Source organism: Acomys russatus, chromosome 1 (genome assembly GCF_903995435.1).
Source record: "Acomys russatus chromosome 1, mAcoRus1.1, whole genome shotgun sequence".
NCBI lineage: Eukaryota > Metazoa > Chordata > Mammalia > Rodentia > Muridae > Acomys > Acomys russatus.
In genome coordinates, this window is record NC_067137.1 from 106275995 (window position 1) to 106420173 (window position 144179).

Here is a 144179-nt window from a genome sequence, read left to right on the forward strand (position 1 = left end):
ATCTCAAAAGGCCAAGAAGCATGTAAAGAAATGCTCAACATCCCTAGTCATCAGGAAAATACAAATCAAAATAACTTAGAGTTTCCATCTTACACCTGTCAGAATGGCTAAGATAAAAAACTCAAGTGATAGCCCATGCTGGCGAGGATGCAGAGAAAGGGACACTCTGCCATTGTGGTAGGAGTATAACCTTATACAACCTCTCTAGAAATCACTCTGGTGGTTTTTCAGAAAATTTGGAGTAGTGCTACCCAGCTATACCACTCCTAGGCATATACCCAATAGATGTTCCACCATAACACAAGGAGTTTAGCCATATAGTACAGGATAAACATACTGCAATACACAAACCCAAAGAAGATAGGTAACAAGGGTGATCCAAGGGAGAATGTCAAATATCCCTCAGAATGGGAAATAGAATAGACAGGTAGTGGTTGAAGAGAGGGAACAAGGTAGGAGTGAGAGCACAGAGAGATATGATGATCTGACCTGGGGAGAGCAGGGCAGGGGTGGTGTGGGAGGACGTAAGGCCTTCAGAGAAAAGAGAAACTCTGGGAGGCTGCAGATCTGTGACAAGCTTGTGACCTATGTTAGGGTTGGCCTCTGGGAGAATATGGGGGTAGGGACTCTGGAAAAGACTCCTAGTAGTAGGGGGCTAAAGTGTCTGAAGAGGATATCCTCTAACTAGACAAGACTCATAGTAAAGGGAGAGGAACACAAACCCACCTACAAAAACTTTGACCCAGAATTTATTCTGTCTACAAGATGTGCAGGGATAAATATAGAGCAGATAGGACAGAGATTGAGGGAACGTCCAACTAATCCCTGGCCCAACCCAAGACCCATCCCATGGAAGAGAGCCAACCCCTGACACTATTAATGATACTCTGTCATGTTTGCAAAAGGGATCCTAGCAGACTTGTTCACTGAGCACTTCAACCTAGCAGCAGTTCAAAACAGATGCTGAGACTCACAGCCAAACATTGGGTGATGTGTAGAGAATCTTATGGAAAAGTTGGAGAGGGGGAAAAGGACCTGTTGTTTCTAGGAGTTCCACAAGAAGGCCAACAAAACCTACTAGTCAGGGCCCAGATGGGTTTGTCTACATTGAAGCACCAACCAAGGACCATGTATGGACTGCACCTAGGCCCCCTACACAGATGTAGCCAATGGGCAGCCCAGGCTTCCTGTGGATCCTCTAGTAATGGGAGTGGGGTGCTGTGTATGACATGGACTTTGATGCCAGCTTTTTTATCACACCCCTCTGGCAGAACTTCCTTGCCAGGTGACAGTCCTGATGTGACTTGATGAATAACTTGGTTTAGTTCCTTTGTGTATATGTTAAGAAATAATATAATAATTTTACTTTAAAACATTAATACAAGGCTAGAGATGTGGATTAGTAGTTCATGTCGTGTACTTCATTTTCAGAGGACCTGAGTTCAGTTCCAGCACCCATGTCAAACAGCTCACAACCTCCTATTCCTCCAGCTCCAGCATACCTAGCACCCCCTGTTGTCTCTGAAGACCCCCATGGAACACACAGAGATACTCACAGCCACAAGTAAAAAGAAACATTTAAAAACATTAATACTTTGACAGAAACCTACACTCTCTTAATACATAATTGTCTATATGTTTATTTATTCACAATGAAGGAACTTGCAAAGGTTAAGGAAATACTCTTCCTTTGAGGCATATTCAGAGACCTTCAGCTTACAATGACAAATTGCAAAGGTCAACTTTTAAGTATATGAGGATGAGTAAGAATTTTTAATTTTTTAAAAGAGGAATGAGAATGTCACTAAATGGTAGATTCAATATTATTTACTATCAAGTCTCTTTAGATCTTCTTTAGACAAGAGGACTCTATGACATCTGACCCTGCCCATCACTCTGTAGATCAGAACTATTCTCAATGGCCAAAAGAAGGCAAGATAGCCCAGCACCCCCTACTTTGACCTCCTATGTAGAATCATTGCTACCAGAGTTACAGTATAGCAGTTACAAACCTAGACAGTCATTCATTAAGTTAATTGAATCGACAGTAATGTATGTTTAAATATGAATGAGATAGTGTCTCCTTTTTAAAGTGCTGGTCTGTTTCACCTTGAATGAAGTTTGAAATAAGCAAAATAATAGCTATCCAGTGTGTCGGTTACCTAATCCCAGGGACCTGTGGTTGCATTACAAGGGATTTCACAAGTGAAATTAAAATTATAGATTTTAAAATAGAAAGGTTATTCTGTATTATCTGGGCTGATCCCCGCTAAGCTCAGGAGTCAGAAGCAGATCCCTTTCTCCCATTGTAAGCAGGAAGATGCGGCTGAAGAGATCAGAGAGATTGCAAGTATGAGAAGGACTTGGTAAGTTGTGTATGGTACAGAGGCAACAAAGACTGAATGCAAAGACAAGAAAGAGGATCCTGAACACAAAGAGCCTCAGCCAAATCACATTCAACAGGAAATAGATAACCTCTGCCCAGCACGTAAAAGGAACAAAGTTCTGCCAGCAACCTGGGTGACTTTGACATAGATAATTCTCAAGCGTCTCCTTTAAAGACACGGCTGGTCAGCCTTTGACTTTGGTGTTAAACTTGAGAATCCTGCAGGAAAAAGACTAAATACATGATGGTCCAATTAAGGCAGACTGTATTTTGGGGTACACAGGAACTGGCCAGTCAGCTGTCTCACCCCAAATCGAGATTTGAGAGATCAGGCCCTGCTGGCCTCTTGAAGTCCCTTTTTTAAAAATATATTTTATTAATTTATTCATATTACATCTCAATTGTTATCTCATCCCTTGTATCCTCCCGTTGCTCCTACCATTCCATTCCTCCATCCTTTCCATTTTCCCCTTACTCCCCTCCCCTTTATCGAAGAGATAAGATATTCACAGCAGCAAGAGAATTGGCTGTTACACATTGTTAGAGAGATACAATGAAAGGGAAAGAGCAAGGGTAAGAATATACAAGCAGTTTACATAACATATAATAAATAGAAACTTACTCTCAGTTACAAGTGGAGACTTTATCTTGAAAGGACTTAACATAGAACAAACAGGAACTCACTCTTAACTGGCTTAAGTGCAAACAGTATCCTTAACCTGCAAGATACATTTTTCCTGTTTTGGTCTCCCACTAACTTGCAAGGAATATTGCTCCTGTTTTTGTCTCACGCCAGAACAGAGGTTTACAGTCACCCATACTTTGCCTGTGTACTCCAAAAATGTAGCCTACGTACACATACAAGTAAGTAAATTAATAATAATAATAATAATAATAATAATAATAATAATAATAATAAAGGAACCCATATAACGAAACAATAACTACACCAAAGTCCAATTTGGAGAAACAGTGAGTTTTTTTGTTGGGGTTACTAGCAGGAGTATGGATGAGAAATTACTTTTAGGAGCAGAGATGCCGCAAATTAAAGCTCCAGCCTCACTCAAAACCTCAGCTCACTACAGGTTTGACTCATGGAACCCGCAGCCCCAGAGCTCTCAGCACAGCCTGCAGCCTCTGCTGTTCAGAACCTCTTCCCTCGGCACTTGTTTCCTTCTTTAGCTGGAGAGGAGCCTTTGAGAAATTTTGCACATTTCTACTTTGCAAGACATAAGATGTTTTGCTATCTCCCTAATATCACGAGTCTCCCCATCTCTCCTATAGGGAATGCTTCCATTGAGAGGCAACTGCATTCAGGAGTGACTTGCTCACATTAGGAGATAGTGAGTGGGTGTTTTGTTGACGTCCTAAATTACAGGTAGCAAGAGCAAACAAAAATTGGTAAATGCAGAATCTGCAGGCGCCTGCATGACCAAGCCCCTGACGCCTTCTCTAATCTCACCTTCTACATTATGTCCTCCTTGTCCTGTCACTCTTGTTTCCATTCTGGGTATTGCACTCTGGTGTTTCCTAGAATTCCTCAGTCTGTTCCCCAAAGGTTGTGCAGAATTACTATTAGCTCTGGGACACTATGATATATCCCCATTATAATTTCAGGTGGTTGGCACCTTCTCATGTTAAACACCCTCCTCATCGCTGAGAGAAACTACTTCCTCTGTATATAAGGCATTTCTTCTCTTCTGCGACATACACTTGACAGAGAAGTGCCGATGCCTGCTTTGTGATGAGTGACAACTGGAAAACTAGGTTGTTATCATTTATTAGTTAACATTTACTCAACAAATTAATAAAACGGTAAGTTGTACTCTTGATCGTCTTGTTCTCTAAGGAAACAGACCTTGGTAAGAGCCCATTAAGAAGATGGTAGCACACTTTTCCTCTGACCGCAGCCATCAGACGAGCCAAGATGAGTGCATACAAGTGCATGCAGAAGATATGGAGGAAGGAGTAGTCCGAATTGATTGATGTGCTTTTTCTGAGGGTCCCCTGCTGGCAATACCAGCTCTCTGCTCAACACAGGCTCCCTGCCCCACTCAGCCAGAAAAGGCGAAGGCTGGGATACAAGGCCAAGCATGGTTATGTCATTTACAGGATTCGTGTCCGCCGTGGTGGCCGCAAACGCCCAGTTTCTAAGGGTGCAATTTACGGCCAGCCTGTCCACCATGGTGTTAAACAGCTAAAATTTGAATGAAGCCTTCCGTCTGTTGCTGAGGAGAATTGTGGGGCTTTGAGAGTCCTGAATTTTTTTTTTTTTTTTTTTTTGTAAGTATTGTTGATATATTTTTTATTTTATTTTTTATTTTATTAATTTATTCTTATTATATCTAATGGTTATCCCATCCCTTGTATCCTCCCATTCCTCCCTCCCTCCCTTTTCCCCCTTACTTCCCTTCCCTATGACTGTGACTGAAGGGAACCTCCTCCCCCTTTATACGCTCATAGGGTATCAAGTCTCTTCTTGGTAGCCAGCTATCCTTCCTCTGAGTCCTGAATTCTTACTGGGTTGGTGAAGATTCCACACATAAAATTTTGAGATTATCCTTATTGATCTACTCCATAAAGCTATCAGAAGAGATACTGAGACCCAGTGGATCACCAAACGAGTCCATAAACACAGAGAATTGCGTGGGCTGATATCCGCTGACCGCAAAAGCCGCAGCCTTGGAAAGGGCCACACGTTCCAGCACACTATAGGTGGCTCTTGCGTGCAGCCCGGAGAAGGTGCAATACTCTCCAGTTCTCTCCAGTTCCACCGTTGCTGCTAATACACGCGATGTTTGCAAAATTCATACCCAAGAAACAATTTAGGACAGAAGAAGAAGAAGAAGAAGAAGAAGAAGAAGAAGAAGAAGAAGAAGAAGAAGAAGAAGAAGAAGAAGAAGAAGAAGAACAAGACAAAGACTCTGTTTATTCTTATGTGTGTATTTTTATTACTTGGGAAAAAGAAAAAACTAATTTTACTGTATGTTCTGTCTTCATGTATTTTGTGCTACTGTATCAGAACATCTGAGACTCAGTGCTAGTATAAAAAGCAAAAATATATTAATTGGGTTACAGAGACTGAAAAGGCCAAGGTGGAGGGGCTGGCACCCAACACAGACCTTTCTGTATCACCCTTCTTGCTTTCTTCGGATGCCAGAAGGGAACATTGATGAGGAAGAGCACAACACTGAACTCACAGCCTGAAGTCCTGATATCATTGACATTAGTCCTAGGCATGTGCATCCCTAATGAACTAAAGAGCTCTCGCCAGGCATCATCTCCGAGCACTGTTTATGAGGCATTAGGCTTCCATCATGGGATTTTAGGGAAATACACTCAAACTATATAATTTGTATGATTTTTAGACTTAGAGAGTATTGCTTTGGAATACTCAATATTGGTTATCATTTAAATCCTCAGAACTGTTTCATGAAAACAGTCATATTATACACTCTATTTTTCAATAATTTCTTTCCTATTTTGAGATTATATTATAATTGCATCATTTCCCCTTTCCTTTTTCTTCCTTCAAATGCACCTTTCTCTTTTTCAAATTCGTGCCCCCATTTTTTCATTAATTGCTGTTATATTTATACAAATACACCTACAAAACACCTACTGAGCGCAAGGCTCAGGGATCATCGCAGAAGAGGTGGTGAAATGATTTTAAGGGCCAGCGGACCAGGAAGTTTGATATGAGACTGCGACCCCTAGGAATGTCAGAAGCTACATCCATAAACTCTCACCACTATAACTACCTAAACATTAGCTGAACAAAGAGGATGACAATAGACTTGCTAAAGTGGGTTGGGGTAAGACCAGAAGACCTCAACTTTAGAAAAGAACAAGAGGCAGCTAAGGAGTACTGAGTATAGGAGAAACAGCCCTCCTCAGAGAAGAGCACACCAATGGTTATCCAATACCAAGTAATCATCCCTGAAAACACACATATAAGTAACATCGTATAATCTGAGTCGCAACTATTTATGTATTTAAGAGCATATGTATATGAACCCTACTTTATCCATGAGGACATTGGTTAAGAATGTGTGCCATACTGAATAGGCAATGAAGAATAAACACAAAAAGTTCTTTAAACTCCAGTAAAGAATCTTAGTATAAAGTCATCATAATGATATGGTTTTCATTGTTATAGATTCAGGAGCAATTTTAAAATGACAAAGCTCTATAGTTGGGCACATCTTTTTACTACTTTATTTTTTCTTGAAAATTTACACATAGCCTCTTAAATTTCTCCAGAGATTAACAGGATAAAAGTAAATACTAAATCACAAGTGGCTCCTAGATTTCTGAGAGCTCCCTTAATGCTTTCCTTTTAGTAGTAGTAGTAATAGTAGTAGTAGTGGTGATGGTGGTGGTGGTGATGGTGGTGGTGGTGGTGGAGGAGGAGGAGGAGGACCAGGAGGAGGAGGAAAGAAAGCATCAAGTAACAAAGAAAAGTGTGTGTATGAGGGTTGTTCTGGCTAGCTTTATCTCATCTCTGCACAAGCTAAAGTCATCTCGGTGGAGGGAAGCTCAATTAAGAAAATGCCCCCAAGGAGTGGAATAGCTGGGTCTTGAGGAAGCCCTATTCCCATTTTTCTGAGATAGCACCAGATAGATTTCCAAAGTGGCTGTACTAGTTTGCATTCCCACCAGCAATGAAGGAGTGTTCCTCTCTCTCCACATCCTCGCCAACATGTGGTGTCGCTTGAGTTTTTGATCTTAGCCATTCTGATGGGTGTAAGATGGAATCTCAGAGTTGTTTTGATTTGCATTTCCCTGATGACTAAGGAGGTTGAGCATTTCTTTAAGTGTTTCTCAGCCATTTGATACTCCTCCACTCCTTGGAATATACCCAGAAGATGCTCCAGCACACAACAAGAAAATTTGCTCAACCATATTCATAGCAGCCAGTTCATAATAGCCAGAACATGGAAACAGCCTAAGTGTCCCTCAGTAGAAGAGTGGATAAAGAAACTATGGGATATATACACTGTGGAATACTACTCAGCTATTAAAAACAAGGTATTCCTGAAATTTGTGGATAAATGGATTGAGCTAGAAATGATCATAATGAGTGAGTTAACCCAGAAGCAGAAAGAATCAAATGGTATATACTCACTTATATCTGCATACTAGCCCAAGGGGCATGTCCCACAAAAGCCTTCACTTACCAGGAAACTGGGACAGAGGGGAAGGCATCCTATTGGGACTCTAAATGAGAGACGCATGGGAGAATAGCAAAATAAAAGGATACAGAGGGTCCTAGAAATCTACAAGTAGAACAATATGATAGGCAGATTTGGGCCCAGGGGTCCCGCTCAAACTAAGGCACCAGCCAAGGACAATACAGGAGGTAAACTTTAAACCCCTTCCCAGATCTAGCCAATGGTCAGAATATTCTCCACAGTTGAGTGGAGAGTGGGATATGACTTTCTCACGTACTCTGGTGCCTCACATTTGACCATGTCCCCTGGAGGGGGAGACCTGGTGGCACCCAAAGGAAGGACAGCAGGTAGCCAAGAAGAGACTTGATACCCTATGAGCATATACAGGGGGAGGAAATCCCCCTCAGGAACAGTCATAGGGGAGGGGAATAATGGGAAAATGGGGGGGGGGGAATGGGAGGATACAAGGGATGGGATAACCATTGAGATGTAACAAGAATAAATTAATAAAATAAAAAAAAAATAAAAAATAAAAAATAAAAAATAAAAAAATAAAAAATAAAAGAAAATGGCCCCATACGATCTAGCCTTAGGCCAACAAGTCATTAGGACACTTTCTAAATTAGTGATTGATGGGAGTGGGCCCATCCCATTATAAGTGGTGCCACCCTGGGTGGGTGGCCCTGGGTTCCATAAGAAAGCAGCCTGAGCAATCCACGAACAATAAGGCAGTAAGCAGCACTCTTCCATGGCCTGGCATCATTGGGAGGTTCCTGCCTCCAGTCTCCTGCTCTATGAGTTCCTGCCCTGACTTCTGTTGATGATGAACTGTGATACAGAAGTGTAAGCCCAATAAACCAAACTTGCTTATGGTCATGTTCTTTCATCACAGCAGTAGGAACCTTAATTAAAAACAAGGATTGATCAACAGTGAGTCATATGCCTAAAAGCTCTCTGGCTCCTGAGAATGTAGAGGCATCTAACCAAAAGTTGACAGTTCTGACAATGCCAGTAGAGAATAATTTGAATTATAAAAGTTTTTGTAAACTACTTATAACATGTTGCTAATTTCATTACTGGGAAATTTATTTTTCTTTTGTTTCTTGCAGGGAGGATTATAATTCAATTACAACATTTATATCCTTCCCTGCTCTCTTTTAAAATCCCAGCACTTGGGAGGCAGAGGCAGGCAGATCGCTGTGAGTTCGAGGCCAGCCTGGTCTACAAAGCGAGTCTAGGACAGCCAAGATAATACAGAGAAACCTTGTCTCAAAAAAGCAAAACAAATCAAAAATAAAATAAAATCATGGCCTTTTTTCATCAATTGCTAGTACATGATATATGTATATGTACATACATATACATTCCAAAATATATCATAGTCAGTCCATACAAGGTTTTATATATATATATATATTTTTTTTTTAATTCCTAATCAAATGATACATTGACTCTCAATCTAGTAGACTAAAAATATTTTGGCATGACCTTTATGTAAATAGCACAATCACATTTATGACATTTTATAGTATTACAAACTGAGAACATATCAATGACTAAGTCTTGAAATTGATGAGGTTTTTTTTTTTTTTCATTGTTTTACAGGACAATTCCATGAAAAACAACTCAGAAATATATGCTTACTAATCCTAGATTTAAAAATGGATTTAAAAAAAAATACATTTGACCACAGAAAACCCTCTTAATTATATTCAGCACTGGTAGGAGTTTGTTATCACAGCCATCAACTCCCACCAAAATTACTATGAAATGTGTTGATAAAGCTAAGGCAAGTTTGTGGAAATCGCTGCAATAGCAACACCACCCTGAAAGAGTCACAGTAATGTCTTAGAAGGAAGGGATATAGTTATTGAGCATCTGAGACAGGGATTTTATATGTTTATAGAATTAGACCTAGAACACATTTGTTGACCTGATGACACTGAGCTACTTATCACAGCATGGAAAAGATCTTGGCAGAAAATACTGATAGGTGGCCTGATCACGGAACTTCCTGAGTCCTCTAGCTGTAGTGTTCAGAAGCAATACTTACTGGGCAAATAACTTAGATTGCACTGGTGTCCACTCTGTAGCCTACAGGTTGCATGCACCCTAACATAGCTATGAACGTTGACCAACATTTGCATATTGGCCGCACTATGGCACGATGTTCAAATTTTACACACTTTTGACTGCCCACCTATTTTTATCTGATACTATTCTAAGCATCTCTTAATTCCATTTACTTTATTCTTACCACCTGCTTCAAGAAATGGTCTGTTATTCCATAGACTTACAAGCTACTTCCATTTTATTTGACATATACAGCATGCATTTGTAAGCATCAAAGCTCCTTACAACCACACAACTTGTCATAATATCTGTACCGATAAGATGACTAGAACTGAAAATGCAGTACAGGGTGTCCCTCTCTTAAGAACTTTGTAAGACAGAAATATGAGATAATGAATTCACATTGTTTACCTGTACATACATATGTACTTAAACAAATACAAACACACACACACACACACACACACACAAGATAAAAGAAGAGCAGAACTAAAGGAGTGCACACACCGCTGCATAAATGTCATCTATTTCTCGAAGTGCCTGAAAACCAGCTCCAGAAATATAATCAGATATGCAATCATGTGTTTACTCTGAACAGGCTCCCTGCCTATCATTTTCTTCTCTACTGGATTTTTTTTCTCATGTTGTTTGTTTATTTTGACATAAGCAAAAGCAATCTTGCAAGATAAATATTGTGCCATACAAACAGAAGGCTGCCAAATTTAAAGAATAAAGAAAGGAAAAAACGAGACAGCTCAGAGGAATCCAGAGCCTCGGAAATCAGTAGCTCTAAGAGAGGCATTGCTCCCGCCATTCTCTGCATGCCTGTCCAGATTTGTCAGATTACTCCGCCTCAGGGGGATTGAAAAGGATGATCACACTCTGAACCACAGGGAATGGTTGACATAGAGAGGTAATGATGACAGACATGCCTTCGTCTGCTGGCCACATGGTCTCATCTAAGACATCGCTAAAGCACTGGGTTAAAATATACATGGGTACAAACAAGAGGAGTGATTTTAATTACATGGCTTCAAAGACTGAAATTGTGGAAAATTTTTCATTGAAAAAGTTGTGAGTCACTCCCACCTGAGATGGGAAACCATAATATAAATAGAGGAGGCGAAGACATTATGTCTAAATATGGAGCCACTATTACAAACGTAAGGTCATAAAAACACACAACACTGAAATATTTGCTGTGGTGCATAGGCTATTGTGTTGCTGTGAGGGCTATTCTTATGCATTGACTTGGCTGAGCCAGAGGGTGTGTGTATATTTGGTCAAGCATTAGTCCTGGTTGAGACATAAGGTACAGTTTAACCTGCAACAAAATTCCTTTCCTGACATGAACCTGGGTAAATCAAATTTAATAGCAGTAAATACCGGGTTAGGGTAAGTATAGGATATGCATCCCACTCAACAAAGAGAGAAACAGAAAGAAGGAAGGACATGCAGGGTCCAAGTAGGTTTAAGATCTAGCAAAGAGTGCCATGAGATCTCGACTTTGTAGAATGATGCTCTTTAGATTGACACTGTGCCTTCTAAACTTCTGGGTGAATAGTCACACTCTGAGAACCCATTGAGATTGAGGTCTCACCTCCTAGGTTCTTCCATATGACGGTTATAGCCTTAAGCCTCAGCATGGTCAAGAGCACCTTTGACATGCTTTCAATATAGTTTTTCCTATCTCACGTAACAATGAATGTACCTTCAGTGCCAGAAACAGACCCATGACTGGGTCCTATAGGATCTGAAAAGTCCAACAGTTCCTTCGTTTTGTCCAGTTTGCAGTACCCCTCAGTTTATGATGGAATTCCTCCTATTAGGATGATGGATTGGAGCCATGATTCATACCTAACCTAACTTCCCTATAAAATGACTGCATGTAGCTTTGTATTTTTATAATGCTGCTATAATGAGACTCTTCAAAATCTATAAAGTTATGGTTTCTTTCTACTTAACTCTTTCTTTTTTTAAAAAAACTTGCAAATAAATATAAGCACCACACACCAAAATTAAACATACCCAAAGTTTATGTAACTTAATATACTCATGTGCACTTAAAGTTGGCATTGAAAATGGAATTTGTAAAGGTTCATATTAAATAGTACTACTTAATTATTTCTTTGACTCATCTTTCTCTTTTCACATTCTGTTAAATGCAGACAGGAAGGAGCAGTGAGCTGTTCTTTCCACAGTTCCTTTATAAATCTCCTCAGTTTAATATTCAATTTTATTATTTATGCTCTAATTTCCAAAAGTTAGTAAGACACTAGCATGACTTAGCCAAGTTATTTTGACATTATAGCAGAAAATCTCCATTCTATAGTATTCAATAACCTGTCCCTATTTCTGTATGGAGCGTTACTCTAATGGCTTTTGACATCCCTATTTTTACCAATGTTCTGCTAATAATTGGTTACACACTTGTTAAGTAGAATGATTTTTTTTTTCTATTTAGCCTCCTATCTTTGGGTTTTGGTTTTTCCAGAACTGGTAATTACTAGAACACCGTAACACATTTTCAGCACAGGCCTGAAATGTTGCTAACCCCTACGTGTTACCTATTTCCAGCTCTGCACCCACATTTTATGTATTTGTTGTAGCCACATCCAGTTTCCCTGTATCAAATCTGCCTTGGGGACAATAAGTTTGCTCAGTAGATATAGGTGTTTGCTGCTAAGTCTGAGGACTGAGCTTGATTCACATTGTGGGAGAAGACAACGGACTCCTGCAAATTGCCCTTTATTTTCTGCACATTGTATACAACTCTCAACAGATTCACTTACAACTAAAACTATAAGGTGATACAGTCACTGTTCTTGCTAATTCACAAGCAAAAGTGACACAGAGCAAAAGTTAGTAGAACTAGTCACCTGTTTTGCTCAGAGTGATAATATGCACATGAATACAGAGGAACCAAGGGATGAAAACAAGAGAATCATCCTAGTTATCTCTGACAAATGGCCGTCAGAAGTTTATCTTCCAAGTTAATACTACTTCTGCTCAAGTTCATTCCCCTTTGAAGCCACCTCTTTTGCCATCAGCTCAGGGACACATTCATCTGCCCTGAGACCACTACTGTTAGTCGCTCTCACACAGTCACCAAGCCAGGTACCCCAGCTTCATCCGGGAACTCCACCTGAGGTCATCAAGCCAGACACTCCAGCAGCAAACAGGAACAACCAGGGATAACGAGAGGACTAAAGGATGCCATGAGGACAAAAATAAGACACAAGGCAACATAACATCTGTAGGACATAATAATCCCACCACAGCAAGCCTTGAATACCATAACATACCAGAAGTTCAAGAGAATGATCTTAACTTCAGTCTTATAAAGGCGATGGGGACCTTTAAAGAGGAAATGGATAAATCTCTTAAAGATATACAGGAAAGTACAATCAAACAGGTAGAGGCCTTTAAAGAGTAAATACATAAATACCTTTAAAAATACAAGAAAATACAATTAAACAGGTGAAGGAGATGAATAAAACTGTTCAAGACCTGAAAATAGAAGTAGAAACAACACAGAAAATGCAAACTGAGGGAATCCAAGAGATGGAAAGCCCAGAGAAGAGAACAGGAGCAACATACATAAGCATCACCAACAGATTACAAGATAGGAAAGAATCTCAGGCATAGAAGACACGATAGAAGAAATTGATACATCAGTAAAAGAAAATTCTAAGTCTGAAAATCTCTGACACAAAACATCCAGGAAATCTGGGATACTATGAAAAGACCTAAATTAATAGGTATTGAAGAAGGAAAAAAGTCCTATCTCCAAGGACCAGAAAATATTTTCACCAAAATCATAGAAGAAAAGTTCTACAACCTAAAAAAAGAAATGCCTAAAAACATACAGGAAACTTACAGAGCACCACTTAGATTGGGCCAGTAAATAAAATCCTCACACCACATAATAATCAAAACACTAAATGTACAAAACAAAGAAAGAATATTAAAAGCTGCAAGGGGAAAAGGTCAAGTGACATACAAAGGCTGACCTATCAGAGTTATACCTGATTTCTCAACAGATTCTAAAAGCTAGAAGGGTCTAGACAAATGTCTTGCAACACTAAGAGATCACAGATACAAACCTAGACTACTATTTCTAGTAATACTCTCAATTACCGTAGATGGAGAAAACAAGATATTTCAAGTTAAAATTGAATTTAAACAACATCTATCCATAAAGCTAACCCTATAGAAAATACTAGAAGAAAAAAAAAATACAACTTTAGGAGGTTAACTACATCCAAGAAAACACAGGAAATAAGTAATTCCACATCAGCAAAAACAAAAGAAGGGAAACACAAACAAACATATATTACCATCTCCAACATCAAATCTACAGGAATTCACAAACACTGGTCATTAATATTTCTCAATAGCAATGGACTCATTGCCCAATAAAAAGACACACGCTAACAGAATGGATAAGAAAACAGGATCCATGGTTGTGCTGCTTTCAAGAAACATATCTCAGCAACAAAGATAGACATTTCTTCAGAGTAATGGGCTCTTTAAAAAAAAAAAAGTTTTCCAAGCAAACAGACTCAGCACTAATGAAACCTTCTCCAAAATTGACCATACAGTGGACCACAAAACAAGAAAATTGAAATAACTCCTTGCATCCTTAGTACACAGTTGTTCTGTTTCTCAGAAACTCTTGGTAAAATTTACAGACATGTTAACACAGATGTCTAAAACATTCAACACCAAATCTAAGAAAACAATGAGTAGTGTGGTCATGTGTACTTGTAATCCTAGAATTTGAGATCCAGATCCTGCAGGAGGATCTGGAGTTCAAGACAAGTCTAGCTACATAGAAAATTGGAACAAGCCTGAGCTATATGAGGCCCTGTCTCTAAAAATAAATAAATAAGCAAATAAATATACGCATATATATGCACACACTAAAAAGAAAAGGAATGGAAAAACTGCTTCAGCGAAATGGATAAAGTGAGGACTGTTGGGTTATGGAGTAAATTATGCATACATTTCTCTCTTATGTTGAAGCTCAACCCCTCAGGGTGATATAACTTTATATACAACACTTAGGATGATAGTTAATGTTAATTGAAATCCTTATCTGACAGGGATGTGGCCTTATAAAAAGAAGCAACAGAATTATGAAAATATTGTTTCCTCTGTAGGCACAGAGAAGAAAACACCATAGGAAGAAGGCTCTCTACGAGCCAAGAAGAATTCAGCATGGGGCACATTTGTTCCTGAACATCTAACTTCCCGAAAATAATTACCTGTTGCTCATGCCACTCATTGTGTTATGTACTCTGTCTGGCAGGCTGAGCAGATTAATCCCCCTTGGTGTCAAATGCAGACAAGATTACCACTGTCAAATAAAGAGGCAGCAGTAAGAATGGATCTCACGGAAAACTGAGTTATGGTAAACACTTAAGGACTAATCAAAGTTGCCATTCAGAAACACTTAAAAGGAAACCTTGTGTTTCGTTATTAAAGCTCCAATCACAGTTTCTCTTTTCTCTACAGACCTTCTGTCCTCCCGCCCCTTGCTCTCCCCAGGTCTGATATCCACCCTTCTTACTTCTTTCTGTGCTCCCTCTCCTGCCTTGTTCTCTCTCTTCAACCACTACCTCTGTCGATTATATTTCCCCTTCAGAGTGAACAAGGAGTAGATTCTTCTTGTCACTTATCTTCTTCAGATCTGTACATTGTAGTATGTTTATCCTGTACTATATGGCTAAAATCCACTTATTAGTGTGTACATATCAGGGTGTCACTCAGGATGATCTTTTCTAGTTCCACCCATTTGCCTGCAAATTTCATGATTTCTTTATTTTTAATAGCTGACTAGTATTCCCTTGTGTAAATGTACCACAGTTTCTTTATCCATTCTTCAGTTGAGGGGCATCTACGTTGTTTCCAGATTCTGGCTATTAGCAATAAACATAGTTGAGCAAGTCCTTGTTGTATGGTGGAACATCTTTTGGGCATATACCCAGGAGTGGTAGAGCTGAAATGGTGAGTGAGGGCATCTATGTGACAAGATGGAAACCTAAGTCAAGGTAGGCTCCTGGGAGGATATGCAGGAGATGCTAGCAGAGACTCCTAGTAGCATGGGCCATAGAGACTGAAGAGGACACTCTATAACTAGACAAGACTACTAATAGAGGGAGAGGAACTCAGGCTCACCCACAAAATTTTTGACTCAAAATTTATCCTGCCTGCAAGATGTTCAGGGATAAAAAGATAGAGCAGAGATAAAGGGAATAAACAACCAATGGCTGACCCAACCCATCAGGGAGAGAGCCAATCCCTGACACTATTAATGATACTCTGCTATGCTTTCAGAAAGGAGCCAATCAGAGTTTTCCTCTGAGAGGCTCCATCTAGAAGGAGTTCAAAACAGATGCTGAGATTCATAGCAAAACATTGCTTGATGTTTAAGATGTCTTGTGGAGAAAAGTGGGGGAAAGGAGCCAACTAATCAAGGCCCAGAGTAGCTTGCTAAGACTGAAGGACTGGACTTAGGCCCTCTACACAGATGTTGCCAATGGGCAGCTCAGGCTTCATGTAGGTCCTCTAGCAAGGGGAACGGGGGCTGTCTTTGACATGGACTCTATTGTCAGATTTTGATCACTTTATCTCAGGGGGACTGCCTTGCCATGCCACAGGGGAAGAGTATGAGCTCAATCCTGATGTGACAATAAGATAGGGTGGATGAGAAGGGGGATTTCCCTTTTCTGAGGAATAGGGGAAGGGAATGAAAAAAGGGAGAGTATGTAGGACTAGGAAGAGAGGGAGAGATAGGGCTATAACCAGGATGTTTAAAAAAAAAAAAAAAAAGACTCACAACCAGCCTGATTGCCCATCACGAAAAAAAGGAAAAATGATAATTAATGATAAAAGACACCAAAATTAGATGCAAGAGTAGAGGCAGTGCCTGTACTTCTTGTAGGAGTAGACCAAATAAAGTTTGTTTGGTTTTTTGTTTGTTTGATTGTTTGTTTTGTTTTGTTTTTAAAACTCACTCTATCTTAGCATTTCTTACTGGCTAACATTTTTTATTTAAATAATTTATTCAGGTTACATCTAATTTGTTGTCCCCTCACTTGTATCTTCTCATTCCCCCTCCTTCTCTCTTTCATCCAATTCCCCTCCCCAGGTCTATGACAGAAGGCCACCTTGTCCTCCACTACAAGATCACAGCCTATCAGGTCTCATCTTGGTAGCCTGCTTACTCTTCCTCTGAGTGTCACCAGGTCTCCCCACCAAGGGGACGTGGTCAATTAAGGAGCACCAGAGTTCATGTTGGAGTCAGTCCCTGCTCTCCACACAATGGTAGAGACTGTGCTGTGCATTGGCTAGATCTGGATAGGGGTTCTAGGTTTACTGCATGCATTGTCCTTGGTTGGTACAGTATTTTGAGCTGACACACCTGGGTCCAGATCCACTAGCCTTAATGGTCTTCTTGTAGATTTCTAGTACCCTCTGGATCATTCTAGTTCCCCATTCTTCCTTAGCTGTCTAACCTAGAGTTCCAATAGGAAGTCCCAGTATCTATCCCAATCTCTGACTAAGTGAAGACTTTCAAGGGACATCTCTGTTGGACTAATGTCTAATTATAAGTGAGTATATGCCATGTGTATCTTTCTGGGTCTGAGTTAACTCACTCAGGATGATCACTTCTAGTTCTATCCATTTGCCCACAAATTTCAGGATTTCCTTGTTTTTAATGGCTGAGTAGTACTCCATAGTGTAAATGTACCACAGTTTCTTTATCCATTCTTCAAGTGAGGGACATCTAGGTCCTATCAAAAAAACTGCACAATTTTTAAAGACACTGACAGATAAATTCTCAATTTCTTATGGAAAAACAAAAACCCAGAATAGCTAAAACAATCCTGTACAATAAAAAATCCTCTGGAGGAATCTCCTTACCTGATCTCAAGCTGTACTACAGAACAACAGTAATTAAAATAGCATGGTACTGGCATAGAAATAGGCTGGTTGACCAATGGAATTGAATCGAAGACCCAGAAATAAATCCACACTCATATGGTCACTTGATCTTTGAGAAAGAAGCCAAATCTATTCAATGAAAAAGGATAGCCTCTTCAACAAATGGTACTGATCTAACTGGATGTCTACTTGTAGAAAGATGCAAGTAGATCCATATTTATCACCATCCACAAAAATCAAGTGGATTAAAGCCAGAGACATAAAACCAGAGACACCAAATCTGTTAGAAGAAAAAGTGGGGAAGAGCCTTGAACTCATTGGCACAGGAGACTACTTCCTGAACAAACTCCAACAGCCCAAGATCTAAGGTCAACAATTAATAAATGGAACCTCATGAGGCTGAGAAGCTTCTGTATGGCTAATATTTTTAAAGTGCAACTTCAACTTCCAGAGTTTTGAGAGTGAAGACTTTGGTATAATCCCTTGTGTAATGTTCAGGAGGCTTCAGAGGAGTGAAAACTTTATGTGCAGAGAGTCAAACTCTTCAGAATAGTCTTTTGGATTTCCTGGAATGTTGTGGCATCTTGCTTAGAAACTGCCGTGAATTTCTGCATCTCACCTTGTAAGAATCCACCCCAAATGAATAAAGACAACAAATAATTCTCTCTCACCATCTTCTGACTATTTCACCCAGAATAGTCAACTCATAACCAGAACAATAAAAGTAAATTGACTACTCCCCAGGGCACATGTCTGTAGCAGATTCCAGTAATGTACTGACAAGAGCATTCTTTAAACGCTGATGTCTTGCCTTTTCATGCTTTTATAGGTTCTGTTATTGATTTGTTTATATCTCATTTGCTTGTTAATGGTTTAGAAATATACTGTACAATATCTAACTCAACATTATCTTGCTTAACTCCTAGCTTATTTTCCCTTTTATTTGTGGCAATATTTGGGATTGCTTATGAAGAATGAGATGAGAATACAAAGAGTTTATCTTCTTCAGTGATAAAGATGGATATTTACTACAGTATATAAATGGAAAGATGGAGATGCTTAAATGTTGAGATAAACTAGGATTTAAGCCATTGCTTTAGACAGGCTATAAAAATGTTATTAGGAATTTGCTGCAGAAACAAAAGAAAACTGCTGCTTCTAATTCTTTCTTGGCTTAATCATCCAAAAGTTTAATAAGCTGTATGCCTAAATGGGAGGCAAGGTTTTCCAATTTTGGAATCATGATATATTTACATATTCCCTTTATTCTTTCTTTGCCACTGAAACTAAAAACCTGTCACTTTAATTGGGATGGAGATGGACACAAGTTCTCTCCTAAGGAATCTATTTTTTTAAATTAACCAGGTGAAAGAGTCATGCTACTTGCATGGGTGCTTTTCATTTATTTAAGCATTCATAATATGAAGTATCTGAAGCCTCTCCTATCCTGACCAAATTTTGGAAATGTAATTGAATTCTTGGAAATTATATCTACACTTAGTTCAATTTTAAGATTTTCAAACTTTAAAAACTAAATGATTTATACATAATTAGTACATTTACTCCCCAGTTACTGTAATTAGCCATTTATTTATTTGATTGAGGATAAGTTAAAGTTTAGAAAGCAAAGAACCTGGAAGTATAAAAGTTCTTTTGGTTGTCACTGTACAATTTCAAGAACTAGGTGAGACAGTACTTCCATCTTTATCTGCATTCCCATAAAAGTATCATTTACCAACTCTGTTTCACTCACTGGGCACTGCCAAATTCATTATTGAGTGGGAGATTAAAGAGTTCAGTTGGAATGCTTAGGTTTCTGTTGCTGTTCATTAGCTTGATTTGAGTTTAAGTACAGTGGAAATCACTTCTCATGGGGGTCTTTGATTATATTTATTTATTTTCTCTAAAAGAATATTACATAGAATTAGCAGTTACCAATCCATTTAATACTGAGATGTCTTAAATATTGACCTATGAATGTCACTGTGAATGTCCTGATAACCCAGCTTTAAAGAATTTTGAAAACTAGCACAACTCTGTAACAGAAAGCCTTCACTGGGTCTGCAATAACTTGAGCAGGACCCAGGACACAACACAAGGTCTGCCTTTCTTAGAGCTCTTCAAGAGACGAGAGCAACTGAAGATGTTACAATAGGAGTTGGGTCTAGGACACTAAACAGGCCAATGCTTCCCAAATCTGGACAAGAGCCAGGGGTGGGCTGCTGCCCTATGGGGAATCAGGACTGTTCACCCACATACGTAAAGGTGGAAGAATTTGATTCCTTTCCCTTTTAGCTGCCTGTACTGTCTTTGCCTTATTACTCTTGCATTCAAATGTCATAAGAAAATGGCAGATGAATATACCTGATTGTCTACTAAATGTGTAAATCTACTATGAAATTTGTTTCTCACTTACTACTCCATAATTAGACTACTGTGGATGTGTTCTTAGCTAGAGAACTTGCAAGCCAGTCAATCACTCTGAATTTTTGTTCAAATAGTAAAATAACCTTCAATCCAAAGGAGAATCATTTGGATGGATATAACCATTAAGTTTTTATAAAAATGGCTAAATAGATGGATATATAGAACCTAAAACCTAAATTAAAAGTTCTATTTCGAACTAAGTATTGTATTATACCTAGACTCTCAATACTTGGGAGGATTAAGCCACAATTTCAAGGCCAGCAAGGCTGCATAGTGAGTTTTAGGAGGCCCGAGTGACAGGTGAAGAAGACCTTGTCAGAGAAAAATGAAGTAAACAAACAAAAAATATTTAAAACTTCAAGTTCTAACTTGACACAATTTACTAAACTTATATTAAATGATTGGAAGATGGCTCCATTGGTAAAGTGCTTTGTTTTTTTAACCAGAGCTTTAAGACCTGAGGTCAGATCTGCAGCAACCATGTAAAAAGCAGAAGCACGGCAGTGTGTGCCTATAACCCAAGTCCTAGGGACACAGAAATGAGAGGACCCCTGAGTAGTGTGAGGCAAGCACTCGATCCAAATCAGTGAACTCAGGTGCCATGAGAGACTCTATCTTAAAATAAATGGTAGAGTGTAAACTGAAAAAGACACTTGGCATTGACATCTGGCCACCACATGCTGCCCAGCCACACATGTGCATGCATACCTATCTACCTACACACACACACACACTTAAAATGAAAGTATTGGTTTATAAAATTATGGTTTAAAAGTGACTACTGAATTAAAATAATGAATGTAGACATAGATTTAGAAGCAAGTGAATTCCAGGAAATGGCAAAAATCTAAATGTTAATAACTACATAGGAAGCACACAAAGGATGCTTCTAAAGACTTCTAGACACCAGTGAAATAAGTTATTAGGAAGGCCCATTCAGATATAGATGTCTTATCTTCGGTTTTTATAATATGATTTCGGAGACTATCACACAAGCAAATTAAATGGTAATATATTTGACACAATGTTGAAGAAAAGTTCCAAATAGCACTAGAATGGGGTTTTTAAGGTGATAAAGTCTCTCCATAAGAAATACTGAGAACACTTACATTTTAGCTAAGGATCTCTCTCTCTCTCTCTCTCTCTCTCTCTCTCTCTCTCTCTCTCTCTGTCTGTCTCCTTTCTTTTTTCTTTTTTTCTTTCTTCTGTTCTTGTGTTGTGTTGTATTTTGTTTTGTTTTTTTGAAACAAGGTTTCTCTGTGTAGCCTCAGCTGTTCTGGACTCTCTTCGTATTCTAGGCTGGCCTCAAACTGACAGAGCTCAGCCTCCCTCTGCCTCCCTGAGTGCTGACATTAAAGGCATGTACCACCACACCCAGGTAAGGTGCTTTCTTAATCAGATATTTTGGTTATTTCTCTCATCTGTTACAGAAAGGCCACACATAAGAGCTGAATAGGTTCCTTAGACATGATATATGGGCAGGGAGGAGAAGAAATACCTTAGGTAGAATACAAGGAGACTGACAATAGTTTATTGTTAGAGGAGTGATGAAAGTTACAGATGAGGGCAGTGGAAACTCCAGGGCACAGTCAGATGTCTTGGGATGTAGAACAGTATACCCATCCTCCTGGACCTACACAGTAGTAAGCAACCAAGAGTGAAACCCAGCTGAGGGGTTTAAAGAGAGCTATGCTCAGGCTTGTCACTTCCCTGAAGAAGAAAAAAAATAGATTGAAATAAGTAGATTTTTCTTTTTAAGAACTATTGTGAGTTTCTTCACATCAACTCAATACTCAGGCTCATTATCTTCCACCTGAGTGAAATGCATGTTGAGTTCGTCTTGTATCCTGTCATCACCTTTTCAGGTAAATCTGGGCATTCATTTATTTTGTAACACTTGTTGATCCTAAACAATGGGCCGGCCATGTTTCTAAATTCTGGGGATAAAAAGTAAACTAGCTATGATATCCTCTGATTCCTGGAACCAACCTCTCAGATTTGTGAAAGAATCATGTAAAAAGCCAAAGTTGAATAGCAATGCAGAATGCTAAATGTGAAGGTGAACTATAACCACAGCAACAAAAAAATGGAATGCATAATGAAGCAATTCTCCAACTTGCTACCCAAAGAAAAATGTTCCTTTAAACAGATATTAAATTTCCTGACTTGGTAAAGAATTTGTAGGGTCAGGAAATATAAATTATCCTACCTTGAGTGCTGTATAAAACACAATGCTTACTGTGGATATGTATGTGTGTGTGTGTGTGTGTGTGTGTGTGTGTGTGTGTGTGCGTGTGTGTGTGTTATATGGTTGTATAATCACTTTACCATTAGGTTAATTACTTTATTAAAATAAAATGCATATTTACTTAATTGAGGTTAAGTCAAGGTTATTTTCTGTACTAATTCATAATTACTTATTATTTTTCTAGCCTTAAGAAATGAAAGTCACTCTGTTTCCCTGGGTCCAATCCCCATGTCTCATTTCCAGCTCGGAAGCAAAACACTGGAAGCAGCCTTCCAGGCCCTCTGATTTTAATCCCTGTAGATCCCCTTTTAGCCTCTCTCCCCCAGTACATGGCTTTTTCCCATTCCCCAACTCCGGCAAGCATCCCTTGATAACCCACAACAAAAGATCAAGCCCAGCCCAGCTGCCTGCAGACCTTCTCTTCTTTCTCTGTTCCCCCAGACCCAAGCCCACCGTCTCATTCCTCAGCTCCATAGCAGAAGACTCTTAGCAATATTCCTTACCCTCCATCTCCAGTGTATCCCACAGAACTTCCCCTTCTAACCTTCCCTCCCCCAATTGTTGTTTTGTCCCTAACACTAGCCCCAGAAAGCACCTCTTGTTAAACCAAGGACTCTACCTCCAGGGCAACAAGTACACATGCAGGCATAAGCACAGTTCTCATACTGCTCCTGAGAGCTACTCCTGGATATGTACCAAAAAGACACTCAATCCTACCACCAAGACACTTGCTCAACCATGTTTGTTGTGGCTTCAATCATAATAGCCAGAAACTGGAAACAATCTAGATGTCCCTCAACAGAAGAATGGATACATAAATGTAGTACATTTACACAAGGGAGTATTAATCAGCTGTTTAAAACAATGGTATCATGAGATTTGCAGGTAAATGAACAGAACTAGGAATAAAAAAATCATCCTAAGTGAGGTAGCCTAAACTCAGAAAGATAAATATAACATGCATTCACTTGTAAGTAGCCACTCATTAATGACAACCAAGCTACAGGCCTTAAATCCAGGTGGGTTAGAAAAAGAGGAGGGCTCTTCAGGGGAGGGGGAGGAAATGCATGGATCTCCCTTAAAGGAGGAAATAGAATAAATTTTATGAGTGGACTGGGGGTGGGTAGGAACAGGAGTGAGGGAAATTAAGTTGGGGGAGGTGGGGTAAAAGAAGAGAGTATAGGGAAAGATGGATGGAATTGGGGGAGGTAATTAGGGCATGGTGTTGAAACTCAGCACAGTGGAAACCCCGTAAGTTCTATGAAGGTGAACCTCATGAGAACTCCTAGTATTGGGTGATATGGAGTCCCAGTAGGCCAACTCTTGTCCCTAGGTAAGGCCTGCAATGGTAGGACTGTGCTGCATTCAATTGAATTGTTAGCCAACGGGATCCCCCATAAACAAACAGAAAAACCAGTAAAGTATCAATAAAACGACTCCTATAATGCAGAACTTTCTTGGACCACCTGTGGTATAAAACAGGCACAGAACCCTCCGACATAGTTTAAAGCTTTCCTCCTTTTGCTGCGACAGTTTCCCCTCTACTTGTAACTTAACATGACTTCCTGGCCTGTGTCCTAGTCACGTGACTAGCTCTTTACCTCCTTGCTCTGCTCCATTATGCATCGGCTTCTGTCTGCATCCTCTTGCATTCTCTTGCTTCATCTTGGTCCCCAGAGATCATTCCTTTTAGAAGTTCCGCCCTCATACTCCCTGCTCCAACTATTGGCCAGCAGATCTCCGATACACCTCTTAGGTTGCCTCTAGGTATAGAGTGCAGTCTGATCTTTATGTTTTTTGAGCAGGTGTGGAATGACCAGTATTTACAAATATGAAGCCGGTGAAGGGCCATAGAAATCATAGTACCAAAATCCTGCTTGCACTTAGCTCTCTGCTATTACAGAATTAACAATGGACAATATGGAGACACACCTTCACACACTGTGAAGGAAAATCACCCTGACACTCCTAATGATGTTCTTCTGTACTCATAGACCAGTGCCTTATCCAATCATTATCAGAGAGGCTTCCTCCAGCAGCAGATTGAAACAGATTTAAAGTCCCAAATTACACAAAAAGAGAGTCTAAATGGGAGGTCTCTGAATCTCTCCCCTCAGAGCTCAAAGAATCCCAAGGAAGAGGAGGCAGAAAGATTTTAAGAGCCATAGGAGGTGGAGGACACCAGGATAACAAGGCCTTGTGAATCAATTAGCAAGGAGCATAAGAGCTCACAGACACTGGGGGCCAACATGGGTCTGCACCAGGTCCTCTGCACATGTATCAGAGACTATCAGCTTGGTATTTTGACTATAAGAACAAGTGGGTCTCTAGCTCTTGTGCCTGTTCTTGGGAAATTTTCCCCACCTGTTGGTTGCCATGTCCAACTTGTATGTGATAGTTTTTGATACATCTTATTATATTTTATTTTGTTATGTCTGGATGTCATCTCTTGGAAGCCTGTTCTTTTCCAGTGAGAGACAGAAAGGGAGTGGATCCAGAGATGACGGGAGGGTCCGGAGGGTGGAAAGAACTTGGAGGAGAGGTGGGGAGGAGACTCTATAATCAGAATATATTGTATGAGAAAAGAATCTATTTTCAAAAAAAGTGAAAACATTTTTTAAGGAAAAAAATAACAAAAAAAGGTAAAAATAACTCATGATTCATAGCCACTGTATCTTGGATTTATTTCTTCCAATAATTGATGAATAAACTGTAAAATTATTTTCAACTGAAAATCACAAGCTTTCTAATTTTCAAGTTTCTCCAAAACATTTTAAAGAGAAACCAGACAGAAAATGACTGGATGCGATTATTAATCAATATCAGACAGAAAGAAAGAAAGAAAGAAAGAAAGAAAGAAAGAAAGAAAGAAATGGAAAATATTGAATAATAGTAACAAATACATTTGCAAGCCACAGATTAAATGATTCCTTTAATATTCATTTATGTTAACAAAGAAATTTTAATATTTCATGTTTCACAGTTCTAAGTCTAAGACATACAATCTTAAACATAGCTACAGAATAATAATAATTATTATTATTCCTAATAATGATTATGAAGTCTAGAGTGATGGCTCAGCTGTTAAGAGCATGTATTGCTCTTTCACAAGATAAGACTTTGGTTCCCAGTGTCCCTTTCAGGTGGCTCACAACCTCCTGTAAAACCATCTCCCAGGGATCTGACACCATCTTCTGGCTGTGAGAGCATCTGCATACACATGGCATACACACAGTGAAACACATAAAACAAAATAAAACTTTAAAAAAATAGAATATAAGCTTTATTGTGCTTATATGACTGTTAACTTAAAAGAACTCAGACAGTCCATGCCACTTGTTCCTAGATTAAAGTTCTGAAATTAACAACTGGAGAAACCTGATGCTGTGTAGTTATAGAAAGAAACAGCATGGCTGGTGTCAATGTTTCTGCAAGTTTTTAAGTCCTTACAACTTAAACATCAGGATGCATTAAGCAAATGGGAACAAAGGAAAATAACTTTATAATGAAACCCAAAAAACTTAGCTAGTTGAAGTTTTGATTAAGATTAAATAATGGGTGCTGTATTTAGATTAATTAGGGAGAAGATCACAGTAGGCAATAGGTAACTGCACGATGCCATCTGTTCGGTTTTCCAATTGTATCTAAGAGCTATGCACTAACATATCAGGGAACATGGAGGATTAATTATGCAGCAAATGAAATCTCCTCCCAGATGGCACCCATTTTTTTTTTCTTTCAGAGGCAAACCAGCAAATCTGTGTGACTTTGGATTCATTCTGTTTGCCCCCTTGAAGTTTTGAAGGACCATTTTAGCTGCCTATTTTTAAAGTACAGAGGGCATGGAGAGATAATTTAGCCTCTGTAATTCTAGATACAGTGGATCCAACACCATCCTCTAGCCCCAAGGGGTACCCACACATATGTGACATATACTCACAGACATATACACACAGAAACATAGACATATACACACAGAAACATACAAAAACATGAAAAAAAGTAAATAATTTTAGAGTATAGAAATGGAAGAAAACTGAGTGGAGCTGAGCTTCAGAATAAAATACTTGCTTTCAAATAACACCGTGAAAACTAAAGATGAACTTGACCTTCCACATTGTTACATGATTTTTGTTGTTGCTGCTGTTTTATTTTGTTGTGGTTTTGGACTTCTTTATATCTGGGCTATTCAGGAGCATACTAGTCATTCTGGAAGTAGGTTTATTGCCTTCTGTTAACTCTTCACAGAAATAGTCCCCAAGACCTTCCTAGAAGTTTATTTTTTACTTGATTCCAATAGCATTAAATGAACAATTAATGTTGATCATCATAGCAACGTAAACCCTGATATACACAGGCAGTGTCTGCCATGTTTGCACGAGGTAAGGAGACCTTTGAGATACAACCCTTGGTGCTTCCAAAGAAATTGTGTTTTAGATTCTAAAATAAATCAAATAGTGTAAAGAAACATGACATTATCAGGGGCAAGGTACAGAAAGGGAGAGACAATTGTCCTCCTAATAGACAAGTACCCAGTGTGCCTCAGTAGCTCACCTCTCAGCATTGGTAGACTTGAGCTGCTGGCCTTTTCTGCTTTCTGGCTCCTACCCAGAAACCCGAGCTTTCTGTTTTCCCTTTACATCTTCCTGACTGAGTACTACTGAAGTTGCAAGCTTACTTACCACAATCCCCTCTGACTCTAATATATTATTCTGGAGCTGAAGCCACTTCTGTGTCTAGGGTCAAATGTCTTTACAACAAATCCAAGAATCTGGAGTGGCGACCCTGTGTAATAAATTTTAAAAGTCTTTGTTTCTTTTATGAAGCATTTTTATAAAATGCATTCACAATTTTGCTATCTGCAGGACTCCACACTCTTAACAACTCAAGGGGTACTTTTTTGTATTTCTATTGATCTTGCTTCTTCAACAGTTCCTTCAATACATGTATATATTAGGAGATTTATCACACTCTTGGAATTCTAAAGGCAAAAACTTTAAATATGTCCCCCAAAGACACTTGTCTCAATGTTATTCAGCCAAACACTATTTAAAGTACTACAGTGAAGGGACTTTGTGGATATAATTAAGGTCATTAATCACTAACTTTAAAAATAGAAAGATTGTTCTGTATTATCTGGTGGATCTGCCATCAGAACTGGGCATCAAGGAAGGACTTGGTCTGCTGAGGATGGAATTCAAGAGTGGACAACAAAGAATCAGATTTATTACAAGGAGAGATAGCATAAGTGCACTCAGAGAAGATTTATTGCAGTGACAGAAGGCAAACATATACTGCAAAGACACAGGGGCAAGTTAACCAGAGAAGTAGGTAGGAGCTTAAAGACTCTGGGTTTGCTGTTTTTCACAGTAGCTTAATGAATATTGCAAATTCAGTGGGTTAGAGTGACTGTTTCTATATCTGGTAGCATGATGGACCATATCTTCCTTTTATACTATACTTTTCTGTGATCCTCTTGAAAAGTCCACAAGGAGGGTCAAAAGAGCAATGAAAATTATATTATAATGAAGCTGGTCTCTTCTAAGGTTGCAAAACTATGAGGTGTCGTGAGTAAGAATACCTCCACCCCATACCCACTGTGTTAGCAGTAAGAACTTATTAGAATCATTCAGAATATTTAACCACAAACGGAGCAATCGTAAAGAACATGAGAGAAATGCTGTTTCCTTGGATACCCTACATATAACTCCTTGTCCAACCAACCTCAGGTCCAATGTGTTCACATCAGTTCTGAAGAGTAAATGATAAAGAATGAAGGCTCAACTAGAGAGAAATGGTTGAAGAGAAAACAAGAAAGAGGCTTGCCATAATAGAAGGAACGTTGGAGAGATACCAAATATGAGGAACATTCAGTGGCCCAGCATTTGTCTTAAGATCTAGGGAGTCTGTGTGATGAGAATTCTGAGAGACCCTAGGAACTAGAATATTTCTCCCCAGACAGACAGCAAGGACAAGGAGACCCTAATCTGACTCTCAAAGAACTGTTCTCTGCTGAGAACTCGATTCTACTCAAAAGTAGATTGTCTCCAATATTCGTCCCTCCATTAGACTCAACAACAAGCAACTTGCTTTTAGTCTATGGCAACTCAGTCCTCAAGTCAAGCCTATGCTTATGACCTTCAGAGCTTGTTCTGAGCTACTAAATTTTTGACACTATGTCATGGCAATAAGCCTTTGTCCTTGACCATGAGAACACTATGTCCTGATAGATAATCTTCAACTTGAATCTCAGAATGAATGGGACATGTGGAAGGAGGTGATACCCAATTCACAGACCTTCAACATGGATGTAAGAGTTAAATCTTTATCATGGGGTGCCATTGAACATTGGCAATGCTTATTACTAAGCAGAATTCACAAAGTTTCATTTTTCTGTGTCCACTGAAATTATTAACACATACACATGCATACACACATACGCACAAACACCACAATCAGATAATCATTCAAAACATATGTTTAAAATGTTTGATTTTCCTTTTTTATTTCTTCATACCCTAACTACCATTCTCTTCATTTCATCCCAAGGAGGTTAACAATCATTCTGAGGTCAAACCTGGAGATGGTTTTGTTGCTGGAAGCCAAGAAGTGAAGCACTGCATGCACTTCACCTGTCCTTCCCTCACTCCCTGTGCCATTTGTCCTGGGGTCTCATCAGTATCTCACTTTAGTTCTGGTTACTGTTGGGTTTCGTAAGTAGAAATGTAACACTTCCCAAAATTTTTGCCTTCTTGGCTCAAGTTCCTCCTGTGCCTCTCTCAAGCAGTATGGCTTGTTGTTTGTTTGCTTGTTTGTTTGTTTGTTTTTGGTGTTTTTTGAGACAGGGTTTCTCTGTGTATCCTTGGCTATCCTGGACTCACTTTGTAGACCAGGCTGGCCTCAAACCCACAGTGATCCACCTGCCTCTGCCTCCCGAGTGCTGGGATTAAAGGCGTGCGCCACCACCACCTGGCATGTCGTTCTCCAACAGTTGGGGCAGACGGTCCTAACATGTTGGTTTGATACCTTTTGCTCAAGGTTACAGCTAAAGCAATGAACGGTTGAGGCAGATTAGAAAAGTTATACCACTCATCACACTTCTAAAATATTTTAAAAGTTTCCAGGCAGCTCATCAACACAAGTCATATATTTTCTCCTTCCCCTCCGCCCCTTCCACTTCCTCTTATGAGGTTATAATTATTATGGATGGGATATAATGGTTTATAAACAATGCTCAAATTCCTTGGTCCCAGAAACTAATTTTTCTAAGATAAGCATCAAAAGCAAAACGATCTTTAATGACTCCATTAAAGAAGAAAATCTATCTTTTATAATTTCTTAACACTGCTTACTTCCCAACATCATTAACTCTCCCACAAATGAAACATAAACTAAATTATGTTTAGAGTATTATTCTGTAGTACCATTGCTAAAAATGAAATGCATCAAGAACAACAAACTGAAAATCCAAGGGAAATGCTTTGCAGTAGTTCAGATATTTATATGGACAGTTTCACTAAAGCCACTGACCAGCTGATAATCAGAGGTATATTTCCCTTTGGTTTAATTATTGGTGATATTTTTCTGGTATCATCTCTAACATCAATTAATTCATTAACTTAAAGAATAATTCTATTAATTCTAGTTAAAATTTTACAAACAGAAGCATATGTAAATCTACTTAATTTCTACATAAATTCCATAAACTACGGGTACAGCACATATAGAGTATATAGGCTGTAAAGATTTTTTAATGAATTAAAACAATAAGTTTCAAAAAATATTTTAGGCAATGTGTCGATATCTTCATTATCATATACTTTTAAATTGCTTTATGTGGTGAAACATCATCAAACTGCTATTTACAGCATCCGTCAGAAATGAGGATCTATTAAAAATAGATGTTGGAGATTTTCCACTCACAGAATCCTCTCTGTTCTATCCATGGGTGAAGATCCCATTAGCTGTTTCCATTATAGGCATCTTTATAACATGTGATAAACAGCAGTAGCCTCTGCCGGAAATAGTTCAAACTTCCCTGTTTTTAAAGGCATAATCTTTTACAATGTATCTTAGCTGGAGACCTAATATTCCAAAATACCCAAAATAGGAACAAATGAAGTAATCTAGTTGTGCCAGTCAATCACCTGACCAAGGGACCACTCTTCAGGCAGGTTTGACCACTCCTAGGGAGGCATGTTCATTTTATTATTTTTTTCTATTTATTTTTTTTTATTAATTTATTCTTGTTACATCTCAATGGTTATCCCCTCCCTTGTATACTCCCATTCTTCCCTTCCTCCCATTTTCCCCTTATTCCCTTTCCCTATGACTGTTCCTGAGGGGGATTACCTCCCCCTGCATATGCTCATAGGGTATCAGGTCTCTTCTGGGTAACCTCCTGTCCTTCCTCTGAGTGCCACCAGGTCTCCCCCTCCAGGGGACATGGTCAAATGTGAGGCACCAGAGTACGTGAGAAAGTCATATCCCACTCTCCACTCAACTGTGGAATACTACTCAGCTATTAAAAACAAGGAATTCCCGAAATTTGTGGATAAATGGATTGAGCTAGAAATTATCATAATGAGTGAGTTAACCCAGAAGCAGAAAGACTCAAATGGTATATACTCACTTATATCTGCATACTAGCCCAAGGGGCATGTCCCACGAAAGCCTTCACTTACCAGGAAACTGGGACAGAGGGGAGGACATCCTATTGGGACTCTAGATGAGAGAATCATGGGAGAATAGCAAAGTAGAAGGATCCAGAGGGTCCTAGAAGCCTACAAGTAGAACATTATGATAGGCAGATTTGGGCCCAGGGGTCCCGCTCAAACTAAGGCACCAGCCAAGGCATGTTCATTTTAATACGTGCTAAAGAGGGATATAGAATAATTAACCCTATAATGAGATGTTACATTCTTTTGAGAACTCTCTCTCTCTCTCTCTCTCTCTCTCTCTCTCTCTCTCTCTCTCTCTGTCTGTCTCTCTCTCTCTCTCTCATCCTTTTTCCATCTGATTTGTCTGTCTCTTCTGATTTTGCAATTAGAATATGGCTTGTTCCCTCTGCACTCATGTGATGACATAAGGAAGGGTTAGACCTTTAAGAGGTAGGCCAAGAGGAAGGTAATTTGGAACTTGGCCCTCTAAGGGAATATAGCTGTTCAGGGACCCTGAGTTCTTGTGAGAACGAGTTGTAATAAGAGTAATCTCAAACTCTGCACGTGTCTTTGTGCCTTGCCCTTGGATCGTACATATATTCCTGCCATGAGGAGCACTGTGAGCTCCCCTGTAGTGTCAGAACCAATACAACTGCCTGATTTGACCCTTTCAACTTCTAACATTATGGACTGTGTCTCTTATCCTTATAATGTTACCCAGCAACAGATATTTTCTAATAATGATAAGTTCCCAAACGTATGCGATTAAAAAGTAACATAGCTAAATTATGCTATCTGATTTTAAGAATGCTTATGTATGGGTCTGAAAAGAGGCTCCGTAGTTAACAGCACTAACTGATCTTATAGAGGACCCAGCATCCACACTGTAGCTCACAACCCTCTGTATTGCCCATTCACAGTGATAGACCTCCATGGGCACTGCATGCACGTGATGAACTAAAATACATGCAGGCAAAACATCCATGTGCAAAAAGAAAAAGAATAATTAAAAAACACGGACATGTGATTTAATACATTAGCTTTCTTTTACAATGCTACACCTGGAAAAACATAACATGTGCTTTGTTTTACCAGACAATGCCAATGCAAAGATAATCCTGCTGATTCTATTTCTGCCATCTCACTTTAAATATCATTTGCAGATTCATTTAATAATGTAATGATGGGGTATTTTTCACATTACGATTTGAAATGGCCACTCAGCAAGGTAGATATCAAGTCTTCATATGTACAATCAGAAAGATATGTTAAGATATAGCTCTGTGTTTGTAATAATACTTTGAAAATGATATTATTAAAAAGTAAGTAACGGTGCTGGTAAATTGGTATTACCATTTGGTATTATCATCACTGTTTCCACAATAATAGGGCCTGAAATTTTTTATTCAGTATTACACTAAGTATTGATCTTAGTACATAGCAAGCTCAATAAGTATATGTAGCACGGATAATGGCTAGACCAACAAAAAAGCACCTTAGCAAGTGTTGATCACTTTCTATATCACAGCATTGATAATACTGAGATCATGTGAGTTTGCCACATTCATCTCATTAACTGGATATAAGGTGGTTCTTGTGGGCCAGAACCTTATTGCAAGTATCTCTGTAAACTCAATTCTTTGGTCATGGAAACTATACAGTAACAACCTGTTAAATGCATAAGAACTTCAAAACCACGGCATACAAATAATCAAGCATTCTGGCTGTAGTGGTACATGCCTTTAGCCCAATAACTCTCTAAATTTTCAAATAGACTCCCAATAAAATGTTTTGTTTTAGTTGAAGACCAAGCAGCTAAGTTTTACAATGAAGCTTAGTTGTTTAGGGGTTAAGAATTTTTTAGGTCTAGATAGATGTTTTAAGTTGATAATGAAAAGATGTGACGGAGATTGATTTACATTCAGATTTTTAGACACACCAAGATAGGAAAGATGTTTTCTTCAAGGCCGTCAAATACAAATAGTCAAAACACTAAGAATGTAACATTTACATAATTCCTGATTGTTTCATAGTTCTTCTTGCTATAGGTAGTTTATTGTATATATGTGTAATAATATAAATATATATGTAAAAAATTAAAAATGTATAAAATGTTTTATTTTATATAAATCTCTAGGAATCATGGTTTCTCTTTACACCAATAAGCAATATGTTCATGAAACATTAACAAAGACTATTTCATAAATGTGTCATTGGAAAATATATAGTAATAAAAGGATCCAGAGGGTCCTAGAAACCTACAAGTAGAACATTGTGATAGGCAGATTCGGGCCCAGGGGCCCCGCTCAAACTAAGGCACCAGCCAAGGACAATACAGGAGGTAAACTTTAAACCCCTACCCAGATCTAGCCAATGGTCAGAACATTCTCCACAGTTGAGTGGAGAGTAGGATATGACTTTCTCACGTACTCTGGTGCCTCACATTTGACCATGTCCCCTGGAGGGGGAGATCTGGAGGCATTCAGAGGAAGGACAGCAAGTTACCAAAAAGAGACTTGATACCCTATGAACATATACAGGGGGAGGTAATCCCCCTCAGGAACAGTCATAGGGGAGAGGAATAAGGGGAAAATGGGAGGGAGGAAGGGAAGAATGGGAGGATACAAGGGATGGGATAACCATTGAGATGTAACAAAAATAAATTAATAAAAAAAAGTATTTATAACAACATTTTAAACTATTAAACAGCAATTGCCTCTGACTGATTATCTTTACAATCAGTCATTTTTAACACTATACTTTGTTCTTTCTGGGTCTTAGTTACTTCACTCAGGATGATCTTTTTTAGTTCCATCTGTTTGCCTGCAATTTTCATTATTTATTTGTTTTTTAATAGCCGAGTAATATTCCACAGTGAAATGTACCACAGTTTCTTTATCCATTCTTCAGTTGAGGGACATCCAACTTGTTTCTAGCTTCTATCTATTATGAAAAAGGCTACTATGAACATAGTTGAGCAACTGTCCTTGTTGTATGGTGGAATACCTTTTGGGTATATATCCAGGAGTAGAATAGTTGTATCTTGAGGTAGAGCTATTCCCAATTTGCTGGAAAAGTTCCAGATTAATTTCCATGAGTGAGTTAAACCATACCCAGAAAGACACAAATGGTATGTACTCACTTATAAGTGGATTTTAGTCATATAGTACAGGATAAACATATTAAAATGGACAGACCCAAAGATGTTAAGTAACAAGGAAGATCCAAGGGAGCATGCTTAAATCTCACCCAGAAGGGGAAATAGAATAGACAGAGGTAGTGGTTGAAGAAAGGGAGCAGAGTAGGAGAGGAAACACAGAGAGATATGAGAGAGTAGATCACACCTGAGGCAAACAGGGGCAGGAGGACAAAAGGCCTTTGGAGAAAAGAGAAACTATGGGCAGGGGAATCTCTGTGACAAGCTGGAGACCTAAGTCAGGGTAGATTCTTTGTGGGATATGAGAGGGACTCTAGCAGAGACTCCTAGTAGCAGGGGCAATAGAGACCGAAGAGAATCCCCCTCGAACTAGACAAGACTCCTAGCAGAGGGAGAGAAGCACCAACCCACACACAAAAACTTCCATGCAAAATTCACCCAGCCTACAAGATGTGCAGGGACAAAGAGAGCAGATATAACAGAGCTTGAGGGAAGGTCCAACCACTCTGCTATGCTTGTTGTTCTCTAAGAGGCTCTACCCAGAAATGCTTTGGAACAGATGCTAAGACTCCCGCCCAAACATTGGGCAAGGGGTAGGGAGCCTTGCAGAAACATGGGGGAAAGGAGAAAAGGACCTGGAGATGACAGGAGCTTCACAAGATGGCCAACAGAGCCAACTAACCAGGGCCCAGAGGGGCCTGCTGAGGCTGAAGTGCCACCCAAGGACCTTGCATGCACTGGACCTAGTCACCTTACAAACATGTAGCTGATGGGCAGGATTCATGTGAGTCCTCTAGTAAAGGGGCTGGGGGCCTCTCTCTGACATGGACATTGGCAGCTTTTCAATTATTTCCCCCTAGGAGGACTACCTTGCTAGGCCACAGGGGAAGAGACTTCACTCAGCCCTGAAATGGCTTGAAGAGCTGAGGTGGGTGGGAGGAGGAGGTTCCTTTCTTCTGAGGAAACTGGAAGGTGAGGAGGGATGAGCCTACAACAAGGATGTAAAGTGAATAAATAAATACATTTTTGATAAACAACAAAAAACTATACTTTGTTGTACAATAAACTGCTGTAATGATAAAATATGGCCTGTTCTTAAGGATTTAGAATATCCTAAAAAAATACATCTAAGATAACTTTAAAAATTAATAGCTATCCAAATACAAACCATAATATTTCATATCTTCAACCTTATCTTTATGTTTTCAACCAGATACATGTTAACATAACTGAGATCTTAACATATTCTATATATTATTTCCTTTAATGTCAGACTTTAACAAACAGGTTCAAAGTGTAATGCTTCCTAACACAGATGAATGTTGAAGAATTAAGTTAACAGTGCAAGTTTTTGTTAAAATACATGGTTTCTATAACATTTTGCTTCTTGTTTTATTGTTATTTTGTTTGCTTTCTTGTTTGTTTGTTTGTTTGTTTGTTTATAAGGTTGGTTATTTTTGATACAGGGTCTCATGGTAACCTACACTTAGCTTGGAACTTATCTCAAGCCGATGACAATCCTTCCGCCTTAACTTCCCAAGTGACAAGTTTACAGAAATAAGCCATTGCACTCAGCTTTACATATCCTAACTTTTTAGTGTACCAACATAGGAATATCCCAATGAATATTCTTTGTTTTGGAGTGTCAAAGATTAAGCAGGAAGGGTCTGCTGTATGCTAGGCAAGTACTCTATGCAGAGCTGTCCCTCCAATCTGCCTGCTACATTTTATTTTCTGATAAAGTCTTCCTCAGTTGCTCAGGTTGGCCTTAACTTCCTACCTTAGTTCCTCAGAGTACAAAATTAAGGGTTTGTTTGGTTGGTTGGATTTTCCTGATACTTTGTCCAAACAAGTATCCTGGAGAGGTTTTGTTTCTTGGCAACACCCACTCTACCTCAAAGAAAATAACGAGTATTAATGAACCTCCTTATGGAGATGGCTTTAAATGTGGCAGACAAGCCACTGGGCAAAGCGTCCTCATTTCTGCCACAGACAGACTTCTGCCTTAAAAAGGGCAAGCTTGGATGCAGGCAGAGTGGACGACCAAACTCTGCCAAGACAGAGTAAGCGAGTCCTTGATAGTCCCTGCCTCACAAATATGCCTGTCAGATATACTGGGTTAGAAGGCTGAAGATGATGTTCTAACATTATGGAGAATTTTGGGTGACTATTCAGGCAGCAAACCATCTCTGTCATCTTCTCATTTGGAAATCTGCTAACCTGAACTCTCTGTATATTCAGGCAATTAATTTTATTCCATCTCAAATTTCTGATGGGTTGAAGACTAGATACTTTAGTTTTATAATTAAGCTTAGTTTTTTAGGGGTTAAGATTTTTTTAATATCTAGATAGATGTTTTAAGATAGACATAAGATATGATATTGATTTACACTTAGAATTTTAGATGCACTAAGATAGGAAAGATGTTTTCTTCAAGGTTGCCAAATACAAATAGCCAAAGCACTATGAATGTAACATTTATATAATTCCTGAGTGTTTCATGGTTATTATTGCTGCAAGTACTTCATTGTATATAAATGTAATCATATAAATGTATAAGTAAAAAAATAAAAATAATAAAAAAGAAAGAAGAACATACCAAGACTCTAGTGTGCATGCGTAATCAGGTTACCCAGCCTAATCTTTTAATCACTCAGTGGCTCTCAGCCTTCCAGACTCTGCAACCCTTGAATACAGCTCCCCATGTTGTGGTGAGCCCCAACCATAAAATGATTTTCATCTCTACCCCTAACTGTGACTTTGCTACTGTTATGAATCATAAGATAAGTGACTGAGGTTTCTGATAATCTTAGGCAGCCCCTGTGAAAGTGTTATTTGACTCTCAAAAGGGGTCATGACCCACAGGTTAAGATCCACCTACTTAGTGCATAGCAGGAGACCATGAATGCCTGCTTCTGTGCATGAGAGAATTTCATTTCCCTAAAATTATTTCTATATAAATAAGTACCATGTTTACCTAATATAAAATATAAATTGGTGAACCTCCTATTGATTTCATATTCAAAAGGCAACCACTGTCAAAAGTTTTATGAAGACTTATTTATCCAATAGTATTCTATGGAAATGTATCTACTTATTAATATATGTATACTTAATAACAATCCATAATAAACATATGTTGTGTGTCTGTGTTCTTGTTGTAATAAAGGAAGAATTATCTTCTCATCTTATCTGTTATCAATAGTATATTTTCTTCCTTCTATATCAGCAAATATTGTTTCTCCTTCTTAAGGAATTTTTAATGATACGTCATTTTTTTTAGTTTTTTTAAACTTTATTTTTTTAAATTATGTTTCTTTTTAACATATACTTTTACATTATTACTAATGAGTAAAATAAACTACATACAGCAGGAAGAACCATGAGACAATCAGGAATTACATAAATGTTACATTCATAGTGATTTGGCCATTTGTACTTGGCAAACTTAAAGTAAACATCTTTCCTATCTTGCTGGGTCTAAATTTCTGAATGGGGATTATTATCTATCATGTCTCATCTCTATTAACTTAAAACATCTATCTTGATCTAATAACATCTTAGCTCCTAACATACTAAGCTTAATTGAAAGACTAAATTATCCAGTCTTCAAACCCATTAGAGACTTGAGTGCAGGTTAGCAGCTTCCAAAATGAAAAAAAAAAAAAATAGCTGCGACAGTTTATTGCCTGAACAGTCACCCAACACTCTCTAAAATGTTGGGGCATCATCTTCAACCATCTGGCCCAGTATATCTGACAGACATTTGTGAGGCAGGAACTATTGAGGACTTGCTAACCCTGTCTTGGCAGAGTTTGACCATCGACTCTGCCTACATCTAAACTTGCCCATTTTTAGGCAGAATTCTGTCTGTGGCAGAAATGAGAAATTTTGCCCAGTGGTTTGTTTGCCACATTTGAAGCCAACTCCAAAAGGAAGCTTTAGCTCAGTGGTTATTTTGGCAAAAAGATACATCATATTTTTAAGTCACAAAATATTTCATTTATATAATTTAAATGTTTTTATCATGAGAATGTGAAGTGCTTTAGAAATTATTTTTACATTGTTTAAAGAATAGTAATAGGTACTGGATAGATTCCCCAGCATTTAAGAGCACTGGGTATTCCTGCAGAGGACCTGGTCCTATTCTCAGGACCCACAGGGCAGTTTACAACAGCCTGTCCCTCCAGGTCCAAGTGCTCCAATGCCCTATCCTGTGTACTGCAGACATGAGCCACATGCAACACACATACATTTGAGCAAGCAAGACACTCATATACATAAAATATAATAATACATATTTAAGAACACTTTATATGATTGTATTTGATATATTTGAAAGGCAATAAATAAGTCAGCAGTGGACTGCATTCATAAGTGTTGTTCATGTGATTTCCGTTGTGTAGATACTAAATTCTTGTTACTGTGTGCACACTTATTTTTTCTTGTTACATTGTGTAGGTGGCTTCAAATGACTTATCCTCCACTCAACTTTCTTTTTTTTATTTTTTATTTTTTATTTTTATTTTATTTATTTTTTTTATTAATTTATTCTTGTTACATCTCAATGTTTATCCCATCCCTTGTATCCTCCCATTCCTCCTCCCCCCCCTCATTTTTCCATTATTCCCCAGAAGGGCCTGGACAGAGATCCTGCAAACCCTAAGAGACCACTCAACTTTCTTAGTTCTGATATATCAGGGATGTGCCACTATGTGTAACTACTTTTTAAAGTAAGTATGGTTATATGCTTTGTTTTGATAAGTTTTATCTATTTTTAAAATAATTTCACACTATAACTCAAATATAATTTATCATTCATATTCTAATCTATATTTTAATGAATTACTTGCAATATAATAAAATATATATTTGTTATCTTAAATATTTGTTTTCCATTCAGTATTTTGCCCTGTATTGAGCTTATAAAGAGCTTCTCTACATAAATATTTATATGGTCATCTATAGCTGTGGAATTTCTATTAAGACAAGCAATTAGTTTACTTTCATTATAAAGCCACTTTTCTGGCTTCCATGTCATGACATAGAATTTGCTTCAAGATAATGGAGCACATCTTACTGAAATAAATGGCAGAATCTATGTTATGAAAGAAGTTGCAGAGATGTTGTCATTCTTATTGTGCATTTAGACTAGGCTCAATATTCTCTTTATTGTTGCTCTTTAAAAAATGGCATATAATCGTTGGAAGGGCCATATAATATTAAATGAGGGATTGTAGAGTCATGTCCAAATGCCACTTGAGATAATTGCATCCTATGTATAGACAGTAGCTTGGTGACTTCTACCAGACTATCACAAAATGGACTGATGAAGACCCAGGTGTCTGAAATACATTCAAGTCACTAGAAGATTTACTGAGCTCTGTAATTAGGAGCATGTTTGGAGGTAAAGTTAATTTTAGACTATTTATCGTGGCCAAGAAATGGCCTGTTTCTAAGTGATACATATATGTGATAGGAAAAAAAAAAAAAAACCTTTAGGAGGTGGAGGACAGAAAAGTAACAGATTATAAAAAGTAAGAGTTAAACATGTAACCGACCCTGTCCTGAGTGTTTTTTATGTACTAAATAAAAGAATGCCCATATTGACCAATCGGGTGACTACAATTGTCATCCCTGTGACATAAATAAATGATAGACATGGTCAGATGATCAGAGCAGTTCTGTGACCACTCCAAACACACATCAGTTCTAAGACAGAGGTGACATTTGACCCCAGGTATTCTGTCACTGTTACTTGGGTTCAGCTGTTTCCTAGGTCCTGTTTGCCATAACATCTCTGGTAAAAATTCTTGGAAACTGGCCAACAATTTTCTAATTAACTCTTTATTTCCTTACATATTAATTAAAGAGGTTATAATGCATCTAAATGTTATCAAGGAATAAAGAAATTTTGCCGTAGAGAGAAATGGCTGCTTCAAGCAATATTTCACATGCTGTTTCCCAACTCCTTTGAATCCAGTCATGTGAAGCAATGCAGTACATCCAGACACTGTCACAGAAAGACCTCAGCTTCAGTAATCACAAGATCCTACAGCTCAGAAGTGATCTGCGAACCTGGGAGTGGTAGAGAGAAAGCTGGTGTGAGGCCCATCCACATAAAAGGAAATGTGTACAAAGGCCCTGAGGCTGAAAGGAGACCTTCATATTAGAAGGTCTTAGAAAAAACCCTTGTGCTCCTCAGTTGGTTCATATTAACCAAAACCTTGGTACCTTGGTGGAGAGTGTGAGAATTTCATATGGGAATCCTATAGTCCAAAGATCTCTCTCTCTCTCTCTCTCTCTCTCTCTCTCTCTCTCTCTCTCTCTCTCTCTCTCTCTCTCTCTCTCTCTCTCTCTATGTGTGTGTGTGTGGTGTGTCTGTGTGTATCTGTGTGTGTACATGTTTTTGTGTGCCTGTGTGTGTCACCTCACATTTTTGCAATACACAGTGCTAGGGACCACTCACACCTGTCCTTGCCAGCCTTGACAGTGCTGTTTCCATATGCCAGGTTAGACTTCTATTTTGCACCTGCTCCTCACGCTGTATGATATGACTTCCCTCCTCTAACTCTCTCTTCTCCCCCCCCCCTTTTTTTTTCCTAGGGTCTATATTATATACCAAAGCATTCTATGATTTTTTTACCTTCACTGCGTTTTTCAGGTAGCACCCAAATCAACATAGCCAGTGTGATTTCTGCATTGACTACAAGCTCCCTAATGAATAGGGCCATCTGATTGTTGACTTACTGTCTGCACCTCGACATGCCCATAAAACTCAGAGACAGAATGGGTTCTACCATCCTTGGCTAGACTTTCTATTTCAGCTTTAATTGATGGCCTCTCCATAGTCTAAGTCAGACATATGTATGATAGAAGGAAATCTTGAGATGGAGAAGGATAAAGAAGTTTCTCAAACCAGAAATCCAAAAATAATCTCTCACTTTTTCCTCTCTTTTATGTCTAGTTACTGAATAAAATTGCATCTGCCTTAATATTATCTCCTAAATATATGCAATTTTGTCTATAACCCTTACTGCACATGCTCCTAATTTGCCCTCTTCCTACTGTACTTGTCACCAGCAGTGGCTCCTATGATATGTCTTTCCTAACCATGCCAGAGTTATTATTCCTATCCGTGATGTGCCCAGCCTCATCCTCTGTTTAGAAATCCATCCATGACTCCAGCTCCCTGACACACCATGTAAAACATAAAGCCATCAGGTGTTAAGCTCTGGCTTTAGCTTTCAACAAACATTTCTGGTCACTTGTTCTTTCTATGTACTTTTAGAGTAAGTATCGTCTTTTCATCAAGACTTTTAACAGTGTTCCCTGATCTTTCTCAACAGTCACTGGGATAACCTCTGTCATTACAGTGCACATACTGTGAGCCAGCACTGGAATATAATAATATTAGACACTGTAGTCACACAAATATCCAATCTCATATGGTGTCTCAAGGATGCTTTTAGCCTTTGACTGTTACTGTCAAGTGAAACCCAATGTGAGCTGCTGTGTAGGTCCTGGGAATCAAACCCTGGTCCTGTCCAAAAGTTGGCAGCAACTGAACTGCTTCTCAGTGAAGCTGTTACATGCTAAACAGAGATGTTCTGAAACCGAAGCTTTTCACAGAGAAGGTAGATAAAATCCTTGTGATCTATTGCTATGCTGAGTTCTGCAATATTTTATCAAAAGACCAAAGAATGAAAAACAGAAATACTTAGCCATGGAAAATTTTATGAAGTTGTTACAAGGGTAAAAACAAACTCACCAAGTAGTCTTTAAAAACTGGAAGGCAGGCCGGGTGTGGCATGCTCCTTTAATCCCAGCAGACTGGAAGCAGAAAAGCAGGAGCAAGTGGATCTTCATGAACTCCAAACTTCAGAGCCAGACTTGTCTATATAGTGAATTTCAGGACAACCAGGGCTACAAAAAAACACAACGCATTCTGTAGTGGTGGGTATAATCGCAAAGAGGATTGGAATCCAAGGACACTCCATTATCTCCACAATTTCATTCAAAGAATTTAATTAGCCTCGAAATTTATTGATATTCCATAGAAATTTAACCTTACTCTTTTATTGGCATGTTTAGGCTGCTTTGATTTACATTCTCATTATGGTTTTGTTAGCTTTATATCTTAGGTGAATCATAGCTCTATAGTCTACGTCCCTCACTTAAAACTATCAATAATAATAATAATAGAGTATATATGATAGAATTTTGCATTATTGGATAAGGAAAATTGCAGAATTCGAGAATATTGTGTTTGCAAAAGTGGTCACATGGTATTAGATATCATCTATACTGCTATATGGCTGTTATCATCAGCAATAATATTGATGATAGGGACACTGACAGTGGAGACAATGACAGTTCAAAACCACTTGTAACTCTACTTTCAGGGAGCCCAACACTCTTTCTAAACTCTAAGAGCATCAGGAACACAGGTAATTAAAATTCATACATGCAGGAAAATACACACATTAATAAAACTTCACAATAAAACCTGGACAATATGTTAATGTCAAATAAAATAGTGTCCAGCATAAAATTACTAGCTATTATTTTTGTTGCTAATATTTTATTAGTTTAATTGGTGACTTTTAATTTTACCAACACCACAAATAAGATATTAGTTTATATTTTGAAATATGTAAAACTAAAAAGCATAAGATTAATATGTAATACTAGTTTAAGGCACATGACTGTAGTCAGAAAGATGGCTCAGCTGGTAAGGTTGCTTAACAGGCCTAGTGATGTGGCTTTGACTTCTGGAACCTATAATTGGTGGAAACAGATATCTAGCTTTGACAAGTTGTCCTTCGGCCTCTACTCCTTGATATACATTTGCTTGCTATGATAGCCACCCACACTCATACACACACACACACAAATAAATAAATGTAAAACAATCTTATGACAATTACCTTTCAAATTATCCTTTAGTGCATAATTTAAAAGTGTGTCTAACTTGACACTGAATGCCAAGATTTAATTGGATATATTACATCAGGCCAAGTTGTATCCAAAACACTTTAAGTACCATATGTATAGTTTTTTTCCCCTTTACACATTTTTGCCAAAGCATAGACTTTAGCTTTTATTATGTGGTTTGCAGTGTGTCTTAGATCTGGTAAAATCCAGTACAGCCCCAAGTGCCTTGAAAGTGATCTTGGTCCCTCATATACTTTTACTGTTCGAAGGCTCTGACCCGCTTCTCTGTGGTTGGTCCTGAATCTTTCTTACATAAATTCCCCTTTTTCTGATTCCCATGAATCTATTCCATTTCTGCCATGCTGCTGAAGCCCACCTATGTGTTTAGATGATCATCTTTCACTTGTGCAGACTCCCTTGTGGCACGGATCAATCTTTATCTTTGAATCATGACATGAAAAACACATGTTTAATACAGACCCTTTCATTGAAGTGTGTGTGTGTGTGTGTGTGTGTGTGTGTGTGTGTGTGTGTGTGTGTGTGCGTGCGCGCCATGCCCTACAGAAAGTTCTAAGAGAAACGAAGTTAGGTTGTCCCTGAGTTCCAGGGGTTAGTTAGAAAGTGTCCAAATTAGACTGCTGTGTTGAGATCAGATGGTATAAAGTGTAACGAAGAGATTTGTCTGTGAAAATAGAGTTTGGCTTTAGGTATAGTGATAACTGGATAGAGACTATAGCAGTTGAACTATTTATAAGTAATATCCTTATAAGGTATGAAAAATTCATATTTGTTCTAAATAAGAGTGATTTATAAGCCTAAGCTCGGGAATAAATACAAAAGTTAATTAGATACAACATTTTACTGTTGTGAAACCGTATTACTGAGAAATCTATTACAGGCAAAGAAAAAAGTTGTCAGGGATGATATCCAGAGTTTGGTCTAAGTGACTCATGGAGGCAATTCAATCACGAAAGGAAAAATCCCAGAAGCAAAGCATCATTACTTCATGTTCTCAATTCATGTTTGGCTGTGTGAGCAAGTAGCAAGGGAAACTGGGAAACTGAGGCAACAGATGACACAGTGAGCTTAGGGAGCAATCTGTAGCTTTGGTTAATAAGAAGTACCTTAACTTTCTAGCCGGGTAAATTCAGTGTGGAAGTTAGAGAGTGCCCATCACAGAACTCTTGAGCCCGACGCCTAATGCGGAGATACACCTCAGAAGGAAGTCTCCAAGGAACCTTCCTAGTGCATTTCATAGTTTGTGCTAGAAAGATTGAATACCCAACTTACTAGTCTTAGGACTTGTCTGCCATCCTGAAGCTGAAGAGATGTTAAGGCACCTAAGGGTAGGTATTATGTTCCAGAATAAAAATTATGAAATTAAGACATCAGAACTCGGATCTATCTATACCTTAATTCACATATTTGCCAAGGGCTGATGATGGGGCAGGTGTTTTGCAGGTCATGGTGATACAAAGTTTAAAAGCTATCACCCCTCAATTTGTAGTTTCATGAGACACAGACATACATACAACTGTAATAACACTCAACATTGTGTGTGGGGAAATCCACTTGGTCTACAGTTTGCTGATGTCATTTGCAATCATGGCAAAGATGATATAGAAAACACAGTAAGTCTATGAACAAGCCCCAATTTCTTTCACTTTTTGTGGGCATTGTGCCTTGGTAAATGTTAATGACTCTACTCATATTCATAAAGGACACGCTGTTTAGAATGAGGTTTTAGGTCTCTGGGGGGTTCCCTACAGCCCTCCCCACGAAACCCTTCTGAGAGAAGACAGAAGTGTGTGGCACTTAAATCAAAGGAAACTCAGTTACTTTTATTGATGATATTTTCATAAGTGTTACTAAATCTTTTTTATTTGGATGCAGAGTCAATGACCCAAATTGTTAACAATATTAATTATTATATACATTGGTCCTTATTAATAATAAGTACTTATGCATTAATACTAGAAATAACAATGAAAAATAACACCAGGATTACCTTTGCTGATAGTATATTTGATCTATGGTAATCTTCTAACACAAAATCAAAGATATATGAGGTTATGAAATCCAATGGATGATTATGACAAAAATGGCTGATATAACACTAGAAAAAAAATTTCATGAATGTAGAACGACAACCATACCTTCTATGGGAAAGCAAAACAATTTTGCAACAGCCTTCTCTTTTCATGGCTTTTTTTTATCAGAAAGTGGGGGGAGCAAACTATTATAATTAAAGTAGTTATGCAATAACACAACTAAATAAGTATGCCATCAAGCAAGGATGAGGCAGGAAGCACACTACATTTGTGAATCAGAATAAAAAAATAAATATGGGTGTCAAACATGTCTGCATAGTAAAAATTAATTCAAAGAGTAAAAAAAAAGTGCTCTAAAAATAGTCACCAATGAATTAAGTCATTAAATTTCATAGTGACCCACATTACCTTGCTCCTTTTCAGAACTGTCATCCATTCTTGCCTCTTTGGTGCTCTGATTAATGCAACATTTATAATACATGGGGAGAGAGCGGATGTGCAGCTCAACAGTGAGCTGAGGTGCCTCAATCTTGTAAAGAGTCTATAGCCAGCAGTTGAAACTAAAATTAGGATGAAATCATTTAAGTGCAAATAACCTAACTTTCCCTAACTACTGTCAAAAAAAAAAAAAACGGCTTTTAATCTTAGGACTAGATTTTAGGACTATCCGTGTATTGGTGCTTCAACAGACTCACCCTAATTTGATTCATTCACTCTCAGTGATACAGTGATTTTTCTTCTTCTAAATTTTAACACATAAGTTCTCTTTTTTGATATAATTAGTTTTTATTAATTTATTTGCATTACACCTTGATTGTTATTCCCTCACTCTTGTCTCCCTGTTCCCACCCTCCCTTCCTCTTCTGCCCTATTCCCCTCCCCGAGACTTCTCACCTGTGAGGTCCTCCTCCCCCACCTTCTGACCACAGCCTATCAGATCTCATCTGGATAGCTAAATCCCTTTCCTCTGTGTTCCCACAGGGCCTCTCCACCAAGGGGAAGTGATCAGATCGCCAGCACCAGAGTTCATGTCAGAGGCCCTCCCTTGCCCCTTTCCCATGTGGAGAATGGGCTGTCCATTGGCTACAGCTGAACAAAGGGTCTAGATCCTCTCCTTTCAATGTCCTTGGCTGGGGGATCCAAGATGGCGGCGAGCAGTGTGGACCGCGTTTGGAGGCTCCAGTGAACAATTCAGGGAATTGCACAGATTTCTGAGCCAGGAACACCGAGGTCCGAACATCACGGCAGCGGGAGTGCTCCACGGTTCGGAGGGACCAGGGTGCGGAGGACCTGCGTGCCCCTGCACACGGAAGGAGCGTGGTTTTTCTCTGATCGGAGCGGCAGCGGTAGAGGCAGCAGCACCAGCGGCACCAGCAGCGGCGGCTGAGGTTTGCAGCTCATAGCCTTCCGGTGGAGGCGATTGGTGTGGTGGCTGGTGGGAATTGCTGCGGGAGAGGGGACTCGGGGCAGGATTTGGGTCGCGTGGAGCCTTTGGACCCAGATTGGACTCGGCGGACAGTTCGGCCCCAGAGTCCCGGGTATTGGCCCGGCCCAGCAAACAATTCTGCCTGAGGCACTAACTCAGCGTGGCCATAGCTCCCCTGCTGTGGCGCAGGCTTAGTTGAGCACGCTGCTCCACACTAGGCACTACCTCAGCTCAGCGGCAGCTCCCCTGCGGTGACACAGTCTGGGCAGAGCACTTGGTTTCACCACAGGCGCTAACTCAGAGCAGCCGCAGTTCTCCTGCTGTGGCGCAGGCTTGGTGACGTGCTCGGTTCCAGCCTAGGCACCACCTCAGCTCAGCGGCAGCTCCCCTGCGGGGACACAGTCCGGGCGGAGCACTTGTTCCAACACTGGCGCTAACTCAGAGCAGCCACAGTTCTCCTGCTGTGGCGCAGGCTTGGTGACGTGCTCGGTTCCATCCTAGGCACCACCTCAGCTCAGCGGCAGCTCCCCTGCGGGGACACAGTCTGGGCGGAGCACTTGTCCCACCACTGGCGCTAACTCAGAGCAGCCACAGTTCTCCTGCTGTGGCGCAGGCTTGGTGACGTGCTCGGTTCCATCCTAGGCACCACCTCAGCTCAGCGGCAGCTCCCCTGCGGTGACACAGTCCGGGTGGAGCACTTGTTCCACTACTGGCGCTAACTCAGAGCAGCCGCAGTTCTCCTGCTGTGGCGCAGGCTTGGTGACGTGCTCGGTTCCATCCTAGGCACCACCTCAGCTCAGCGGCAGCTCCCCTGCGGGGACACAGTCCGGGCGGAGCACTTGTTCCAACACTGGCGCTAACTCAGAGCAGCCACAGTTCTCCTGCTGTGGCGCAGGCTTGGTGACGTGCTCGGTTCCATCCTAGGCACCACCTCAGCTCAGCGGCAGCTCCCCTGCGGGGACACAGTCTGGGCGGAGCACTTGTCCCACCACTGGCGCTAACTCAGAGCAGCCGCAGTTCTCCTGCTGTGGCGCAGGCTTGGTGACGTGCTCGGTTCCATCCTAGGCACCACCTCAGCTCAGCGGCAGCTCCCCTGCGGGGACACAGTCCGGGCGGAGCACTTGTTCCACCACTGGCGCTAACTCAGAGCAGCCGCAGTTCTCCTGCTGTGGCACAGGCTTGGTGACGTGCTCGGTTCCATCCTAGGCACCACCTCAGCTCAGCGGCAGCTCCCCTGCGGTGACACAGTCCGGGTGGAGCACTTGTTCCACTACTGGCGCTAACTCAGAGCAGCCGCAGTTCTCCTGCTGTGGCACAGGCTGGACAGAGCTCTCGGTTCCACCAGCTCTAAGACTCTGGTTGGACACAGTGTACAGTTTGAATCCAGAATTCCTGGCTGAGATTGGTGGTCAGTTCGGGCCCTGAGTCAATAACTGACCACAGCACACACTTTGGGCCAAAAGGCCCTAGTGGAGCTTGGTGCGTAGTCCCAGCCCAAAAATTCTGGCTGGGCCCTGTGTGCATTTTGGGCCCAAAATCCCTAGCTGAGCTTGGCAGACGGTTCTGGCCCTGAGAATCTAGCTGAGTTCTGCCCGTGGTTCGGTCCCAGTGCTCCTGGCTGGACTTGGCAGGGAACACAGAAGGCTGTGGATACCTTGGCCTGACCCAACGCTCATTCAGAGACCCAGAACAATTGCAGGATCCACAGCAGAGAGGGACTGAGGATCACTGGCTGTGAGAGACCAGAACAACAGGGCTAACCTCCTAACATCCACACCAGTGAAGCTTTGAGCGCGCAGCCTAGGGAAATCGTAAGAAAACAAGTGAATCTATCATCAGACACCCTCCATTCAACTCTGGAAGCTACCCAACAAAAACAAAGACGGCAAGATGTCTAAAGGACAACGAAAAAGCATACGCAAAAAACCCCAAAACAACATGGCGTCTCCAGTTTCCAGCTATCCCAAAGAAAACCACCCAGAGAACTCAAATACAACGGAAATACAAGAAAATGACCTCAAATCCTTAGTAATGAGGATGATAATGGAGGAAACAAATAAAATTCGTAATCAAATGCAGGAAGACGCAGACAAACAGGTGAGAGACATAAAAGAAGCACATAGAGTGGAACTGGAAAAATTGCAGGAAAATGCAAACAACCAGATGAAAGAAATAGCTAAAACGGTTCAAGCTCTGAAGACCTATAAAGAGGCAATGGAAGAAACTCAGGAATATACAAAAAATCAGATGAAAGAAATCAAAAAATCAGTTCAAGATCTGAAAATGAAAATGGATTCAATGATAAACACACAGACAGAAGAAAAACGAGAACGTGAGACCTCAGAGAAGAAGGCGAGCAACACAGAGGTGAGCTTTTCTAACAGAATCCAAGAGATGGAAGAACGAATCTCAGGGCTAGAAGATACAATCACAGATATTGAATCAACCATTAAAGAAAATGCCAAATCTGGAAAACTCCTGACACAAAACATCCAAGAAATTAAGGACACCATGAAAAGAAGAAATTTGCGGATAATAGGCATCGAAGAAAGAGAAGACATCAGACTCCAGGGCCCAGAAACTATTCTCAACAAAATCATAGAAGAAAATTTCCCCAATCTAAAGAAAGAGATGCCTATAAACATACAAGAGGCCTACAGAACACCAAATAGAATTGACCAGAAAAGAAAAACTGCCCGCCACATAATAATCAAAACACAAAACATGCAGAACAAAGAAAAAATATTAAAAGCTGCAAGGGAAAAGGGCCAAATAACATTTAATGGTAAACCTATCAGAATTACACCTGACTTCTCAGCAGAGACCATAAAAGCCAGAAGGTCCTGGACAGAGATCCTGCAAACCCTAAGAGAACACAGATGCCAGGCCAGACTACTTTACCCAGCAAAATTATCAATAACCATTGATGGAGAAAACAAAATATTCCATGACAAAAACAAATTCAAACAGTACCTATCCACAAACCCAGCTTTACAGAAGGTACTAGAAGGAAAACTCCATCCCAAAGGGTCAAGCTACAACCAAAACTACCCAGGAAATAGATAACTATCCCATGGCAAAAACACAACTACACAAACGCTCGACTGGAAACAACATCAAAATTAAGACTCTTAACAGTCACTGGTCATTAATATCTCTCAACATCAATGGCCTCAATTCTCCAATAAAAAGACACAGACTAACCGAATGGGTACATAAACAAGACCCAACATTCTTCTGCATCCAAGAAACACATCTCACCCATAATGAAAGGCATTACCTCAGGGTAAAAGGTTGGAAAAAAATATTCCAAGCAAATGGTCACAAGAAGCAAGCAGGTGTAGCTATTTTAGTATCGAACAAAATAGACTTTCAACCAAAATTAATCAAAAGGGATGAGGAAGGACACTTCATACTTATCAAAGGTAAAGTCAACCAAGATGACATCACAATTCTGAACATCTATGCTCCCAATACAAGGGCACCCACATATGTAAAAGATCTCCTAAAAAAGCTTAAACCACACATCGATCCCCACACAATAATAGTGGGAGACTTCAACACCCCACTCTCACTGAAGGATAAGTCATTGAAACAGAAACTAAGCAGAGAAATTACATCATTAACCAATGCCATGGGTCAAATGGATCTAACAGATATCTATAGAACCTTTCACCCAAACAAGAAAGAATACACCTTCTTCTCTGCACCCCATGGAACCTTCTCCAAAATTGATCACATCGTAGGTCACAAAGCAAGCCTCAACAGATACAAGAGGATTGAAATAATACCTTGTATCCTATCAGATCACCATGCTCTTAGGCTGCAATTCAACAACAACAGAAATAACAAAAAGCCTACACGTTTGTGGAAACTAAACAACTCTCTGCTAAATGACACCTGGGTCAGGGAAGAAATAAAAAAAGAAATCAAGGAGTTTCTGAAATTCAATGAAAATGAAGAAACAACATACCCAAATTTGTGGGATACATTGAAAGCAGTGCTAAGAGGAAAATTCATAGCACTAAGTGCCTTTAAAAAGAAATTGGAAACATCGCACATAAGCATCTTAACAACACAACTGGAAGCCCTAGAAAAAAAAGAAGCAGAAACACCCAAGAGGAGTAGACGCCTGGAAATTATCAAACTCAGGGCTGAAATTAACAAATTAGAAACTAAGAAAACAGTCCAAAGAATCAACAAAACCAAAAGCTGGTTCTTTGAGAAAATCAACAAGATAGACAGACCATTAGCCAAACTAACTAAAAGGCAGAGAGACAGTATTGAAATCAACAAAATCAGAAATGAAAAGGGAGACATAACAACAGACACTGAAGAAATTCAAAGAATCATAAGATCCTACTTTGAAGGCATATACGCCACAAAATTTGAAAATCTAAGGGAAATGGACGATTTTCTTGATCAAGTTCACTTGCCAAAGTTGAGTGAAGAACAGATAAACAAGCTAAATAGTCCCATTTCCCCGACAGAAATAGAAGCAATCATCGATGGTCTCCCAACCAAAAAAAGCCCAGGGCCAGATGGTTTCAGTGCAGAATTCTACCAGACCTTTAAGGGCGAGCTAATACCGATACTCTTCAAGCTACTCCAAAAGATAGAAATGGATGGAAAATTACCAAATTCATTCTATGAGGCCATAGTCTCATTGATACCTAAACCTCACAAAGACTCAACAAAGAAAGAGAATTTCAGACCAATTTCTCTTATGAACATAGATGCAAAAATACTAAATAAAATACTTGCAAAACGAATACAGGAGCACATCAAAGATATCATTCATCATGACCAAGTAGGCTTCATTCCAGGCATGCAGGGATGGTTTAATATACGGAAATCCATCAATGTAATCCATCATATAAACAAACTGAAAATAAAAAACCACATGATTATCTCCTTGGATGCAGAGAAAGCATTTGATAAAATTCAACACCCATTCATGTTTAAAGTTTTAGAGAGATCGGGGATACAAGGCACTTTCCTCAACATAATAAAGGCTATATACAGCAAGCCAATAGCCAAAATCAAAGTAAATGGTGAGATACTCAAGGAAATTCCTCTCAAATCGGGAACAAGGCAAGGCTGCCCACTCTCTCCATATCTCTTCAATATAGTACTCGAAGTTCTAGCCAGAGCAATAAGACAACAAAAGGAGATCAAGGGGATCCAAATGGGAAAGGAGGAAGTCAAATTATCCCTCTTTGCAGATGATATGATAGTGTACATAAGTGACCCTCAAAACTCCACCAGAGAACTCCTAAAGCTGATAAACACCATCAGCAAATTGGCTGGATACAAAATTAACTCAAAAAAGTCTGTAGCCTTCCTATACACAAATGACAAGCTTGCAGAGGAAGAAATTAGGAAAACCACACCCTTCACATTAGCCACAAGCAATATAAAATATCTAGGAGTTACCCTAACTAAGCAAGTGAAGGACTTGTATGAAAAAAATTTCAAAACTCTGAAGAAAGAGATTGAAGATGACCTGAGAAGATGGCGTGATCTTCCTTGCTCATGGATCGGGAGAATTAACATAGTAAAAATGGCCATCCTACCAAAAGCAATCTATAGATTCAATGCAATCCCTATCAAAATAACTACACAATTTTTTAAAGACATTGAAAGTTCAATTCTGAACTTCATATGGAAAAACAAAAAACCCAGAATAGCTAAAACAATCTTGTACAATAAAAGATGCTCCGGAGGAATCTCCATACCTGATCTCAAACTGTACTATAAAGCAATAGTACTTAAAACAGCATGGTACTGGCACAGCAACAGGCTGGTTGATCAGTGGAATCGAATCGAAGACCCAGATATGAATCCACACACATATGGTCACTTGATTTTTGACAAAGAAGCCAAATCCATTCAATGGAAAAAGGATAGCATCTTCAACAAATGGTGCTGGTCTAACTGGAGGTCTATGTGTAAAAAAATGAAACTGGACCCATATTTGTCACCTTGCACAAAACTCAAATCCAAGTGGATTAAAGACCTCAACATAAAACCAGAGACACTAACTCACTTAGAAGAAAAAGTGGGAAAGAGCCTGGAACATATTGGCACAGGAGACAACTTCCTGAACAGAACACCAACGGCCCAGGCCTTAATGTCAACCATTAATAAATGGGACCTCATGAGGCTGAGAAGCTTCTGTAAGGCAGGAGACACTGTCAAGAGAACAAAGCGACAGCCTACAGACTGGGAAAAAATCTTCACCAACCCTACATCTGACAAAGGTCTAATATCCAAAATATATAAAGAACTCAAGAAATTAAACACCACCAAACCGAATAACCCAATTGAGAAATGGGGCTTGGAACTAAACAGAGAATTCTCAACAGAGGAGTATCAAATGGCTGAGAAACACTTAAAGAAATGCTCAACCTCCTTAGTCATCAGGGAAATGCAAATCAAAACAACTCTGAGATTCCATCTTACACCCATCAGAATGGCTAAGATCAAAAATTCAAGCGACACCACATGCTGGCGAGGATGTGGGGAGAGAGGAACACTCCTTCATTGCTGGTGGGAATGCAAACTAGTACAGCCACTTTGGAAATCTATCTGGTGCTATCTCAGAAAAATGGGAATAGGGCTTCCTCAAGACCCAGCTATTCCACTCCTTGGAATATACCCAGAAGATGCTCCAGCACACAACAAGAAAATTTGCTCAACCATGTTCATAGCAGCCTTATTCATAATAGCCAGAACATGGAAACAGCCTAAGTGTCCCTCAGTAGAAGAGTGGATAAAGAAACTGTGGTACATATACACTATGGAATACTACTCAGCTATTAAAAACAAGGAATTCCCGAAATTTGTGGATAAATGGATTGAGCTAGAAATGATCATAATGAGTGAGTTAACCCAGAAGCAGAAAGAATCAAATGGTATATACTCACTTATATCTGCATACTAGCCCAAGGGGCATGTCCCACGAAAGCCTTCACTTACCAGGAAACTGGGACAGAGGGGAAGGCATCCTATTGGGACTCTAAATGAGAGACGCATGGGAGAACAGCAAAATAAAAGGATCCAGAGGGTCCTAGAAATCTACAAGTAGAACAATATGATAGGCAGATTTGGGCCCAGGGGTCCCGCTCAAACTAAGGCACCAGCCAAGGACAATACAGGAGGTAAACTTTAAACCCCTTCCCAGATCTAGCCAATGGTCAGAATATTCTCCACAGTTGAGTGGAGAGTGTGATACGACTTTCTCACATACTCTGGTGCCTCACATTTGACCATGTCCCCTGGAGGGGGAGACCTGGTGGCACTCAGAGGAAGGACAGCAAGTAGCCAAGAAGAGACTTGATACCCTATGAGAATATATAGGGGGACGTAATCCCCATCAGGAACAGTCATAGGGGAGGGGAATAATGGGAAAATGGGGGGGGGGGAGGAATGGGAGGATACAAGGGATGGGATAAACATTGAGATGTAACAAGAATAAATTAATAAAAAAAAAAAAAAAAAAAAAAAAAAATGTCCTTGGCTGGTGCATAAGTTTTATGGTGATTTTATGGCAGAACTGTATTTAGGTTTCTGGTGATTTCACCATCAAGGGAAGAAGAAAAAATAAGAATGCATTGTTCTGTTGTTGCATTTTATTTTTGTGGACTTTCTACTGTTTTTTCATGGATTTCCTCAAGGGGGAGGCATGAAGCTTGGAGCTAAGACAGTGCCTCAATGGATGAGTGTGCTTGTTCTGCAGCATAAAGACGTGCATTTGAATCCCCAAAACCTACATAAAAAGACGGCTAGCTGTGCAAGCATGTAACCTCAACATTAAGGAGCAGAAACAGAAAGAGCCTAAGAGCTTCCTGTCCAGCAGCCATAGCTAAAATGGAGAGCTTTTTATTCAGTGAGAGAGTTGGTCTGCATGAAATACAGCACGGAGCCACAAAAGAAGATGTTCAACATCCTGCTCTGGCCTCTGTAGGTGGAATCACATGCACGAACCACATGTGCCATGCATATACATGCACGCCACAGACATATCAATAAAAAGTAGACATTGTTTCTGACCTATGCATGAAACTGCCACTAGCTTTTCTCTGAAGAAGTCAGACAAGTCCTTTCCAGCCCAGTGTGTTCTGATGGGCAATCCTTACTTGAATGAATTTTTGTTTATTTTCTGTTTTGTTTATCAAGCCAGCATATTGCTAGCTCCAGTTGGCCTAGGGCTTGCTATTAGACCACAGTGGCCTCCATATATATGGCAACTCTGGTTCCTCATAGTGGGTTAACAGGCATGTGCCACCACGCCTGGTCTACCTCAGTTCTTCAGTGGGATCCATGCTACCTTTATCTTCTTATTCTGCTTCTCATAAACAAAATTTGGAATTTGGGCAGATACCAAGTAGATGAAGGCCTGTGAAACATTCCTTGCTAGAGTTGTAATATTAAACACAGGATGGACAGCAAACCAGGGATTTCAGATAAACAAGATTGAATTTTGAGTAGTTTTTCTCATGTAATACTGGAAATACACTACACTAAAAGGAGGGTTATTTTTCTGAAACACAACTTAGGTGGGTAACCTTATTCTTAATGTGTTAAATTTTGCAACACCACTAGCCACATGGATAATAAAATGTGTTTGCACAGTTGGCAACAGATTAGTCTGCAGTATGCCCACACTGTGATTGCCTCCCTATGGTAAATATATTGCTTTGTCTACAAAGGCAGAGTGAACTCAAGGGCAAATTATAAGTGAGTTTTAAATTACTGTGCATTTTCATATTATTCATATAATTTTTTCCTCTATTAATTCAGAAAATAAGCCGCTTAATCTTATCTGATGTCTTTGGTTGGCAGGTGTTGGTGTGCCTAGAATCACAAGACACTGACAATGACTCAAACATATTGTAACTGGTAATATAAATAATTTCAGAATCAAAGATGGGAAATGTTTTCCTCAATCTCAGTATTTTTATTATAATTTTTCTGTTTCCTTACAAATGTCATGGTATCTTAGAGAGAAAGGCGGTGTGCTTCAGCTTGGGGGGCATAAAACTTTCATTTCTCAATAGGAAACGCAACCATGAATCATTTATTAAACTTTAATAAATCTCTTTTCCACAGTGCACACTGCTTCACTGGTTAACAAAATCATGTAACAGTTAATTTGAGATTGTGAAGGTTACATGTTTTTCAGCCCAGCAACTTGATGATGCTAAACAAAAGATCAAAAGATTAACTTTAATAAAACTCAGTAAACTGAAAAGTGTAAATAATATGGGTGAAGATGCTTCAAAATGTCAATATGGTTTTTGTATGAGATGTTTTTACTTCTATCATAAATAAACAAGGAAAAAAATCAGGCAAAGCCAATTTTTATTTATCTTTACTGAATACTTCCTTTAGACTGAAGTGATGGCACATTGTTACATGTTGCTGTATACCCTGAAATACAAGCATTTAAAATGCAGGTACACAATTTTTCTAAGTTCTCAAGTAATGTCCTTTGTTTAAGAATGAAATGTGTCAAGCCAGGCGTGGTGGTACACACTTGGAATCCTAGTACTTGGGAAACAGAGACAGGCAAATCACTGCGGGTTTGAGGCCAGACTGGTCTGCAAAGCAAGTCTGGGACAGCCAAGGCTACACAAAAACCAAAACAAACAAGCAAACACACACACACATATATGCACACTAAAAAATAAAAAATTACAAGAAAAGAATGAATGTGTCAAATACATTATTTACTATACATAAAATATTAATCTCCCGAAGTCAGGCATGGTGGCTTATGCCTATAATCTAAGCACTGAGGAGGCAGAGGACTGCCACAAGTTCAAGGCCAGCCTGGTCTACATAGTATGCTCCGGACCAGTCAGGCCTACCACATGCTGAGACTGTATCTGAAGGAAAAAAAAATATTAATCTCCCATTATCAGCTGATAAAGACAAGTACATTAGAAAGTTTTAAGTACAGGAAGGAGAGGTAATTCAACTACAAAACTATCAAGCTGAATTTTGCTTTCTAATTACAGAGCCAGCACTTAAAGAAAATATGTTTTGAGCCAGATCTTAAATAGATGAGCCACAAATACTCGATAATTCTCTATAAATGGATGTTCATGCTGAGCATAGCTTTGTACCATGCTTTCCCCAGCTCTGTGAGGGAAGGGCTAAGCTACACTCATTTGCTGGCAGGTCACACTTCAGAACCTACTAATGCTGACACAATAAATAGGCCTCCTTCTGGGACCAAAGCAATCTGAACTGAGTACGAGTTACAGAGAGGAGGGAGGAACTGCCTCCCTCCTTGGCCAATCACTGAGAAACAGAAAGGAGGGAGGCCCTTCCATTAAAAGCATGAACCTTTTGTTCTGTTCATTTTGTGTTTTGTGGAGAAAATCCTCCCCTCCGAGCCTTTACCATCCCCGACTAAGCTCTAGCACTTGGCCCGCAGAGCTTCCTCCTGAGCCTGCCTGGGCAAGCACAGTAAGTAGCACATGCCTGTGAGTGGCTGGAGATTTGGCTTCAGGATTGAGAAAGAGACTCAGCTCCATCAATAGAATATTGTCATAGTTTCAAAATCTTTCTTCTTCCTAATTTTCCTCTAAGTAAACATTCTCTATTTTAACTAAGTCAAAAAGGGTAAAAGATCTAAAATAAATCTATTACTAAAATTAAAAATTGTAATATTCATTTAGAAAGTATTTATGCTTTAAGTAAGTGTGATATTATACCATATGGAAATTATATTTCTAATTTTTTTGAAATCACAAAGTTTATTATTAAACAAATTTGTTATATTTTCCTTTGAAAATTAAATCATATTTTCAAGTTTTAATTAACTTTTTCTTGTTTTTAATCTCTTTGTAACTTTTGTCAAAAGAGAGAGAAAAAGAATTATTTTGGCTGGCTGAAATACATTTCCCTAACTGAAATGTGGAAGTGTCCACATGTAATTTAAGACTTGTAACATTTAATCTTGCAGATAAAAATGACCAAAAATATTTGATTCAATATACACATACAACTACAATGGGTCAATGGCCACTTAAATTTTGTTATTTCATCTTAGATAACTTACTACATAGTTTCAAAGTACAGTATTTGAAAGTAGCTTTATGTAGAGGTGAGGTTCTCTAAATGTATCCAGGAGTCCTAAGTATTTCAAAACACTAAGGGAGGAAGGGAAGAAGGGTATAATGGTTGTCAAATGGACAGGTTCTAGAACCTCCTTGAAGACCAACCTCCGGGCGTGTCATCGCTGGGGATTGCAGATCGTATTAATTGAAATAAGTTGACTCACCCTAAAAGTGACACACTGTTATAGGCTTAAGTCCTGGGCTGAATCAATTAGAGAGAGCATGCTGAATACCAACACTTTTCTCTCTCTTGGATGCATGGTGACCAGCTGCATCATCCAACCTGCCCCATTACCTTACCTGCCATAATGAACCATGACCTTAGTTTTGGGCCAAAGTAAGTTCTCTGACCATTCACTTGCGTTTGTGCAGGTATTTTATCATAGTCACAAGAGAGTTTGCTGATTCTGGGAGTCTCAGCATAAAATGACACCACTGCTGGGAAGGGGAGATTTCTGAGCAGGTAAAAGCACTTGCTGTGCAAATATGAGGTGCTGAGCTTCATGCCAGAAACAGACAGAAAGCTGTACACAGTGGCGTGTCTATAGTTCCAGCCTGCCTTCCTATGGCAAAGTGAGAGATGGAGACAAGAGAACCCTCAAAAGATGCATGACAGCTGGATTAGCATGTTGCTGTAAAGAGCAGACACCATCTCAAATAAGTGGAAGGCAAAAAGCTGACTCCCAGAGTTGGCTTCTGGTCTTCACACATGTGCTGTAGAACATTAAAGGGACCATAGCAACTCAGGAGCCCCAAGACCAAGTGCCCAGTGTAAAACAGTTTTATTTGCCCCAAAGGGACAAAGGGCACTGAATGAAAGACAAGATAGAAGATGGAGGATGAGGGAGAAGAGGAAAGGAACAAAGAGAGAGGGTGCAGAGCTATTTGTTCTGGAGGGTATAAAGGACTGCCTCTGGATAGAGAGGAGACAGCTGTGACCCAAATGAAATGGCAGTTTATAAAGGTAAAATGGGAAAACTCCTGCTAGGATGAGGTGTTTAGTTTTAAGTGGGCATGTTAATTAGGTGAAACAAAGGAAGCTTTTGATTGCTGAACTTCAGTGCTTTGATTTCTGGTCCTTGGTAGTCAGCCTCAGGAAAAAGAAGGGAATAGACCTTGGTGGCCAGCTTCAGGAGTGAAAGGCAGAGGAAATGGTAGAAAAGGATAACGCCTCCCAGAGTCCTGTTCTCCATTCTTGAGCCGGCCAGAGTTCCTTCAGAACACATATATCCTATCTCTGTCTCTCTGTCTCTCTCTCTCTGTCTCTCTGTCTCTCTCTGTCTCTCTGTCTCTCTGTCTCTCTCTCTGTCTCTGTCTCTGTCTCTGTCTCTCTCTCTCTCTCTCTGCCTCTCTCTCTCTCTCTCTCTCTCTCTCTCTCTCTCACACACACACACACACACACACACCATGCATACACACATGCGCATGCACACACACAGGCGCATACACACAATACACACCATGTGCCCATACACACAAAACACTGAAATTCAAATGTTAAGGATATTACGATTTCCAGTGGAAGTATGCATCGTGGAGTTTAATGCTGTGAAGCCACAACACCTTACAACAACAAGAACAAATAAATTAACATGGGGAGCTCAAAGACGTGTTGAGAGCTCTCTGGAGAGCTGTCTGTGTCTTCAGAGAAAAGATGAGGCTGTTACAGTGAATAGAATGAGAGAAGGTTTAACACACAAACTGCTAAAAGGCTCTGCAGAGCCCATACCTGGCTTCCTTCCTTAGCTTTCTCTCCATCTTGTAGTCATTCCTTTTAAAAATTCTGCTCAACCGTGGTGCCCCCCACTGAGCTCATTCATTTTTATGATGAATTTCTCTACCCTGGCAGCTCAGGTCTATTTTTCTTCCTCAGAATACACTACTCACACAGGACTCTATGCTATTGGAGTTCTGGGAAATGCGTGTATTGCAAATCTCTGCATCTCCTCTAATTTCATTTCACAATAACTTGTGTATAGTATGGGATAAAATGGCAAACATTTTGGCATTTAAGCTATCTATAAATTATTTTTTAAAAACCTAGGACCCTTAATTTGATTAACTGGCATTTTTTATGGAGTCCAAACTCTACGCTGAAGTGTGCATGGTTTACTTGGCCAAGGAATGACTTTAGAAACTAGATAGCAGGCCTGCCTGAGTGCCCTTCTGTAAAGTAGCTGCTGCCATTCACATGTTTCATCACACAATTTGTAGAAATTGACAATGTCTGAAGATTTCCCCCAGAATATATTCTTTCATGAGTCCAAGACCCTCAGAACAACACTCCCTGTCAAAGGGACTGCAGCGACAGGAAGTGTAGTAGAGACATAACATTGGAAATCTCAAACTGATTCTATGCGAATGTTAGCAGGAATACTTGGAGATGTGAGAAAATATCATCAGCTTCCATTTGCCAATATTTCTTCCCTAAAGATGAAAAAGGAAATGCTCTTTGTTGGGCCAAGAATCCTACCTTTATAGAATATTTTAAGTTAAAACTATTCCCGTAGTTAAGATGACATATTGTTGAGTGAGAATTCAAAACCAATTTAGACTCTATACACAACGATAAAATGCTCTTTAAATCTTTTCACCCCATTCAGAAAAGCTAAAATATTTATTTCAATATAAATATCCAATACACTAAAAATTATTGGGAATCTAGTGAAGGAAGCATATTAATACACATATATTATATCTGATAAAAACTAAAGAATGACAAAGGCCCTATCCATCTGGTCAGAACTTTTCAACCTGACAAAGGAAAACATGACAGTCACAGTAAGCAATGGCTATTATAAAATATGTAGATGGTAAACATCTATTAAAAAGTCAAAAGCAAAAAAACAAAAATTGGTTTTCAAATGGAGCTTGGGGAAGAGGTCTTGGGAAGCATCTCCTTTGTGGAGTGCATGGCAACTAACTATATGGCAGCAAATGCCCTAACACGGGGACACATTGTAAGATGACAAGGTTCCGCATGGTCTACTCTGGACCTTGTATGGGGTAGACACATCAAGTGACTTTTATATCTTCCCTCCTACAGTGAAAATAGTACAAAGTTTGCTTCAGGGGTACCCTAAAGCATCTCCACCACGTTTTCTTCCTAAGCCCCAGAAAAACCTTCATCCAGGAATTTCACCGGATCCATGCATTTCTTATAGACATGAGCATTGGTGTCTACCCCACCTGTCTCTTTCTCCCATGCTTGCTTTGGAATTCATTATAAACCATGTGAAGAACATTTTAAGTTATTAATTGTGTGCCTTTAGCTACCTCCAGGCAGATGAAACTGGAGATAGGGTCTAGGCATGCATTTTTTTTTTCTGCTGAGAATATCTGACATTACAAAATTTCATCTCATGGGCAGCTTATGAATCAACATTAAACATGACTTAGAAAGATCTGAATCCTGATATGCCACCTTGAGCAAAACTCATAACCCCACAGAGCCCCAATTTTGTCATCTACAGAAGGGAACAATAACACCCACGTTATAGGCTGACAGTGCTGAGGTCTCAAGATCAGCTGCATTAGCTGTTATAAAGGACACATTTTAACTCATGCATCTTTACATGTAATAGCAAAGGAAATGATCTCAAACCGTTTCTTTCACATAAAGTGCATGTATCATTATTATTATATTCTAAAAAATAAATTAAGGTTTTAAGTAACTATTACAATGTATTGCCACAAACATTCAAACAAATGTCTTAGATATCTTAAACTTCAGCTTGTGGTCTGTCTCTAAAGGGACTTTTCTTTATATACTATTGAAGTTGAAAGGAGAATAGAGATGAAAAAGGTTTTATACTGGCTCAGAGAGTGGCTGGCTGGCTTTTCAAATAGGAACCGCAAATGGATTTTCTATATGCCAGCCTCTGAGAACTAGGTTTAACTGTTAAGCTGCCCAATTCAAAGATAATTAAAAGTTATCTCTTTTCTACCGATTTTCAAATTGGAAAACTTGTGTAGCAATACTTGCTAACACAACCCATGTCAAAGGTTTTAAAAAGCACGATACAAAAGCCAGCTGGGTTATTTCAGTCAGAGTAAGGCTCCAATGTGTTAAGGTACACTGATATTAACCTTTGATTCAGCAGAGTTGGAAACCTCTTGAGAAGGAGAGAAAGAAACAAAAACGTAAAAAAGATAGAACTGAACAACAGCAACAAAAGGTATAAACAGAAAGTTAAAAAGAACTGACTCTGGCAGCAAAGTTTGGGATTCAGTATTCAATGTTCAAAGTTGTTCAGTGTAATTCCAGCACTAGTGATGGATAACTTGACTCACCTGTCTGTCAGCCATTCATCTCTCCACTCATTCACACTATCAACAAATGACCGATGTTCTTTTTGTCAGAGGCAGTATGCTAATCTCTAGAAATGCACAATAACTAAGAATGATGTCAGGATTGTAGAGAGCGTGGGAGACTTGTCTTCTCCTGTCCCAGACTGGGATACTGCATCAGGCTTATGCCTGGTAATGGGACATCTGCTTAAGGGGTCATGAGTGTTATGTCAGTTCACATAAGACATCTTTAAAGTAAAACACAAATCCCTCTTCCATCCCACAAAACCGTGTGCTCAACAGCACCATTTGATGGTGATTAAAGTTCTTCTCAAGGTCTTTTTCCAAAGCATGGTGGAAGGGACAAATGACTGATTATGTCATAAAATCTGCAACCACCACCCACCCTAATTCATGAAAGATGATCCCCAGGAGTGTTTTCTACTCCAGTGTTCATGGGGTCTTAATAGCTTGGAGGATGGGGTTTCTCCCACTTCCTGAGCATAAGCCCAAGACATAATGTATGTTAAAGCCAGGAAGTGGAACCTGACATACATCTTCATTAAGTTGGCTTTGCTTTGCATGAACTTGTGAGCACATGCCTAATTCATTCTTTTGTCTAGGGATACATAAGTCTCAACCCATGTCTTTCTGAATATAACAATACTAGTCGACTCTCTATTAGGAACTAGGCAGACTCAAATAGCAGGCACTATAAATACGGTTAATCTGACCTAAGGATGCTTCATAATGAACTCTATTGGTCCTTGTGGCCCTAAATTTAAAACTCCTCTAAGTCCATAGACTCTATATTTGTACTAGAACCTATGAAGTATAGAGACAGACACCTTACACCTTCAGAATTAAAATAACACATTCTGATGAGTAACGTCCATGCTCAAGTTACTCTGAATATTTTATTAACCACAGGAGCAAGTAAATTACCATGAATTGGCTCATATTTATTAATAATTAACTACTACTTGACATTAGTCAATGTAAATAGTCCAAAATCTCATGAACCTTGCAGTATATAAATAGAAATGCATTAATCAATATTCATATAGGTATACGTAAAATTATAATTAGGAAAAGGATTTCAAAAACTAAGAGATGGTCTGGCATAGTAAGGAGAAATTCTATCAGTATTGGATCTCTAGGAGGGGCTTTCAGAGCAAGCAAGGCCAAGCAGATACACTGATAGAGGAAAGAGGGTCAATAAAAAGAGATGAACAATGCAATTAGAAGACCAGTACCTACAAGGGCTCTGTGAGTAGAGAAGGGACAATGAAAAAGCACTATCGTGTGTCTGCATTGTAGACTGTAAAACTTGAGTTATTGCTTCCAACACAACCTGGGGATGGATGCTTTAAAATGTACATTGTCTATATTCACATCTTTTTTCAGCATGTGTTTGCACATGTGTGAGTATATGGATGTGTGTGTGTGTGTGAGAGAGAGAGAGAGAGAGAGAGAGAGAGAGAGAGAGAGAGAGAGAGAGACAGACAGACAGACAGACAGACAGACAGACAGACAGACACAGACACAGACAAACAGAGAGAGACAGAGAGTATTGTATGCCCTTGTGCAGTCTTCTTGGAACATTCTCTACCCTCTTCACTGAGACAGGGTCTCTTAATTGAAATTATCTATATATTGCAGATAAGGCTTGGCTGGTCAGTCAGTGTGTTTCAGAGAGCCTGTTGGAGCCAAATGCTGGAACTGCAGGCAGCCGCCACATCTACTTGCTATGAGATCAAGAGCGCTACGGACGCACTTTACTCACTGAACCATTGCCCAAACCCGGTTCTTCTATACTTGCATTCTAAAAAGGCCTTTTAAAAACTAGAATGCAGAAAGCATTGAGAACTAGGAGAGGTGCATTTGAATATAGGACATAATTTAGGAGTTCATTGCAATAGCTCAGCCAAGCCATGATGATGACCACGAAAACAGCGAAACTAATTATAGAAAACATTCCCTGAAAAACTGCTTCATACTATGGAAAGTAATTGGGTGCTTTGAGAATATGTTAGATGACATAGCTGGCAGACCGTTTGATGGATGGCAAATGGATGGCTGAAGAGTGTTCACACATCTGATTTATAGGTTTGTATAAGGACTACAGTTATTGAACTAGGATCCACAAGTGTGATGGATCTTCTGCCTAGCCACATGATAATAATCCTTAACAGCAAACAAAATGAGGTTTTAAAGATGTCAGTAAGAGATTCGGATGACTTGTCCATACATCAACAGCAGTGTTCAGTCTTGTGAAGTAAAGGAGTGAGAAGTCAGGATATGATGTGGAATTCCTAGACTGTCTAAAATTTCATTAATATCAATCATATTTTATTTCTTTTTACAATAGTATTGAATTCCATAAAAGATGCATATTTCCTTAAACTTCTTGTTATATTGCCAACAAAGTAAATATTTTTATTAAGTATACAAACACTAGGTAAGTGGTTTTTGAAAGTTTCATGAGTACAAAAATATAAACTTTTTTTTAGTAGAAAACAAAATCCCAACTGTTTCCATTAGTTTTAATGTGAAGTGTCTGCCTGCTATGCAAAACCTGGTAAGTGAGGTTCTGATAGCCAGAGCAGCAAAGATGCCTTTCCTGCAATAGCGTGCATGTTGGTTTAAAAAAAAAAGAAAGAAAGAAAGCCCACCAGCAATGGAACCACCTAGCCCTCCTAACAACTGGGGTCTCTGTTCAGGAAGCTGTCCCCCCTACATCCCAGCTTCTTCACCCGTGAAATGTGAACAGTAGGCTTGACCATTAGACATTAGGTTCTGACTCTCAGTCATGCCCAGTGTCAGCAGAAATCATGCAAGATGCTCATGACAGTGTGTTTGAAAACAATGTATACTGTCATTCTTAACATTAATATCAGCAAGCAGCTAAGCATTAGTGGAGAGCTATGTCAAAGAGAAGAGTCAGCAAGAGTGTGCGCCTCAGTCTGAAACTTTTGACCTGAATGAAAGTAGAAGGCCATCTTACAACTACAGAAAATGAAGGGTAGAGGCTTTTGAGGTAAGGATGCAGCATAATTATGAAATTAAAGAATTTCAGCCGTTCTCATTTCAGGTCATGGAAACCATGTGCTTTTTAATATGCAACACATTTTAGATCTCTTAAAAGATGCAAGATGAACACTGTTTTGTCCCTGAATATAGACAGCCTGAAATACATTACCTCCCTATAAACAGCCACAAAAAGGAAGATCCTTGGATCTCCATGTACTGAGCCAGCTCGACAGGATCTCCTGTGGTCTCATTGCTCTTCCCATCTTTATGGTTCCCAAAGCAACAGATGAAATCGTACCACTATGTCCAGGACAAATTTATCTGCCTGTATTTCGCATGTGAGAATGAACTGACTACTTTTTTAGGAAATGCTGTCTAGTTCAGCCTTGCTCTGATGGATTCCTCCTTGTCACTCCTCCCCTTGGGAATGAGAACATTTGATCCATGGCGTTTTATCATGGAAGTATGTAATTTGCTCTTTTTGACATTTAACAGTGGCTAACACCTGAATTTGCCTTCAGTCTCAGGGGAGACCTTGGACTTTCAAGCCATGCTGATATGCCTAAGACTGGATGCTCCCCAAATAGACTAAAATGCATTTAGTCTGCTCTGTGAGATAGGCATAAATTTGGGGGATGGGGTGTAAAATAATAATACTATGGTTCAGATCAGTGTCTTCACAATCCCACGTCTGAAATGCTTGGTCCTCAGCCTGGTGCTACAGGAAGGTGATGGAAAGCTTTAAGACAAGGGTCTCACTGTGAAGTTTTAGGTCACTGAAAGCATGCCCTCTTAAGGGCATTATGGAAGATGAGCTGTTTCCTCTCTCCTTTTACTGGACACAATAAGGAGAGAAGTTTGCTTGACCTTCTGTCATGATGCTTGGCCAAAGCAGTAGCCTGTGACAACAGGACCAATTCATCACTCGTACTCACCCTAAACCTCTAAGAGACAATCTAAAACAGCCCACCTCAAGTGAGAATCTCACTGTCCAGGCCAGGCTGGCTGAACTAAACCTGCCATTTCTCTTGCCTTAGCTTTCATTGTTGGGGCATATTTGATCCCATTGCGAACCCCGACATTGTGAATTGTAAAAACCTGTTTCTAGTGGTAGAATGGCTCAGCCCTAGCACAACACCTTTAATCCAAGACCTTTCTGTAAACAAAAGCTAAATAAAGTTACCCTAGGTCAAGAGGCAGAGCAAGCAACCAGCTGACAGGGATTAAGTAGAAAGGAGGGATTTTGAGAGAAGGGTATTTAAGATAGCATGGGGAAGAAGAAACTAGCAAGCTTTTGGCTTTTACCGTTGGGAATGTGTGCTGAGCTGGAAGGGCTTTTCCCTTGGGGACATAAACTAAGTAGGAAGGTCAGCTACTTTCTCTTCCTCTCTGAGCTAGTAGGTTTTCATCCCAGCATCTGGCTCCTGGGTCTTCATTGGTAAAATCGAACAACTTGGGGATTTTCTTTTTTTATAACAACAATGCATCACTATATCCACAGGAATTCACACACAGAGAGACACCAGACATACACACGGGGGAGGGGGGGGAATGAGATGAGGCGGATTTTCAATCTGAAGACTGTATCCTGAGCACTTGGATTTCTGTTTTTTCTAGAAGAAGTACATTCAGGCTGGAACTTCAAGCCTCTCCCTGCTACTCCTTGCTTAGGAACACATCCACTGGGATTCCTCAGACACCATGTGACTGGAGTTCTTCATGCTCTGACCTGAATGTTAGCTCTTGATGCCTGTGACTGAGACCCCGGATTCTGAGATCACCATGAATTATGTCAGTAAACTTAAGTGACAGAGACAAGAGTCACATTTGTAAAAAAATATTTTATAAAGTGACAGAAATAAAGACACTTTGAAATTCAAGGTAATGGGTTATGCAGTAAAATGCAATGTGGACTTGATTACCTAAGGCTTCCTCTAGCTTTAAATTTCTACAATTTTATATGAGAAAAAGAAATTTAATGGGGCAGGTTTTAAAAATTATTAAAATGTGATTTTTAAATACATACCATCTTCCTTTTACAACACCATAAAGTAGTTATATTGCCTAGCCAATGTCACGAGACTAATTTATGAGTCTGAAATGCAGAGAATATGCACAACATTTTTGTTCTACCTCACTTTTACTTTAAAGCGATAAATTTGACTAATACGTTCATCTCAATTTCAGTTACAAATGAATCTTTGTGCCCATTTTCTGGTGTTGAGAAAAGGAGATACCGAAGAAAGAATGATGTCAGGACACTTTTCAAGTAGTATTTCTAAATAGTGCTAGATAAAAAAGGATGTTGGGGGTCCAGTGGGGGATTCATGCAACAAACAAAATGCTCCTTTACTGAAATAACAGTGTTGTAGAATCTCATCCCAGCAACAGATTTTCCATGTTGTCCTTGGATATCATCTTGTCTTCCACTCAGCCAATACCATCTGTTTGTTTATTTTTTGAGACAGGGTCTAATATAGCCCAGGCTGTGTTGAACTCCTGACCCTCGGGGCTCCATCCTTCTGTGTGCCGGGATTCCACTAAACCCCCGCTTAATAACTAACTTTAATAGACCTTTCATGTGGCTGATGTGGTGAAAGAGGTTTCATTCTTAAGCCTTTTAAAATGTCACTGTTGGAATTAATGTCTAAGGAAGAACTTGGACATAAAAATAAACTGTATTTTAATCATTTGAAATAAAATAGTAATAACTAATAGTGAAGCATTTACCTGTGAGTCCACGAATTAAAAAAAAAAAAAAATTCTGAGGCGCTATAAAAAGACTTTCAGCTAAACTATGGCATAAATATTTATTACTTAAAATATTTGTTTCATACATATATCAGACTTATTTAGAAATGGAAGAACTGAATTCCAATCCTGTAGCTTGGCTATACATTCTTACAATGAAAATGTGAGCAAGATAAATTCCTGAAGATTTCTCTAAATTTCTCACATTGAGGATTGTCATCTTCAAATCAGCCTTAGACTTAGAGGCATGTCTTTGAGACAGGTCTTTTTACAGATAGCCATTGATAGTGTCACTTGGGGGCATTAGCAACAGATTTTTTTTTTTCTAAATCCCAAAATTCTGAGTTAAAGTGGTCATGTAGGTGTATAGAATTAATAATAATTTTGACTCCTGCTTTGGGCATGTTCTGAGCTTGTCAACTGCCACTCCTTCTGGTGCTTTGTTTCCAATTAATTAAAAACCAAAGAAACAGGAAAACTATCTCACAAGTGCCTTGAAATTGCTGACATTTATTCAGCAATGTTGATCTGCCGGGTTGACAGCCAATCTCAGATGCTGTCTATTTCCAGATTTGTATTGATCTCCTATGAGTTAAAAGGTGAGGTGTGAAATGCACCTCATGTTGGATTCCTAGTTCTTTCCTGATAAAGTACCAAAACAAAAGGACTTTCTAAGCACAGTTCTGGCTGCTGATATGCTTCCCTGAAGACTCTAAGGAAGAACGCATACTTGCTTTTCTGCTGTGTTCTGACGGCTGCTTGCAGCTTTTGTCACTCAATACACATGGTCTCATCGTTCCTATCTCTGATGCCCCATCATCACATAGAATTCTCTCCTGTCTCATCATTTTCTTGCACATTCCCCTTGTGAAAAAAAAACCTTGTCATTAGATGGAGAGCCAAAGCTCCTTTGGAATGATCTCATCTTTACTGAATAATTCTTCTAAGAAATTTATTTCACGTAAAGACACATTTTAAGGAAAGTGAGAAAAAACTTTTGGTGACCAACACAACTCTAAAGGCCAGGATGGTATATCTTGTGGCTCATGAAACATGATTATAAGTTTCCGATTTAAAAAAATCATAATAATGATAAAAGTGGGTAATGCCACTTTCATAGTGCTCAGGGGAAAAACTTACTTTGATTGAGGCTAATCTCCTTGCCTAACATAACCCTACTGATCTTGTCCAGCCCTAAACTGAAATCTGTATTCATTTGGCTGCGCAGTCCATGAACTGCGGCTTTCTTCTCCTGTGTTGTACCAACTTTCAGAATAATGCTTTTAGCTTCCCACCTGCTTCGTGCAGCAGATATACTGTGTGCTGATAAAGCTGACTCTTGTAGGCTGTATTATCAGGAAGCTAAGTTCTTATTCTCACTTCCAGTGGGGTTCAAATAGTGGGGGACATCAGCAGGTCCACAGGATGGTGGAAGCAAGGGTCAGTTGCAGCAGTAACTAACTCTCCAACCTTCTATTATGCTAGACATTAAGGAGTAACAACGTCTTGAGATGTTTAAAGCTCTTATAAAGTCCAATTCCAACTGGGCTGTAACTAGTAGGTGGGTAGAACAGAGAGTGAGGTCAACATTAGCATATGAAGTGTTTGATAGAGAAAAAGATTAGAAAGCTTATCCAGCATGGTCATCATGTACCACACAGAGTATGCACAGTCAGGGCACCCTATATATGTAATTTATAACTATAAAAATCCCAGTCCACATGACATAGGCACAATTAAGCTACCAGACTTTTCTCTCAGTTATAGTCAATGTCTTGCCTCTTAAGAATCTGCCCCCACTTCTGGCTCTATCCATGTATCTCTGTACAATGTTTCATTCCAGGGCACATGAACCTGAAAATTCCAGCAGGTCTCCACCAGAACCCACTCTTCACTTCCATCAAGTGAAGATGTTTTGGTCCATGATGTTTCAGCTTCAGCCTAGGATGAATTCTGGGCGCTTTACTACTCCTAGTTGGTACCACTACCCTGTTCACAGCATTATCAACCATCCTTTGAGTAAATATTCTTCACTCACATCATGAGAGTACTGTTCTCTAACAAACGTGAGCCTAAACCTGATGTCACAAACTGTCATGAAGTGTTATCATCTCATTTCACTATGTAGAGGTCCTTTCAACTTTCCTAGGAAAAATAAGAAACAAAACTAATTTTTTCTTCTGGGGGGGAATAAGAAGGTAGAAATGTTATGTTAAAAAATATATTGCCTAAGAATTGGTGGCCAGAGTTATAGTAGGGGAATTGAGCCTACGCTTCAAAGGCAAAATGGTTAATAATGTTTTATTTTATAACAAGTTATTACATTTTTTACCTTTTAATGTTGCACAAATATCTGCCCTAGTTAGGTTCATTCTTGCTGTGATAAAACACCATGACCCCATCCCCCCAAAAAAATACCGAGAAAGGGTTTATTTGGCTTACACTTCCAAATCACTGATTGACATCAAAGGAAGTTGGGACTGAAACTCAAATAGGGCAAGAACCTGGAGTCAAAAACTGATGTAGAGTCAGGCCATGGAGGGGTTCTGCTTACTGTTTAGCTCCACATGGCTTACTCAGACTTTTCTCTTCCAGAACCCAGAGCCACCAGCCCAAGGGTAGCAATGGGCTGGCCTCTCTCCTGTCAATCACTAATTAGGAAAAATGCCATACAGGCTTTCTTATAGCCCAGTGTTATGGAGGAATTTTCTCAACTAAAGCTTCTTCTTTGATGGCTCTAGCTTGTGTCAAGTTGACACAAAACTTGCCAGTAAAACTGATCCTGGGTCAATCTGACACACAAGCATATCACTCTTAAGCTCTAACCTTTCCTTTATTGTTAATCCCCAAGATTACACATTAATTAAAGATATCACAATAGAAAACTTTTTTTTTGCAAACTTAAAAGTTCCACAGCATTTAAAAATTCAAACACTTAAAAATTCAGTCTCTTTAAAATATCCAAAGTCTTAAAATTGAATGTCTCTCAACTGTGGGATCCTATAAGATCACCAAATAAACTAAATATTCTCTTTCTTCAAGAGGGAAGAACCAGGGCACAGTTATAATCAAACCAAATCAAACCAAAACCAAACTACTGCAGTGTAAATAACTCAGTGATGTTCAATGATTGAGATGCACTCATGAACTTCCAGGCTTCTCCAAGGCGCATAGGTCACATCTCAAACTCCTCCCTCTGCAGGACACACAGCTTGTCTTCTAGGCTCTGGCTAGCTGCACTCCACCACTGATGTAGTTCTTGGTGGCCATCCCGTTGTTCAGAGGGCTTCTGCTGCAACTGGGCTGCATTCTCACCAATAGCCTCTCACAGTCTTTCATAGTGCCAATATAAACTCACCGGTACTCTACTTCTCTACATGACCCCCTCAGTCCCAGTAACCAGTAATGGAAAAGGTTCATGTCAATGGTGTTGGTCTCTTGTTAATCATAATCAGGGCCACTGCATATTTTGAATTAAGAATCTGTGGGTCAGGTAAGCTGATAGAGTCTTGAAGTGACTCTCAAACTGCCCGCTGGAATTTTGTGAACCAGACATTCTCCATCTGCATTTCTCTCAGTATTCTTACATTCCTCCCTTCCACAGGATAGCTCACCAAGCTTTGAACAACCAGTGATTTTACCAGCCAAGATCCTTTACAATCCTCTGAAAAACACAAGGTCTGGTTTATCAGAAGAATACCCACAATCTTGGTACCAGTTTTTGCACTAGTTAGAGTTACTATTGTTGTGATGAAACACCATGACCAAAAGCAACCTAGGGAGGAAAGCGTTTAGTTCACTCAGGTTTTTTTTATATATATATATATAACAGTTCAAATTTAAAAGCAGTGAAGGCAGGAACCTGGAGGCAGGAACTGATGCAGAGGCCATGGAGGAATGATGCTAACTGGCTTGCTCAGCTTGGTTTCTTATATAAACGACCACTAGACCTGGGTGTCTCAACCACAATAAGCTAAGCCCACTCATGTCAATCATTCATTTTAAAAATGTCCTACAGGCTTGTTTATAGCCCATTACTATGGAGGTATTTTCTTATCTGAGGCTCCCTCCTCCACAGTGTCAATAGCTTCTATCAAACTGACATAAAAACAGCCAGCACACTACCTAAGTCTTGAGGATGAAGATTTTGAATGAGGAACAACCCAACCGATTTGCTTTTGTGACAGCCAATCAGAAACACCAAAATAAGTTCTTATAATGGAGCATGAAGCTATACATTAAAACACTCCTCAGTCCACAGTCACAGAGGAAAAGATTAAAAAATATGACAAGTCACTGATGTCCATTTTTTCTGCCCTTGTTCTAAATATACCTCACCTCATTTTGGAGTGTTCTGCAAGTCTCTGGTGGAACTGAAAAGTGTGAGTGTGTGTGTGTGTGTGTGTGTGTGTGTGTGTGTGTGTGTGATTTTTAACACAATTGCCCTCCGTTGTCTGCTCCTAGGTCACCCCCATCTCCTTATCCATCCAGTCTCAAGCCTATTTTAAATCTCTCTTTAGAAAACAATCAGGCCAATAGAAAAACAAACAAAACAGAATTACACAAAGCAAACAGGGAAACCATAAAAGAAAAACAAGGGGAAAACAGGAGAAACACATACACATGCAGAAACACACACACACACACACACACACACACACACACACACACACCACTCACACAAAACCCATAGAAACACAAAATTAGAAACCAAGCCAGGTAAGCAAAAAACAAGTTATAAGACAAAACTTCTCCAAAAGTTCCACTAAGTCAGCTTTGTGCTAGCCAGCTACTGTTAGACATGGGGCCTTGCTTAAGTATAGTTTGTGTATCCATGAGTCTCCAGTGAACAAGATTAATTTTTCCTTTGCAGTGGTTGTCAATTGGAGATAACTTCTAGCTTAGGCATAGGAGTTCGTGTCCACTTCCCCTCTCACTGGCAGGACCCCGTCTGGCTCAGACCCGTGCAGGCCCTGTGCATGCTGCCCCAGTCTTCACGAGTTCACATGTGCGTCAGTCCTGCTCTGTCTGGAAGGCATTAAATTAGCTGGAGAGGACCTCAGTTTGGAGGCAAACACATTTATGCTACACTAGGAGTCACTCTCCAATTACACTTGGTGCATTGGAGTTTTCTTTCTAAGATATTTAAGAATGACCTCCCAGTGACAGGAATAAAGAAAGGGAAATGGGGCTTAAATGGCTTCACTACCCAACCTTTCTGTGAAGCTATTGACTATCCCTGCACTGCTAGATCAAAGGCAAACATTTAAAGAAATGGCATATTTTATTCTAGCAAATGTTTAGCCTGGGGTAGATAATACCACCCTACAGAGAGACAGATTAGACATCAATCTCCAAAGAAAAGTATTTCTATTGTCACATTTTTAAGAGATTTTTAAAGGTCTTTCAATAAAACTGATTTCCACAAGCAGCCAAAACACCATGAATGTAACATGAATATAATTCCTAATTATCCTGTGGTTCTTCTTGCTGTATGTATTTTATTTTATATATGTGTAATAATATAAGTGTATATGTAAAAATAATAATGAAAAATTGTAAATAAAATATATAAGCAAAAATAATAAATAAATAAATAAATAAAACCAATTTCCCAAATTACCAGAAGATTGTTCTCGAGGCACGGTGCATTGTAAACATGTGAGTTTTGGACAGAAGACTCCAGGGAATTTCAACAAGTATTGCTAATGTTTGGGTAAAGTTCCGTTTGGAATCAGCTTGCAAAGGGTTTAATTAATTAGATGTCACTCGAAACTAATGTACGAGTTTCACACATCTGTTTTTTTAAAAACTCAATGTGGGATGTAATTTGAATAAAATGTGCTATTTAAAAACAAATAAACCCTCTACAGGTGTTGAACAAGCGTCTGGGTTCACTTGTGTACAGTTACTCAAGAAGGAGATAAGCTAAACTCCTAAAATTAATTGTTTCTATCCTTGAAGTAATTAGAATGCTACAAAACAAGGGAACATCCCGTAACACATCACTACTTGGCCTAGTGTCAAGTGCTAATTTTCATGAGAAGAGGCCCGATGCCAACAGAGTGCCTAATGCAAAATGTTACCTAATCCAGTGAAGTCTTTTATGTTTTTGCGTGGAATTTTTCTCTAGGATTCCCACCCAAAATATCCCATCAAGCTTTCTTAGGACCTGTCTCCCTGCCTGCCATCGTCTAACCCTGCCTGAGCTGTGTGATGACCCACATTTCCCAGTGTCTCCTAAGCTTGAGAACTTGGCCTTAGCACCTGAGCCTGTGGTGGGACCTTCATGAAGCCTGAGGTATAATTTATCATAAGTAGCAGACTTCGCCCTTGAAATTCTACACACAGAGCTATACCAGGTAGCCGGACACATTCCAGTTCTTTTATGGAGCCAAAATATCCATGCATCGATTCTACTGCTGCTTTTGGTACAGAATAAGAGCGTAAGGCATAGATAGCAAAGGAGGAGACATAGCTCTTGCTGCCTAAGAGCAGGAGCCCTGGTTCCTATTTTCTATTTATGGCCTTGACCTACAGCTTATGATAGTTGCAGCCATTTCTAGAACAATAAAGTATCATGATGAAGTAGGCTGGAGTGAACAAGCCTATGTATCTTTTTTTTTTTTTTTTTAACTCTGAGGAAGAAAAGAGATAGCTTGAATCTGAAGAACTAGAAAAATAAGATCCTTCCTCTGATTCAGCCTGAATGTGAGTTTCGGAAACATTTGGTGTTAGAATTTCTTTCTCTGACTGCCTTTGTTGGCTTGCTTCTGATGTTTTCTATTGCTGGAGTGCTGACTATAAAGGAAGGGACAGTTTATCCCACCACACATTTTAGAACACGAAAAAATGGTGTCCCTGTATACAAGGCATTAATAGAGGATAAAACCTTCCTAAGATTCTCTTTTTAATTTCTTACTTGGCAACTACAACTCAGAAAATTGTAAACGAAACCTACAGTGATCACACTTTTACTCAGGACTTAGATTCTAGAAAAGATCATTTCTGCCCATACAATAAGCGACTTGAAGTGTGTGTTGTTAAAACAAACCACACCTTCATCAAGGAACACAACATGTAGGCTAACCCACCTTTTCTGGAGCATACAATGCTGAGTGAGAGAAACTACACAGAGTGTATACATACCAGGGTATGTATACATGCGTGGAATATGGCATGGAAGAAAATATTTGAGGTCATTTGTGTTTCCAAATTCAAGCAGCTTTTGAATTGTTAGTGTCTTCACACTTTGGTTTTGTCATTGTTTCAGAATTTTTGAAGACATGTTACCTAAATAGCATAATGTATAACACAATAGAATGAGGAAATATCCCATGAAATAGCGCATTATTTTATCTGTGGTCTTACTTTTGCATAGAACTTTAGATAGATTTAGTAACATGTATAAATAGCTTCATATTGGTTGTATTATTTTTTATCACTCTAGGATCAGTTAAGATAGGTAGATTTTTAATTAGGAGGAGTTCGACATCTAACATCAGCTACAGCACGTGCTACAGTACCTCGCAGTAGCCGTCATTTTATTTCTAACCATCTATTGTGTATTAGAACATTATTATAAATGCCACAAGCATAAACCTTTTTAGAAAACATTGCTAGTTTATTATACTTGGTTTTTAGATGAGAATGGGATAGGTCAACCTTAGCTGGGTGGAGGCTTAGTTGCTTGGCTTCCTTACTTTAGATTCTCTGGCCAATATGATAAATTACATGGTACACAGTTACTTTCATGTCATTCTAGAGGTAACTGCAATAGAGACGGAATAGGAGAGAGAAGCCTAGCAGACTTATGGTGGGTCCTTAAAAACCCAAATGGCTACATGACTCGGCATGCAATAGTCACTCATATTAATTAAATGCATTTATTAATTGGTTAACATTGTGTTAAATTAAATCATGCTACTCTAAGAGCTTTTCTTGATTAACACACATATCAAAAATGCCACCATGTGTTAAGCAAAAGTCCCTGCCCCAAGTCTTCTGCCTCGAGATACCCACATCACAGAAGACCTGCCTCAAAGGCATCTACGTCCCACTCCTGTGTCTGTGATTAACCTGGGTAACCAGTCACAATGGTGGCTTCCAGAACTAAAATAATTTATAGTCACACAGTTTCAATCATGATTTCAATCCAAAGAAGTATAAGAAACAGCAAAGGGGAGAAAGCAAGTTCTTGAAAACTATTAAAGAAAAATGTTTTGGCAAACATTCTGTAAGATGACCTTCGTTGAGTCTTTAGCCTGAGGATTGGGCCTCTTATCTACCTAAGCAGGCTGTTTCTCATTTTGTTAGGAAAAGAAAAGAGATGAACATTTAGTGCTTCAAAAGACTAGCAAAGTATGAAATGAATGGCTAATGTCCCTACAAAACAGAAGCCCTTCTCTTTAATTTCCAAAGTTTAAAGAGAAAGAAGCCCTAAGAATTTCAAATGGAAGATAATAAGCAGAGTTTACTCATGTACATTAGCATGCATTAGATATGTACATTAAAGGACTTCATTGTCATAGTTTCAAACATGTATATAAAACATACCGGTCATATTTATCCCCCATTAATGCTGCAATAAGAAGTTACCTTACTATGTGCATATTTAAATAAACTTAATTTAGTGTGGTTTAAAAATGTAAGTGTTCAAAAAGTATACCTTCTTTTTCAAACTTATGATGAATAAAATATGCCAGAATTGAATGAAGAAAAGAAGGAAATACTTTGTAAAGAAATTATATATTAAATATTGTATTAAAGTAACTTTTATAAAAGTATTTTAAAATCCTGTCAATTTATTTTTAATCTATATACTATGTAAGCCACATTTTATTTTCATTAAAGAGTATGTATTAGGGCTGGAGAGATGGCTCAGAGGTTAAGAGCACCACATGCTCTTCCACAGGTCCTGAGTTCAATTCCCAGCAACCACATAGTGGCTCACAACCGTCTGTAATGAGATTTTGTGCCCTCTCCTGGCCTCCAGGTATAAAGCAGTTATATTAAATAAATAAATAAATAAATAAATAAATAAATAAATAAATAAATAAATAATATTTTTAAAGAATACGGATTACTCAGAAATGGATTCTAAATTTTGTCAAATCTTGATTCAAAGCTAACTATAAAATAAAGGAAGTTTTCATTCTTTAGAGTCTGTGGCACATGTAGACTCCCTATAAATAATGGGCTAACCTTCACACAGGGCAAATTTTCAGTGAGTGGAAAGAAAACAAATGCAGATTTGTATGGTGTGTCTTGACCTTTCCTTAGAGGGTTTTAAAATGGAAATGCCTACTGTTTGACTATTTCTGTCTTATTGATAATTTCAGTAACTCAAAAGAAGAAGCGTACAGTTTTAAGGCTGCTTATAGAAGTGAGTGACATTTATGATGGATGACATTCAAGGGGATGTCAACATATGTTCCCATGCAAGTACCAACCAATCTTTAAAATTATTCCAGAGAGGCTTTGTCATTTTCGGAAGAGATAAATTTCCGTGGAGATGACCCTCGCTGTCATCTCCCAAACAGCTAAGACTGAGTGTCACCAGGCTGTGATACGGACACCCTTCCCTGTAAGAGGGTTAATTTAATACTGCCTTAACTTAGAGCACACACTAATAACAAGGGTAACAGATATAACTGAGACACTTCTGCATGTGTTTATGTTGGGCCTTGCAGATCTCCACCTTCCTTCCAGTCCTTCCTCGTCCCTTCCTCGGTCCTTCTTTCTCGCAGCCTGCTTCCTAGCTGCCAATAGACGCTCTTACCCTCTTCTTTCAGTTGTTTTTATTCACTTTTGCAAATGGAAGGAAAAAAAATGTGGTGACTATCATTCCTAGTGTAGTTTGATCAATGTAATACTTTAGTTCTTCCACCCTCAAATTTCGTTCATTCACACAGCTGTGCAACCCATTGCGTGTATGCACGCCTACACTGGGAACTCACTGCGCACAGATTTCTTTCTAGATTAATATTTTTGTCAGTGTTCTGAAGATCCTACTGATCGCATTGACTTCAAATGTCTATAAGTATTCATGAAAAATATGGCTCTTACTTGCCACCCTTTTGTAGATGCAATGCATGTTAAAGCGCAAGCTCATCTCGTTGTTTATGACTTATGAGGTCTGACTATACATCTAGGTATGTATGCATGGACTAGCAAATGATTGCTGGTACCTTCAGGTCCCACCCACTGGCTAGATTGTGAGGTCGTAGCAGCAAATAGACATATTAATACTCTATTTTACAAAGTTTAGGTGCTTGTGTAGGAAGAGGAGCACAAATAAATAAAAATTTCCTCTCAGGGGACAGAGGCAGGCGTATCACTGTGAGTTCGAGGCCAGCCCAGTCAACAAAGCAAGTCCAGGACAGCCAAAGCTACACAGAGAAACCCTGTCTCGAAAAACCAAAAAAACAAACAACAAAAAACAGAAAGAAAGAAAGAAAGAAAGAAAGAAAGAAAGAAAGAAAAAGAAAAAAGGTTCATTAAAATTTTAATGTTAAGAAACGCTTCTACATATGGAGAAAGGGGATTTGTAGTTAAGGAAGGCCTAAATAAAACAGAAGGCTTCATAGAGACTCAAGGAAGCTGAAGAGAAAACTGTGTTGATGTCTGAGGAAAGTGCTTTAGGCAGCGGAACCAGCAAGCGCCAAGGTCCTCGGGAAGAAGTTATGTACGAGCCTTGAAGTCTTTTAACTGCTTCCTGAGTGTGTAGTTAGACTTGATTGTCCTTTTCTTTTTTTTTTTTTTTTTTTTATTTATTTTTTTATTTTTTATTAATTTATTCTTGTTACATCTCAATGTTTATCCCATCCCTTGTATCCTCCCATTCCTCCCCCCCCCCCATTTTCCCATTATTCCCCTCCCCTATGACTGTTCTTGAGGGGGATTACGTCCCCCTATATATTCTCATAGGGTATCAAGTCTCTTCTTGGCTACTTGCTGTCCTTCCTCTGAGTGCCACCAGGTCTCCCCCTCCAGGGGACATGGTCAAATGTGAGGCACCAGAGTACGTGAGAAAGTCGTATCACACTCTCCACTCAACTGTGGAGAATATTCTGACCATTGGCTAGATCTGGGAAGGGGTTTAAAGTTTACCTCCTGTATTGTCCTTGGCTGGTGTCTTAGTTTGAGCGGGACCCCTGGGCCCAAATCTGCCTATCATATTGTTCTACTTGTAGATTTCTAGGACCCTCTGGATCCTTTTATTTTGCTGTTCTCCCATGCGTCTCTCATTTAGAGTCCCAATAGGATGCCTTCCCCTCTGTCCCAGTTTCCTGGTAAGTGGAGGCTTTCGTGGGACATGCCCCTTGGGCTAGTATGCAGATATAAGTGAGTATATACCATTTGATTCTTTCTGCTTCTGGGTTAACTCACTCATTATGATCATTTCTAGCTCAATCCATTTATCCACAAATTTCGGGAATTCCTTGTTTTTAATAGCTGAGTAGTATTCCATAGTGTATATGTACCACAGTTTCTTTATCCACTCTTCTACTGAGGGACACTTAGGCTGTTTCCATGTTCTGGCTATTATGAATAAGGCTGCTATGAACATGGTTGAGCAAATTTTCTTGTTGTGTGCTGGAGCATCTTCTGGGTATATTCCAAGGAGTGGAATAGCTGGGTCTTGAGGAAGCCCTATTCCCATTTTTCTGAGATAGCACCAGATAGATTTCCAAAGTGGCTGTACTAGTTTGCATTCCCACCAGCAATGGAGGAGTGTTCCTCTCTCCCCACATCCTCGCCAGCATGTGGTGTCGCTTGAATTTTTGATCTTAGCCATTCTGATGGGTGTAAGATGGAATCTCAGAGTTGTTTTGATTTGCATTTCCCTGATGACTAAGGAGGTTGAGCATTTCTTTAAGTGTTTCTCAGCCATTTGATACTCCTCTGTTGAGAATTCTCTGTTTAGTTCCAAGCCCCATTTCTCAATTGGGTTATTCGGTTTGGTGGTGTTTAATTTCTTGAGTTCTTTATATATTTTGGATATTAGACCTTTGTCAGATGTAGGGTTGGTGAAGATTTTTTCCCAGTCCTTTTCATTTGATGTGGAGGGGTGGCATTTTCGGAAGAGTGGGAATAAAGCACGCTGGATTCAGATGAGAAAGGTTCAGCAAAGGGAAACTTCGGAAAGGCAGAGGTAGATGGACACTACACGAGGGAGCTGGCGTTCAACAGCGGAAGTGACCTTCGACTGGAGTTTCACTCTCTGAAAGTTTCCTCCTGACCTGGATGCGGTGAGAGAGTTTGTGCTGTGTGTATGTGAAGCCTCGGCTAATGAAGTATACTTTCTCGGTGAAATGGAGCAAGCTAATTAGCTGCATGTGAGAAAAAGGCTATCAAATTACAGAGCTAGGTGAGAAAGGGGTGAAATGATTGTTGTGCATTAAAAACGGAGGAGGAGCCAAAGCTCAAGTTTGGCTTCTCTTTCCCGCTCGGTCTGTCATTCTTCTAAGCCACAAGAAGGTGTGATTTCAAGTTGCTCAGTCTGCCACCTTCGTTCCTTCTATCTCTCCAGACAGATTTTCACAGCCTCCTCTGTCTTCTGTGGATGGGTTTTTTCTAAACACTTTCCAATTCTTTATGTCACCAACTATATGAAGTAGGCATTTGTGCAGTATTAATTCTCTTTAAATAACTATAGATTGTCAAGATTTACATTGGTTCATCACAACTGTTTCTCTACTTCTACATATACCTGATTTAGATAATTTCTTTCTTTCTTTCTTTTTTTTTTTTTTTTTTTTTTTTTTTTTCATGCCTTAAAAAAAGGATTGCTGCTGTAGCTTGTCTTGATAATACTGAACAGGAACAGTCAGATTGCTGAATGAATTTAATCTCATCGGCAGTGATCAAATTCTCTCATTCTCTTGTTGATATGCTATCCACTCTGTTGTTACTATTGCTGGATTTCTTTTGTTTTATTGGCTTTTTGTTATGCATGTTTTGTCTCTCTCCCTTCATTATAACCTCTGCTGTTCTAGATCTAGGTCTCAGGAGATATGGTTCATAAAGCACTGTCTCTCACAAATGCTGGGAACATCAAAGGTGTTGTAGTCACCCTATGAGCACACCCACTATAATGATGCTACCCCTTCTCCATCTCTCAGCCTGCAGGCTCCCATAGAGCCGTAGCCTAAGCAATGGCTCCTGAACCTCCTCTGACAGTACTTTTATGGGCAAAGGAAGGAAGAATGTGTCATCTGTCAGCTTTGTGGTCCAGTGACAAGCCTGATTCTGCTTCATGTCAACAGGAAACTATTTTTTAATTCTCTTTAGTTGATAGGAGCTAGTCCTTTGTCACCATTAGATATTTCCAGCCATAGAAAACAACTTGTCCCGGCTCCTCGTCACTTTATAATCATCTCTGTGTATGGCCCAGAAAAATGTTTTCAAGTGTCCTCCTGTGCCTTCAAAAGCTCTCTACTGGCTCTCTATGTGTGGCAGTGGACATCAAAGGATGCTTATTCACCTACTTAACCTGATGTCAATTTATTTAATATAATACACGTTATTAGAGCAGAGAAAATGAATTCAAATATTCCTATGACATTGTTTTTCATACATTAAAAAAAAAATACATCCATGAAAACACATTCAGGCCAATTCTTTCCCCTTCATTACCTACTAGCCTAGATTGAGGTTGTCTGTCTATACACTTGGGAAATCATATGCTTACTTATCATTCATTTAGTCATGAAAAAGAGATAATTCCAGAAAGCAATTATATACACTAGGTGCTGGTGATAAAGTAGTAACGGAAAAGACATCAGATGCCTAGCTGACCAGAAGTTATCCCACAGACAAAACCTATGAGTACTTGTTCCATAGCAGTATTGAAACAACGACTAATGCATACTTCATTTACTATGTTTAAAGAGTCATCATATATATGCTCATATTCATATTCACGCATATATAATTTAACCTATACAGCATCTTCATGATCCAAACGCTGTTATGATCTTCATCTTACATATTAAGATTCTGAAGTGGTGGGGGCAGGGGATAAGCAAATCGCATAAGGTCTCACCGCTAATAAACGGCAAATAATGGATTTGATTTACATAATTGAGCTTCAGAGTCCCTGTGCTGGTAACTTTTCTGCTTGACACAGGTCTGTGGAAGCAAGCTGTGTGTAGACATTCAGAGTTCACAAGGTACCAAACTTGCTCTCTAGGGCCTAAAGGATCTACTATCATGCCTATGGATTTATTTTCTATTGATTCTGTGCACATTCCTACAATTTTAAAACCGAAAGCACAACCGATGTGTTGCTCTACAGTTTTACAGATCCAGAGTCCAGTTGGCTTGACTGGAGTATCATAAGACTGGGTTTATAGCAAGAGACTCTGGGGACAACCTGATTCTGAGCATTTCTGACTGCTGATAAGATCCAGTACTTGGGGAACAGGCTAGGATCCCCATTTCCTTGATGGTCAGAGGTTTTTATGAGCTACTAGATGCCTACCACTTTCTGTGTCTCATAGGCCCCTCCCTTTGTGTTCAAAAGCAGTGACAGTGAGCCAGTGCTGTATGGGGTACAAAGCCTCTGTCATATGCTTCATCTTCCTCCACTCCATCCCTTAGATTCTCCTGTCTTCTCTGCTGGTGGTTACATGGAACTAGCCTAGACAATACAGGAAAATTCTATTTTACAATTCAGTTTTGGTCAACACCCATAATTCCATCTAGAAAGTGCCTCCAGTGAATGCTTCACTGTATACAATGAGGATGTGGACATTTTAAAAGGACACATTCCAAATTCTACCTGCCACACTCTCACTTGAGAACTATCAGTATATATCAGCTGCTCTGGTATTATTGCTTTGTTTCAGGAGAAACAAATATTCTGCAGAAGAAAGCCAAGAGAGCTTATGTGGGCACACATACAGGGCATGTGGTAAAGAAGACAGGACAAAACTGATATTCATTAAATGACGAGGAAGGATGAGAGATGCCCTAAGAAAATGGGAAGGATCAGTGCAGTGAGCACAGCCAGGGAGCTAAGAGGAAATAGGCATGCCTGGCAGAGAAGTAAACACTTCAGTAAATGGAATGAGCCCTCCCCACCCAGACATCAGACACAAACAGGGTACTTCTATCAAACTGATCAGATGTCTAATTGAACTTAAGGAGTGGCTGTTCAACAGGAAGGAAAGCATGCCAAAACCCATGGATCTAGCCAACTACTCATGGCCTAGTGGGACCATGACTGTTAGAGGAAAGCCTACTATTCCCACTTACCTAAACCAGTATAATTCCTAAGTGTGGTCTAAATATTTATACTTCTACCCACGGGGAAGTATAGCTCCTTCTCCTCATCAAAGAAGCTTCTCTTAGCAGCAGAGACCACTACAGAAATCCATAAGTGGCAAAAAAAAAAAAATGCAGAGAACAATTGATCATGGTGCATCCATCCCCAGTTGAAACATCTACAACATGAATCACACACAGAAGACTGAGAGGACATCTTGGAAATAGTGCTGGAAGACTCAAAGAGCCAAAGGACCATGAAGCTTGCTCTGATAGTGTATCTCCTAGAAACGGAAGGGAAACTACTCTCATGATACCTCAATAATATAGCTGCTTAAAAAGACTCGTACATCAGCAGAAACTGACAAGCAAACATGGAAGAATGGAATATCACATAGCCCCACCCCTAGGAAAAGAACTGGAGAAGTGGGGACTGCTAAAGAGGGAGACTTAGTCTTCCCTGGGAAGGCACTTCCTAATTGGTCATCTAATACCAAGTGGTTGGCCCTGAAATCATATATGTACAAGTAACACAAAATGAACATAGAAGGTTGTGTTTGTAAATGTAACCATATGTATATACACAACAATATCAGAGAAAAAACTATGAATTGGAGAGAGCTGGGGGAACTATGGGAAGAGATTGAGGGAGAAGGTAAACAAAAGATGTAATTATATTTTAACATTAAAAATTATAAAAGTATAATTCATATGAGAAAAAAATAAAAGAATTTCGTGGAGAAATTCAGCCATACAGTATTATCCCTTGGATACCCCCTACAAATAACTGTTCTATGAGTGTTTTGAAGGATGCACATTATCATAGAAATTGATTTTCATTCACTCAGTACTTGGGTGTCAGTTAATATTAAAAGAATATATATAATCAGTGGTCAAAAATTGAGACAGAGAGAGGAAGGGAGCATGGGTCATAAGGAGAGTAAGGAGACATTTTTTTTTTTTCGTGATTCCCGATCCATTTCTCCTGGAGGGTAGGGAAGACTTTGTGTTCCTCAATACTTTATACTTTCACTATTGTAACACTTCAATAGTGGTTAAACACACACCTTCTCAACCATTAGTCTACATCAAAGGAGTGTCAGACATTTATCTTTCTCATTCACTCCTGTATTCACGGTTCATGGCCCTCACATAGTCAATACTCAGCAGGTATTTGCTAGATGAATGCATTTCTGAAGCATGATTCCCATATAAAAACTCCAACAAGTTTATCAGTTTTCTAGAATCATCTGCTGATTTCCATACCAAGGACACTTAAAACTATAAAAGGTTATCTTTAATGTCAAGAATGTCTGTTGTTATAGATGCAATGGCTGCCACTCCCCACTATACCCCATTCATAGGTTGAACTTCCAGTCCTCAACACAATAGACTTACAGAGGCAATTACATCAGATGGATAAAGCTCTGGTGATGGGATTAATATGCCTGAACCAAATTGCAGGAGAAAAGTTGCTTTCTATCACCCTGGTCCCCATCGTGTGAGGATAAGATGAGAATATGGCCATCTGAAAACTGGGAAGTAGACCTTCTCTCCCAGACAGTGACCTGGGAGTATCTTAACTGAATTTCTCAGTCTCCAGAACTTTGAGAAATAAGTGTGTATTACAAAAGTATGTTATAATCAGCCCAAACATACCAGGACACTGAGTCCTCTCGAGAATCACACTGTGTTGGCCTTCCTTTCTCTACATGTCAAGAAGAGACAAGTGTCCCTTCACTTTGACAGGTGGAAAGAACTGGTGAGAATTCAAATAAATAGTAAGGCTAGCAGCAGGGGCTTAAGGATTCAGAGAAGAGCATTTAGCAATAATTTTGTCTTGTGATTGCATGTCTGTTCCATGATTCACAGGTATTTTTTTCATGTGTGCTCTCAGTGATCAAACTCAGGTTCCTTCGCAAGAAAAATCACTTTACCAACTGAGCTATCAGTCCATAAATTTTTCACTAAGTATTAAGTTTGGCTACATATTTTTTTTTCTTTCACCTTCCCCTGCATGATTTCAAGTTGCTGGAACAGTGGTCTTTCTTGGTCTAACTAGTTATTTGGGATTTTAAAAAGGAATCTGGCCCTTTTTCGCCATCTGAGAAGGCTGAGATTTTGGCTTGATAACATCTGCCTTTGTTGTGTTAGAAGCAAGAAGTGTAAGACAGGGATCTCCCTGTTTGCTCTGATTCACAGGTGTGTGCTTCTTTCTATCTCCCAGTCATATTTAGGATAACCACTGTGTGGTGTGTACCTATCCCACAGATGAATTTGCTGTCCTGATAGTTTATGCATACTGTCTTATGTAGCACCATTTCCCCTCCAAAGCATCCCTGTCTGAGCAATACAGCTGCCTTTAGACAAGTTCAGGGAACTGTCCCTACAAGAGCTCCAGAATGTAGTACCTTCCTTGATAACTATGATTTATGATACCATATAGTGAGAAAGAAAAAGAGAGCATACTTTTCTGGACCTCGCCTGCTATCTCGCATAGCTTATTTTTGTGTCCACCTTGGTGACACTCTCAAGCACTGCCCCCTCACTTCCCACCTGCTCCTCGGATACCATTTGTTCCTCTATAATTTTCCCCGCTGTAGCTCGATGGCCTTTCCATTATCATGCTCTTAAATCCACCTGCCACACATATTGATATTTTGTTATTTTCTCCACACTTCAGGATTATGGGTTGCTCTTTCATCTTGGTTTTGAATTAGTACACCCTTCAGAAGGCTTTGGGGAAGTCGAACTCCTGTTTGCTCTCATTTCTGACTCCATTAGAGCTTATTCACTGATCCCTTGTGTTGGTCTAACTCTGCTATTCATGGTTATTTTATCCTTTTATTTCTGGCTTTCCCCTTTTCCATTCTTAGGCTGATAAACTCCATTATTTTGTGATCAATTGCACTTCAATTACCTCAGCTTTTAAGGCTGGCTTTGAATGGACACACCCCACATCTCTTCTCTTTTATACAGTGTCGACTTTTGTCTAAGTTTATGGTTATTACAGCTGCTTCTAATTAATTGGGTTCAGTTTTTATTTCTGAGGGTTGCTTTAATTTGAGGAAACTTTTTCATGTCATCCTGAACATTCTGGAACAGAATAGAATCATCAGATCCTGCCGTATGTAGTATCCGCAGTGGGTCAGCCAAACAAGTCATTGTAGATGGGGATGGTTTTGTATATGACTTTAAAAGAAATAAACATATAGTTTCCCAGAAACACATTATATAACTCCATATTTATCTGTCTTCCCATAGCAAAAAGATACAGTGGCCACTTAAGAAACCCATTTTCCTGCCTACATTTATGATAGCTCAATGTTAAATACAAACTATACTGAAAAAAAATACTATATTTTTGTTTAGACAGATTCTTAAAATTGCAGACATGTGTGTTTAACTACATGGTTTCCACTAAGGTACATTCATCCATTAAAGAAAGAACTGCTGCTGGAATACGGGATTAAAACTTTTTTTATCATTTTTAATTTATACTGAACATTTCTTCTAGTATATTAAAATTCAGCATAGTTCAAAAATAAAAACACAGACCTGACTAGGACTATTATGTTATAGAGATTGGCTTTATTTTTATTCTTTGTTTGTAGTTGTTTAAAGGACTCAAACTAGCCCAAGCCTTCTCTGAGTCTGTCTGCACCCAAATAGGAAAACAGAAACCACTATAATGATTCTAAATAGATAAGATTAAATGCAGGAGTTGGTGGCAGCTATACACTGGAGGGGAAACAAAACATTGCTGGATTACTGAGCACTACAAAGGATCCCCACCTAGACACATTCCACAGAAGACTCCCATCCCTTGGGCTTCTAGGAGCTGGGCAATTAACCATTTCTGTAGCCGTTCTCTGTGATTATCCTTACTCCTTTTTGTCACTATCATTTTAAAATATGTTAGTGCTCTGGACCTCAGATGTTGTCACATTGGAATGTATGGCTGGCCTTGCTGTTCAGGTTGGGCCCAAAAGCTCCTAATGTCCAAGTGAAGCAAGACATTAGGGTGTTCTCATCATATGTACCCATCATTCAATGAGTAGAACAAATGTAGGGTACTTCGTTTTTACCCCAAGCCACTTCTGATTTATCATAACTTAGTTGATGACTCTGGGTAAAGGCAGCAGTTTTATCAGTGCTCTGTATCAAGTGTTATAGCCACCTCACATGGAAGAACGCATTAGGGTCAGTACTCATCAGAGAGAAGGAGTCAGGTAGCCTCCTCTTAGCTCACCATAGACTCCTCTTCATGTAAGGACATGTCAATTTGAGGTGATTAACTTGGTGATTTATGATCATTTGTGATCATCATCTCAGACCACAGCTTACCTGTGCCTTATGACTGGATAGAGATGTAAACTCAGGCTATCTGTCCCTCCCTAGAGTTTCTAAAGCACTGCTGTCAGACCTCTGTCAGGTCCCAGACACAGTGTTGAAAGTATCTGTCCAGAAGCATGTCTCTCCAGGAAGCCATCAGTGCATCAAAAGGTGAGAACATCATATTAAATTCTGTATCCTTGGGATATGCTCAGTGCCTGCCAGGCTCCTCTTGAACTTTAAAATCAGCCTCTAGCCTTCTATTAGTTGCCCCCAATAACAATTTTCCCTTCCCTTAGTGGTAATAGAATGTCAATAGAAGACATGTATGCCCTAAAGCAGATTGAATTGCCTAGCTTTTCCCGCATCTAACTACAGGCTTGAGACTGAGTAAATGCCCTCCCCTGTGAGTAAACAGAATGAGTGGTATTCTGGGTCTTAGACTTGAAGGCATCAAACATGAACTCCGCTGTTTATTTTGTTTTCCTTACTATTGCCGCTGGAAGACAGCAAACGCAACAGCAGCCAGCTGGACTCCTCACCTAGTACACTCTGGGTAAAGAGGGCACAGCTGCATGCTAACTTTGCAACGCTCAGTTGTCTGATGGCCATATAAAGGGCGGACCAATACCAGCTACTTTTAATCTGCTGTACATTAGATGTCCGTGTTAGTTTACAAGCCATCAGACAACACTAAAATTCCAAATTCTAAATGGAAATAGTATCAGCTATGGATAATCAGGAGACAAATGATATGTACACTCAGTAGAGTAACTCACAGAATGCCTGTTCACACACTGATTACTGAAAGGATGAATCTTCAATGGAAATAAGAAGAAAGCACAGTGCCCCAAGACTGACAGTATCTGGGTTATTGATGTTTCATTGCCAGAACTAAGTTCAGGTAGCAGTTAGTCACATTTGAGGGACAAACAAATTAAAGGGTCAAAATCAATAACAAAAGTGGTATCCTTTGTGTTTAATAGGAGAGTAGTATTTCATTCAAATATACCACATTTTCTTTATCCATTCTTCAGTTGAGGGACATCTAGGTTGTTGTATGGGGGAGGATCTTTTGGGTCTATGCCCAGGAGTAGTGTAGCTGGGTCTTGAGGTAGCGCTATTCACAATTTTCTGAGAAAGCATCAGATGGATTTCTAAAGGGATTGTACAAATTTTCAATCCTCACCAGAATGTGCTGTCACTTGACTCTTTGATCTTAGGCATTTGGGTAGGGATAAGAAGGAACCTCAGAGTCGTTTTGATTTACATTTCCCTGATCACTAAGGATGTTAAGCATTTCTTGTTGTTGTTGTTGTTGTTTTGTTTTTAAAATAATTTATTCAGATTACTTCCCAATTGTTATCCCCTCCCTTGTATCTTCCCATTACCCCCCTCTCCCTCTTTCATTCTACTCCCCTCCCCTAGGCCTGTGACAGAAGGGGAACACCATATACTTACAACCTATCAGGTCTCATCTGGATAGCCTGCTTCCTTCCTCTGAGTGACACCAGGCCTCCCCACCAAGGAGAAGTGATCTAAAATGGGACACCAGAGTTCATGTCGAAGGCAGTCCATGCTCTCCACACAACGGAGGAGAATGTGCTGTCTATTAGCTAGATCTGAATAGAGGGTTTAGGTTTGCTGCATACATTGTCATTGGTTGGTACAGTAGTTTCTGCAGGCTTCCCTGGGTCCAGATACACCAGCCTTGATGATCTTCTTGTAGGGTTCCTGGACCCTCTGGGTCCTTCTGTCTTCCCACTCTCCCATATCTCTCTCACCTGGAGTCCCAATAGCAAGTCTCAGAATCTGTCCCAATGCCCCACTAAGTGAAGCCTCTCAGAGGACATACTAGCCCCACTCTCAGAGGGCTAGTATCCAATTATAAGTGAGTATCTTGGAGGATCCAAGATGGCGGCGAGCAGTGTGGACCGCGTTTGGAGGCTCCAGTGAACAATTCAGGGAATTGCACAGATTTCTGAGCCAGGAACACCGAGGTCCGAACATCACGGCAGCGGGAGTGCTCCACGGTTCGGAGGGACCAGGGTGCGGAGGACCTGCGTGCCCCTGCACACGGGAGGAGCGTGGTTTTTCTCTGATCGGAGCGGCAGCGGTAGAGGCGGCAGCACCAGCGGCACCAGCAGCGACGGCTGAGGTTTGCAGCTCATAGCCTTCCGGTGGAGGCGATTGGTGTGGTGGCTGGTGGGAATTGCTGCGGGAGAGGGGACTCGGGGCAGGATTTGGGTCGCGTGGAGCCTTTGGACCCAGATTGGACTCAGCGGACAGTTCGGCCCCAGAGTCCGGGGTATTGGCCCGGCCCAGCAAACAATTCTGCCTGAGGCACTAACTCAGCGTGGCCATAGCTCCCCTGCTGTGGCGCAGGCTTAGTTGAGCACGCTGCTCCACACTAGGCACTACCTCAGCTCAGCGGCAGCTCCCCTGCGGTGACACAGTCTGGGCGGAGCACTTGGTTTCACCACAGGCGCTAACTCAGAGCAGCCGCAGTTCTCCTGCTGTGGCGCAGGCTTGGTGACGTGCTCGGTTCCATCCTAGGCACCACCTCAGCTCAGCGGCAGCTCCCCTGCGGGGACACAGTCCGGGCGGAGCACTTGTCCCACCACTGGCGCTAACTCAGAGCAGCCACAGTTCTCCTGCTGTGGCACAGGCTTGGTGACGTGCTCGGTTCCATCCTAGGCACCACCTCAGCTCAGCGGCAGCTCCCCTGCGGGGACACAGTCCGGGCGGAGCACTTGTCCCACCACTGGCGCTAACTCAGAGCAGCCGCAGTTCTCCTGCTGTGGCGCAGGCTTGGTGACATGCTCGGTTCCATCCTAGGCACCACCTCAGCTCAGCGGCAGCTCCCCTGCGGGGACACAGTCCGGGCGGAGCACTTGTTCCACCACTGGCGCTAACTCAGAGCAGCCGCAGTTCTCCTGCTGTGGCACAGGCTGGACAGAGCTCTCGGTTCCACCAGCTCTAAGACTCTGGTTGGACACAGTATACAGTTTGAATCCAGAATTCCTGGCTGAGATTGGTGGTCAGTTCGGGCCCTGAGTCAATAACTGACCACAGCACGCACTTTGGGCCAAAAGGCCCTAGTGGAGCTTGGTGCGTAGTCCCAGCCCAAAAATTCTGGCTGGGCCCTGTGTGCATTTTGGGCCCAAAATCCCTAGCTGAGCTTGGCAGACGGTTCTGGCCCTGAGAATCTAGCTGAGTTCTGCCCGTGGTTCGGTCCCAGTGCTCCTGGCTGGACTTGGCAGGGAACACAGAAGGCTGTGGATACCTTGGCCTGACCCAACGCTCATTCAGAGACCCAGAACAATTGCAGGATCCACAGCAGAGAGGGACTGAGGATCACTGGCTGTGAGAGACCAGAACAACAGGGCTAACCTCCTAACATCCACACCAGTGAAGCTTTGAGCTCGCAGCCTAGGGAAATCGTAAGAAAACAAGTGAATCTATCATCAGACACCCTCCATTCAACTCTGGAAACTACCCAACAAAAACAAAGACGGCAAGATGTCTAAAGGACAACGAAAAAGCATACGCAAAAAACCCCAAAACAACATGGCGTCTCCAGTTTCCAGCTATCCCAAAGAAAACCACCCAGAGAACTCAAATACAACGGAAATACAAGAAAATGACCTCAAATCCTTAGTAATGAGGATGATAATGGAGGAAACAAATAAAATTCGTAATCAAATGAAGGAAGACGCAAACAGGTGAGAGACATAAAAGAAGCACATAGAGTGGAACTGGAAAAATTGCAGGAAAATGCAAACAACCAGATGAAAGAAATAACTAAAACGGTTCAAGCTCTGAAGACCTATAAAGAGGCAATGGAAGAAACTCAGGAATATACAAAAAATCAGATGAAAGAAATCAAAAAATCAGTTCAAGATCTGAAAATGAAAATGGATTCAATGATAAACACACAGACAGAAGAAAAACGAGAACGTGAGACCTCAGAGAAGAAGGCGAGCAACACAGAGGTGAGCTTTTCTAACAGAATCCAAGAGATGGAAGAACGAATCTCAGGGCTAGAAGATACAATCACAGATATTGAATCAACCATTAAAGAAAATGCCAAATCTGGAAAACTCCTGACACAAAACATCCAAGAAATTAAGGACACCATGAAAAGAAGAAATCTGAGGATAACAGGCATTGAAGAAAGAGAAGACATCAGACTCCAGGGCCCAGAAACTATTCTCAACAAAATCATAGAAGAAAATTTCCCCAATCTAAAGAAAGAGATGCCTATAAACATACAAGAGGCCTACAGAACACCAAATAGAATTGACCAGAAAAGAAAAACTGCCCGCCACATAATAATCAAAACACAAAACATGCAGAACAAAGAAAAAATATTAAAAGCTGCAAGGGAAAAGGGCCAAATAACATTTAATGGTAAACCTATCAGAATTACACCTGACTTCTCAGCAGAGACCATAAAAGCCAGAAGGGCCTGGACAGAGATCCTGCAAACCCTAAGAGAACACAGATGCCAGGCCAGACTACTTTACCCAGCAAAATTATCAATAACCATTGATGGAGAAAACAAAATATTCCATGACAAAAACAAATTCAAACAGTACCTATCCACAAACCCAGCTTTACAGAAGGTACTAGAAGGAAAACTCCATCCCAAAGGGTCAAGCTACAACCAAAACTACCCAGGAAATAGATAACTATCCCATGGCAAAAACACAACTACACAAACGCTCGACTGGAAACAACATCAAAATTAAGACTCTTAACAGTCACTGGTCATTAATATCTCTCAACATCAATGGCCTCAATTCTCCAATAAAAAGACACAGACTAACCGAATGGGTACATAAACAAGACCCAACATTCTTCTGCATCCAAGAAACACATCTCACCCATAATGAAAGGCATTACCTCAGGGTAAAAGGTTGGAAAAAAATATTCCAAGCAAATGGTCACAAGAAGCAAGCAGGGGTAGCCATTTTAGTATCGAACAAAATAGACTTTCAACCAAAATTAATCAAAAGGGATGAGGAAGGACACTTCATACTCATCAAAGGTAAAGTCAACCAAGATGACATCACAATTCTGAACATCTATGCTCCCAATACAAGGGCACCCACATATGTAAAAGATCTCCTAAAAAAGCTTAAACCACACATCGATCCCCACACAATAATAGTGGGAGACTTCAACACCCCACTCTCACTGAAGGATAAGTCATTGAAACAGAAACTAAGCCGAGAAATAACATCATTAACCAATGCCATGGGTCAAATGGATCTAACAGATATCTATAGAACCTTTCACCCAAACAAGAAAGAATACACCTTCTTCTCTGCACCCCATGGAACCTTCTCCAAAATTGATCACATCGTAGGTCACAAAGCAAGCCTCAACAGATACAAGAGGATTGAAATAATACCTTGTATCCTATCAGATCACCATGCTCTTAGGCTGCAATTCAACAACAACAGAAATAACAAAAAGCCTACACGTTTGTGGAAACTAAACAACTCTCTGCAAAATGACACCTGGGTCAGGGAAGAAATAAAGAAAGAAATCAAGGAGTTTCTGAAATTCAATGAAAATGAAGAAACAACATACCCAAATTTGTGGGATACATTGAAAGCAGTGCTAAGAGGAAAATTCATAGCACTAAGTGCCTTTAAAAAGAAATTGGAAACATCGCACATAAGCATCTTAACAACACAACTGGAAGCCCTAGAAAAAAAAGAAGCAGAAACACCCAAGAGGAGTAGACGCCTGGAAATTATCAAACTCAGGGCTGAAATTAACAAATTAGAAACTAAGAAAACAGTCCAAAGAATCAACAAAACCAAAAGCTGGTTCTTTGAGAAAATCAACAAGATAGACAGACCATTAGCCAAACTAACTAAAAGGCAGAGAGACAGTACTGAAATGAACAAAATCAGAAATGAAAAGGGAGACATAACAACAGACACTGAAGAAATTCAAAGAATCATAAGATCCTACTTTGAAGGCATATACGCCACAAAATTTGAAAATCTAAGGGAAATGGACGATTTTCTTGATCAAGTTCACTTGCCAAAGTTGAGTGAAGAACAGATAAACAAGTTAAATAGTCCCATTTCCCCTACAGAAATAGAAGCAATCATCGATGGTCTCCCAACCAAAAAAAGCCCAGGGCCAGATGGTTTCAGTGCAGAATTCTACCAGACCTTTAAGGGCGAGCTAATACCAATACTCTTCAAGCTACTCCAAAAGATAGAAATGGATGGAAAATTACCAAATTCATTCTATGAGGCCATAGTCTCATTGATACCTAAACCTCACAAAGACTCAACAAAGAAAGAGAATTTCAGACCAATTTCTCTTATGAACATAGATGCAAAAATACTAAATAAAATACTTGCAAAACGAATACAGGAGCACATCAAAGATATCATTCATCATGACCAAGTAGGCTTCATTCCAGGCATGCAGGGATGGTTTAATATACGGAAATCCATCAATGTAATCCATCATATAAACAAACTGAAAATAAAAAACCACATGATTATCTCCTTGGATGCAGAGAAAGCATTTGATAAAATTCAACACCCATTCATGTTTAAAGTTTTAGAGAGATCGGGGATACAAGGCACTTTCCTCAACATAATAAAGGCTATATACAGCAAGCCAATAGCCAAAATCAAAGTAAATGGTGAGATACTCAAGGAAATTCCTCTCAAATCGGGAACAAGGCAAGGCTGCCCACTCTCTCCATATCTCTTCAATATAGTACTCGAAGTTCTAGCCAGAGCAATAAGACAACAAAAGGAGATCAAGGGTATCCAAATGGGAAAGGAGGAAGTCAAATTATCCCTCTTTGCAGATGATATGATAGTGTACATAAGTGACCCTCAAAACTCCACCAGAGAACTCCTAAAGCTGATAAACACCTTCAGCAAATTGGCTGGATACAAAATTAACTCAAAAAAGTCTGTAGCCTTCCTATACACAAATGACAAGCTTACAGAGGAAGAAATTAGGAAAACCACACCCTTCACATTAGCCACAAGCAATATAAAATATCTAGGAGTTACCCTAACTAAGCAAGTGAAGGACTTGTATGAAAAAAATTTCAAAACTCTGAAAAAAGAGATTGAAGATGACCTGAGAAGATGGCGTGATCTTCCTTGCTCATGGATCGGGAGAATTAACATAGTAAAAATGGCCATCCTACCAAAAGCAATCTACAGATTCAATGCAATCCCTATCAAAATAACTACACAATTTTTTAAAGACATTGAAATTTCAATTCTGAACTTCATATGGAAAAACAAAAAACCCAGAATAGCTAAAACAATCTTGTACAATAAAGATGCTCCGGAGGAATCTCCATACCTGATCTCAAACTGTACTATAAAGCAATAGTACTTAAAACAGCATGGTACTGGCACAGCAACAGGCTGGTTGATCAGTGGAATCGAATCGAAGACCCAGATATGAATCCACACACATATGGTCACTTGATTTTTGACAAAGAAGCCAAATCCATTCAATGGAAAAAGGATAGCATCTTCAACAAATGGTGCTGGTCTAACTGGAGGTCTATGTGTAAAAAAATGAAACTGGACCCATATTTGTCACCTTGCACAAAACTCAAATCCAAGTGGATTAAAGACCTCAACATAAAACCAGAGACACTAACTCACTTAGAAGAAAAAGTGGGAAAGAGCCTGGAACATATTGGCACAGGAGACAACTTCCTGAACAGAACACCAACGGCCCAGGCCTTAATGTCAACCATTAATAAATGGGACCTCATGAGGCTGAGAAGCTTCTGTAAGGCAGGAGACACTGTCAAGAGAACAAAGCGACAGCCTACAGACTGGGAAAAAATCTTCACCAACCCTACATCTGACAAAGTTCTAATATCCAAAATATATAAAGAACTCAAGAAATTAAACACCACCAAACCGAATAACCCAATTGAGAAATGGGGCTTGGAACTAAACAGAGAATTCTCAACAGAGGAGTATCAAATGGCTGAGAAACACTTAAAGAAATGCTCAACCTCCTTAGTCATCAGGGAAATGCAAATCAAAACAACTCTGAGATTCCATCTTACACCCATCAGAATGGCTAAGATCAAAAATTCAAGCGACACCACATGCTGGCGAGGATGTGGGGAGAGAGGAACACTCCTTCATTGCTGGTGGGAATGCAAACTAGTACAGCCACTTTGGAAATCTATCTGGTGCTATCTCAGAAAAATGGGAATAGGGCTTCCTCAAGACCCAGCTATTCCACTCCTTGGAATATACCCAGAAGATGCTCCAGCACACAACAAGAAAATTTGCTCAACCATGTTCATAGCAGCCTTATTCATAATAGCCAGAACATGGAAACAGCCTAAGTGTCCCTCAGTAGAAGAGTGGATAAAGAAACTGTGGTACATATACACTATGGAATACTACTCAGCTATTAAAAACAAGGAATTCCCGAAATTTGTGGATAAATGGATTGAGCTAGAAATGATCATAATGAGTGAGTTAACACAGAAGCAGAAAGAATCAAATGGTATATACTCACTTATATCTGCATACTAGCCCAAGGGGCATGTCCCACGAAAGCCTTCACTTACCAGGAAACTGGGACAGAGGGGAAGGCATCCTATTGGGACTCTAAATGAGAGACGCATGGGAGAACAGCAAAATAAAAGGATCCAGAGGGTCCTAGAAATCTACAAGTAGAACAATATGATAGGCAGATTTGGGCCCAGGGGTCCCGCTCAAACTAAGGCACCAGCCAAGGACAATACAGGAGGTAAACTTTAAACCCCTTCCCAGATCTAGCCAATGGTCAGAATATTCTCCACAGTTGAGTGGAGAGTGTGATACGACTTTCTCACATACTCTGGTGCCTCACATTTGACCATGTCCCCTGGAGGGGGAGACCTGATGGCACTCAGAGGAAGGACAGCAAGTAGCCAAGAAGAGACTTGATACCCTATGAGAATATATAGGGGGACGTAATCCCCCTCAGGAACAGTCATAGGGGAGGGGAATAATGGGAAAATGGGGGGGGAGGAATGGGAGGATACAAGGGATGGGATAAACATTGAGATGTAACAAGAATAAATTAATAAAAAAAAAATAAGTGAGTATCTTTCTGGGTCTGGGTTAACTCACTCATGAAGATCATTTCTAGTTCCATCCATTTGCCTGCAAATTTCAAGATTTCCTTGTTTTTAATAGCTGAATAGCATTCTGTAGTATAAATGAACCACAGTTTCTTTATCCATTCTTCGACTGAGGGACATATAGGTTGTTTCCAGATTCTGGCTATTATGAATAAGGCTGCTATGAACATAGTTAAGCAAATGTCCTAGTTGTGTGGTGGAGCATCTTTTGGGTATATTCCAAGGAGTAGAATAACTGGTTCTTGACGTATCCCTATTCCCAATTTTCTGAGAATGCGCCAGGTTGATTTCCAAAGTGGTTGTACAAGTTTCCACTGCCACCAGCAGTGAAGGAGTGTTCCCCTTTCTCCACATCCTTGGCAGCATGTGCTGTCTCTTGAGTTTTTGATCTTAGCTATTCTGATGGGTATAAGTTGAAATCTCAGAGTCGTTTTGATTTGCATTTCTCTGATGATTAAGAATGTTTGACATTTCTTTAAATGTTTCTCAGCTGTTTAATATTCCTCTGTTGAGAAGAGTAGGAGCGAATGGGTAACCAATGCCTGGCCTCAACTGAGATCTACTCCATGGTAGAAAGGCAACCCCTGACTCCATTAACTATACTCTGCTACACTTGTAAACAGGAGCCTACCATAACTGTCCTCTGAGAGGCTCCACCCAGTAATGGTTCAAAACAGAGGCTGAAATTCACAGCCAAACATTGGGTAAAGCATAGGGACTCTTGTACAAAAGTGGCAGGCGGGGGGTGGGGGGGGGGCGAGTGGTTAGGACCTGGATGTGACAGAAGCTCCACAAGAAAACCAATAGAGCCAACTAACAAGGGCCGAAAAGGGCTTGTAGAGACTAAAGCACCAACCAAGGATCACGCATGAACTGGGCCTAGGTCCCCTACACAGATGTAGCCAACGTGCATCTCAGGTTTCATGTGGGTCTCCTAATAGGGGAGATGGAGCTGTCTCTGGCATGGACTGACCTTCATTTCTGACCATGCTGAGACAGGGTAGGCTCCTGGGAAGATATGATGGTGACTCTAAGTCAGACTCCTAGTAGCAGAGGTCATGGAGAATGAAGACATGACTACTAGTGGAAGGAGGAGGACACCAACCCACCCACAAAAACTTTGACCCAAAATTTACCCTGCCTACAAGATGTGCAGGAACAAACATAAAGCAGAGATTGAAGAAATTTCCAACTAATGTCTGGCCCAACCTGAGACTCACCCCATGAGAGACAGTCAACTCCTGACACTATTAATGATACGCTGCTATGCTTGCAGATGGGAGCCTAGAATAACTTTCCTCTGAGTGGCTCAACCCAGCAGTTGATGGAAACAGATGCAGAGACCCCCGGCCAAACATTGCATGGAGTGCAGGGAGTATTGTGAGAGAGTTAGAAGAAGGATAGAAAGACTCAGAGAGGACAAGAGCTCCACGCAAAGACCAACAGAGCCAACTAACCAGGGCCCATGCAGGCTTTGAAGACTGAAGCTTCAACCAAGGTCCACACATGGAATGGATGTAGGCCTCTACACAGATGGGCAGTTCAATCCTCATATGGATCCCCTAGTAAGGGGAATGGAGAATGGCTCTGACATGGACTCTCTTGTCTGCCATGGGAATGGCAGGGAAGAGAATGCGCTCAGATCTGATGCAACTTCATATGCTGGGGTGGGGTGGGGCGCCCCTTCTATGAAGAGTAAGAGAGAGGGACAGCAGAAACAGAGAGAGTGGGACCAGAAAGAGAGAAGGGAGGGGGCTATGACTGGGATGTAAAGTGAATAATTAATAATAGAAAAAAGAAAAGAAAAGAAAACGTTCCACCGGCTTCCCCACAAGCCACTCTAGTGGAGGCTTGTTCTCCACTAGAGTTCTCTCTTCCCAAATGACTGTAACTTGTGTCTAGTTGATAATAAAATTAGCTTGTACATGAATCCCTCAGCTTCCTTGGGCAGGAGCACCCTGAAGAAAGACAGAGATAGGTTTTGAATGAACACATGAAGCTGCTTGTTTAAAGGCTGGCTCTGATAAATAAATGATAAAAATACAAGTGCAGTGAAAACAGCACCATGATCTACCTTCTTTGCCTCATCTAGATTTAAATGTTGATATTAAGCTGCCTAGTTTGGAATTGAGTGGAAACCGTTGCCTCCTGGGGCTGACGGCCCAATGACTGTATCAGTGAACAATGAAACAAAGATCCCTGAGACATCAACCGTGTATCAGGTACAGTGTACAGCAGCCTTGTGGGTCTGAAGTGATTCCTGAGGAAAGCTGGGTTAGGTACTGTTTTCTTATCTTTTCTAACATTTCCGTTCAGGATACCCTTAGTGGTTTCGGCTACCTTTTTCATAACTTTCATAACTTTCCCTCAATGAGATAAAGCATGACAGTGACAGCTTTACTAAACTCTAAGCTCACACTTTGTTAATTTCAGGCCCTGTGAAACAAAAGTTAGTATCTGGCAATGGGGTATAGAAAACAATCAGCAAAAAGCAGACCAAACTGCTGATCCAGACATCTTGGCAGCAGCTAAAGGTGGTCTGAGTCATACTGTAATAGAAATCCTATCAGAATTCTAGTGACAAACAAAAGAGACGATGCTTGCCTACTAATCAAGAAGAATTTGGGGCCACCAAGATGACCTCTGCAGGTGATAGTAGTTATTGTTCTAGCCTGGTGACATGAGTTTAATCCCCCCAAACTCACAGAAATGTGAGGGGAGAGAACTGGCTCCATAAAGTTGTTCTTTGACCCACATATAGACACAAACACACACACACACACACACACACACACACACACACACACACACACGCTCATGCTGTGCATTGTGCATGGGTGCCAAGCTTTCACACAAACAACTATTACAATGATGATAATAACTAATAATATTTTTTAAATAGTTCACTGGGGTGACTCCAGCAATGTCCAGAACTGGTCAAGTCTGTAGAGTGAAGCATAAAAAAGATGGAAGAACCTAAGCCATCAATAAGATTGAAACAAAGCTGCTGTAATGAGGAGGCCTCATTGTTGTAGCTGTTGTACATAGTCTCTTAATCAATAGAGATCTGGGTGTGACCTTCCCATGAGGCCTGTTCCCTTCCTTCTATCTCTTTAATCCACTAAGAAGTCCTTTGTCCTAAGGTAAAGCTTCCTTATTACAATGACCTCATTTAAAAGTGTATGGCATTACATGGACTTAACAGGTTATGTTTAGAAATACATATATGTATATACATGTACACACACACGCATGCAATAACAGTTAATGAAAAAGATGTCATGCATGAAGGAGAGATGTGAAGGTTATATGCAAGGGTTTAGAGCAGGAAAAAGTGGAAGGAGAAATGTTAAAATTAAAATATAATCCTCAAAATAAAAAATACGCTTTAGAAATCTTCTGAAAATTGGCCTTTTCATCTTTATGTATCATCTTAATGACTTAAATGATGCATTTTTATGAGAACTTTTAACCTCAGCACTCTGGAAGTGGGAAGAAGCCTGAAAGTTCAAAGCCAGTTTAGGCTACAAAGCCAAACTTTCAAAAATTAGTTAACGAACGAATGAATGAATGCTATATGAAAAGAGAAAGAAAAGTTAGAATTGGCAAGAAAAAGACCCATTGAAGTTCCCCCATCAGTTATGCTTAATGCTCATTGTCCAAATGTAGTTGTCTGCCTGCACTTAACTGCAAGGAAGAATAGAAATTTCAGATAGAAACCACTAACACTTTGTCTTAATGTAGTATTACCAAAACCAGTAAGGACATAATAAAATGGCTATTCTGAAGATATAAGCTGTCTCAGCTATATCAAGAAAACCCAAAAGCTTATCCAAGAAAGGGCCACAACAAGCATTGCTCTGTAGATGCAGCAAGATGCCTGTTCCTCCCTGTGCCCCACCTATCCTTAGAGGTCTCTGTAGTCCACTAAGGTTTCAGAGTCTCAGAAAAGACTGTCTCATTAAAGACTGTCCACCCACACACTCACTGGTGCAAGAAGAAAGGGACAGAACACCTGCAAATTCCATCATGAAAATCAGCATCAGTGCCTACCTAAGACACATGATAAGCAATGGCCGAATTAGAAGCTGGGCATGAAAGAATGCATACAGGAAGTACGATGTCTGCTCTAAAACACCTCATTACAGAGAAGTGCTTGCTTTTAAATTGTTCCCTGAATATCTTGTCACGCACTTCCTTCCTTCTCGTCTGATGTTTTCTAAATCCTGAGTTAATAGAATCGCCATGCTAGGAATCTCATTAAAAATTCTTGAACAAAATTTCTGATGTCTGTGAAAGGAAAGATGTGATAATTCTGGTGAGTCGGTGAGTGGGCTTATGAATCTAATAGCATCTGGCTTGAAAAATACGAATGGTCTTCAGCAGCAGATAGGAAAGGCATGATTTTAGAGTGTGCGAAGATTTCGTCTCTTTGAATTTCGACTTCTTGCCCTTAAGATGAAGATAAACTTTCTACATGGGGTCATCATAAAAGCTAATCTAGAACATAATTAGCAGCCGCTTCACATGTGGAAGGCTCTCAGCAATTATCATTTTCATAGCCTGCCACTTCCATCTCCCACGTACGCTTCCTTTAGTTGCCAAGATAACATGATTGCTGCTTCGGGGATACAACGTATATCCCAGTTACAAGGCATAATTTCTGGCCAGAGAATCCATAGGTTCCAAGAAATAATGTGAATTGCATAGGCAGTTTCCTAATTAGCATGTCTTCCTCTTCCAAATATGGCTAAAGCCAGTCTAGAGTTCTAAGCAATTAATAGTGTAAGATCTGATTGATTTCAAGAGGTGGGTTAAACAATGCTGCAATGATTATCTGTCTGATTGTTACCTCAATATTATTTTCAAAACTAAAAGCATAGTTCTTACATAGATGAAATAACCAATATATCTAATGTTTTTATTCAAATCCTTAATTAAGATAATGGAGGTACTTTAAAGCATCATAGGAAAAGTGATTTATCTAAATATATCTAATCAAAAGAATGCCAAAATCAATTTGATAGAAAATATATAATTGATTGTCATATCGAGCAATAACACAATAACTTTTTATTTATTTTTATATCTTCTATGAAAGAGACATCTACTAGTTAGCCTGTGGTTTCTTGTAGTTGGACTTTAAATAGTGAAGGCAAAAATCAACAAAAAGTGTGTTCTAGAAGAGTTAGGCAAGAAGGTCCATTCCTAGTCAAGCAGCTATTTGTAATTCTTACCTGCTGGGAAAGGAAGAGTGGGTTTTCTCTAAAAGCATAGCTCCTAATAATCAACCATGCTCAAGTGAAAGTGCACATGGATGAGTGTTTGGACACCACAAATTGGCCTTGGTGGAGGGGGCAGGGAAGAGAGTCAATTACTGAGCAGGAGAGAAAGGGGGCTTCTCTGGGAAAAGTGGGAGGGAGGCTAAAATATGAGTGAAACATGCCAGAAATCTTTAAATATTTTTTTAACTGCCAAGAAAAATAATTCCAATGAAAAGCTTTACTATGTTTTCTTTCTAAGTGTGTTGCAGATAAATAATTAAATTTCTGAGTTGGGTGATACTTTAATACTTTGGTTTGACATGGAATGATTTTTTGTCATTTATTTATTTATTTATCTCTTCATGTATTTAGCCACTTTACAGCCAGATCCCAGCCCCTTCCTCCTCTCTTCCCAGTCCCAGTGGCACACTTTTTTCCTCCCATTCTCCCTTTTCCTACTTCCCAGAGAAGGGGATGTCCCCAGGTGGTATCAACTCACCCTGGCACCTGAAGTGCCAGGACTAAGTGCATCCTCTCTCACTGGGGCCTAATAAGGCAGCCCAGTGACGGGAAAGGGAACCAAAGGCAGGCAACACAGTCAGAGACAGCAACTACTCCCATTGTTGGGGAACCCACATACTGACCGTGATGCACATTGGCTACATATGTGTAGGGAGTCTAGGCCAGTCCAAGTACTCTCTTTGGTTGGTTGTTCAGTCTCTGTGAACTTGCGTGGGCCCAGGGTAGTTGATTCTCTAGGTCTTCTTGTGGTGTCTTTGACCTCTCCAGCACCCTCTAGTCTTCCTCCCACTCTTCCACAGAACTCCCTGAGCTTGGCCTATTGTTCGCCTGTGGGTCTCTGTATCTGTTTCCATCTGCTGGATAAAGCCTATCAGAAGACAGGTATACTAGGCTCCTGTGGGCAAGCATAGCACAAATAGTGACAGGGGTTGGCTCTCTCCATTTGGGTGGGTCTCAAGTTAGGTCAATCATTGGTTTGCCATTCCCTGAATCTCTGTTCCATCTTTACCCCTACACCTCTTGTAGGCCAGACACATTTTGGGTGGAAAGTTTTATGGGTTAGTTGGTGTCCCCCTCCCTCGACTGGGAGTCACACCTGGCTATAGGATTTGGGGACTTCAAGCTCTGTAACCCCTGCTGCTTGGAGTCTTAGCTAGGGTCAGCCACATAGACTCCCAGGAGCCCCTCCTATCCCAGAGATAACCCCCACTGATTTCCGTTCTCTCTCCAGGTCCTCTCTCTCCTCCCCATTCTCTGCACACCTGATCTCCACCTGTTGTTACCCTCCCCACACTCTCTCCATCCCAGTACCCTCCCTCCATCTACTTTAGATGTTTGTTTTATTTCCCCCTTCTGAGTGAGATCCATGTATCTTCCCTTGTTCACTCCTTGGCCTCTTTGGTTCTGTGAATTGTATCATGATTAGCCCGTATTATATGGCTAATATCCACTTATAAGTGAGTATACACCATGTATGTCTTTGTGGGTCTGGGTTACCTCATTCAAGATGATCATTTCTAGTTCCATCGATTTGCCTGCAAGTTTCAAGATTTCCTTGTTTTTAATAGCTGAGTAACACTCCATTGTGTTAATGTACCAGAATTTCTTTACCCATTCTTCAGTTGAGAGACATCTAGGTTGTTTCCAGATTCTGGCTATGATGAATAGAGCTGCTATGAACATAGTTGAGCAAATGTCCTTATTGTATGGTGGAGCATCTTTGGGTATATGGCCAGTAGTGGAATTGCTGGGTCTTCATGTAGATCTGTTCCTAATTTTCTGAGAAAGCTCCAGATTGATTTCCACAGTGGTTGTAAGTCTCTACTCCTATGCTTCAGGTAGGTTTTCTCATAGTAACAGTAGTTCCTTCCTGAATGCCTATGGAATCTAAATACTATTAATACTAAATACTAAATATTAACGCTGTTAAATATCAGGCTTATTTGATTTTTTTTAGAAAATGTTAAATGTACACATCACTCTTTCCAAATTTGAAATTAAAACATCACAGTTACTGTTCAACCATATTTCTTTTTCTTTTTTCTTTGCTTTTTTTTTTTTCTTTTTTGTTTGTTTGTTTTTGTTTTTCAAGACAGGGATTCTCTGTGTGACATCTCTGGCTGTCCTAGTCTCACTTTGTAGACTAGGCTGGCCTCAAATTCACAAAGATCCACCTGCCTCTGCCTCCTGAATGCTGGGATTAAGGCATGCGCCACCACGACGGGCTCAAAGCATGTTTCTAAGGATTACCACAAGCCCGCTTCTTCAATTTACTCTTATTTCTTGATCACAATTTTAAATTTGATTAAAAACAAAAAGATATATGCAACAAGGGTTTTGAAATTTTAACAGAAATTATTGAATTCCTCCACAAGTGTGAATGCTAGACAGCGCTTAAAGTTCTGTACAGGAACTCTCCCTCTAGCGTCATGTGCCCACAGACATAGCAAGTGAAGCTGAAGTGCAGTTGTAAAGCTCAGATCTCCTTAAATAAACCATAGATCCAGGTTTCTAGTGACAGACTGCCTGGTCGCTCCAGGGCTGGCCTAAGGCAAAACTATAAAATCTTCCAAGAGTGAATTCTCTCTTCTCCAGTGCTTTCCCTGGATCCTCCCCACTTTTTTCCACCCATATGTCCTTGCCGCTACTCACTGATTTGGGCTTTTTTGTTTACTCTCCCATGGTGCTCGGCTCTGATCTCCTCTTTTAAGAAAGTGTCTCAGATAAAGGAGCACACATTTCCATCTGCAGAAATAAGAAACCCTGATGCTTTCATATTCCAAGGCATTGGAACATATGTACAAATCCTTCTCAAAATGACTTCTGCAAAATATAAGAAACTGCTTGGTGCTGACAGGTCAACTGATTCCTTGTCTAAAATAATTATGATATCTGGAACCCTGTCTTGAAACACCTTAAAAAAAGAAAGAAAGGAAGGAAGGAAGAAATATGGTTTGAGATACAAGTGTATGTGGGTGTGTGTGTGTTATACTGTGCATCTGATGGTAAGGGGTCATAAATAATGTGACATGTGAAGATACACAGCTGTGAGAAGTCTCATTGTTGTTGCCCTTGGTAACTGACAGCTGGAGCTCAGCCTAACACGGCCATGCACCTTCGCTGACAATGTTTTCATTATGCCAGAAGTCTGACAGCCTATCAAATACCTTTTTTTTTTTTTTCAACTCAGACAGTGAAGATTCCAGAGACATAGAAAAGTCTTTCTAAAGGGAATTACTGGAAAATATAACCCTGGGCATAGGGGAGAAATAACCTATAGCTTGAAAACTTAGGGGAAAATCTTACAACACCTCAGAACTGAGGCAACTTACATCGTGCCCCTCGCCATGCAAGTCTCAGTGTCTAATGCTTATGATCTTCCCCTTTTATGATCTGCTATGCATTTTGCAAATTTCAAGTGAAATAAAATTATGCTAATGTAAACTCATTACTTGGACTTTGGTATTTCAAGGAAGAAAGCAGCTGTTGAATATAATAAGAGGTACTGAGCTCTCTGCAAGCCACTGGCATTCCCCAGCATCCCAAAGGTTCATGGTATCCTTAAGCAGATAATGACAGTTTCTATCTCTGTACCCTGGCTTTGTGAGGAGGGACAACAAACAGACTCATTTATTAACTTGGGAGATCCAACCAGCTAATTAAATATTTATGGCATAACATATCCACTTGGAAAATCTAATAGATAAAAATTGGAAAAGTGACACATACATACATACATATATACATACATACATACATACATACATACATACATACATACATACAGATATAGATATAGGTATAGTCTTTGGAGCATTGCTTATATTCCAAAACTTAGATCAAACTGGACATGCTACCTTGATTTTTTTTTTACCTCATTTTACTCTATCACAGCATATATTCTTTTTTTAAAAACACTTTCATAAAATATAGCATCTAGAAAAGAATATAGTGTGGTCTTTTATTGAAATTGTGAATCATGTTTAGTTCATAGTTCATTAGGTAGATTACAGATGTCAACTATTTCTCATTAAAAATTTAAATACCCAAAAGCAAGCCTGTAAATTTATTGCATTGCCCAAGAATACAACAGTTAACCATATGCAACTATTTAAGTTTTCAAATAATTTTCAATTTATTAGATATTACTAACTTTAGTAACTACAATGAAAAGAAAATATATCGTTTGGAAAGATTGAGTCTAAGTATGAAAAAGAGAAAGGGAATTTTGAGAATATTCCAATTGGTATATCATGTTTAGGGGGATTTCAGTAGGATTGACAGCACAGAGACCTGGTGGCCAGGAGAGAATAAAATGACATATTTCAAGTACTAAAACATAAATCTCCTAGACTTCCAAACATCACAGGCCATTTCAATTACTCATGCTTACCCTCCAGAACATGACAGTATGATCCTATTTCTTAAGACACCACATACTTGATTCATAAAATGTGGAGAAAGCAGACTGTTACGAACCAGGAAGCTATTGCTAGCTTTCATAACGTGGCGAGGGGTTGTACACTCAAATGGAAGGGGAAAGTGACCAGCAGTCATTACTCAGCTGTGCACACTGCAAGTTCTAGTAATGACTGACCGCCCAAGACATGCTGATTGGTGGAATTATGGCACTAGTATCTCAGGAGTAACCAAGCACATTCTGATGAAATTTAAATAACACTCTTCAAGGTACCATTTGGGGGCCCAGAACTTACAAGTGTACAAGTCATAAGCCCCAGAGGAGAACCTACCACTGCTGTTCTACTAAGTGATCATAAGATTAAACTGGATCCTACTTATGTGTCATTCTACTCGTAGGTAAATTCACCCTTCACCCTTCATCTGAGAAGTTCCTTTTTCCAGGAGATGGTGGTTAACACAGAGACCCTCAGTTAACCAAGGTGCAGAGAATGAGAGATTGAGGAGTGTTTATCCCTAAAGTCATATACCATATTCCTTCACCCAGTGCTTAGAGAACACCATGGAAGAGGAGGCAGAAAAAGATAGAAGAGCCAGAGGTATTGAATGACTACAGGAAAGAGTATATTCTGGGCACAGCAAGGAAGTTGCATACATAAATGCCCAGTGGTTGTGAAGGCATGCACAAGACAGGTGCAAATCTAAGCCAGACAAAATCCTAGCATGGAGACAGGAGTTGCATGCCAAACTTGACACGTAGCCGTGGAGCTCTTGGTAACTGTTAGCATCTACAAGGGGGAAAAACAGTTTCCTCTAAGAGAGTAGTAGGCCTTGGTGAGTTGGTCATGCTTCAGTGAAAGCCCATGCTCCAAAAGTACTTGGTCTTGATGAGTCAAAAAAAAAAAGAATAAAATAAAATGCACAGATTTGAGTGGGGAGGGAAGGGATTGAGGGTGGATCTAAAAACTGTTGGGCATTGACTATGATCAAAACATAGTGTACAAAATTCTCCAAGAACTGTTGAATTATCTTTTTAATGCAACAAAATGTCCACATACAAATCCAGGCAAAATGTCATTCAGAAATGGAGGGTAAATTAAAACTTTTCAAGATAAAAAAAAATTGAAGAAATTAATGACTGAAAACATTTTTATCATGTATTCCTCAGTTAAAACATAATTTATAATATGCCTCGCATGTGTTAGAATGGCTATCTTACTTCAGGGTAGAGTTCTTGGTAGATTATAGAGGTTTAAGCTATCATCCTGAATAAATGTGCATAGAAATGATAAAAGTGGCCATGGAGATTCTGTTTCTGAAAGCAAGGTCAAGTGATGAGGCTACAGCTCAGGGGACATTTTCCAAGCATGTTCTGGCCTTGACATCAATCCCACCACTAAAAGAGAAAAAGAAAACTAACTTAAGTCTCATTAGCAACAAACACTGGGGCAACGAAACTACTCATAAATCATTTCAAATTACAAACAGGCCAATAATGTCTTACCTCCACGGCCATCAGTGAGAGACTGGCCGGATGTTTATTATCATAGGAAACTTAGACTCAAGGACATCAAGTGGTGGCTGAGAATCATGGGAAATAAAATATACTGTTGTCTAACCGAAGGCTTCTAACATGAGTTCTATACATTTTCTAACAGGCTGCCTAGATGAAACAGACGGCAGACCATCACTGTGATTTATGAAGCTCAATATGGTTTGACAGACAATAGATACACATTCCATCTGCCGCCAGAAATCCAAAGGTCTACCATTTTGACCAGTTTCTCTCTCAGAATCAATTATGAGATTCCTTAGAAATGGAAATGTTATCTTGGTTGGAGATCATACATGTGAATGCTTCCAACATACTTTCTGACATCAGGAAGCATTCGATAAATGCTTTTTATTATTTTTTAATGAATACATTAACATTCAAACTATTAGCAAAAAATCATTCATCAAATTAATGGATATTCATCAGAGTAGAAACTATGGAAACAAGACAAAGAGAGATAAAATCTGATTGAGAAAAGGAAAGAAATAAAGAACCTTGCCACACTGCATGCAAAGTCATCCATGCTGGCTGTTGGACAGCTTGCAAAATTTATGTTGTTAATGGGAGAGAAAGATATTCTAGCGACTCTGACTTCATAGAGTTTTTCTTCTGGAAAGTCGTAAGTATTGTTTTTATTGTGCTATTTGTTCTGCCCCTTTGCAGCATTCTACTCTTAGCTGCTAGATTGCAGCACTGTGGGAACTATTAAAATATAAAGAGAATGTAAGTTGCCAAGATCCAGCTTTCCATTGCTCTGAAAATGTGACCTTAAGAAGTAAGATATACTGATTCAGAGATGGGGGGCAGAGGGTGGAGAGAGAGAAGGCAGGAAGGCAGGGGGAAGGCAGGAAAGAAGGGAAGAGGGAAGGAAAGAGAAAGGAAGCAAGGAAGGAAGGGAGGGAAGAAAAGAGGGAGGGAGGGAGGGGGGAAGGGAGGGAAGGAGGGAAGAAGGGAGGGAAGGGGAAAGGGGATGTGATTTTTGCAGGAGTTCATCTTTGGCTTTCTTTTCATTGCTGTAGCTATGTAAACGCTCATCAGCTCTTGCTTTATAAAAGTTGTCTTAAGGAAATCCACAATCCACCTTCAGTTATAATCTCTTCCATACCTTACATTTCCTCTCCCCTCCTAGCAAGGCCATCTGCCTCTTGCCTGCTCCATGAGGAACCATCTTTCATGCCAGATCTTTGTCTCTCCTCCTCCCACACCTCACTCCAAAGAAAGAGCATATAGACACAACTGTGAGTTGGCAGGAAACATGAAGACGCCAGAGTTTATAATAAATCTAGACAATACAGGCCAAGTGTGGTAGACTTCAGATCATAGAGAGCAGGAAGAATGATTGATCAATCCCACAGGCCAGAGTCACAGTTCACACACGTCAAATCTCCTAAGACCTAACGTTACAGACAAACTTCATAAAGGCACTTGGCACTGTCATGTTGGGGAATAGCGCTATGTTCTTTCTATCAAGTTCAAGTTAATCAATCCTTTTCAAAATGGATCATCTCACTGTGAACATGTGAATGGACCCTGCATTGTCTAGAACTGTCATGATGGCGCCCCACCCTGCTCACATGCATCCTGTCATGATCGCGCCCCACCCTGCTCACAGGCATCCTGTCCCTCGGCGCTTCTAAATACTTGTCTAATTATGCATATCATGTCTGGAGATAAGGTGTTCATAAAACGTTAAAGTAAATGATTTTAAATGAAAATTGATTATCTCGTGTATATGTAAAAAATAAAATAATTTAAAAAAAAGAAAATTGAGTATCTCACATGGAAATTTTTTTCACTCAAAATGATCACTAAGAGATAGAGGAGATAAAGAAAAGGAAGAAAAAAATCAAGCCAAGGGTCTCATTCAGACACTCTTAGTTTTGAAATCTTCTGACAAACTTAAAAAAAATGTAAATACCTGGATCCAAAGAAGATATGCTGCTTGTAATCTCATCAGTAGGGATCAGTAACAAGTGTACTTCTGAAAGTTCTAGGCCAACCTAGCCTACATCATGAGTTCCGGGACAGCCATGGTTGCACAGCAAGGTCCTATGTTACAATTAAAAGCAAACAAACAAAAGACCCACAAAAACAAATTCCTACTTACGTGGGTTGTTACTTAAGGGACCATGATCATGGGAACCAAGCGAAGATTTTACAAACGCCTAAGTGATTGCCAATTTAGCCAATATTGTGAGTTGCTGCCGCCTCATAGTGAATGACTTCTGCTATCTTCCTTTCTCCTAGTGGTGGATGCACACCATACTGTTGTTGTCGTGCTACAAGGAAAATTATAGGGAAATTAACCTGTGTGCCTACTATGTATACTTAGCACAGCAGGTGAGCTATATACGTTGTCACATTACCTCATTTCGTTCTCATGGCAGTCCCATAAAGACAACATTAAGTTGCTGTTTTTCAAATAGTAAAACAAATTTGTTCTTGTCACAATGACAAATTATCAGGAACTCTTGGCTGCTTCCCCTCAAAGTAAAAGGCTGCAGAAGCTACTGAATCAAAGGAGGATTATGGGCCCGAGGAATGAATAACAAAACCACCAGACACTCTTGGGAAATATGAAAACACAGTCGGCTTTCTGGGGGCTGTCTACAAAGACAGAGGGGGCTGTGGTGTGGAGACAGAGGAAAAGAGGCTGGTAGAAGAGAGATCACTGGGAGGAGAGCTCAGCTCTACTTTTCTTTCCATCAATATAAGCCCAGGAAGAGCAAGCATTGGCTACACCAGCACCCTGCAAAATTCACGGCCACTGCAGTTTACAAGATTGGGACAATGGAGCGATGCAACAGATCTTGGTGGCCAGACATCCTAGGTCACCTGTTTCCCCACCTCTAATCTTCCAGGGTAACATGAAGGGATCTTACACTTTTTCTTTTTTTAATTAAAAAATATTGTATTCATATTGCATCGCAATTATTATCCATTTACTTGTATCTTCCCATTCCTCCTTCCTTCCCCTCTTTCACCCTATTCCCCTCCCATAGACCTGTGACAGAAGGAGACCCCCTCCCCCACCATATGATCACAGTCTATTAGGTCTCATCTGGATAGCCTGTTTCCCTTTCCTCTGTGTACCACCAGGCCTCCCCACCAAGGAGAAGTGGTCAAATAGGAGGCACCAGAGTTCATGTCAAAGTCAGCCCTGGTTTTCCCCACAATGGTGGAGAATGAGCTGTCCGTTGGCTAAATCTAAATAGGGGTTCTAGGTTTACTGCATGAATTAATTGTTCTTGGTTGGTACAGCAGTCCTCCTGGGTCCAAATCTGCCAACCTTGATGGTTTTCTTGTAGGGTTCCTGGACCCTCTGCGTCCTTCTATCTCCCCATTCTTCCACACTACTCTCACCTGGAGTCTATTAGTGAGTCCCAGCATCTGTCCCAATCCCCTATTGAGTGAAGACACTCAGAGGACATCCATGTTGGGCTAATATCCAATTATAAGTGAATATATACCATGTGTGTCTTTCTGGGTCTGGATTATGTCACTCATGATGATCACTTCTAGTTCTATCCATTTGCCTGCAAATATCAAGATATCTTTGTTTTTAATAGCTGAGTAGTATTCCATAGTGTGAATGTACCACAGTTTCTTTATCCATTCTTTGACTGAGGGACATATAGGTTGTTTCTAGATTCTGGCTACTATAAATAAGGCTGCTATGAATATAGTTGAGCAAATGTCCTTGATGTGTGGTGGAGCATCTTTTGGGTATATGTCCAGGAGCTGGGTCTTGAGGTAGCTCTATTCTCAATTTTCTGAGAAAGTCCCAGATTGATTTCCAAAGTGGTTGTACATGTTTGCACTCCCATCAGCAATGAAGGGGTGTTCTCCTTTCTCCACATCCTTGCCAGCATGTGCTGTCTCTTGAGTTTTTGATATCAACCATTCTGATGGGTATAAGTTAAAACCTAAGAGTCATTTTGATTTGCATTTCTCTGAGAACTAAGGACATTGAGCATATCTTTAAGTGTTGCTCAGCCATTCAATATTCTTCTCTTTAGGATTCTCTATTGAGCTCTGAAACCCATTTCTTAATTGGGTTATTTGGTTTAGTGGTGTTTAATTTCTTGAATTCTTTATGCATTTTGGATATTAGCCCTTTGTCAGATGTATTGTTGGTAAAGACCTTTTCCCAGTCTGTGAATTCACTTGTTGAGCAGACCCTCAGTGAACACCCATAGATCAGATTAATATTTCTGCTATTCTGAGAATTCTGAACCTAATATTGAGAACATTTCAGCAGTCTAGCAATACCCATGACATTATCACCAGTTTGATCACAGATATCTTACAAAAATCAGCTGAAGATCTTGAAATAGCATTTCCAGTCACCATCCTTTCACAGTTACTGGAACTGCCTGAAGCAACTGCCTGTAGAAACCACCTGAAGTGTTGATGAAAACACACCACTAATTACAATACTGCATAGTCTGTTTTTCATAATAATTTCAGCACAGTTCATCATTGAGAAATCATGTCAATTTTGTCTCATGCATTTAAACATGCTGTCTTGAGAAGGATTCTGTGGGCTTTCCCACATTACTACACGAGTCACAGCCCAAGAAGGATGAAGACCTCTGCTCTAGTATCACAAAGAGGATCACAGAAGAGCTCTTGAGTTTACTATAACATATGTGATAAAAAGCTGATCTGACACCTATAAACCTTTGCTTAGGATTCCTCCTATTTCTTTTCCTGTACTGCAGTCTGAAGTACTGGGATCCTATGATGCCTTTGCTTCCAGGAACACACTTGATAGATCAGATGGTGCATTTATACACCTTGTATGCCTACAGGGTTGTGTGTTTCTGTACCTATCATAATATATATCCAGATTATCACACATATATGTGTTATATGTGTGTGTTATATTATTATATTATAATGTATGCTGACGTATATTCATTATATGTTAATATATGAATGTGCATACACACACACACACTGCTTCTCAGACATGAGCCATCTATTGTCTCATCATGAACACATAAGCCTTCTTTGCCTTATCACTAGAAAATTCCTGTTTTCTAATTTTTTGCCAATCCAATAGAAGAACTGAAGGTAACATAGATTTATATCACTAGATAATGGAAAGCTAAACTATGGTCAAAACATGAAATAGATTATGGTTCAAGTTTCTATAACCAAAGATATGTATCATACAAATGGTTTGGAGTATAAATATAAGAATGGAATTAATTGAATAGTGTATGTAAGTTAGAACTATATGCAAAAAAGCAGGAATATATGTTTTATAAGAACATGTCTTGGTAACAGGCACACATGAACATATTTAAAGGCAAGATGGCTTAGCAGGTAAAGGTGCTTGCTGTACATGCTCAAAGACTGACTTTCACCTCAGGAGCCCAAAGTTGCCCTTTGAATTCACAAGCACACTGTGACATGTTTGTATGTACACACACACACACACACACACACACACACACACACACACACATGCATACTCACACAATAATCAATTAAAATATTTTAAAAAGCTGGAGTCATGGGACTGAATAGTGTGCATAAAAATGAAATGGATGGGCATAACAAAAGAAGCCTTGTTTTTATCAACTGCAGTGGAATCCAATGAATCAAAGAGGTGACTAATCCAGTCTTCAGCAGGAAATTGAGGAGACACAGGATGAGACCTGATAGGCTATGGTCATATGGTGGAGGAGGGGGTCCCCTTCTGTCAGAGGTCTAGGGACAGGAATAAGGTGAAAGAGGCAGGGAGAGGGGAATGGGAAGATACAAGTGAGGGTATAATGATCCAGATGGAATCTGAATAAATTATAATAAAATTCTATATTTTAAAAAAAAGAACAAAATAACTCAGAGGGTAAGCAAGAGCCTCATATTCCAGTAGATAGACAATGACAAATATATTTCAAAACCACATCCTGCCTCCCATATCAGTTGGTAAGAGGACAAAGGAAACACAGCTCTCAGTGGAACTGTGTCTGCTTATCCTCTCAGTTTGGTGTTGGGATTGCTGCCTGGGCTATCTACATTAGCTTTCCCAGCTTCTGGAGACAATAAGGAGAGTCAGAGGCATCACATGTGTACATAGTCTGGAATACAAGCACAGATGCCTCCTGACTACAAATCTCGTGGTTTCTAATGTAATCATGAACTCAATGAATGTTTACCCTGGTACGGTCACCATTATGTTCCATTAGCTTTTATATACAGTGTGACATTCCAAGTTGCCGTACTGATAATTAAGTCCCTATAAAGCCACACAGTCAACACAAGGCCACAGTACCATTCTTCATCTCCAAAATGTTCACTGATGGCAAAGGGGATTTTTGTATTCCATTGTGGAGCATAACTGTCAATCATGGGAGGAAAAGCACTTGTTTAAACTCTTCTCATCTCTCCACAGGCTCTACATGACTGTTAACCTGAGAACACTCAGACGCATCTGCAGAGTGCTTAGAGAAGTTTTGGAATGTTAATACAGAACCACTCCCTCCATTTTATGTAAAAAAAAAAATTTTTAATTATTATAAAAGAAGTAGAAGATCAAAATAACTGAGAAATTTCAGAAGTGTTGTGGATCTATAAAGGAGCAAGGAGCAATAATAGGGAAATAAAAGCTGTTAACAATTTTTTAAATTAAAGGTGGCCATTTGGGAAATTTCACTACAGGGACCTACATGATGGCGAAAGTTTCAGAACTAATGAGGCTCTTTCCAAAGTAATTGGTCTGCACTATGGGATGCTCGCTTGTTTGCGGATCACAGTCTTCAATGTTCACTGGAGGCAGGTGGAGGCCGGGAAGCTTCCAGGAAGAGACTGAAGGCCATGTGGGAAAAGTGAGTGCTACTTTTTTTTTTTCTGAAATTCACTGAAAGATGGAGACAATATTCAAATCTGGAAGAAGTAAGGACAGCTCCAGCCCTGTTAGAAGCAGCTACCTTCATCTGACTTATAGTAAAGCTCATTCTAGAAAGGCTTGGTTTTCCATGAGCTTGCAAAGGTGCTTCCAAGCAACAATCATCAGTGTCCTTAAAGAAAGCAGCCAGAAGGATGCAGCTCTCCCCACTGTCCTTCCTTATCCATCTAGAACTATTAACCACTTTCTAATGTTTCAACAAAATCTCCAGTGCTTTGGTCTGAATGCAGGACAGATAGACTCCTTCTGGTCCTAAAAGGAAAAGGTTGTTTGTTTGTTTATTTGTTTGTTTAATTTTTTAAATTTGCATCCCCTTTTGATTGATCTTTGCTTCATGGAAGACAGTCTGTGAATTCAAATGCAAAAAGAGCCAACCATAGCATTTCAGGACCATTATTGGCCTTCCAGCCTAACTTCAGTGGCATTGTCACCAAAGGCAAGAATTATTCAAGTTTGCGTCTCAAGAAAATAACAACTAAAGTTACTCAATTAAGTCTATCAATACTTAGCTGTCAGCTATTCTGTCCAAGGAACTGTGCTAAAGTCATGAAATTCCAACATCAAAAGTCATTTTTTTCTTGTTCTAGAAGAGATACACAATTACATTTTCTATGTCAATTTAGTAAAAGATAGTTTGATGAATGTTTACAAATACCCCTTCTACTCTTCTCAACAGCCCTTTGGAGATAAGTATTCCACCACTTTATGAGTAGAGAAAAATATAACTTGGGAAACACAAGCTCCTTTTCCCAGATTACAAAGTTGCTAAACAAAAATATCTGAATTCCAGCAATGTTTGCCTGGTGCCAAGGGCCATTTTCGCTCAAGAACAGTCACTTGTCTTCATAGAAGTCCTCCTGTAACTGAACAGCTACCACCAGAGTTTGATTTGCTGAATTTAAGTCAGTAGAAATTTACCCCATAGGGTGTTTCTTTATGTTTCCCTCATCCCCACATTTTAAACTGTATCTTAAAGCTACTATCTGATGTCCCAGTGACTTTGGGTAATTAGATGACGTTGCTCGGACCTTTGCTGTAGCCACCTATGATATGAGAGCTGTGAGAGTTGTGTCTGTGCTTCTGTGATAAAACTCAGAGTTCTTTACCCACCCACTCCTTTTCCCCGCACGATTGAGATTAAACTGACCAACTTCAATACTATATGGTGTTTGGGTATATTATTTGATTGTCTACGAAAAACTTAGATCTTTAAAAGGCTGTTTTCTCCCTGCCTCCAGGGATTAACCTAAATAATAAAGTGAGAGAATGAAAAGATAATAGATACACAAACAGAAAAGCTGAGGTTGGGTGGCCTGAGTTCTCTGATGGAAGAGCCATAGCAATCTTGAAGATCAGGGTGTCTATTTTACACAGATGGAGAGGGAGGTAACATTATTTCTTTCAGCTGAACAAGGACTCAGGGTTACTACACGCACATAAACAAGGAGGCAGAGTTTATGAAAAAGGAGGAGGGTTTACCTAATTTCCCTAAGGTGCAATCTTCAGGCCATAAACATCTATGGGGTTAGCTAAGGGCAGTCATTTTCTGCCCTGGCTCGCCGGGGTTCGACTAACCCTCGGGAAGAAAATTTTCTGCACACATGTAATCTTCACACTCAGATGACAGGAAAGGTTTGCTGGAGCCTTACCCAAAGAAGGCTATGCAACTCTCATAAAGCTAAGACACGGACGTCCTTGGCATGGCCATGTCATTTCAAACAATACACATTCACTCATTTGTTCCCTCAGTCGAGTAAAGATATCTTTACTATCTGTGATTTAATATTACCTGTCGTGTTCTTATTTTAAACCATGTCCAAGCAAGATGACTCAATATGTAAAGGCAAATGCTGCCAAGCCTAACGACCAAACTTCACTCCTTAAACTCAACATGGTTGAAAGAACCAGCTCCTTCAGGTTGTCCTCTGACCTCCACACTTATACCATGGCACATACGTGACCACACCCCAAAAACCTTGTACATATGCACAAAATGGATCAATAAAATATAATCAAAACTCAACTGTTATTCCTTAAGAACAAAAATCCCAAATACAAACATAAAGATGGCTTCCATGATACCATCTAACTCATTAAAAACATTTCAACAAGTAAAGAAAGAATGCATAGTCTTTTTCAACCAACACAGGCAGCATGAACATGGAAAGGGGTATGCTGGGGATTCAAATAAACATACTTTCTAATATCTGTCCTACAATTGCAGAGTTCTCTCTAGGTCCTGAACTTAATCCAGCAGTAGGCAGGGCCACCTACTGTTTTCTCTCTTTGTTGACCTAAAAGATGCTTCATTCATTGATCAAGAGGAAACACAACCATCCATCAACATAAGAACCTTTGGCAGCAACAAGCATTGGTGAACCCAGCCAGCACATCTCCTGTATTAAAGTACCTTAGCACATTAATTTCAAACTTGCACCCTGTAGGTATATTTGGAAGTCTTTTGCTACTGCTCTACAGACAAATAAATCATACTTAATAGCTGCTGTACAGCATCTTGTATTAGCCACATAAATAATCCATACAAATAATCACTTTGTGGCAAGGATTTCTAACACTGTTCTTTAAGGAGAAAATATACATATATAAACACACATGTTTACATATGTCCAGTATTATTAGTGGTTTAGTGCAAGCAGTAGTAGTAATATAATAAATCATACAGTTGTGAGCATCACTAATTTATTACACAAATTGAAAGACTATCAAAGCTAAAAAAAGGCTTCAGAGCTTGTTTGTTATTTTATTTTATTTTATTTTTTTTGTAAAAAATAATAGACCTTCTTTTAAAAGCCAAAAGTTTTCCTAGTTTAAATACTATTGGTAAACAATTAGCACAGTTAGAAAACATGTTACTGTTGAGTACATCTAAGTTAAATTTTTTTCTTCTACATAATAACCACAAAGCCAGTTCTTGTATTTTCAATCCATTAGTCCCAATTAATTTCTTAAGTTTATGGGAGGTGGGAATCAAATTCTTCTCCCAAAGGACAGCAAGTCACAAGTGACCACATGGTTTACTAATGGAATTTCTCTAATTAGCTTCAAGGACTTCCTCAAAGTTATCCCCAGAAACTCCTTTATTCTGAATGTCTTTAGTCTGAAATACATCATCTCTAACAGACTTCCTATTTCCCAAAAATACAGCATCACTTTTCACCATTGTCATGCAGCCAGGATAGCTTTAGACTTGGCACTACTGAGACATTCATCTTCCAGAGTTGAGAGGACAGCAACTTAGTTTATCCCCGACCCCAATACACACAGTAATTCTAGACTTACAAGAGTCATAAATGAGCTCAGAGAATCTCGTGCTTTCAGCAGGATTCACCAAATGTAAGTAACCAGAGTACAGTTTTCAGAATCAGGAAACCAATGTTGACATTGTACTGTTGTTATCTTCTCTACATCCTCATTTGTTCAAATTTCATCTATTACCCTTTTGTCTATTTCTGATTTCCTATTCTAAGCAGGACCATCGAGGAAGTGAGCACTGGAAGCTCCTATCAAGTAGAAATAATTTTATTCAAAATTTTTCTTTACCCTGCCCCCAAACAAAAAGAGTTCTTCAGATGTTTCCTTTAAAATAAAACATCGCTCTGCTAATAGGAATAAGAAATCAGTTCAGAGCAACTGAGGAAGCCAAGGTGGTAGTCATGATAAGTAGCTTTTACATAAGAAGAAATCAAAGCTATTTCATGTGAATAATGTTAGAGGCCCCCACTGCTCATGGAACTGACTTCCAAAGAGGCTGCGATGATCCTATCAGGATTGTGCTGAGTACCTGGGGAATTTCAAAGGAACCTGCGGCAGTAATTAAGGCAATTAGGACTTCCATCTCCTGCCAGGACTGAAGGGAAAAGAGCAGCCTTTTCTCAGTGCTGTCTGTCATTCAGCCTCAGGTGCACCAGAATCCGCTGAGGAAAAAGCACGTTTGTCCCAGGATCAATCAGTTGAGCACAGATATTGACGTCCGTGCATGTGTGCCACAAGTCAAAGTACAATTCTAGGCCTCTTAGGGTCCCACAAATTATGCAACCCAAGAGATGTGTACAAAGGGTTAAAAAAAAAGTGAAGAAAATATTTTCCAATGTACTTTCAGAAACACTCCATGCACTTTCCCCCAAATTTATTCAACAATACTTTTAGGTAAAAAGATTATGCACATATAAACATAGGCATGCTGAAGATGTCATGTGTGTTTATGAGTTAACTTTGAGTAACAAATAGGCACTAATTAGAACAAAACAGCAGCAGAAAAATCACAAGTACATCTGAGGAGATCTTAAACAGCCACCTTGTGGGAAAGAGCGCTGTGCAGTCACACTGTTCTGCAAAAACTGCAGCTAAGCACTGTTGAGCTGCTAATGAACACTGGCAACCTGTATTCAACTTCTCCCTTTCACTATAAATGACCTATTGTTGGCCAGCACTACCTTGGGTAAGAGTTTACCACACCTCAGTTCTCAGGGACACTGCTCCAGCAGATTCTTTTCTGTATCAACACCATTTAACTGCCTGGCTGGGTTACTCTATTAGTGTATAAGTAATAATACTTACTATCCATAGGTCAAAAATCCATTTTTATTCCTCCCTACTTATTCTGTTGTTCCTTTCTCAAAGGAATTATATGCACTATTTTCTTCAGGTTCCTCTACTCTTCTCTCTCAATCAAGTGCACCTATGCAACAGCTACTAAGATTACCAGGGTTAACTTGGGCTATACACCAGTAACTACAGGAATGCCTGGCATGTGTCAGGAATTGCTGGTTTTGTGTGTGAGTAGTACTAGCCTGAAATGAAGAGGACTTTTAAAATCATATATCACAGAATTATGCATGCAGTGCATGACAAATTCCTAACAATATTTGCCAAATGGTATGCACAAAGCTTCTTTTTTTTTTTTTCAAAATATTTTTTTATTAATTTATTCTTGTTACATCTCAATGGTTATCCCAGCCCTTGTATCCTCCATTCTTCCCTCCCTCCCATTTTCCCCTTACTCCCTTCCCCTATGACTGTGACTGAGGGGGACCTCGTCCCCCTTTATATGCTCATAGCGTATCAAGTCTCTTCTTGGTAGCCTGCTATCCTTCCTCTGAGTGCCACCAGGTCTCCTCCTACAGGGGACATGGTCAAATGTGAGGCACCAGAGTATGTGTGAAAGTCATACCCCACTCTCTACTCAACTGTGGAGAATGTCTTGTCCATTGGCTAGATCTGGGTAGGGGTTTGAAGTTTACGGCCTGTATTGTCCTTGGTTGGTGCCATAGTTTGAGCGGGATCCCTGGGCCCAAATCTGCCTATCATAATGTTCTTCTTAATGAAGGACTGAGGAGATGTTTCAGTGTGTAAGTTGCTTGCTATGCATTTGGGTCCCCAGGACAGAAGAAAAGACCTGGTAGGCATGGTGGTCCACCTGCAAGCCAAATGCTAGGGGAGCAACAACAGGTGGTTCCTGTAGCAAACTACCTAGCTAGAGTAAGCTAGGCCTGGGTTCAAGGAAGGACTCTGCCCCAGAGAACAAAGCGAAACTTAATGCTTTCAAATCTCACACACATTCTTTCCCCCACCCTCTCTCTCTCTCTCTCTCTCTCTCTCTCTCTCTCTCTCTCTCACACACTCTCCCCCACCCTACTCTCTCTCTCTCTCTCTCTCTCTCTCTCTCTCTCTCTCTCTCTCTCTCTCTCTCTCTCTCTCTCCACACAAGCACACACAAATGCTTAGTGCATGAATTAAAAACGTTTCAATCAACTTTTAAGCATATTAATATAATCTCTCACTTATTTAATAGTTGGTAAAATAGAAAGAAAATACCTATGTCTTTTGTGTTAAAAGGTTCACCTGAAGGAACAGAAAAATAAAATGCAGTTTTAAACCATTCCATTAAAACAGATTTGTTTGTCTTTGGTGTCCTTGGGACTGCAGAGAAGAATATATAAGAATCCTAGATTTGTATAATTAAATGGAGAGAGAAGGGAGAATTGAAGGGTAAGAAGTAGAATTCTAAAGGGAGGTAACCAGAAAAGCAACTTTTTCAACACTACTAGATTTTAATGAGCATTTCACTGTATGTCAGGATCCACTTCATCCATTTGTGACTTCTTTCTGTCCAATCACTGACAGCCATGATCTGAACGTGGTTCTGAAGTTCATATACTGTAAGGTAACTGCTAATGTGATCGCGCTGGTCAGTAGGACCTGTATAAAGTAACTGAATCATAGCAGCTCCTTTTCTAAGGAGTAAAGCCTTCTAAAAGTGCTAAAGGAACCCCTTGAAGCCCATTTTCTCTTTCTGCCCTTTCTGTAATGCAAGGACACAGCATCTGTCTTTTCCTGTGGATATGCATGACACTGCTTACTAGCAAAGAGCAGCTCCTCATGAGGCGCTGATTCTGCCTATAGTTTGATTTGGATTTCCATGATATCAAGAAAGACACTTCCATTAACATATACACCTTGAGTATATTTTTAATATAATGAACAAACTAAGAAATTATCTCTCTGGGGTTTTGGTTTTTTGTTTGTTTGTTTTGTTTTTATTTGTTTGTTTTCAGTTCTGAATTGAACCAAAAGTAGCCTGGAACTTGAACCAACTTGTCAAAAACCGTAGTCCAAAGATTGTAGACTAGCCTTTTCTGTTGCTGTGATAAAGTGTTTAATATAAACAACTTAAAGAGAAAAAGATTTGCTTTAGCCTAGGGTCTCAAAGGTCTTAATCTACAGTACGCCACTTAATTGCTGTAGCCTTAAAATGAAGAAGGCTACATGACAGAGTGGGCTTCACACTTGGTGTCAGGAAAGCAAAGAAAGAGGGAGGGATGAGGTTTTCAAAATCCTTCCAAAGGCAAGTATCAACAAATTCCTTCCTCTGACCAGGGCCTGCCTCTTGAAGTCTCTATCACCTTCCAATAGCAACAAATCATCAACACATGCTCTTTTAGGGGACTAAACTCTAAACAGACCCTCGGGATTCTAAATAGACTGGACTCCTAGGAGCTAAAAGTCTACCCAAGGTAGAATGTAGCTCCTGTTACCTTCCCAGTGTCAAACCTCAAGGAACTCCCTCCCATGCTTCCTCACTAATAAGTCAGTTGATGGATTTAACATCAGTACATATGAGTGGCAATGAAAACAAGATTGGATTCACATTATTTATGACACTCATGAAATTCAAGACCCGGTATCCCACAATGGAAGACCCTGTCACGAGCTCACATCACTATTATAAAAGACTCCGCTAGCAATGCAATGCAAAGCAGTTAATTAAAGAAAACGAGTTGACGCTTTCAACCTCCACAAATTAAATTAATTCATAATTAATAAGATGACAGCAATGTACTGGGCTATAATATTTTAAACCAGCAAAGCAGGGTAATAATAAAGTAATCAATTTCGTCCCTTATAACAAAGACACCTTAACACACGGTTTATTAAAATCAGGAAACGTGGTTGGCAACCTGTAGCAAGTAGATGTAAAAGATACATTAATCAAAGGAGTCCTCAATAGGGACCTTTCCTTGTTTCAAATTTAAATAAGATTTCCCATAGATGGAATCAACATGTCTATCATTATAATGGAAATACTGGTAAGTCTATGAAGGCACATTATACATGGGTGTGGAAGGAATAGTTTTAAAAGTTATATAAACATAATTGTTTATATATGTGTTTTATATATAAGCATATATGTATATATGATTATCTCTGAAATTGTTGCACATAATAAATCTACATGCAAAAGAAGCCAAGAAAAAAGCATATTGCATGATTTAATTTATATGAATTTAATTAATAACTTTAAATAATTTACTTGAGATAGCATATTGATATAACTCTAAGAAGAATTTCTGAATGAATAAATTTTATGCATCAGTATTGTTTTATTACATTTACTTATTTGTTATTTATGTACATGGGTTGACTATGACAGATTGCATATATGGAGATTAGAGGACAAATTATGAGAAACAGTTCTAGTCATCCACCACAACCCAAGGATCAAACTCAGGCTGTCAGGCTTGGCGGCAATCACTTTTACCCACTGAGCCTGTTTGGACAGACACACTTAGATCAGACCTGGGGGATACACAGGAAGAAAATTCAATGGAGTATCATGTAGCAAGTCAGAATTGTAAAATATTTGCTCTAGAAGAATCAGAAATCAAATGTTGCTTTTTGCACATCAAAAAGAATGTCCAAACATTCCTAGCAAAAAAAAATATACTTTTGTTTTGAAGGAAATTGCTTCAGATTACAAAGAATTTTCACACCATATCTCAGGGTGGGATCTAACCTGAGATCAATGTCATCAACCAGGAAATGAGGGACACCCCTGCCTCCTTTCACCAGCCTCTGTTCTCCTGTCCTCAGAGACACCTGTGAGTGACAGCTGTGGCGTTTCACAAACCCTCCTGAGTGCAGGTTGGCTCTGATATAACACTCACGGCCATTTTCTCTCATAAGGCCAGAATCCCACAATCCCTTCTAAGTAAGTTTGCTAATAACTAACGACCCCCACCTTCTTAAGCCCCCAATCCTCTAAAGCTGCCACTGGGAAGAGCCAAGAATGAACCCTGCGAAACTTTTGGGAACAAGCAACACCCACACCATTGCACTGGGGCTTGGAGCGCCTCTGCATGTGCCCCCAAAAGGTCATCACAGAATAAGGAGCTTCTCTTCTCCTCTGGCTCCTTGGACTCCCTGATCTCAACCTCAGGCTAGGGGAGCTACATATTGTCTTTCTTTGTTTTCTGCTAAGTTTGTTCTTTCCTCCATAGATGTGCCATAGCTATTCATTCTCTGGACCAAATAAAAATGTGGCCCACAATTGTGGGGTCCCATGGAAGCCCCCCCAAAACCCAGGCTCTTGCCACAAACTGACAGAAAGGCTCCATTGCTGAAGAACAGCACCTACACATGTCATTGAACATGGAGACATTGAATTGGTTCCTATATAAATAGCATTCACCACTACCTCCTAGTGCCTTTGCTATAGGGAGGGTACCTTGCATGCTACCAAAGGAGAAGTGCAAACACTAACCCCCACAAACCCTTTGATCATCAATGGTGTCCTGCCCTGCAAGATATGACAGTGCAATGGTGGCACCAAACATAGAAGGGGGTGACATGCCAGCACCAAACAAACCAATATCTATTTTGATTTAAGACCCACTCCACAAGATAGAAGCTATACCCAACGCTGTTTGGATGTGAAAGAACTTGAGACTATATAGCCCAGGGATGTAGGGTAAAAGAAAATGCAGCTATTAAAAAATTCATAGCAATAAAACGACTCCTAATGAACTTCGGCTATACTCACAGGACATTGTCTTGGCCAGACATCATCAGAGAAGCTTCCTCCTGCAGCAGCTGGGAGCAAGTATAGAGACCCACAGGCAGACAGTATGCAGAGAGTGAGAGACCTTGTAACACTCAGTCCTAAACAGGATATCTCCATCAAATCCCTCCACTCAGGGCTCAGGGAACCCTACAGAAAAGGAGGCAGAAAGATTGGAAGAGCCAGGAAGTTGGAGGAGACCAAGAAAAAAGGCCCTCTAAAGCAACAGGACACAGAGGTGAACTCACAGAGAGGGAGGTAACATGCACAGGCCTTATTTGGGTCTGCACCAGTTGGAGCGCCCTAGAGTTTAAAGGAGAAGTGCTCCATCCTGAAGCCAGAAGCAATCTCCAATTGATAACCACTTACCGATGAAAGTTCAGTTTTCTCCAAGGAGTCTTACTGGGAAAACAAACTACACCTGAGGGTACACTGCCCACCCAGTAGGAGATGACCAACAATAAATGAAATCAGTGGCATTTCTGGGGGTTGCTCGTCTCATTGTGTCATGTCAGAGTTTTTTCTTTAAAAAACTTTTATCTTATGAAATTTTTTGTCTTTTTAACATAAAGGTTCTTTGTGTGTATATGTATGTTGGGATAATCCTTTTGTGCACTTTGTAAATTTTGTCTTTGTATTATTCAAACGCTGATTTCTGTACCAGGCAGAGAGTTGAGTACAGGCCATACTCGAAGCACTGCCTGTCTGTGTTTTGTAAACACACTTCCCTCACCTTCTGATTGGTTTAATAAAGATCTGACAGCCTATAGCGAGGCAGGAGAGGATAGACTGGACATCCTGGGAGACATAGGAACTCTGGGAAAGAATGAAGGAACTGACATGGAGGGACTGAGGAGAGATAATGGGCCATAGGCAAACATGGCTAGAATAGACGGGTTAATTAACTTATATGAGTTAGTTGGAAATTAGTTCAAGCTAAGGCCTGAACTATAATAAATAATAATAGCCTCTATGTTATTATCTCATTTGCTAGAAGTCCGAAGAATGTTAGTTATATATTTATATATTATATCTTACAAGTTAGTGTTTTCACAGGATTCCTGAATATGGAGACTGCATCTATAACTGTTTCATGCATCTTTTTCTTTTTGTTTGTTTTATTCTCTTACAATATACTAGTTGTTGTTTTATCTTGTTTGATTTTATTATTATCCCTTAGGAAACTATTTTTTTTTTTAACTGCGAGGTAGAAAAGGGGTTGATCCAGATGGGAGGTGAGGTGGAGAGAAGCTGAAAAGAGTGGAGGGTGGGAAGGACATATTATGTGAGACGGCTATTTTCAATAAAAGGAAAAGGTTGGTAGCTAGCGTACTTATCATTGGTCTGGTTGATTAGACAAAATGCCAGACATAAGCATTTTAAGGGAGGAAGAACTCGGCTTGGCTCAGAGTTTGAGGGAACTGTCCGTGACGGGAAGCCACAGTAGAATGAGCGAGAGGCATCTGGTCGCATTGCACCTGCAGCCATGAAACTTAATGGTGAATGTTGCTGATCAGCTCCCTTTCTCCCTTACACATCATTCATAACAGCAGTCCATCAGGTAATGTCACCCACATTTAGTGCCCCTTGCCCCACCTGAATTAACCTAATCCAGGAAATTCTTCTAACAAGCCCTTCACAAGGAAGATTAGCCCTCACACTAATAGATGAAGACAAAGATTGCAGGTTAGACAAAGGGTTTGCTTTCTCATCGTCACTGTTCACACACCCCAAAGAGGCACTGAGAATGGAACTTTTATTTCTCTTTAATCTCCCTCTTTACGGAAAAATAAGGCCTTCTATACGACGTCTGGTACTTCCCGATTATATAGAACAAGAATACAAAGGCATCATTAAAGTATTATTTTAAAGTGCTAGTTAGTTTTTGTTAAAACTCTGTTTTAGATACTTAGCCTGTTTTCAAACAAAATTAAATGGTCTATTTAAACAGCGGATTACTGGGGAGAGCAGTGCTTCAGTGGCCACTCTCACAGCTCTTCTAGACGATGCTAAGTACAACTTCATAAAAACATGAAAGGAGAAGCCCATTGCTTTCAACGCCAAATGAAGAAGCTATGGGGTTTGGTTCGCTACCAAAAAATAAAATGTGTTTTGAAATTTATTACATGTATTTAATTTTTCCTTGAACATATCTATGTCTATTCAGAATTAGCACTTCATCAACTCAAACCATTTTTTTAACAATCTGTTACACAGATGTATTAATAAAAAAAAAAACACTCAAGTCGTATTACTGCTTTTCAGCTACATGAAACACACAGAAAGTCATAGATTAAGAGATACGACTGCAAAGAAGAGAGGCTAGCCATCTGTCTAGAGAAACAGCAAAGTCGGCTGCTCACCTCCGTAAACTCTAGCTGCTCAAAGTAAATAAATAAAGTTCACTGTGCTCCACTTTTAACAAAAATTAAAACCTAAGCCAAGAAAATTCTAATCCTTAAGACATTGAGTTCTCTTGTAGTAGCGGTCTAAATAATCTTGTAGTCACACCTTTTCCGTTGATATTGTATACTTTCTGGAGAAATCAGTATATATATATTTGTTGTCTTACAATTTTCAAGGTTCTCATAATAGATCAGAGGACCTTATCAGATTTGGGCCTCTGGCATAAAATCAGGTGTATATGTCAAAGCAAAATGCTCACCTTGAGAGCCTAGAGAGCCAGAGGAAGATAACCAAGTCCCACCACCCCTTTTAAGAACACACCCCTTTCTGGAGGATAGTATTGGTATGGTTTTAAGTCTTACAGGAGATTTTTTGTTTCTTGTTTGGGTTTTGACATGTGTGGTGCATTTATGTAGATCCTCACATCCCTGTCCTAAATTGTAATAGGATCACCTACTTTAAACACTCTACATGATATAAGGTATAGATAGATAGACAGATAAACAGATGATAGATAGATAGATAGATAGATAGATAGATAGATAGATAGATAAACAGACAGATAGAAAGATATGCACACACATATATAATGATCTTCTCTATGATGAAATTCTATCATTTCTCATGTTAATGTGAGAAATATATACCGCATGGTTATTTGATGTGTGTTTTTAAATTTAATATTTAAGTAAAATGTTTGGGAATATAAAAGGAACATATCCACAGCAACCTAAAGATCTCACTCTAGGCCCCACTTCCTAAAGGTTTTACTGCTCACAGTAGTTAAACAGGGCAAGAGACAAGAAAACTTCTATATCATATGCAGGCATGGCAGCATAGTATTGTGATGTAATATCATGCCTCCCCTTAATCTCAGGCCTCTAGGAAGGTAATCATTATCTGCTACGGACTCATGTGCATTCTTTCTTCCCCTATTCATATTTTTGTGCTGTTTAGAGATGGGGCCTTTGAGTTATAGTTGGATTATATTCTATCATGGAAGTAGAGCCCTTGGGATGGAATTTGTGCCCTCATTAAAGAGAAAAGAATTTCCTCCTTTGATTTATGCACAAATAAAGGCCACTTGAGGACACTATGGTAGCCCGGGCAAGCAGCTCCACAATGAGACCATCCTTGCTGGCCTCTGGCTATGAAACTTCTGTCTTCCAGGACCACATGGACTAAATGTCTGTATTTAAGCCTGGCAGACTCCAGTACTTCTTACAGCAAGTGAGATAGACTTTCTGGCAGGATTCAGCTTCAAATGGAGGGTGACTATGTTACCTAATGATTCTCTTCATTGTACGTCTTTTTCTCCAATTATCACTTGTGTCTATCATAATACAAGGAATAAAAGGCATAATTTCTTCACTGCCATAAAATGAAAAATTTTTAGGTTAAGTAGAATATACTTTCTGGGAAAGTTTCAGCTACAGATAAAAAAGAAAGAAAGAATTTAATAGTTAACTACTGAAACAAAAGGAGCTTAGCTTTGAAAACAATCAAACAGCTTCATCATAGAGAGAGGCGCTTCTTTCAAAAGTAAACTACATTTTTCATAAAAGATGCAACACAAAGAAAAGACTTCCTTTCTTTCGAAAGAAAAGAGAAAATGAAAAGAAACAGCCAATTAACAGACAAAACTGTAAAAGCAAAGAAAGAAAAAAAAAACTCAGCATTTAGCCTTCTGGGAAAAGAAAATGCAAACAAACAAGAAAGTTTAGAAAGAAGATGTGTTTGGCCTTTGGCTTTTAAATAATGCCATGGTAGTACACTGCATTTAGTTCTCACTGTAAAAACTTATCTAACCCAAGTTAATTACATTTCCAATGATAGTTGGGAGAGCAATTGCCAAGATTTACTACACAAATGACATATAAATTTAGTCTCAGAATAATTAAGTCGGAATCTGAGTCCATACATTAAGCAATGAAAGCATAATTGCATTCTTATGGATGCTTAAAACTTCACTTGCAATTCTTGAAAAATAGGCTCAACGGAGACTCAGAAGCATTTAATTTCATTTATGATTTCTTTTCCCCCCAATCCTTCTATGTAAGAAAAATACAAACTGTAATTTGAACGGTGTTTTATAGGCCACTGTACTTGTCCTGATACTTTGGAACCTCGTTGTGCATCCCATGCTGATAGCAACACCAAGAGGTGATTTGGAGGTTGGGGTCATAGGGCTTTGGCCTCACAACGAGTGCATTCATGACCCTCCCTCCGTTTCCCAAATAAACATTCTAATTTTGTAAGAAATGTCTACATCTGTTAGTTCAATTAAAATGTGTATTTTTTTTTTTTTTGGATGTCGATGTAACATCTCTAATGTGTACACATAACTCTTTGATAATATTCACCCACCAATCATCTTCTCTTGTTCCCCTCTTTATACCACTTTTTTAAAACCATAATATTTTATTGACTGAGAATGTTATACAATGTGTTTCAGTTATGTTCATACCCCACCCTTTCCCCTCACTCCTCTAAGAGCCATCCTACCTCCTCGCCTTCTTTCAACTTTCTGGCCTCTCTTTTGTTAATAGTCCATCAAGTACGACTGGTGCATGTCCACAGGTGTGGCAGCATCCAGTAGAAGGTGGTCAGCCTAACAGGGGCAACATCTTTAAAAAAAAATAGAACAAAACAAAACAAAACTCGCTCTCCATGCCCCAGGAATCCAGCAATTCTCCATTGCTCCTTATTTAGTGACATGGCTCCTGAGCCCCTCCCTCTACTATGCTTGAGTGTTGACTGTCTTGATCTTGTGTAGATATTATTCTGGCAAACACAACTGGACTAAGTCCACTAATGTACAAAAGACAGTGTTTCACCACAGTCCTCGCCAACCTCTGGCTTTCTGCCTTCTTTTCTATTATACTCTGAGCTTTTGCACTGGGGCAGAGATGTAATATAGATGTTCCACTTGTGGCTGAGCACTCCACTTACTCTCTGAACTTTGTTTTTTTTTTTTTTTTTAATTTATTCTTGTTACATCTCAATGTTTATCCCATCCCTTGTATCCTCCCATTCCTCCCCCCCCCCCCCATTTTCCCATTATTCCCCTTCCCTATGACTGTTCCTGAGGGGGATTACATCCCCCTATATATTCTCATAGGGTATCAAGTCTCTTCTTGGCTACTTGCTGTCCTTCCTCTGAGTGCCACCAGGTCTCCCCCTCCAGGGGACATGGTCAAATGTGAGGCACCAGAGTACGTGAGAAAGTCGTATCACACTCTCCACTCAACTGTGGAGAATATTCTGACCATTGGCTAGCTCTGGGAAGGGGTTTAAAGTTTACCTCCTGTATTGTCCTTGGCTGGTGCCTTAGTTTGAGCGGGACCCCTGGGCCCAAATCTGCCTATCATATTGTTCTACTTGTAGGTTTCTAGGACCCTCTGGATCCTTTTATTTTGCTGTTCTCCCATGCGTTTCTCATTTAGAGTCCCAATAGGATGCCTTCTCCTCTGTCCCAGTTTCCTGGTAAGTGAAGGCTTTTGTGGGACATGCCCCTTGGGCTAGTATGCAGATATAAGTGAGTATATACCATTTGATTCTTTCTGCTTCTGGGTTAACTCACTCATTATGATCATTTCTAGCTCAATCCATTTATCCACAAATTTCGGGAATTCCTTGTTTTTAATAGCTGAGTAGTATTCCATAGTGTATATGTACCACAGTTTCTTTATCCACTCTTCTACTGATGGACACTTAGGCTGTTTCCATGTTCTGGCTATTATGAATAAGGCTGCTATGAACATGGTTGAGCAAATTTTCTTGTTGTGTGCTGGAGCATCTTCTGGGTATATTCCAAGGAGTGGAATAGCTGGGTCTTGAGGAAGCCCTATATGTTTCAAATTTCTGCATTATCCACCGCCAATGGCACAAAGAATCTTGATGAGGTCTGAGAGCTTCACTCATCTATATTTGGCTAGCCACCTCTGCAGTTAAAATTCCTGTGAAGCCCGTGACCTTGCTCTATCCATTGATTTGACCCACTATATTTAAAGACTGTTTTACATTTCTTACTACTACCACAACTATTAATTATTATATGATTTTTAGAGAACAAGACCCATTCTATAACTGCTGTTTAAATCCTGGAACAAGAAGCTAAACAGGTCACATTTTCTTATCTCTAATGTTTCCTTATTTATAGCCTCCTTGTGCTGTACGATAGGGTGAGAAATATTTCCAGGGTGGAAAAGCTGGGGACTTGAATTGACTGCCATCAGCTGGTCACCAATTTTCCTTTTACCCTTCCCACCCCCGAAAAAAATGATAGAGAAAAAAGAAGAAAAGCTGTAGCTATGTAATTAGTGCTTAACAAGATTGATTAAGCAATGCAGTGTCAATTAACACATTTAATGTGGAGGAAGATGATATCTGAACCTAATTGATACCCTGTTATTATTAAAAGTTATATGATGAATAGAAATGTGGATATAGCTAATGATTTACTTTTCCATTATTCTCTCTTGACTACCTAACAGCTAAATTTTCTATCTATTTCCACTGTGAAGTCTCATTTACTGTTTCTCTTAGCAACCAATTTATATTTAATCATGTTCAAGATCAGACTTATAGAGGACAAAATTAAATGGGTATCTCTGAATAACACGTAGAAAGGCAAAAAGCCTAAGACTGAATTTGTGGTTTTGCTGCCTGAAGTCCTGAGTGACTATTTGGGATTAAATGGCTACGGTTTTGCAACTTTGAACTGGGAGAAACCTGTGTGTATGTGTGTGTGTGTGTGTGTGTGTGTGTGTGTGTGTGTGTGTGTCTGTCTGTCTGTCTGTCTGTCTGTCTGTCTATCTCTCTGTGTGTGTGTGTGTGTATGTGTGTAGGTGCATTAGCTTGTGCATAGCCAGAAGGGAAGAAAGAAGGTTGAAAGAATGTTCTTTCAGCTTATTCATTTAGAACACAGTATCTGACTGACAGCTAGCAAGTCCTAGTGATCCTCCAGTCACTGGACCCTACAATGCTGGAGTTACAAGTACATGTGGCATACCTGGCTGTTTAGGTGTGTGCTGAAGATTCGAATTCAGGTCTTCACACTTGTACAGCAAGTGCTCTCAACCACAGACACGTCTCCCCCATCCCAGGAAACTACTTGTATCCATGTATATTTGTTTTATCTTGACAGTGCACCTTGATTCATCTGTTTTACACCTGGGATCTTATTAAAAAGGTAATGTGTTTCAGGTCCTGTCCCAGATTGACAAGACTGGGCTTTGACAAGGTCCCCAAGGTGATTTAATAGCTTTGGATTTTGAAAAGCCCTCAAGTCTCCATGTTATTGCAAATTCCTTCCCAGGACCTTTAGCCATTCCCATGAGACAAGAATAACAAAACCCAACAGCAACAAAAGAGAAAAACGCTCAGTAGTCATTCTCTAATAATATAAGCTTCCCTCCTTACTTCTAAACTCCAAACCCCAATAATAATGTCACTCCCCCACAATTTAGTCATTACAATGTATAATTCATTGTTTTGACATCCCCTTTACATAATTGAAATAACAGACTTTACAGAAATGTCTCATCCTGAGATTAAAGATCTACATTTGTTCTTTTTTCTCCTTTTCTAACACTGCTACAAAAGTACAGATGACTCACTACAGGTAAAAATCCATAAGCCCTCCATAGGACCTACTATGGGAGCTATAAATCCGCCCCCCACCCCCACCCCCGCAGCACCCAGCAATAGCCTCACCAACAAAGCATCAAAAGCCTATGTGATGAATTTGCCTGAGGTGACTGAAAGATTTTTCCCAGAAGAAATGAAGTCTGGGCAGGAATTCCAAAACCAAAAAATCTGAGAGGCTGGGTCTGGGTCTCAGTGATGAAATATTCACCTGGTGTGCATGAAGACCTGGATTCAACCCACTACACAACAGAAGGAAAAAAATTCAGGCCATCTAAAGAAGAATTTGAAACAAAAGAATTATATGCAGATATCTATGCAGAGAGCTGAGGGGCAGCTGAGAATGGTTAGAGAATTTTGAATGTTAGAGCAATAAGTGAAACAAGCTTGAAAGAAAGACAATGCAGTCCATGGGATAAAGCTGACAGCAATGTTTGGTGTCTTTTAAACATTCCTGTACATTTTAATTATTTTCCGACATATAAAAAGAAGTATAAATTCTAGTCATTTATAAATGATTTTTAGAAAATGCTCTTGTACTCTCTACTCTTAAAAACCTCCATGAAACTTAGCATTTTTAAGATACCAAAACACTAGCTTCTTGTTTTTCAACCACATAAATTTTTTTTCATGAAAAGTGTCCTCTAGAGATCTCATATTTTTAAAGACTTTTGTCTATTAAATTTTTCAGTTTATGTAAATAGAGCTTTTATAGCTAAGCAGTGAATTACAATGTCAACGTAAAACTTTTGGAGACATGCAACAGAGGGACTTCTGCTGGGAAGAAATAGTCCAATCTAGTATAATCTTTAACTATAAAATGTTCTCTGTCGTTTCCTGAACAGGGACAGGGTAGGGAGGGAAAGTTATTTTTCTATACAGGTTCATTGGCCTGGACCATGAAAACTTGTCAAAAGACAAAGTAGCAATAGAAGCAAGACATTTGTTAACCAGTAAGTTCTCATTACAGATGAGAACATTGAAAGTAGTATTTTAAAGAGTGGTTGGAACTGGAGGTTAAACAGCATCTTCACAAAACAACAAAGCATATTTTAGAGATGTAACAAGACAAAGTAGGACTCTGAATGCCTAGAACAGCAAATTTGGAGAAGGTAAATAAAGGGGCGACTAATGGAAGACAAAGGCTGGTTGGTAACATTTGTTACAGAGCTTCGTCCTGGTGTCACCTCTGAGTTGACCTGATCACCAAATTCCACATATTCCATTATAGACAGTTGAGTGGTATCCTTGCAAGCTTATGCCCCACATTACCTTAGGTACATAGGGCATCAAATAATACTTTTCTTGAATCCTCTTCTTAATTGCTTTCATCTCAAAATAATCTTTTATGCCCAGGTGACATTTTGAAGTATTAATTTCTCATCCCAGTCAAGAGTTAAAAGCCCCTCCCCCTTCCCCAAAGGGCCTCCATGTACCTCAACTGTTTGCAATTTCCAAGGTTTACAGATGTCTTGTGTCAGGGGCATCCCAAGGTCTCTGAAGGTGAATGCATGAGAGTGAGGAGGAAAAACTTACAACCTTAGCGGATGTTTTAAATATTGACTATGGGGTGCTAATTACTTTCACAAACATTAACAACATTGATTATCACATTAGTCAATAATTTTGAGGACCAACCAAATTCCTGACACTTTTCTAAGCAATAAACTTGTGTCACTCATTTGTCCTTCTCATTAACTGTAAGGAACTAATCATTCACTCCTTGTGATGTGCAGAAGTTGAAGGTCAGAGTGGTTGGGTAATTTACACAAGGTCACATGGCTCCTCTGTGCAGTCCACAACTCTCAAAATAGCCAAATGCTAAGCAACAAAATAACCATTACAAAATCAAGGAATGTGACTCTTCCCTTGAGCTCAAACTAGCTACCCTTACTCTCTTGGTATGCAACCTGAAGATATTTGGACTAGAAGGATATGTTTCTAGATCTCATAGTCAAATGAAAATTATTCTAGGTTGAGTTATGAGAGATATAAGGGAGAGATATTGAGGCCACTGGTGTTGAGAACATGTGATAGGAACCCGCTGACTTCCTCTGGAGTTCCCGATGTCATTGTGTTTTACGGCTGGTGTGATTATTGTGTTTTAAGGTGGTAGGGTTTCATTATCTAAATTCTTTTTTATTCCCTCCTCAAATACAAACAAATGAAATATCTATTGTAACAGGTGGCCCTTTGTAAAGAAAGCACCAAAACAGAAGTGGCAGCAGCTGGGGAGGAGGACGTTTCAAGCCACATATGAAAACGAAGCATCATTTGTTGTGATAAGGAGATGTTTATTTTTGCGATAATGGATACAATTAATAGCAACATATGCTGCAGGGTGCATACCCAGCAGTAATTAACATAGCATTAATTTAGATGCTTTTAAGAAAATGCAATAAATCTGAAAAGGCAACAGTGCCTCTGGACCCCGCCAGAACATACACATACAAGCTTTGCTTGTTGACTAAGTCTCGGGGTCCTTTCCACATCTCATATAGCAGTGTTGGTTCTTCTAATTGAGTTCATTCCCAACTACAATGATGGGGAAAAGGGCTTTATGCTTCTAATTGACTACTGTAGACATTTCAAACTAAGATCCATGAGAGTGAGTAGTAATTATTTAACTTCAGAACAGCTGTGAACTGACACCATAAATGTTCATCTACCTTCATTTACACATACAGCAATATGGCTGCTTTCAGCAAAATTTAAATTAAAGAAAACTGGATTTAAATACGAAAGTAAAGATCACCTCATGAAAAATGATTCCATTGCTAGTCACAGAAGGCATTTCCCAGACTGAGTAATTGGGCTTTAAAAGTGTAACTCCATAACTCAGAGGCAGTGGGGCACAGATAAATAAATCTGGGTCAGCAGGGACCCCAAGCTTCTTGTAAGAACTAAGGGCCAGGACTTGGTGCGATGTGCAATTGGTATTAACACCAGAATCAATGCCTGTCTTTTTTTTCCCCTTTTCTATTTGAGTGTATTAATAACCTGGAATAGAAGCCTGCTCTTCCTCTCAAATACAACCTGGGACAATTTGCCCTTGCATATACACAGCTGAATGAGATTGAAGAGTAAAACATCTTATGTGATTTGACCTTGAAACGCCCAATCCTGTTGAAGCCCACTGAACTCCATCATGCCCCCAAATCTACATGATGGGAAATGGGCCTTGCTGTAAGCCCCAGATTTATAAGTCAGAAGATGATAGGTTCTGTCATTCTTTCAGTATTTCAGGCACATTTTAAACACATTCAAGTTACTGTAATAAAGTGCCATGAGCTAGGTGACTAGCAAAGCAAAGGAAAAAAATGTTTATCGCAAAGTCCTGGAAACTAAGAATCTCAAGGTACTGAGAGATTCGGTGTGTTGTGGGTTGAACTTCTTGGTGTGTAGAGGCCTCTTTTCACAGGGGCCTTGCGTGGTAGAAGGGGACAGGTCTTTCTCTTAAAAATACTAATTTCACCATGAAGGCAATATTTTCCAAATGAATTATCTTCCAAAGGCGCCACCTCGTGATATCATACCATGAGTTAGAACTTCAACATATAAATTGTGGAAACAAAAAAGCCAGATCATAGAAACTCTTCTTTCTACAAAAGCAGGAGCTTCTCAGATCTCAAAGGTGTGCTTCTAAGGATGGCATGTCTGTCATCTGAGGTTCCAGAAGGAAGTCTCTCAGCTTGATTCATTCACTCACAGCTTTATACCTAAATTTAACATGGATTGATAAACACTTATGGGTAAAGTAAACATTGGGATTAGAACACAGAAAGTGAAAACACTAGGGAAGGTTAAAATATAAATAAATAAAAAGAGAGGTTGTGCTCAGGACATCCAAGCTGACTAAGGAAGAGGAAGGACAATATTCTGTGTGTGTGTGGGGGGGGGGGGGAACAAAAACAAATCCAGTCACCTCCGTGCTCCAGCTGCCTCCCAGTCACCTCCGTGCTCCAGCTGCCTCCCAGTCACCTCCGTGCTCCAGCTGACTCCCAGTCACCTCTGTCCTCCAGCTGACTCCCAGTCACCTCCGTGCTCCAGCTGACTCCCAGTCACCTCCGTGCTCCAGCTGACTCCCAGTCACCTCCGTGCTCCAGCTGCCTCCCAGTCACCTCTGTGCTCCAGCTGACTCCCAATCACCTCCGTGCTCCAGCTGACTCCAGGTTACCTCCATCCTCCAGCTGCCTCCCAGTCACCTCTGTGCTCCAGCTGCCTCCCAGTCACCTCCGTGCTCCAGCTGCCTCCCAGTCACCTCCGTGCTCCAGCTGCCTCCCAGTCACCTCCGCGCTCCAGCTGACTCCCAGTCACCTCCGCGCTCCAGCTGACTCCCAGTCACCTCCGCGCTCCAGCTGACTCCCAGTCACCTCCGTGCTCCAGCTGACTCCCAGTCACCTCCGTGCTCCAGCTGACTCCCAGTCACCTCCGTGCTCCAGCTGACTCCCAGTCACCTCCGTGCTCCAGCTGACTCCCAGTCACCTCCGTGCTCCAGCTGCCTACCAGTCACCTCCGTGCTCCAGCTGACTCCCAGTCACCTCCGTGCTCCAGCTGACTCCCAGTCACCTCCGTGCTCCAGCTGACTCCCAGTCACCTCCGTCCTCCAGCTGACTCCCAGTCACCTCCGTGCTCCAGCTGACTCCCAGTCACCTCCGTGCTCCAGCTGACTCCCAGTCACCTCCGTGCTCCAGCTGCCTCCCAGTCACCTCCGTGCTCCAGCTGCCTCCCCGTCACCTCTGTCCTCCAGCTGCCTCCCAGTCACCTCTGTCCTCCAGCTGACTCCCAGTCACCTCCGTGCTCCAGCTGACTCCCAGTCACCTCCGTGCTCCAGCTGACTCCCAGTCACCTCCGTGCTCCAGCTGCCTCCCAGTCACCTCTGTGCTCCAGCTGACTCCAGGTTACCTCCATCCTCCAGCTGACTCCCAGTCACCTCTGTGCTCCAGCTGCCTCCCAGTCACCTCCGTGAATCAGCTGACTCCCAGTCACCTCCATGCTCCAGCTGACTCCCAGTCACCTACATGCTCCAGCTGACTCCCAGTCACCTCCGTGCTCCAGCTGACTCCCAGTCACCAGCCTCTTCCCCGAAATTCAAGCAACGAGTACAAAACACCACAGTCTTTTCACCTGGTAAACTTCTCAACTATATGGATAGTTTTGCCTTTACATATATTCTTGAATCTAGTTCATTCATTGTAACAAACTAAGTTGTGGGAAAGAATAGCTTTTTAGAAATCAAATGTCTATCCCAGGAAGGAGACCACCCCAGATTGCCCTGAGGTGGATAAAAGGAGGAGAACTGATAGAGATTTACAATTCCACATACTAGACAAAGCCTTCTGCCCTTGCCATGAAGTTTGACTCACACTTGATGGTTGAGGGTGCACACTCAGTTTTTCCTTTTGTTTTCTATTGAAAAAAAAACCTCAATTACTTGTCTTCTCTTTCTGGGCCCTGATATGAATTCTTCTTCTGGGACACAATAACTAAAGCTGCTGCTGTAGATGGGATGGTAGGGAATGGAGGGAAGAGTGTCTCTTCCCATTTGTTAACAGCAAACAAACACTGAGGAGAAAGAGACACTGCAATCCCTGGTGATCTGATGCCTATAGTACTTCCTCAACCAGGACCAGGCACATCACCATAAAGTGCTTTAGAAATGAGACTCCAGCCAACCACAGGCAGCACCAAATCTGAATCTGCCAGATCCTTAAAGGATCCAAATAAACCAATGTGCACTTGAGCACCTCTGCATCCATCTCTGTCCTGCCCTAATCTAAGCAGGAGTTTGTCAAGTTCTTGCCTCTAAAATACCATGCCTATTTTAGGGGGAAACCAGCAATTTCAGGCTTTCTAGGAAGACATATTAATGAGATAATACATATGAAAGTCTTGGAAAGACTACACAGGACTAGGTCAATACAGAATATTCTATATGAAATTATTTTTGTAGGCTTGGATCACTGGCTATAACATGGCTGCCTACTTCTAAAGTTGACACCTGCACCTGTTCTAATGTCTAAACGGTTTAGGATATGGCTAAGTTCCTCTGTTCCTCTCCAATTCTTACCGAAGTCTAGACAATATCTCCAGAGTTCCAGAATCAGACTTCACACTACTTGTTTAAGCCAAGAGATAGAAACTAAGATTCAGAAAACTTTGTGTGAATGATCCAAAATTAACATAGGAAACAACCCATGGAACAAGAAGGCTGTGGCAAAGTAAATCTGGCCACAATTAAAGGCACAGATGTACTTCAGAGCATCTGAAGATGACCTACCTGCGGTCCATTTTAACACTAAAACATAAACTGCTATAGATATTTAAGATGCTGATGAGATGTTTGATGCATAACGCTGTATAAAACAGAGCATGTAGTGGATAAACCATGCACAAGAAAGCATTAAAGTTCCTATCTTTCTGCAAGGCACTTGAGCTGTGAAATTTCCTCTTTTTGCCCAGGCGGCTTCCTCTATTTGAAGCATAACCTTTACTAAGGAATGGCCCCTCTTCTGCTTCAGCTGTGTTTCAGCTCAATCCTTTGTTCACAGATACAATAGCCTGGAACCACTCTGGGGTTCCCTCCAACCACTGATATCATGCTGGGCAGCTGACAAGTTCTCCAACTCTATATGCCCTAAGGGAAACTGACTGTCCAACATCCTGAGCATCAGCAACTATTTGCTCAGGCAAATAGTCTATCTTCTACCCATGTGATCAAATCCAAAGCATGGAGCTCTTTCTCTTCCCTTCTCCCTCATACCCACCCAATCATGTTTCCTTTTGTTTAACTACTAACCTTACTTATCTTTGGCAATTTTGCCATCTTAGCAGGCAATTTACTGTCTCCCTACCCCAGTCATACTGATACAGTGGTCCCCTGACTTTAGTCATAGCCTACAAGGCAGAATGACTTCTATGGAACATATGACACCTATACTACTTTGCATAAAGACCTTCTAGGAGTCTCCATGATTTAGACAGGGTCCAGCTGCCTCCATTATGCTCCCAAGCCCTGTTCCCTACTTAACTCATCAAATTTCTCATCCAATATTCAATCATGATTATACAAGATCAAAGTGGAGTCACTTGCACTTCTGTTAAGCAAACCAAGCACCCTCTTGCCATGGACATCCTAGTTCAGTCATTGCCATTTCTTTCCCATAAGTGTCAACACCTGGCCCAACACTGTCCAACCTCCACAATCCAGATAAGTTATTTACCATCTCCCACCTAAACCTGGTGTCTTTTTTATACATTCTCCCTAGAATCATGGCCCTTTGAGTTCACCCCCAACAAATATCTACAAAGAGACAAAAGAGAAGTTGCTAGGAGGCTAGGTTGATTGCTGCAGAATTTGATTATGCCGTTTACCAACTATGTAAACCATTCCTTCATGCCTCAGTTTCTCTACCTATTAATGTAGAATAATGCCAATGCCCCCTTTTAGATATTGGTGGTGAGAACTGAATGTTGGTCTACACCAATATTTTAAGTGTTCAGATTGATACTCATGTTGTCATGGAGAAAGCACTTAATAAATGTTATGTCTCATTGTCCTTTCTGTACTGCTTATGTTGTTGTTTGGTTGTTCAGACATGGCCTTATGTACACCAGGCTGTCTGGAATCTGTCATCACCATGGTGCCACCTTCTGAGTACTTACTGGTATGCAATGCGACACACTACACCAATTTTATGTGGTACTGCTGATCAAACCCAAGGTGTCATGTATACTCCATGGGCATTCTAACAACTGAGATCCATCTCCAGGCCCTATCCTTTCTCCTTTCCTTGGTTGTCTCTCTCCTGAAAGCCCAGAGTTTGTTGTTGTTTGGTTGGCTGGTTGGTTGTTTTGTTTTGTTTTTAAGATTTGAAAACTGAGCAACAGGGAAGGTCCAGAGGACCTGGCTCTGATTTCTCCTCTAGATCTTACTAGCATTATAACAATGGAAAAGTTACTTAACCTTTCTGAGCCCCAATCTCTGCATCTGTTCAGTGATGCAGAAATAATGTCTCCTTTGTAAAGTTATCAGAATAAATTACTTAGATCATTGTCTTCAACTTAGGGCTTGATGGGAAAATATTTGTTATTGATAATGCTCTCATTGCTGTTGTAAAGTTTATTTACCCTTTATGATTTGTATTTTTACAATAAAGATAATGAATGTTCAAGGATGTTTAGTGAATGAGTATTATTCAATTAACCAACTAGCCACTAGTCCAAGCTCCAGCTGACTCAAGATGAAATTTCAAGATTGGTCTTGAAGTCTAAAATATTTAAAGGCTTTAAAAAAAATAGTTTATTTCAACATTTTCTCTGTTGCCTCTTGCAGTAGTGAGGAGGCAATGCTCAGACACAAACTGTTTCCTTGCCACAAACCACAGTGAATTTGACAGCATTGGTCCCTCAGGAATCAGACTTCTAGGTAAAGGAATTGATCCATTATTCCTTAGAGGTGGCTGTCTCTCTGGGGGCCAACACCAATACATAGTCCCTGGTTTTAATAAAGACTTTATACCTCAAACCACCTTTTTATTGTTGTTGTTATTAAAGCTTCAATATATGTCTTAAGTCAAAACTGTTACAATCAAAGCTGTATAGTCAGATGTGTGAAAATAAAGCTTCAAAATCTATCTTGGAAAGCTATGAGAAGGATCACCCTTTGGAATGAAAATGACAACCTCATTCATCTGATGCTGTATTTAATTTTAAACCACGGCTGGAATTCTCCAAAATAAAAGGGAGATGTGTAAGACAATATTGTATATGTGAACATTTATATATACATGAGCTTATGTGTGTGTGGTTGTTTGAAAAAGAATTGGCCCCATAGGTTAACATGAGTTATTTGACCTTAAGTATTTATGGTTACCAAAACTATCGCAACCTGTATATACACCATAAAGGATGAGTATGTGGGATCTAATTCCCAGCTGGTGAGAACTGATAAACAAACATGCTAGATCCTTCAGCCCTCATGGGGACAATGTTGAGACATTTATTCTCCTCTTCTATCACTTAGCTAAGCCTAGGTGCTGCTGTGCACCCATATAAAGAAGTAGCCTGTACCTTAGCCAGTCAAGTATTCCGTAGATTACTGTTGGTATAGAAAATCATGAGACTCGAGCACCACTGTCTAAGAACCCAGTGTCTACAGTGAGTCATGTGGATAAATAATTATACATCTGGCATGAGGTAACCTCAGTGATAGCCAAGGTATTCCCAGAAGGCTCGAAGTTGGCACGCATCCCTGGAAAAGGGCTTGCTAAGCACCTTACCAATTGCTACCCTGGAATTTCCCAAGTTTTCAGAGAACACAGAGATCCATAAGATCTGTTTAGTCATTCCAAAGGCACAAATTGCCTGAGATCATCGACCAAGGGTCCACGGCAGAAGAAGAATGAGTGGTACTGCTATTCCATAAAGCTAAGTAAGGCTTTGAAAAAATAGTTTCTAACTCTTCCCAAGCTCCCTAGGGCTTGAGAGGTTCATCCCAGGAGCCAAGAACAAGGCACTTTTTATATTACATAATGTAAAATACCACTACATTCCCTTGCCTTCTCCATCGAGGCAGCTAGCACAATGCTTTGTCGGATCAAGGCATTTGGCTCATCTTGAAATCACACTTCTAGGATCAGAACATTTTAGAGTATATAAAAGACTTTTGTGGTTTAAAAAATCCAGTGACAAACCAAATTCAATACTAGCAAATGAAATTTCTACAGAGGTGTTTTGCAAAAGTGAAACACTATAGGCAAAAGTGAAACACCATAGCTCCACGTAGCATAAGCTCTACGTAAATACAACATGAACTGCATAACATGCTTCAAAAGCTACTTAGGCATGTTGTAATCATTTCTGAATTTCATTAAAATTATGGACATGTTTTTTTCCTTCTTGTTACAGTTAGAAGCAGAGATAAAGACATAATCTAGGGACCAGTGATACTGGTCTCCTAGAACTGATTAAAAAACACACCTGGGGGGAAGCAGGAGGGAGGGAGGAATGAGAGGATACAAGGGATGGGCTAACAATTTAGATGTAATATAAATAAATTAATTTTTTAAAACATGCCTACACAGTAGAAAGGTGGCTTCTTGATGTATTGAAAGCCAGAAGTTTGAGTTTTTTTGTCTATAGGTTCATTCCTTCTAATTGCCCTGAGAGAGAACTTGACCTATGCCTCTCCCATATCATAGTGCTGTTCTGGTGATCTTTGGGGTTCTTTGCCAGAAAGGAGCAACACCTGGGGGCTGGAGAGGCATCTCAGTGGTTAAGAGTACTTACTGTTCTGTTAAAATGTACAATTTTATTTCCCAGAATCCACATATTGAATTGCAAATATCTAGATCTGATACCCCTTTCTGCCCTCCATCTGGCCCCCAAATGCACATAATGCACACATCCTGCCTCCTACACATATACTAATCAGAAAACCAATCTTTTTTTTTTCTGATGGAATTTTCTTTTCTTTTTATTAATTTATTCTTGTTACATCTCAATGTTTATCCCATCCCTTGTATCCTCCCATTCTTCCTTCCCTCCCCCCATTTTCCCATTATTCCCCTCCCCTATGACTGTTCCTGAGGGGGATTATCTCCCCCTGTATGTGCTCATAGGGTATCAAGTCTCTTCTTGGCAACCTGCTGTCCTTCCTCTGAGTGCCACCAGGTCTCCCCCTCCAAGGGACATGGTCAAGTGTGAGGCACCAGAGTATGTGAGAAAGACACATCCCACTCTCCAGAAGCAGAAAGACTCAAATGGTATATACTCACTTATATCTGCATACTAGCCCAAGGGGCATGTCCCACGAAAGCCTTCATTTACCAGGAAACTGGGACAGAGGGAAGGACATCCTATCGGGACTCTAAATGAAAGAAGCATGGGAGAATAGCAAAGTAGAAGGACCCAGAGGGTCCTAGACCTACAAGTAGAACATTATGATAGGCAGATTTGGGCCCACGGGTCTCGCTCAAACTAAGGCACTAGCCAATGACAATACAGGCGATAAACTTTAAACTCCTACCCAGATCTAGCCAATGGTCAGAAAACCAATCTTAACCAAGAGGCATCACCCAGATGTCCGCCTTGTTTCTGTAGAGACTTCTTGTGGTTTTGAGCTCCAAAATGTTGCTTTTACAAGGAATCTATTTATAAGCATTAGAGCCCACCTTAATAGCACCTCTGCAAAGAACCTATTTCTAATGAGGTCTTGAAGGTTATGACTTCAGAGTAGTAACTGGGGAGGAGCAGGAGGGCACACAATTCAATCTATAATAACAAGCATTTGTGGAGGGTGTCCTTCATGCCAGACTTGCTCTAGTTACGTTTTATGTTTCACCTTCGTTGAAATTTGAGATGATTAGTAATCTGGGTTTTGATACAGTCTCACTTGTGTGTTCTATATTCTTCAATGTGCATACACACACACACACACACACACACACATATATATATATGTATATATGTATGTATGTATGTATATGCGTCACACTGGTGTGGTGGATAAATTGCTTTCTATGCAAGCATGAAGACCTGAGTTCAGAAACCCAGGGCCCATTTAAAAGCTTGGTGGCAGCGTAAGTCTGTAATTCTAGGACTAGAAGGCAGAAGCAAAAGATCCCCGGGCCTTACCAGTCAGCTAACCTGGGCAATCGGCGATCCCCAAGTTTAGTGAGAGAGCCTGTCTCAAAAACTAACGTAGGGCCTAATGGAGAAAGATTCCTGATCTCCACCTTGTACCTCCACACATTCATACATGGGTATGCACACATCCTACATACTGAGAAAGAAAGAAAGAAAGAAAGAAAGAAAGAAAGAAAGAAAGAAAGAAAGAAAGAAAGAAAGAAAGAAAGAAAGACTCTTAATAGGAACAGAAAACTTTTCTTCAGATTAACTACATTAAATGTGTAAATTGAAACATTAAATCAGGGAGGGGAGTAAGGGGGAAATGGGAGGGAGGGAGGGAGGAATAGGAAGATGCAAGGGATGGGATAACAATTGAGACCTATATTAATAAATTAATAAAATATATTTTTAAAAAAGTTTTAAAAAGAAACATTAAATCAGACACTTAAGCTGTACCTAAGAAGGCGGCCTCTCCTACTTTGAAG

At 39.9% G+C, this 144179-nt stretch overlaps 1 pseudogene; it reads left to right on the forward strand.

Moving 5' to 3' along the window:
• The first annotated feature begins 4313 nt into the window (after positions 1-4313).
• Positions 4314-5172, forward strand: LOC127192814 (60S ribosomal protein L15-like; annotated as a pseudogene).
• Positions 5173-144179: the final 139007 nt, after the last annotated feature.